Genomic DNA, 137,480 nt, shown 5'->3' on the forward strand with positions numbered 1-137,480 from the left:
GTGCTCAATGAGGCTGGTAGTCGCCAGAGGATTCTCCAAGGTCCCCAAAAGTGAGAGCTGCAAGGGCCACCTCCTGGTCCCCACCTGTGCTTTGAGAATGCGCACCGGCCTCATGGGAGGGAAGAGGCACTTAAAAGGCACACACTACGTGCTCAGTAAGTGCATCTCATGGTCGCAGTGGGATGCCGATGCCGCCAGGTCCCCAAATGCAGAGGCTGCATAGTCCTAGGCACCCTGGAGAAGAGGCCGGCCGCCCCCTCCCTGCCTCCAGAGTTTCAGGGTGCGGTGTGCGTGGGAGGGAGCGCAGGTGCCGCTGCCTCAAGGCGCTGCGCTGGGCGGCCCCGCCCCCTGCCGGCAGCCTGGACAGCGGGAGAAACCCAGGCCGGGAGAAAGCTAGGCACTTCCTTGCTTGCGCTGCACGCTGCCACCTCGGCCGTGCTCGCAACGACGATGGTCACCTTGATTTCCTCCCTCTCGTGGGGGCGCTGACATATATTGAGTGTTAGCTGTGCACCAGGAGCCCCTTTCTGTAGCATGGATTATTTATATAATCCAGGGCCTTGGAAAGCCTGGGCCGTGCTGACTGGCACTGTGCAAAAGGGAAAATCGAGGCCTGGAGAGACTGTCACTACCCAGTTTGTGCCCCGTTCCCGAGTGGGCTGCCCCAGGAGCGCGCTTCACGAATGAGGGGGGAGGCCCGAGTGGGTCTGTCTCCCACGGTCCGTCCGGGGCTCCCGAGTGACTCACACCTGCGTCCTCTCCCCCGCCAGCCTGGGGTCTGGCCTCAGCCTGCAAGCTCTGTTCTCCGGCTCCCAGCTCGCGACTCCGGCTGACGCATCCCGCCCCCTCCGCGTCGCCCACCGCGGGGGCGCGAAATGTCCCGGGCGTGCGAGGTGCGGCCGCGCCACCTGCTGGCAGTATGCCGTCACTGCGCCTGCAGCGCCGGAAGGGACTGTGTGGGGGAAGAAAACGCTTGCGATATTTTGTGTAGAGCATATTTTACATATAGAACATATATTTTATAGGTTCAGTATTTTGGGGATACTGGGGATCGAAAGCAGGGCCTCCACCATGCTGGGCAAGTGTCCTAGAACTGGGCCACACGCCCACCCCCTAGGTGCAATTTTTTTTTTTTTTTCAAGCAAGGTCTTCCTATGTTGTTTGGCTTGAACTCACTATGTAGTCCAGGCTGGCCTGGAACTCGCGGTGACCTTCCTGCCTCAGCCTCCCCAGTTCCGGTATTACAGGCATGCACCACCATCCCAAGCTTTTAATTTTTATTTTTTGTGTTGAACTGGGGATTGAACTGAGGGCCTTCACATTGAACTACACCTTCAACCTGGTTTTTTTTTTCTTTGTGTTTTTGTTTTTTGAGACAGGAGCTTGCTAAATTCCCCAAACTGGGGTTGAATTTGAAATCCTCCTGCCTCAGCCTCTTAAGTAGCTGGAATTAAAAGTGTGTACCTGGTTAAGAGCTGGGGATTTAGCTCAGTGGTTCCGGTGCCTGCCTCACAAGCACAAGGTCCCAAGTTCCATCCCTGGTACCAAAAAAAAAAGGTGTGTACCTGGTTAAGGCACCTTTTGTATAGTAGTAATAGAAGCATTAATATGGCAAAAAATATATAGGAATATGACTTCAAGCACTTGTAACTACACAGTCAGAAGCAACACATATATACCCATCAGAACTAGAATCAGTCTGCTTCTGTCCTCCCCAACATAAACTCTCTGTTTGGTGAATAATGAGGCTCTTGTCCTTCACCCTGGTCACCTCTGCACACTCCCTACAAGGCTCATCCTCACAGCATGTTCAGAATTCCCTCCTTTTTAGGGCTGAGTAATATTCCACTGCATAGATGGACACACTGTACTCAGCCACGCCCTTTGGTGGGCACTGCGCTTGCTTTGGGCTATTGTGGGTGCCTGTCTTCTGTTTTTGTTTTTCTTCTCAGTACTAGAGATGGAACCCAGGGCGCTGAGTTATACCCCCAAGTCCTTTTTTATTTTTTATTTTGAGACAAGGTTTTGCTAGGTGCTTAAATTGCCCAGGCTGGGCTCCAACTCACAATCCTCCTGCCTCAGCCTCTCAGGGTGCTGGGATGACAGGCCTGTGTCACCATGCTGGACTCTAGACTTACTTTTTTTTTCCCCAAGAAAAACCTTTATTCCCCAGGCCTCCCGTTTTACTTTCCCCAGGTAACTGCTTAGCCTGAAATTTGGATTGTGCCACAGGCAGTGGACAAAGGGTGCCCTTTGTCTTGTTCCCTCTACTCATGGCAGCTCTCTACTCCAGCCTTTCTCGGTCCCACTAGCCACCACTGGTGGGGCCGAGGGCAGGAGGTAGAAGCTGTAGCAGGATGAGGGCTTGCCTTCTCCACTGCCCTTGCACGGTATCCCCACTTAGAACCCATCCCTTCCCTGGCTCCCCAGGGTCGAGCCTGGTGTCCTGTTTTCCATGCTCTGCCCCTCCACTGCTCTTCTCTTGTCTAGTCTAATCCTGTGGGAGACAGATTCTCAGGCAACCTTGATCTCCAAAGTGCAGTCCCTGGAACTTCTATCACTGGATGTCTGGGCCTTGGGTGACTTAGTCCTCCTGAGGTCCAGGTGACCATGCTCTGGCCCTGTCAAGGTCCCATTCCAAATGCTGTGGTCCTCTGATGGTCCAGCTCCTGTGGCCTGGCTGTTTGGTAGTCAGCCTCCTTGTTTGGCTTTCTGAGAGAGAGACCCTCAATGTCTGGGTCTTCACAGCATGCAAGCAGCTATGGCCCCGCCTTCCTGGGACATGGTTCCCCGCCTTTGGCCTCAGCAGTGGTTTGGTCAGTAGTGGCCAGGTTAGATTTTGCCTTCTTTGGGAGAAACTGGGGCCTGGGAATTCAGCCTGAACTGTACTGACGTGTGACCAGATCTCCCTCAGCTTCCTGTGCAATCGGCTCAAACTCAGCTCATAAGGCTCTGGAATCAAGTGTCGGGCCAAGAAGCCCTGGGCGCAGGCCTGGTGTGTAGAAAGGCGCCCAGGGCGGGGGGGGGGAGTCATTTTAAGGGGCCTCTTGGGTCGGTCCTCCCTGGGGCTGCAAGAGAGGTCACGGCCATGGGGAAAAAACAAGTGATGGTGCGCACTGGGGCTCTGGGACTTTCAGGGAGGATTCTGAATTGGTCCTCGCCCAGGCTTTACATCGTCTCCTGCTCATCACCTGACGCCGCAGGAGCCATCGGGGAAGTCAGTGGGTCTCGCTGTTCTGCAGTGTGATGGGCATAGCCCGGCACCTCCAGAGTTTGACACACAGTTAGGGGACTGATTGTGACACTCTCATCTCACTGCAGGGTCCCACACTGAGACCCCCAGGCGCACCACCCAACCATCCCACAATGAACTTGCAGCACCTAGGCCTTCTCTTGATTTTCACTTTTGAAACTGTTGTATTACAAGGCTTGGATATGTAGCTCAAGGCGCTGGGTTCCATCCTCAGCACCACAAAAACAAACAAATAAACAATAAAATTGCATTACAGCTAGGCATGATGGTGCAGGTCTGTCATCCCAGCACCTGAGAGGCTGAGGCAGGAGGATCACCATGAGTTTGAGGCCAGCCTAGGCTACATAGTGAGACCCTGTCTCAAAACAAAATTAAAAAGGCTCTGGGGTACAGCTCAGTGGTAAGCACTGGCCTAACATGTTCAAGGCCCTGGGTTCCATCCCCGGCACCATAGGAGCAACAGGGTGAGGAAAAAAGAACAGACTGGGGCTCCGAGTGTGGCACGGTCCTCCAACTGGGGACCATCGAGTAGCGTTCCTCTGAGGACCTGCCAAGGTGACTTGGTGCTGGTGTATGGGACAGGGTGTGAGGCCGCTTCCGAAGGCCTGATCAGGGTGGGCTTCCCTGAGAGGGTGACATTGAAGCCAAGACATGAATGATATGAAATGGCCAGGCTTGAGAGACTCGGGGAAGGTGTTCCACAGAGGGCAGGGCCATGCAAGGGCCCTGGGGCAGCACAGAGCCCAGCGAGGTGCAGGAACAGGGAGGAGGCCACTGAGCAGGGAGGGCGGCAGGGAGCTGGGAGGCCTGTGATGGTTGCCTGGGTGTAGCCAGGAAGCCCCTGAGGAGTCTGAAGCCGGGAAGGGCCGTGCTCTGACATCATGTTTTGCACAGACAAACAAGAGACGATTCCTGTCCCTAAGGAGAGGTTTCCGGGTGGGAGTGACTCATCCTAGGAACTTCAGACGTTGTGAGGCAGGAGCGGTGGGTAGAACATGGGAACCGGTGCCAGGTGGCCAGGATGGCAAGAGCGAGAGCCAGGGTTCAGGGAGGCCGCCGTGCCCGGAAGTGAGGAGGACCTAGGCGACGTGCGGCTGGGCCAGTGCGGGGCTGGAAGTCGGAGAGGTCAGCGATGCTGTCTCACTGTGACAGGAGGGGCCAGGGCTGCTCAAAACCTTCTTGTTCAGCAGGGCCAGGTGGTACACGTCTGTCATCCCAGCACTCCGGGAGGCTGAGGCAGGGGGATCTCAAGTTAGACCTCAGCTTGGGCAACTTAAGAGACTTAGCAAGACCCTGTCTCTAAATAAAAATATAACAGAACCGGGGGTGGAACTCAGTGCAGAGGCCCTGGGTTCAACTTCCAGTTCTGGGAGGAAAAAAAGTTGTAGTTCAAATTGCGTGCACTTGGAGGGACTTGTAAGACACCCCTACTCCACTCCTGGCGAGCTGTGTGTGTGCTTGAGTCAGTGACTGCCCCTCTGAAACACCCTCCTTTCCATGGAAAAAGGTGCAAAGGGATTACTCAAATGATAAACTCTGTGGGCCCCCAGAAGTGCTGCATGCAGGTTCCTGCCGTAGTCACCTTGAAGCCACGGGCAGCCACCCCCGGCCCTCCGACCACCCCTGCCACTCCTACCAGCAATGCCCAGCACCTCCCAACCCTAAGTCCCACCAGGTCCCCAGTCCTCCTGTGCTCACCCTCCAAGAATAAAACACCCGTGGGAAACCCTCCTGGACATTCCTGGACTGCTGGCCTGTATCCTCCTGCCTCAGCCTCCCACAGACCTGGGATCACAGGCCCGTGCCACCATGCCTGGCCTTGTACATTTTTTTTTCATTATTGCAGGACTGGGGATGGAACCCAGGGCCATCTGAGTGCTAGACAATTGCTCCCCACTGAGCTGCACCCCCAATCCTGTTTATTTTACTGACAGTACTGGGATTGAATCCAAGACTTTTGGACTGAGCAACATCCCCGGCCCTTTTTTATTTTTTTATTTTGAGACAGGGTCTCCCTCAGTTGCCCAGGCTGGGCTCAAACTTGTGACCCTCCTGCCTCAGCTTCCCAAATAGCTGAGATAACAGGCGTGCTCCACTGCATCCGGCTTTTTAAAAAATATTTCTATTTTCCTTAGCATTAACACCTTTGAACATATGCTATATTTTACTTATTCATCCTAATTATCATCTGTGCCCCTTGCTAGAATGTCACCTATACCAGGACAGTTTTCACCTGTTTTGCTCACTGCTATATTTCTAGTGCATAGTAGCTGCTCAGTAAATGGGCAATGACTGAAAAACCAAATGACCTCAACAATACTTTCAAAGTCTGAGCATTACATTAAAGAATGCATTTTTAGGGCTGGGGATTTAGCTCAGTGGTTCTGCTGCCTACCTCGCCAGTGCAAGTACCTGAGTTCGATCCCTGGTACCAAAAAAAAAGAATGCATTTTTTGGGGGATACCAGGGATTGAACTTGGGACCTTGTACTTGCTTGCATGGCAGGCAGTGGAACCACTGAACTAAATTCCCGCCCCTAAAGAATGTATTTAAAAGGGGAAGGTCCCGAGTTTGATCCCCAGTACAAAAACAAAAAAGAATGCATTTTAAAACTGTATAAAAGGGAGGAAGTGTGTGTGACTCATGAGTTTAGAATGAACATTGTCCGGGGCTGGGGATTTAGCTCAGTGGTTCCACAGCCTGCCTCACAAGGGCAAGGTCCCGAGTTTGATCCCTGGTACCAAAATAAATAAATAAAATAAAATGAACATTGTCCAAGGTCAGATTAACTGTTGAGGGAACCTGTAAGATGTTACACCTGATTTAAGGGTCCCAAAGAACCACATATTTTACAGACCATCAGGATGCCTGAATTTGCTAGATGCATGCTAAATTACCCAAAGCAACCTTTCATTCTCCAGGAGATCATGTGTATTCCTTTTCTTTCTCCCCCGTACTGAGGCTTGAACCCAAAGCCTTTGCACTGAGCTAAATTCCTAGTACCCCCTTTTATGGGGGGTACCAGGGATCGAGCTCAGGACCCTGCCCTTGGGAGGCAGGCGGCAGAACCACTGAGCTAAATCCCTGGCACCCCCTTTTAAATTGTATATTTTGAGAGTCTCACTAAGTTCCTCAAGCTGAGTTTGCACGTGAGATCTTCCTGCCTCAGCCTCCCACAGACCTGGGATCACAGGATTGCAACCCGGTGCTCCTTTTACTGTCAGATTGGACTTTCTCAAGCCTCAGGCAAACAAAGATAAACTCACCACGTGGGACATTCCTGGCCTCAAGGGCAAAGACCTTTGTCTCCAGGAGGCTAAAGTTCTCCTTACACAATGTGTGAGGATTATTTGCCTAGCTTTCAGCTTTGAGAAATAGCTCAAAGACAATGAGACAGGCAGGGACCCCAGAATCACAAGGATTATACTGTTGTGGTCAGCAGTTTCTAGCAACCCTCTGAGCTTTGAAGACTCTTGATCTAGTTTAACCTAAATTCCCAAGAATTAAGTCTTGTTTTTCTGAGACAGGGTCTCACTATGTAGCCCAGGCTGGCCTTGAACTCACACTGATCTTCCTGCCTCAGCCTTGAAAGTACCCAGGATTACAGACCATTTCCTTGTCTGTGTTTCCACATGACATTCTCTTCTCTTTGTCCAAATTTCCCTCATTTTAGAGGGGCATGGTGGTGCATGCTTGTAATCCAGCATGCAGGAGGCTGAGGCAGGAGGATCACCAGAGTTCAAGGCAGTCTAGACTACACAGTAAGTCCTACCTCAACCTCCAAGACCCCAATCCTTCATCTTATATAGACATTAGCCATTAAATTGGAGCCCTGTGTATATTCTGCACTTTGCTCTTCATGTTTGGGAGGCCAATCATTCTGTAGGTGAGCTTTACCAGGTGTGCTCATCTTTACAGCTGTATCATATTTCACTGGGTGGATCTATATCAAGGTATTGGTATGTTCTTATCAATGGATATTTGGATTGTTTTCAATTCTTATTTTCCTATTATTATAGTGAGAACTTCAAAACCCAAATCAGATCCTCTCTTACATGGTGAGGCACTGAGATGACCCCTCTCGGTCCAGCATCCTGCCAGGAAGCCAGTCAGCCCAGCACTATGTGGGTGTGCTCAGGGGTAGACTCTGCCCCATCCAGCACCATGGTCACATCCCCAGGTCACTGGGCCCATCTCTGCTGCCTCGAGATTCCTGACCCATGGAATCAGTGACGTAAGAACAGTGAGTTTTAGCTAGGGGTGGGGGGCGCACGCCTGTAATGCCAGCACTGAGAGGCTGAAGCAGGAGGATTGCAAATTCGAGCCCAGCCTGGGCAACTTAATAAGATCTTGTCTCAATATAAAAAAATAAAAAGAATGGATGCTATTATGAAATCAAACAATAACAAATGCTGGTGGGGCTGTGGGGAAAGAGGAACCCTGCTCCACTGCTGGTGGGAGTGTAGACTGGTGCAACCACTGTGGAAATCAGTATGGAGACACCTCAAAGAACTAGGACTGGAAGTCCCATTTGACCCAGTTATTCCCCTGCTGGGGATCTTCCCCGAAGAATTAAAAGAATCATACCACAGTGATATTTGTGTACACATGTTCATAGCAGCACAATTTGTAATAGCTAAAACTTGGAAGCACCCCAAATGCCCATCAACTGGAGACTGGATAAAGAAAATGTGGGTTTTTAAAAAATAAAATGGAGTACTACTCAGCCATAAAAAATGAGAAATTAGACACATTTATAGCTAAATGGATGCACATTGAGGCCATACTCTTAAGTGAAATAAACAGGACACACATGTATAAATACAGAATAGTTTCTCTAGTGTGAGAAACTGAAAGTGTAAATAAGGACTAAAAGGTATAATAGATAATGTGAAATAGGAAGAAAAGGGGCAGAGGGGAAGGGGAAGTGGGAGGGGTAGGGGAAAGGAAAGAAGGGAATGGAATTAATATGAGAAAATGAAAAAATGGAAACAAAGTCTTTGAAAATAGGGAGGGATGGAGGGGTTGAAGGGAGGGCAGGGGAATGGGGGAAAATAAGAACCAAGAGAGACTATGCAAAGGTGCAAATTTCCAATGATAAATGTCATTATATTGTATACCTAAAATGTACCGATAAAATAATATTTAAAAAATAAAAAATAAATAAATAAAAAGGGCTGGAGTTGTAGTTGTTGTAGCTCAGTGTGAAGGCCCTGGGTTTCATCCCTGTTATAGAAAGGAAAAAAAAAAAAAAAGAAAGAAGGAAAGAAAGAAAAGGAAGGAGAAAGACTTGTTTAAATCACTATATTGAGGGCTGGGGATGTAGCTCAGTGGCAGTGCCGTGCCTGCCTGGCAAGTGCAAGGTCCTGAGTTCGATCACTGGTACCAAAGGAGGAAAAAATCACTATATCAATTCCCTCATACCGAAGGGGGTTACATTCAAGGCTGTCAGCTGATGACTAAAACCTCAAATGTCTAGAACCTTACATATGCTGTGTTTTTTCTATACACACATACCTAGCTTCAAATTCATACTACGAATGAGGCACAGTAAGAGATTAGCAGGCTGGGGATTTAGCTTAGTGGCACCGCGCCTGCCTCACAAGCACAAGGTCCTGAGTTCCATCCCTGGTACTGAAAAAAACAAAAAAAGAAAAAAGGAAAAAAAAGAGAGGCCGGGAATTTAGCTCAGTGGTTCCGCTGCCTGCCTCACAAGCAAAAGATCCTGAGTTCGATCCGTGGTACCAAAAAAAAAAAGAAAGAAAGAAAAGAGACTAGCAACAACTAAAATACTAATAATGAAACAGAATCATTTACTGTCATAGATTCATGTGAATATGGTCTCTCTCAAAATATCTCATTGTGCTGTACTGACCCTTGTTGACTATAGGTAACAAGTGAGGGGACCACTCTCTCTATATTGGGGCTATTTGTTACACAGCAATAGCAACCTTATACACTGGTGTTATTTTACTTTGGCAGTGCTGGAGATGGAACCCAGGGCCTGTTGCATGATGGGCAAGTGCCCACTGCTGAGCCACATGCCCACTCTACACTGATATTCTATTCTATTATTTACATGTTTCCTTCTTTACTATGCCCAGCAGGAGTCCTTGTTGATCACCATATTCACTGTGTCTAGGACACACTGGCTCTTCCCTGTCTCTGGAATACTTTTCCCCCTTTCCAAGGAGGTGTGGTCCCCACCTTTTTGCCCAGTACTGGATATTAAACCCAGGGTCTTTGCACTGAGCTACATTCCCAGCCTGTTTTATTTTTTATTTTGAGACAGGGTCTTCCTAAATTGCCCGAGCTGGGTTCCAAATTGAGAGCCTCCTGCCTCAGCCTCCCAGAGTGCAGGAATGATGGGTGTACACCACTAAACCTAGCTATCAGCATTTTTTTTTTAGACTGACCTTGAACTCATGACAGTCCTCCTCCTGAGTGGTGGGATTACAGGCACGCACCACCAGGCCTGTTTTATCAGCTTTCATTTGGGACTAGAGTGTTCCAGCACCAAGTTCCTGAATTCTGATACTAGATTCTAGATTTCTCTAGGCTCTAGAATCCAGGCTCCAGAAATCTGTCCCACCCCCACCCCCAGATCCAGGTTCTAGAATCCACCCCCACACAAACACATCTAGACCCCAAATTCAAGATCCAGCTTCCACAATCTGGGCCCCCAAGATCCAGAAAAGAGAGATGTAATCCCAGCACTTGGGAGGCTGAGGCAGGAGGATTCCAGTGAGTTTGAGGCCAGCCTGGACTACATAGAGAGATCCTGTCTCAAAACAAAATAAAAACAAAAACTACCTCAGTTATTCAGGATCAAGACTCAGGATCCCCATCTCTGTAAGATCTGGCCTCCCTGATTCAGGCTCCAGAATTTGACCCCATCTCCCCGAGTCCTTACCCTGGAATTCAGGATTCAAGCCTTGGAACGCTGGTGCCCCGAGATCCTGGCTCCACAATCCAGCACTCTCTCCCCAGATCCAGACCCCGGATTTCGGGCTGCAATTTCCAGACTCCCGTCTCCCCGCGATCCAGGCTCCGGAATTCAGGCCTGGCATCCGGGTCTGGAGCCGAAGGCATCCGTTGGGCTGAGATTTTTAAAACTCTGGCGCCAAATGTCCCGCCCAGAAGGGACCTGGCGCCCAGGAGAGTCTGACGGGGCTGGACAGTGCCGGGCTCCGGGATTTCCCGCTCACGCCCCGCATCCCCTAACCAGACAAGGGGAAGCGAAGAACTTCCCAGCGCCCTAGGATTGCAGTCAGTGAGCACCCGCCACGCCCCTGCTGGGGGCGTCCCCAGACGGGTGCCCCTGCTGGGGGCGTCCCCAGACGGGTCCCTGACTGCCCTGCCTGAGTTTCCCCTCCTGGAAACGGGCCTGTGAGCCCCCACATTCTCAATGCGTGTGGACCCTGGGGACCCCTCGGGGCGGACGGGCCAGCTGGGAGGGGACCTGCAGCTGTCACCGCCCACCAGCTCGCTCAGCGCCAAATTTTAAAATTCGCCCAATGCCTCCGAAAATGCACGAAGGAGGGGACAGCGACACCCTGGGAGCGCGGGGCTCTCTGGGACTTGGAGTCCAACCCTGGGGAGCAGGAGGGGAGGGGTACATGGAAGGGGGCGGAGTCCGACACCTCGAGATCCTCCCAGGAGAGAGGGCGGCGGTCACTTTCAGACTTGGTTTTATTTTATTTTATTTATTTTCAGACCTGGCTTTAGACTCGCTAAAATAGCGGCTGGGGCCAGGCACGGTGGCACACGCCTGTGATCCCAGCACACGGGAGGCTGAGGCAGGAGGATCGCTGCAAGTTTGAGAACAGCCTGGGCTACAAAGTGAGTAAGACCCTGTCTCAAAAAATCAAAAAACCCAAAATAAATAAATAAACATATATCAGCAAAATTTTCTAATAACTACTCTGAATGCAACAATAAGTAACAAAGAAGCCCAAAGAGTGCTAAAAATAATAGTAATTTCTAGGTGTCTTTATTTTGTATTTGAGAACAACCGCTATATCTTAACATCATGATGTTCCTGTGTACGCTTTCTAATCTCAAATTAGAATTCCAATGCAAAAAAAAAACCCACAAAAAGCAAAATAAAAATTAAAAAAGATCGCCATCGAGCTGAGCCCAGCCCAGCCTGCCTCAAGGGGTGGGGGTCCCACCGGGGATGCTTGGGGTACCCCTTGCTCAGGAGGGAAATGGGGGGCATCCGGCAGTAATGGGGAGGCCCACAGGTGGTGACCAGTGACAACTTCAAGGGGGAGGGGGCTGCAGGTATGTCCCGGGTGGAGTTCAGGAAAAATGAGTCCATGGCACGCCCAAACCTCACCCTTCCTGACTCCCCCACCCCTGGCTCTCCCCATGTTAGTCCATGCTTTCCTTCAATCCCCTCATATTTTACCAGCTGTCTTTTATATTATTTTTTTCTTTTTAAAATTTTTTTATTATGATTTTTTAATGTTTTTGGTGCTGAGGATGGAATCCAGGTCTTCACACATGTTTGGCAAGTCTTGGCCACTGGACCAAACCCCAACCCTGGCTTAATATTTCATTTATTTATTTATTTATTTATTTTGAGACAGGGTCTCATTATGTAGTTCAGGCTGGCCTTGAACTTGTGATGATCCTCCTGCCTCAGCCTCCTGAGTGCTGGGATGACAGGCATGGGCCACCACTCCTGGTTTAATATTTTCTATTCTTGTCATTATGAAGAAATGAAAATAGTATCAATCCTTCAGTACTTAATCCAACGTAGCTAGTGGTTTTTCTTTATTTCCTCCTCATGTAGTACTGGAGATTGAACCCAGGGGCGCTCTACCACTGAGCTACACTCCCATCGCTCTTTTAAAAACTATTTTATTTTAGGACAGGATCTTGCTGTGTTGCCTAGGATGGCCTCAAACTTGGGATCCTCTTGCTTCAGCCTTCCTGAGTTCTGGGATTATAGACCTGAACCACCAAGCCCAGCTACAAGGTGCTTTTTTTTTTCCATCCTGGGAATCGAACTCAGGACCTTTTGCTTGTCAGGCAGGCCCGGTATCACTGAGCTAAATCCCCAACTACAAGGTAACTTTTGAAAAGACAGGAGTGCATCATTAGGGGATCAAGACCTGGGCTGGTGAAGACTCCCCCATCCTCCAAAGCCTGGAACAGGAACCAGCCCCTATCCTGCCCTCATGAAGGTGGCTGTTTCTGAACACTGTGGGGGGAAGTGTTCCAGGCATTAAGGGGAGGACCCGGGGAAACTGCTGTCACCCTGTAGTGAGGACCTCACCCCCACCCCCAAGAACAATCCGGCCTCTGGTACCAACAGGTGAGTGGAGCAAGTGTGCTGTAGATTGCCCTTGTCAAATAAAACTTTTTTTTTTGGTACTGGGGATTGAACTCAGGACCTCAGGCTTAACCAGGCATGTGCTGTCCTGCTCAGCTAAATCCCTGGCCCCTTGTCAAATACAATTTACAGAGGCCGTTGTTACCAGCTAAGGTTGCATTGGGACCAGGCCAGACCAGAATGCAGGCCCTAACGTGGGCACCACAGGATCCAGCTGACCTTAGAATGGACCAGCTCCCCACCCCCCAACATAAAGGGGCCAGGCAACTGAAATAGGCAGGATAAAGAAGCCTCCTGGGTTTTTATTATTGACTTACTTGTTTATTTAGTGGTACTGGTTTCTTTGCACTGAGCTACATTCCCAGCCCTTTTTAAAAAATTTTTTGAAATAGGGTCTCACTGAGTTGCTGAGGCTGGGCTTCAACTTGTGATCCTCCTGTCTCAGCCTCCCAGAGTACAGCAATGACAGGTGTGCAGCACCTCACCCAGCTTTCCCTCTGTTTTTTTTTTTTTTTTTTTTTCAATACCAATGATTGCCCTTGGGACCTTGAGCTTGCTCAGGAGGTGGCGGAACCACTGAGCTACATCCCTGGCCCTCACCGTGGGTTTTAATTCTGTAAGGAAAGGAACTCTGAAACAACCCATCTGTTTTGTGCCTTATTGCTGCTCCCTCAACCCTTTTTCCGCCCATAAAGCCAGCCCCTCTGCTGGGCTCCGGGGTCCCCTTTCCATTCACAGGTGGGGTGCTGCCTGATTTGTCAATCACTGAGAAAAGCCAATGAGACCATTTAACTCAAGTTGTTGAGATTTTATTCTTTCACACATCTTCTGGGACATTTTATCTATATGCCAACCCGCAATGTGGCTTTTTTTGGAGGGGAGGGGGGAAATCTGACTTCTTTCAGTAAACAAGTTTTTTAAGGGTTTCTTCCTTTTTTTCTTTGGTCCTGGGGATGGAACCCAGGGTCTTCACACTGGCTCTATTCCTAGCCCCGTTTTTATTTTGAGACAGGGTCTCGCTAAGTGGCTAAGTTGCCCAGGCTGGGCTTGAACTTGCCATATTCCTACCTCAGCCTTTCCAATAGCAGGGATGACAGGCGTGCAGCACTGCACCTGACGTTTTTTCCCTTTTAGTTGATGCATAATAATTGCACACATTTACGGGCTGCACTGTGATGTAATGCATGTATTCAGTGCGTGCTGATCAAATCAGGATAGATAGCATTTCCATCTTATCATTTCTTTGGAGTCTTTCATCTCCTCTCTTCAAGTTCCTCATAAAATGTATAATAGGTTACTGTGAACTCTAGGCACCCACTGTGCTTTATTTGTTTTTTTGAGACAGGATCTCACTATGTAGCCCAGGCTGACTTCAAACTTGTGGCGATCCTCCTGCCTCAGTCTCCCGAGTGCTGGGATTACAAGTGGGTGCCACAACACCTGGCTGTGCTTTGGAACATTAGAACTGAATCTTCCTGTCCAACTGTGGTTTGTGTACCTACTATCCAACCTCCCAGGATCCTCCTAATTTTCCTAGTCTCTAGTAATCACCTACTAATCATTATTCTACTTTTTTTGGAGACAAGGTCTTGCTATCTCACTCTGTAGTCCAGGCTGAACCCCCTGGAGATTCTCCTGTCTCAGCATCCCCAGTGCTGGGATTACAGGCATGCTACCAAGCTACCACCCCTGGCTTCTTTTTCTTTTTTCTTTCTTTCTTTTCTTTTTTTTTTTTTTTAACGGTGTCAAAAGTGTATTTGAAAAGTGCAGGGTGAATGGGTATGGATGAAACCAGCTCTGCAGCTGAGCCAAACAAAGAGAAAAAGGGGCTAAAAGCTAAAATAAAAGTACACGCCACGTGTGAGAAACGTGGAGCGGGCTACCGTGGAAACTCGCCATAGCCTTCTTTTTCTTCTTTTGGCAGTGCTGGGATGAAACCCAAGGCCTTGCACACGCTAAATAAGCGCCCACCACTGAGCAACATCCCCATCCCCATGAGATAAACTTTTCTAGCTTCCACACATGACTCAGAATATGCAGCAACTATCCCATTTTACTTGTACGATGTCATTCCTCCAGTTCCACCTATACTGCGGGTCAAGAAGGGCTCAAAATCAAGGCTTTGGGATCCCCAAGCAGGAGCCAGCTGGAAACCACAACTCCCAGTGTGCTTCGCATGCACCCAGAGCCTGGAGACTACAACTCCCGGCGGGCCCCGCGCGGCGGCGGCTGGCGGACCACAAGTCCCGGCGGGCCCCGCGCGGCGGTGGGTGGTGGCGGCGCCATCTTGCGCGGTGCGGATTGAATGAGCGCGCCGAGCCGGGGCCACCGTCGCGATCCGAGCAGGCCGCGAGCAGCAGTAGCCATGGCCTCGCCGGTGCCCAGCCGTGCTGGCGGGTCCGCTACGCCGCTGTCGCCCACGCGCCTGTCGCGGCTGCAGGAGAAGGAGGAGCTGCGGGAGCTCAACGACCGTTTGGCGCACTACATCGACCGCGTCCGCGCGCTCGAGCTCGAGAACGACCGGCTGCTGCTCAAGATCTCGGAGCGCGAGGAAGTGACCACCCGCGAGGTGCGTGGGGTCCGCGGAATTCGGGGGACCGAGCGGGAAGGAGACACACACCGGGGTGCCAAGAGGGCTGGGAGATCCCGAGCGAGGGGTACGGACTGAGGGAGTCCCTGGCGACTCCTAGAGGTCTCAGGGAATCCCCGAGGGGCAGGTGCAGGCCGGGTAAGCCCCGCCCTCCGAGAGATTCCAGGAGACCCCGACCCAACTCGTCCAAACTGGGCATGCCCCGCCCACTAGGGGATCCGAGGAGATTTGGGGGACCCCGAGTGAAGGATGCAGACTGGACAGACCTCATCCTTTTGGGGGTCCCCAGGGTGTTTCAAGGACTCCTCAGCAAACGGTACAGACCAGGGAATGTCCTGAGAACCCCCTGAGGTTTCTAGGAGACTCAGGAGCGAGGGATGCAGACCTGGCAAGCCCCGCCCACTGAGGTCCAACATCTGAGGGACCTCTGACACAAGGGGGTCTGCGGAGTGTTTCTGTGGACCCCAGTAAGAGGTGCAGGCTGTGGCTGTCCTGTGGGGTCGCTGGGGTTTTGGGGGGACCTCTGAGTGAGGGAGCAGACCAGGGAGCCGGTGCCTTCCCGTGGCCCTTCCCTTGGGGCACTCTGAAAGAGGTGATGGCCCAGCTGTCCTGGGGATCACTAGTGGTTTGGAGAACCCCTAAGGACATGTGTGTCAGATTGGGCAAACTCCACCTACAGAGAAATCAGAGATCTTGGGGGACCTCTCATCAAGAGGAATAGAGGGGGAGAGGTCCCCTTTGGGAGGTCCCCAGGGAATGAATTTCAGGGTCCTACCAGGAAGGGGTGCAGATAGGGCCAGCCCACCCAGCAAAGGGTCCTCAGGTTTTGGGGTACCCCTGAGGGATGGGCTGCAGTCTTGAGCTCTCATGCTTTGTCCCTCATAGGATTTTGTGGAGATTTGGAGATTTGGGGGACCCCCCCCAACTGAACAGGTGTAGACCAGGGTAGACCTCACCCCTAACTGGGCATAGGGCATCTTGGCTGGATGAGTGTGAGTACTCTCATTCCTGGGGGTAATGGGGGAGTCTCTGGTCTCCATAGAAGAGGGGTGCTCAGGAGGGTGAAGGATCTTACTTGGCCCTGGCCAAATCACATGGTCTTGTGGAATTTTGGGGGGTCCTGAGGTGAAACCAGGGAAGGTCCATGACTGGGGTGAGGTCCCCCTACATGTGATGGATGGTGGTCTGGGGAGGGCTATGATGCCTTGGGGTTCTGTGGGAGACCTGAGTGGCCCTGAGTTGAGCCCAGTGCTCTGGTGGGTCCCATCTCTGAGGGAACCTGAGGGAGGCAGCAGGTAGGCACAAGGCAGTGATGCAGCAAGAATTGTTGGGTTTGGGGTTGGGCCCAGGGCTTCACTGCCAACTAAAGAAAGGGAACATGAAGTCCTGGTGGGGTCTGCAGAGTTAGGGGCTGAGCAATATATACCACGGGATTCCCGTTTTGGGGCTGAGGTCCCAATCTGTGGCCTGATTCTGGAGGCCAGGTGAAGGGGGGGGATGTCTGGGGAAGGCTGAGAGTGATCTTTTCTGGGAGTCTTTCAACCCTGAGAGTGGCCTTGGGGAAGTTGCCTAACCGCTTTGAGATGGGTGGCGTAATAATGCCCTGCTAGGGGCTGTGAAGCTTGTGTTTCATAAAATAAAAGTGATAAAGGATAGAGAGAGTACTCTTAGGAGTCCTTTATCACTGCTGTAGGTGCCCAGGGATGAGAGATGCTCAAAAACAGAAAACCCAGCAGTGCTCCAGGGCTGTGGAGGACCCTGTGAATATCGACCGAGGGGCCCCTGCCTTTGTCTGCATGAGCTTGCACAGGCCCCCGGGCCTCTTTGAGCCTCCATGTGGCCGTGTCCTGTGGGGACAGAGCTGTCAACTTGCTGGAGCACGCACAGCATCCTCGAGGTGAGGCCTGGGTCCTGCCTGGCAGGTTGTCAGGCACTCAGGTCCTTGTCCTCACCAGCCCTGTGTCCCGTGGACCCCTGGGGGTGCAGAGCACTTGGGAGTTGCCCGTACTGGGCCCTGCTGGATGGGCCGCCACAGGGAAGCCCGCCGGCCGCCTGTGGGCATTGGCACTCCTGTGTCTCTGCTCCATGAGGCTGGTCTGATGCAGGATAGTCAGGCTTCAGTGGAAGCAAGAGGAGCCCCACAGTGGTGACACTGGCCTGTCCCTGGCATCCAGGGTCTGCAGGGTGTGTTCCAGGACAGCTCTGGGGGCTGGCATTGCCTTTAGTGGGTGAGCCCAGGGACCCCAGACCTAGGGGCAGGGCTGCTGCAGGGTGGTCACATGGGGTCCAGGGAGTGACCCTGCATGGCCAGGAGGGCTGTGGTTGGGACTTAGGCTGCAGCAGGTGGGGAGGGGCTCGCTGAGGTCCCTGGGGTGCCATGCGGAGCAGTGTGAGCTCTGTTCCCAGGCCACCCTCTGCCATGTCTGGGGACCTGTGTTTGTCACAGCTGGAGGAGATGCCAGTGCATGGAGCAGGTGGGAGACCCCAAGTGCTTGCACCAGCTAGGGACATCCACAGCCTGAAGCCATCCCACCCACATTCTTCTGTCCCCTGGCCTCACCTCACTGACTGCACAGAGCCAGGGCAGGTGTGGGCACTGGGCCTGTCCCGGGGCTGCTCTTTGGTACCTTGTTCCGGTGGAGTGGAGTGGACTGCACGTTGGAGTGCACATCCCAGGCGGGGGGTGTTGGAGAAAGGTTGCTGTAGGGGGCCCCTGCCCAGGCCAGAGGGCAGAGCAGAACTCCAGGTGGCCCGCTGAGGGGACGTTAGTGCCCAGCAAAGCCCCAACCAAGCTGTGCCACACCGTGCACCCTTGCTACCCAGGGAAAGGCCACCTCAGGTCGTCTGCCACCCCCGCCCTCAGGCAGCACATGCTCACGCATCTGTCGGGACTCCTCAAGCTTGGCACTCACAGGGGGTCATGGGGCAACACCAGACAAGAGGCCCTGCCACAGCCCCTGCGGCTGCTGGGCCACCTGTCCCCGCTGAGAGGCCCTCTGGGAGGTTGCCCCCCTCCCACACGTGTGTGTGTACGCGTGCGGCATGCGTGTGTGCGCACGGGAGGCAGCATGGGTGTCGCACACAGGGCCAGAGCCAGCGTCTCAGCCTTGCAGGGCAGATGGCCTCATCTCTGCCACCCATGCCGCTGCCCCCCAGACAGTGCGGAAATAAACAGGCCAGGCTGTGGGCCAGGGAGGCTGTGTTTGTCATACTGAAATGTGAGTTACTGTGATTGGCTTGTGTCACTAATCAACAGCGCCGCCCGGCCCTTGCCGTTTGAAAATGTGAAAGGAATTCCTGGGCATGGGCTGGATGGGAACAGGTGGGGCTGGTTTGGTCTATGGATGAGTGTGCAGACCGGGCCATGGTCACTGTTACTAAAGCAAAAGTATCCAGGCACAGTGGTGCACACTTGTCATTGCAGCACCCGGGAGGCTGAGGCAGGAGCATCGCCGTGAGTTCAAGGCTAGCCTGGACTACATAGTGAGACCTTGTCTCAAAAGAAAAAAAGCAACAGGGTCCATCGATTGAGTTCTCCTCAGTGTTCCCTTAGTGTCCTTCTCTGTCCCCACATCTGGTATCACATTAGCCTTCCAGTCTCCTCAGGCTTCTTGGGGCTGTGTTTCTCAAACTCTTATTTCTGCTACCCTGCACAGTCTTAAATGAGACCAGTCAGAATATTTATAGGGTGCCCCTTAATCAAGAATCAAGGTGCTGTCTGAGTTTTTCTCATAGTTAGATGACAGACGAGGTGAACAATTTTTTTTTTTTGGAAACAGTCTTGCTACATAGATCGGGCTGGCCTTGAACTCACTATGTAGCCCAGCCTGGCCTCAAACTTGCAGTGATCCTCCTGCCTCAGCCTCCCAAGTGTTGGAATTATAGGTGTGCACCACCACTCCCAGATGAATAATACTTTAATGAAATCTTTTCTTTTTTCTTTTGGGAGGTTCTAAGGATGAAACCTAGGGCCTTATGCATGTGAAGCTGTACTCCTAGCCCTTTAAAGATTTTTTTTTTTTTTTTTTTTTTTTTGGTACTGGGGATCTAACTCAGGTCTTTGCTCTTGCGCAGCAGGCGGCGAAACCACTGAGCTAAATCCCTGGCCTCCTTTAAAGATTTTTAAAATTTTGAGACGGGGTTTTGCTAAATTGCCCTGGCTGGCCTCAAAGTTGTGATGCTCCTGCCTCAGCCTTCCAAGTGGCTGGGATTATGTGTGTACCGCCGCACCCAACTGGAATTTTTAACTTAGTGCAGAATTTTAAACTAAGCACAGTTCCTCAGTCCTGTCATCCCAGCACTCAGGAGGCTGAGGCAATAGGAAGACCTTGTCTCAAAAAAACAAAACAAAAACATTTTTAAATGCCCTGTACAGATTCAAAATTGCTAGTTTTCCTTTTGCTGTGCCTGAGTTCTGGTGCACCTGGTATTGATCTTGACTTCATTGAAAACTGGTTTTTTGTTCATCCCATGACCTGGTGAGTAGATGCACCGCTGACTCCTGGTCGGAAGAAGCCTGGCATGTGGGGACAGGAGGTCCCATCTGTGCTGGCTGAGAATGTGACCTTACAGAGAGGAAAGGTTCATTGTGGGCCCAGCCCTGCAGGTGGGTCTGCTCCTTAACAGATGAGGGCATCTGAGCAGATGGTCACAGTTCAAAGACTGGAGGGAGGGAGGGAGGAGAAACTGGGGAGGGGACCATGATGCCCTCTGGAGCCTCTCCCGTGAGGCCCTGCCTCTTGAAGGTCCCACACCTCCTGATATGACGCCCTCTCTTCCTGGTGCCCTGCAGACTCCCTCGGGCCTGAGTGGGGATTTAGGGGGCAGGCAGCAGGCTTGTGATCAGTACTGCCATGATGTTCGTGCCCTCGTTTCTGGATGTGTTTCTGGTCTCCCAGGTGCACACTTAGGAGCAGAGGTGCTGGTCAGACGGTGACTCTGTTTACCCTGTTTTCACGGCAGCCACGCCATCTCACATCCTACGCCCACACAGTGCCCGGCTGTCCCTGGTTAGAGTCCCAGCGGGTGTGAAGTGACAGGTCACTGTGCTTTGCGTCCACGTTTCAAACGCATTCAGCTCATAGCCCCAAGGATTAGGGGAAGACAGGAGGCCGCCAAGAAATCTCAGTTGTGCTCGCAGCTGGCATGTGTGGCTGGGGCAGAGACAAGTGCGTGTGTGGGGTAGGCAGGTGGCTCACAGGGGCCCCTGCCAGGGACAAGTGTGGAGGCCTGCTGCTAATTGTCCCCTGGGCTTCAGCAGCAGCTGGTGGCCCTGGAAGGTGGGCCCACACACAGCTCTGTGACAGTGGGGACTGCACTGAACAAGGGGCAAGAGCCTGTGCCCTGCCCGACCTCAGGGGGCTCAGCCCTGGTGTGAACACTGCAGACTGGGCTGGCCATGAGGGACACAAGCCCTGGTCACAGGCTGCCTCGGGACAGCCCTGGTACTGGGATGTGATGTGCCTTCCATTAGGAGTTGTGTTGTCAAAAAAAAAAAGAAAGAAAGAAAAACCAGCTGGAGAGGTAGCTCAGTGGCACCAAGTCTGCCTGGCAAGCACAAGGTCCTGAGTTCGATTCCCAGTACCAAAAAAAAAGAAAAAGTCTCGTCACCTGGAGAAAAGAAAATGTACTACATGAAAGCAGTGGTCCAGAAGTGGGACAGTAGGGCTCTGTGTCATATCTGGAGACGTTTATGGTTGTCATAACTGGGGAGCTCCTGGCATGGGGAGGGCAGAGGCCAGGGACATTGCTCAGCACCCTGTGGTGCCCGGGATGCCCCCACAGAGAATGACCTGGACCCCCGTGTTGAGGGGGAGACCCCTGATTAGATGTTCCACTGAGTTTCTGGGTTTGTTTGTTTGTTTGTTTGTTTGTTTTTTGGTACTGGAGATTGAACTCAGGACCTTGCGCTTGTAAGGCAGGCGCCAGAACCACTGAGCTAAATCCCTGGCTGAGTTTCTGGTTTTGGAACCTGGGGACATGGGAAATGTACCTCATATGACCATGACAGAAGCTGAGGGCTTTGTGTCCCCGTGTGTATTTAGACTGAGGCCCGTGCTCTGGGAGGGGGACAAACCCATTGAGGTGGGTGGTGTCCCAGGCCACAAGCCGCGTCACCCAGGCACTGCCCCGTGCTACGAGCTGGCACTTGGGGAGGGGACAGATCCACCCCAGAAAGGGTCACCAAGGCTGTCTGCTTCCTCCTCGGGGTGCCTGCTCCTCATGGCTCTGCCCAGCTGAGCTGGGTGACATGGGGTGCCCTGCGTCCTGGGCTGTGATCCTCTTGCTCTGGTGCTGAGTCTGAGTCTGAGCAGGGCCGGGCTCCTTCACTGGCTGTGTCCCCCAGGTGAGCGGCATCAAGGCACTGTACGAGTCGGAGCTGGCGGACGCCCGAAGGGTCCTGGACGAGACGGCCTGCGAGCGTGCCCGGCTGCAGATCGAGATGGGGAAACTGAGAGCCGAGCTGGAGGAAGTCACCAAGAGGTAGGAGACCTGGACAGCCTCCCGGGCACAGGCTACACAGGTCCCGGAGCAGCAGCCTGTTCTTTTCTTCTTACACACCTCCAGGAGGACACACCCGGGGCACAACCCTGAGACCCTGCAGTCAGGTGCCTTCACTGGTGTCCCTGTCAACAGGTGTCCTTTGTGACAGGAACGCGTCCCCCGCTGTCCAGTGCATTTAACCGGTGCAGTCAGGGTCACTTAGCTGCTCCCATGGGTTTCTGCGGGGGTCCCCTGGGGTGACGAGTGTGTCCTCGTCAGAGACCATCCTCCTCGTCCTTAGCCTTTTAGGGCCCCGCCTGACGCGGCGCGAGTGCTCACGCGGAGTGGGGGCAGGAAGGACACACTGGGCGTGGGGCCGGGCTGGAGTGGGCTGGTGGCCTGGACCGGGCGGGCAGGAGTCCCCAGGCTCGGCCCAGAGGCCCCACTGCCCCTCCATCCTCCACCCCAGCGCCGGCCTTGCAGGCCCCGTGGGCGGCTGCTGCCCCCTGCTGGCGGGAGGGCCCGCAGCTTCCGGACCGGAGCGCTGCCCAGGTGACTCGGGTCGCACGGTCCCCTTGCTGGAATGTGGCCCAGTAGCAACCAGGGGCGACGATTCCGCAGTGTCCCGGGCCCCTGGGAGTCAGCACCGACCCGTGTGTGCCCGGGAGCGGGAGCGGGAGCGGTCACAGTGGCCATTCGCTGGGGACCCCGGGCCGGGCCGAGCGAGGTCAGCCACCCAGCCTGGGTGCGTTCCCGGCCTGCGCGCCTCCAGCCTCGTGTGGTTAATGAGTGGGTTCCTCGGAGCCCCGCGGCGCCCGTGGCCGTGGTGATGGGGGTGCGGGGTCTGTAAAACATCCCAGCCGCAGGGGCGGTGATCAGATTGAAAGGAACCCAGTGCACTGCGCTGTCCGCACTGTCCTCGTGAACGGTTTGAGCTGGGGACCCGGATGTGGCTCGGTGGTGTCCCTAGCGCTGCCAAGCAGATGGCTGCACATGATGGACTCTCAACTCCATTGAGAGAAATTCTTAGGCCAGCCCAGCTACTGGGAGAGACCCTGTCTCAAAATAAAAAATAAACAGGGCGGGGTGTAGCAGTGAAGAGAGCTCCTGGGTTCCATCCCCAACACTGCAAGGATAAATAAACAACGTTTTCTAAAATACTAAGGAGGCTGGGCCTTACCAGGTGCTCAGATTCCCGGCCCTCAGGTCTTTTGAGCAGTAACAGGCACGGCCTCCTGCAGCCAGGCCGACTTTGTCTGCCTCATCTGTCCAGTCTCAGTCACCCTCCTGAGGGATCCAGGCAGCGTTTTCTTTTTTGTTTGTTTGTTTTGGTACTGGGGATGAACTTGAGTCCTTGAGCGAAAGGCAGGCTGCAAAGTCAGGCTGCGGCACCACTGAGCTAAATCCCTGGCCCGGTTGTTTGTTTTTTGAGACAGGATCTTGCTTTGTATTCCAAGCTGGCCTTGAACTCACCAGGTAGCTCAGGCTAGTCTCAAACTCTTGGTGATCCTCCTGCCTGAGTGCTAGGATTAGAGGTATGCAACACCACACTTGGCTCAGTGTTTTCCTTCTAACAAATGAATCACTGGAGCCCCATGGTGACAGACAGGCAGCCATGTGGGGACCTAAGGAGTGAGCCTGTTGCTCCCTCATGGCCCTCAGGAATTCTTGGGGATCTGTGAGGGATCCTCCTGGGAACCCCAGTTCCCTTGGAGGTGGAGTGAAAGCCCCTGGGCACCAGAGCCCCTCTCCAGATCTGCAGAACCCTAACGTGGGGTGAAGGCCCCCACCCCTCTGCCCCTGTCACCCTGGGCTCTCTGCTGACCTTAGGCCTGCTGGGCAGGTATCTCCGGCCTGAGTCTCCTCTGCTGGGCTCACCCTTCTCCTACAAGCAGTCGCCTCGGCCTGGTCGCGCCCTATCCTGTGGTCCCTCCCCAGGGCCCTATGGTGATGTCCCCTCCACCCTTCGAACTTCCTCCCGCCTCAGACTCAGATGTGCTGCTGGCTTGAAGCAGGTAGAGGACAGGGATACTGCTCAGCACCCCACAGTGCCCAGGACACCCCCACCCTGGAGGATGGCCCAGCCTCCCCCCCATCAGTGCCACGTGGGGCTTGGGTGACCGGTTATTGCCTGAGGGGACGCAGCTCCCTGAGGGAGGGGAACAAGCACCCAAGTCCGAGATTAATAAGCCTTCGAGCATTCACAGCCTAAGAGCTATGAGGGTGATATTTGTGTTTAAAAACTATTTGCTATCTTCAGTACAGTGGGCACTTGACTTACAAACTGGATCGGTTCCCAAGGGCTGGTTGTAACTCAGATTGGTTGCAAGTTAATATAGCTGAGATCTGGGTGTTTACCTGGGTACACACTATAGATAAGAGGCAGGTGATCTTCCATTAACCTAATTAACCCAAGTTGTTCGTATGTCAGCCCGGTTGTAACTTGAGGGTCCACTGTATTAATATTTGGTAGAAATACCAGGTGAGCCTGCCTGAAATAGTTTGTTTAGAAACAAGGTCACCTCCAGGCCAAAAAAAACAAAAGACATCAGCATTAATCTCTCTCAGAATCCTTCCCCTTGCTTCTGGAACACTTATCTCATTGTTGTTTTTTTCCCTTGAGACAGGGTCTGGCTATATAGTTCAAGCTGGCCTTGAACTCACTGTGTAGCACAGGCGAGGCTCACATATGCTGATCCTCCTGTCTCAGCTGGGATTACAGGCATGTGCCACCATGCCCAGCCCAGAACTGCTTTAGAAAGGGAAAGGGGACAGGAAAAGAATTCATCAGTTAGTACATGTACCAACTCCCCAGATGAATTTCATCATTTACTGCAAATGTGTACTTAAAGGAAGATGGAGGGCTGGGGATTTAGCTCAGTGGTTCCACCGCCTGCCTGGAAAGCGCAAGGCCCTGAATTCAATCCCCGGTACCAAAAAATAAAAGGAAGATGGGATGAGTGTGTTTGAAGCAGGGGGCAGTGTTTTGAGGGGGATTCGTGGCAATGTGTATTTCATTATAATAAATTTTTTTAAAGTATTCACTGTATTTTTTATCACACTTGCACATTATGCCTGTGTCTGAAGCTTGCAGGAAAGGACCTGTAATGGCTTTGCACACTGCCTGCGGGTAGTGGGGTCCTGTGGCGTGGGGTGGCTTTGAAGACCCATGTACCTTTGCCCCATCCAGCCTGGCTTCCTGTCCCGTGGGATGAGGAACTCGGCCCCTTGAAACTGATGGGGCCCTGGGCTCAGGGCCTGCCGACCTTGACCCTGTACTCAGGCTTCCTGGTGTCTCAGGCGCTGCCAGAGGGACTCCCAGGGCCCATGGCCGCTTGCCCCTCCTGGCTGAGGTCCTCTCTTGACTTTCAGTGCCAAGAAGCGGGAGGGCGAGCTCACGGTGGCCCAGGGCCGCGTGAAGGACCTGGAGTCCCTGTTCCACCGGAGCGAGGTGGAGCTGGCCACCGCCCTCAGTGACAAGCGCAGCCTAGAAGGCGACGTGGTGGAGCTCCAGGCGCAGGTGGCCAAGGTAGGCCTGGGAGCCACCTCAGGTTGTCAGCGCTGCACGTGTGCACCTGCCGCAGCCTGTTGTCCTGTGTCTCCCAGGCAAGGGATGGTCACACGGTGGCCAAGCAGCAGCTGGAGAAGGAGACGCTGATGCGCGTGGACCTGGAGAACCGCTGCCAGAGCCTGCAGGAGGAGCTGGACTTCCAGAAGAGTGTGTTTGAGGAGGTGAGTGAGGGCACCTCAGCCGTCACCTGGCTGCTTCCTTGGCTGCTTTGGCCAGCCCTGGAGACTACGGGTCCCTACGAGGTGACAGGGAGGGCCTTCTAAGCTCCCCCAGGTCTGCAGCTCCAGGCACCCTGGGGCTATAGCTCAAGTCTTCTGTGTGTTTTCACTTGGCCCCTTCCTCTGTGTCCCTCTTCTGTGGATCTCTTTGAGGACATTTGTCACTGGATTTAGGGCCACCTGAATAGAATCTCATTTCAAAATCCTCACTTCAGTTACATCTACAAGGACTCTATTTCCACATAAGTTCACTCTCATGGGTTGCAGGAATCAGGATTTTGGGGCCTGCCACCCCACCCACCATGAGATCTCCCCTCAGGGGGAAGGGTGGGATCCATTTGCTCCCCTCTACACTTAATCCCCCTTTTCTCCCCATCTCAGCCATTTTCTCCCAGCCTGCAGCCTCCTAGTCTCTGGGCCTCTGGCCACTTGGGACAGTTGGAGGTGGCTCCGAGTGACCAGGTCCCTGTGTCCTATGGGACCTGGGTGTGGATGGGGCTTGGGCCTATGGGGTCCTCTGGCTGGATCCCACCCACCAGAGCCAATGGTGATATCATAGCGCACCCCAGAATCCTGGGGTTGGGCCAGCACTTCAGCCAGGAGGACTCCTGCCCAGAAGGATGGCTGGGTAGGTGTGGAGCTGTGCCTGGCTCCCCAGAGGCTAAGTGAGAGAGCGAGGTGCCAAGTGAGCCTGGGAGGCCTCCAGGGCAGCTGCCAGGGGGCCTGTGAGGGAACCCAGGAGGAGACCTGTCAGGGATGCTGGACACCTCAGGGAGGCTAGGAACAGACCCACAAGGAAACCTGAGCCTAAGAAAGAACCCATGGAGAGAGGCATGGGTGAACCCAGACCCATGAGGGAATGAGGGCACACACCCATGCGGGAGCCTGAAATTATGAAAGAACCCGTGGAGAGACCCATGAAGGAACCTGGAGTAATGAAGGAAGCTGTATAGAGTCCTGTCAGGGAGTCCAGGTACGTCAAGAAGACTGTGAGGCGACAACCCATGAGGAAACTGAAACTCGGAAAGGAACCTGTGGAGACTCCCTTGAGGGAACCGGGAACAATCAAGAAACCAGTGAAGAGACCCCTGGGGGAACCAAAACCCACGGAAGAGCTTGTGAAGAGACTGATGAGGGACTTGAAACCCATGAAGGGATCTATAGAGACTTGTGCAGGAATGCAGAGCTGCCAAGAAACCTGAGAAGCGACACGGGAGGAAACCTAAACTCAGGAAGGAGGCTGTGGAGAGACCCGTGAAGGAACCCAAAGCCTTGAAGGAATCAACCCATGAAGGAACCTGTGAGGAGACCCACAAACATACCTAGACTGCTGAGTCTGTAGAGAGACCTGTGATGGAACCTGCCCCAATGACAGAACCTGGGAAGGGACCTGTGAGGGTATCCAGACCCATAAAGGAACCTGTGGAGAGACCCACAGCGAGATCTGAACCCATGCAGGAACCTGTGATGGACACTAGGTCTGTGAGGGCGCTCAGGAAGGGACCCATGAGGGAGTCTGTGAAGAAATTCCTGAGAGCTCATTGAGATGCTCACGAAGGGTGCTGTGAGGAGATGCCTGAGGAGACCCAGGAAGGAATCTGCGTGGTCCCTCAAGGGACCCAAAACCTGAGAGGGCCCCCATGAGGAAACCTCTGAAGGGATCTTTGAAGAATTCTGCCAGGGGCCCTGCACAGAGAGCTCTGAAGAGAGCCAAGAGGGGACCCAGGAAGAGACCCACAAAGGGAGCGGTGAAGAGACAGGGAGATGGCCCTAAGGGCACCTGGGAGGGCACCCCGGAAGGGCTCCTGGCCAAAGTCCCCAAGGAGAACCATGCAGGTGAGTGCCCGTGATTGCCAGGCACAGCTCCACTGGCTGCAAGATGCCCACTTCCTTTAGAGATGGTGAGACAGCCTACACTGTGTACCCTAGCCCCACAGTGTGGAAGGACCTGACTCCTGTGCTAGAGCGATTTCCAACCTTCAGAAGAAGCAGCTTCCTTCCTGAAGCGCAGGACCCTGTGGGACAGCTGCCCTGGTGGGACATGTGCCTGGTAGCCCCATCACTGCCCCTGCTTTGTCCCACTGTTGTCCTGAGGACTTGATCTACTGCCACTTGTATCTAGGCCCCAGTGACCTGGGATGGGCTGTGTCAGTAATTAAGTCCTCTTCTTAAATAACAACTTTGAGAAGATGCAGTGCCTGTGCTATAAAGTTCACACTCGTAACCTACAGAATTCAGTCATTTTTAGGGTATTCAAAAGGTTGTGCAAGCCGGGCATAATGGCACACACCTGTAATCCCAGCATTCAGGAGGCTGAGACAGGAGGATCGCCTGAGTTTGAGACCAGCCTGGGCTACACAGTGAGACCTCTCAAAAAAACAAAGAAAAGGTTATGCAATCATCACCACTAATTCCAGAACATTCCATCACCCCAAAGGAAGCCCTATCCCCATAAGCAGTCACCTGTCCCCTCCTCAGCCCCACACCCATGAGGGCACTTCCTGTCTAGAGAGTCACCTGTCCTAGGCATTTCCTGTCTATGGAGCTCTACCCTGTGTGTTCTTTTGTGTCTGGAGTCTGTCATTGAGCATGGCATCTTCAAGGTCCCTCTACGCTGGCAAGTGACATTCCAGCATGAGGTGGACCCCGCTGTGCGTCCATCTATCCACTAATGGACACGTGGCCAGTCGTGATCAGGCTCCTGTGAATGTTTCCACGTTGTGGATCCTTTGGGGCCAGGTCACCAGGGAGGTGCCTGGAGGTACAGTGAGGGGGGCAGGAGGGGGATCTATTCCTGGGGTCACCTGCCTGATCCCCTCCAGGAGGTGCAGGAGACACGGAGGCGGCACGAGCGGCGCCTGGTAGAGGTGGACAGCAGCCGGCAGCAGGAGTACGACTTCAAGATGGCACAGGCGCTGGAGGAGCTGCGCAGCCAGCACGATGAACAAGTGCGGCTCTACCGGCTGGAGCTGGAGCAGAGCTACCAGACCAAGGTGCCTGCGGTGTTGCAGGGTGGTGGGACAGGCCACCCATGGTCGTGTGTCACCGCTCGTGTCTCCCCCTACCCAAGCTGGAGAACGCCAGGCTGAGCTCCGACCAGAACAACAAGGCAGCCAGTGCCGCCCGGGAGGAGCTAAAGGAGGCACGCATGCGCATTGAGTCCCTCAGCTACCAGCTGTCCAGCCTCCAGAATAAGGTGACTCCCCTGGTTCCCACCGCAGCACTGTGGCCAGAGAGAGGTATGGCTTCCGTCCCCCTCCACATCTGGCCTGGCCACCATGCTCCCCAGCTCCTGTCCTGCCTGTGTCCCAGCCCAGGCCCAGAGCCACCATGGACAGCCCAGGAGAGGCCCAGGGTTGAGTCTTGGGACCTCAGAGGCATCGCTGACCCCGCTACCTGGCCCTCCCTAGGCCAGTGCTGACGAGGAGCATATCCGGGAGCTGGAGGCAGCCATGGCTGGGGAGCGGGACAAGTTCCGAAGTGTGCTGGCTGCCAAGGAGCAGGAGATGACACAGATGCGAGACATGATGCAGCAGCAGCTGGCTGAGTACCAGGAGCTGCTGGACGTGAAGCTGGCGCTGGACGTGGAAATCAGTGCCTACCGAAAGCTGCTGGAGGGCGAGGAGGAGCGGTGTGTGGCGGGAGGAGTGGGGCAACCCAGGTCCCCAGCTCTGGGGCTATCTGTGATGCGCTCCCCATGCCACCCCCAGGCTGAAGCTGACACCCAGCCCGTCCACGAGGGTCACCATCTCACGGGCTACCTCAAGCAGCAGCACCAGCAGTGTGTCCACTGCCAGCCGCCCAGGCCGCAGCAAGCGCCGGCGGCTCCAGGCAGAGGAGACTCCAGGCAGTGGCTCTAGCTCAAGCGGCATTGGCTCGGGCAGCAGCAGTGGTGGCAGCAGCAGCTTCCGCCTGGCACAGCAGGCCTCAGCCACGGGAGGCATCAGCATCGAGGAGGTGGACATGGAAGGCAGGTTCGTGCGACTGAAGAACCACTCGGATAAGGTGAGCGGCCTCTTTGGGAGGCACGTATTGCTGGGCACAGCAGGCTCCATGCCGCAGGCCACGGGTCAACCGGGTGTCCACCTCCTCCAGGATCAGTCCCTGGGCAACTGGAGGATCAAGAGGCAGGTCTTTGAAGGGGATGAGATTGCCTACAAGTTCACACCCAAATACGTCCTACGGGCCAGTCAAACGGTCACGGTAGGTGGCAGCAGGAGGGGCCGGATGGGTGAGTGGGAGACATACAGAGGGCAGCGTTGGGGGGGCATCCAGGGTTTGGGGAGACCTGAGGTGCTGGAGTTGGCTGCAGGCTGGGAGGGTCACGCACTGTCCCCCGGGGGCAACCCCACCTAAGAGCCCATGGCCCGGGGCCACTGCTGACCGGTGGGGCTGTTCTTGGGTCCCCAGGTATGGGCAGCAGGCGCAGGGGTGCCCCACAGCCCACCCTCGACGCTTGTGTGGAAGAGCCAGAGCAGCTGGGGTACCGGCGAGAGGTTCCGCACCGTCCTGGTCAATGCCGATGGGGAGGTGGGTGCTGGGGCTGGGGGGCTGGGGGCTGCATCTCCTGGGCCCACTTCTGGTGGCATCTGCCGGGGGGCCACAGTGAGGCTGAGCATGGTGGCCCTCGCCTGGCACAGGAAGTGGCTGTGAGAGCGGTGAAGCAGACCTCAGGCCTGCAGGAGAACGGGGAGGAGGAGGAGGAGGAGGCTGAGTTCGGCGAGGAAGACCTTTTCCACCAACAGGTAGAGCCCTGCGTGGGGGGGGGTATGCAGATTCGAGTCCCTCCTGAAGTTGAGCTGGCGCAGCCCCAGCTCTGCCATCAGCGAGCTGCTTACACAGTGGCTTTGGGGAAGGTGGAGTCTGGGAATCCCGCTATGTTAAATGCTCACTCAGTGACTCCTCTGACTTCAGCACCGTGAGTGTGGGAGGCGTAGTGTGGCTCAGGCCAGGCGGACGGAGGTTCCGGTGAGGGGAACAGGGACCGTAGTGAGCAGCGATGCGTGGGGCACTGGGCCTCCCGCCGGCCTGACACCACCACCCTCTTCTCCCCTCCTTCCTGCAGGGCGACCCTCGGACTGTGGCCAGGGGCTGCCGGCTGATGTGACCAGCGACACCCTCGAGCACTCCTGCGGCCCTGGGGACTGTTTTGCTACCACGACTTTCATTTGTCCTGGACACATTTCTAGCCGGTGTACCGCCAGCACATGGGAGGGAGGGAGGGAGGGAGGGAGGGTCTCTGCAGCGCTTTCCTGTTGGTGGCCGGTGGTGTCCCGGGACCATCCCTTCGTCACCCCTTCTCTGCTGTCCAGGCTTTTGGTCCCTCCTCACCCCAAGTTGGCCACTAGGTTGAATATGAGGTTTGGGGCCAGGACCTGGAGGTCAGGAAGGTGGGGCTGCCGTTGGGGATGGGGGTGAAGCGGTATGGGGATTCCATAGCTGTGGGGTTTGTTCTTTTTAAAGCTGTTGCAGAACTAAAATCAGAAACCGGTTCCGACCTGGTGTGGGGGTGTTGGGGTCACCGACCTGTCATGATTGGGTGGCACCCGGGGACCAAGAGCGGGGAGTGGCCTGGGCCCAGACACCTGTGGTGACTCCGGTTTCTGGAGCTGCTCCCACAGCTCTTGCCCTGACCCTGCAGGACCCACGGGCAGGAAAGGAGGGAGCTGGGGAATGGGGACCTTGCCGTTCCAAGCCTTGTCACCATGATGCAAGGAGGGGACAAAGCCAGGGACAAGTGGCTTGTGTCTGGGACCCCCAGAGACGAGTGACACGGGGCGGCCCTGGGTCAGAGGGCTGTAGCCCCGCCCTGTCTGCTGGGTACACAGTAGGCATAGCGAGAGCGCCACTTCCTCTGTGACCTCCTCCGAGGTTACAGTTCTCAGCCGACACCTAAACGCCAAGTGACCCCATCTGGATGGCTCCACATTGCAGCCCAGTCTGGGCCCGGATGACCCCTTCCTGCAGTCACCACTTACCCTGCCACGCAGATACACAGAAGTTATTTTTTTAACGGATATTTATTTTTTTACATAGGTCAGTACGCAGGTCACGGGGTGCTGCTCCAAGGGCTCCTGCCACCCTCCCCGCGGTGGCACAAGGACAGGGACCTGTCCAGGGAGCTCTGTGCCCCGAATGGCCAACTTCCTTCAGAAAGTGCAGCTGGAGTCTTTCCGACGCCCGCACTGAGCCATGGCTGCCTGCTGTTCGAGGAAGGCGGCTGAGCAGCTCTCCCGGCTCTCCTGTCCCCCAGGGTCTGGCATGCTCTCCTTGGGAGCTGCTCTTGGCAGGGAAGGAGCCAGTGACAGACGTCACCGCTGGCAGCCCTAGGGCCTGCTGCCACCCTTGCTGTTAGAAGTCCCTGGTCCCACACGGTGACCAAGGCCCGGGGTGTGGGCTGTTTTCCCGGGCGGAGGGAACCGTGCCTCACCCACAGCCTCTCACCAAGGTCGGGTAGGCTGCACTGCCCGAGTGGGGCTGCTGGAGCGCTTGGCCTGCCTGGCTTCAGACGCGACCTCCTCTACCCCGACCTGTCGCCCTTTTGGGGTCACTGGGTGCCCTTGCTGAGGAGAAGGTGGGGTGCCAGGTGGGCGGCTGGTGCTGGAGGTTGATGTCGCTAGACACCAAGCATTCGGCCCTTGTGGTGGTTTGCACGCTGGACTGTGGCCTGAGGAACCATGTGCACTGCCCGAGGTCGTGCTTAGCTTTACGCCTCACAGGGCCTTCCTGGGGAGGTCCGGCGGCCGCTGGGTCCACACTAAGTCCAGACCTGTGATCCGACCAGGTCGTGACCCTGGCACCTGCTTCCACAACTCATTTTTACCCTCCCCAACACTGCTGCGGCTCCGTTGACGCTAAAGAACTGAGTCAGGAACGTTCCTGTGTGGACACCACACGCCCAGCTTTCCAAGGGGCTCCGATGATGGGTCGCTTTAGGGGGTCTGTTAGGGGCTTTTAAGATGCATGACAAACGTGTGGTCTTTCCCCCCCCCCTCGATTTGTAATATACATTTTGACTGGAAACTTTTGTACAACACTCCAATAAACACTTTGATTTTAATCGCTGCTTCCTAGTTGCTCCGGGAACTCCGGGACTCATGAAGTCATGAGTACTCCTGGCACCCGCCCGTTCCCTTCACAAGTCAGGGAATGGCTGTGCAAACTCCTCGGTCCCGCGTGCGCATGCGCAGCCTCGAGCCCGGTTTGGGGGTCTAGATGCCAAAAGCCTTTCTCAAGTTGGAACTGAGGTATCTGCGCTTGCGCAAGGAGCCCCGCGCGGCCTTGTGGGTATTATACTCTGGACTCTGTTTCCCATGATTCCTGGGACACCCGGCTTCCTACGCAGCTGCGGGGCCTTAGTAACACTGATTACGCTTCCAAGGGTGCTCCAGGCGACCCATCTTCTGACTGCTGCTGATTGGATGCGCGTGGCCACGGCAGGGTCGACTGTGGAGCCAGGAAGAGTAGCTTCGGCGGCGGGAAATTGAACCCAGGGCTAATCATGAAGCAGGTGCAAGTACAGATTTACCACGGCCAGGGCGCAGGAGGTGCTGCGAGTGCGGGGTGCGTCGGAAAAAGGGTTAGGCGGCGTGGCTGAGTGTCCACAGAGGTCGAGTTCTTCCGGAAGTGCATTGGGAAGCTGGGGGCCTTCCTGAACAATTCGGAACAGGTGAGATCTCTTGGGGATCTGGGTTTGGGGGATTGAGAGGGTCTTGACCCATGTCCGCGGGCTAACGGCGGGGTGCAGGTTCTAGGCGTGCACAGGTTGTCGGAAAGGCACAGCGAGGATTTTGCCCGTGCCTGGGCCGTTATCCTGTGCAGTGTAGCAATCTGAACGGCCTGGAGCATGTTATCAGCAAGCCCAAGGATTGAGCCGGGGAATACCAGGCTGTTGCTTTAGTCCTTAGTCTGTTATCATAGTGGAAAAGCTACTGTAAGTTAAATGAATATTCATAGTGGGGTGCCCATAAAACTTTCCAAAAACAGGCACTGAAGGTGGGTGTAATGCCTTACGGCAGTTATCTCAGCACTCGGGGAGCCTGAGACCTAAAGATCGTAACTTCGAGCCCAGCCTGGCAACTTACCGACTTAGCAAGACCCTATCTCAAAAAAATATAAAGGGCTGGGGTTGTAGGTCAATCCCCAGTGCTGGAAAAATTTTTCATTATTCATTGCTAAGCTTTTCCCTCCGTCTCCCTCCTCTCCTCTCTCTTTCTTGTGCTGGGCTTGGAGGCCAGGGCCTTGCACATGTTTGGCAAGTGCTCACCACTGAGCTCACCCCCAAACCCCGTGATGATGAGACCCCTGGAAGGACCCCCTCCAGTTTCCACACCCTGCCCGCCTCCCCAGTGTTGCCCACCTGGCAAGAGTCCACCCTGCCCTCCAGGAAGCCAGCGCACAGCATGCGGTCGGTGAGTGAGAAGTTGTAGAGCACCCTGCAGGTTTTCTGGTCCACGATGCCCACGGACGCCCTCTGCAGAACATCAGGCTTGGTGGGTGCCAGGAGAGGAGGGAGCCAACTGGCTCTTAGTGAGTGACCATGGTGCCAGCTCAGTGCTGATCGTCCTGAGAGGAGGTGCCATCCCTCCCCTGCAGATGCACGCACACAGGCCCGCAGCCTCAACAAGGAGGAGGCAGATGCCAGAGTCCCAGCATAGCAACTTGAAGTCTCCTCTCTGTCCCTGTAACCTGTACCAAGCCATTCTGGGCCCTCCACAGGACCACTGACCCCTGTCTCAGCGTCTCTGAATGGTGTAGTGCAGGGTCAGCAAGCTCTTTCCATAAATATGTTCAGTTTTATGAGCCAGACAGTCACTTTCCCCACTACTCAACCAGGACAGGAAAGCAGCCATGGACAATCTGTCAATGAATGTGTGTGGGCCATGTGCCAATAAAACTTTATTTAAACAAACAGGAGCAGGCCACCTGTGGCCCCCTGGCCTAAGAGGCGAATGGTTCACAGCCTGTGGGTGGGTCAACACAGAGACCCCTAGGCAATGGGGCTGGTCTGGGGCTCAGGGAAGGCAGCCCATCCCCTCCTCCCCGGCCCAAGCCCTGCAGAATAAAGCCGTCCTTTCAGTTGTGGGGGCTGCTCACCATTCCCTTCCTGTGTGTTGCCCCAGCCCGAGGTCATGCACTTGCAGCCCACTGGGAACTTCTGGATGGCCAGCGGGAGGCAGACGGGCTGGATGTACTTGCTAAAGACCAGGGGCCTGGCCAGCTCCAGCACAGCCACGTCGAAGTCCAGGGTGCCCGGGTTGTAGCGTGGATGGAGCATCACCCGCTGCAGCTCCAGCTTCACAGGGCTCCCACCGATGCCCAGGAGGGACATGGTGCCCAGGTGGGCCTGCACCTGCTCCGCCCGTGTGCTGCCGAGACAGGGCCTCAGCCCGCCACCTGCCACTGCCCACATCCCTGCTCCTCGGAAGCCAGGGGAGGGTCCCCAGCTGGAGGCCTTGGGCCAGGGAGGGAACCGGGGCTCACGTTGCTCCTTGTAACACAGACCCCTGCACCTGCCTGCCTTCCTTACTTATTGTAGTACTAGGAATTGAACAAGGCCTTCCTGTCTCGATCTGATGATGCTAAGGACCTCATGGGAGTGGAACCCTGGAGTGTGTGTCCTTCTTTGTCTGATTCAGTTCTCTGAGCACCATGGCCTCAAGGTCTATCCAGGCTGTAGTGCTCCCAGGACGTTTTTCCTGGCTGCATTGTGCTCCAGAATGTAGACAGACCCCCTTTCTGTTCCCCTCCGAGTGGATACTGGGTCATTTCCATTTTTGGCCTGCTGTGAAGCATCCTACTGGGAGCACAGGTGTGTGAGCCAGAGGCACATACCCTAATGGGTGGCCAGACCACCCTGGGTGGCCCCAGCTGTGGCACTGGAGACCTGGGAGCTGGCTCCTTGCTGCCACCTAGTGGCTACCTGCGGTGCTAATGGATTTGGGATTTTTTGTTTATACTGGAAATTGAACCCAGGGTCTTCGTAGGGAGCTCCATCCCGAGCCCTTTTTTATTTTTGGTACTGGTGATCAAACTCAGGATCTTGTGCTTGCCAGGCAGGTGAGGTACCACTGAGCTAAATCCCTGGTCCTCCCCAGGGAGACAGGGCCTTGCTATGTTGCCCAGGCTGGGCTTGAACTTGAGTTCCTCTTGCCTTGATTGTAGTAAAACATCTAAGTTCTATCTTCTAACCTTTTTTATGTGTATAATTTAGTGGTATTACTTCACGTTGCCGTGTGACTATTACTTCTAGTCCAAGAACATTCAATACCTACCCAAAAGCAAGCCCTGTCCCCTCCTAGCCCCCAGAATCCCTGAGTTCACTTCCCGTCTCTGGAGTCGCCTGTCCTGGAGCCCACACTGTGTCCTCTGTGTCTGGTGTCTCTCACTGAGCACGGCATCCTCAAGGTCTGTCCACACTGGAGTGTCACAGCCTTGCTCTTTTCCTAGCTGAGTGGTGTCTTGGTGTGGGGATGGACCTCAAGGTGAATTTTATGATCTGAATTATCTCAAGGAAAGAAATGTGTGAAGGGATGGAATGAAACTGCAACTCAGTGGTGAAGTGCTTGCCCAGCATGCACAAGGCCCTGGGTTCAATCCCCAGCACTGGGGGCAAAAAAAACCTTGTGTTTCCTAAGCTCTCTGTATTCAGGAGGTAGAGCTTTCACAAATGAGGATACCCAGAGATGGAGGGTTTAAAAAGAATTGGTATGTATTATGCCCATATAACAATTCCCCATGAAGAATGTAAGCATGCTCTGCAAACATGTACCAATAAAAATTAAAAAGTAAAGGGTGGGGCCAGGGATGTAGCTCAGAGGCGCCACACCTGCTTGGCAAGTGCAGGTCCTGAGTTCGATCGCTAGTACCAAAACAAAAAAAAAGTAAAGGGCGACACTTGCCCTAATGGTAGAATGAGGCCAGAACCATGACCAGGACCAGCGAGGGCTCAGAACCTTGGCTTGTAAGCAGTGAGGGCCGGAGGGGCTGTCCTGGGGACTGCACGGCTGCAGGCCCCTGGTGCCTGTGTGGTTGCGGGGGATCTGCAGGTGTCTCTAGGCCAGGCCTTCCCCTTCCACCTTGCAGGGCCCACGTGTGGGGGATATAGTGTGGGGACAGTCACAGGCTGTCTTCCTGAGTGGAGTGGAGGCAGGTGGCAGACAGGAAATGATGTGCATGCAGTCTTAGAGGCCATAGGCCTGGTGTGGAGGGCTGGCCATAACCTGGGGGCCAGGACCACAGACAGCCGCTATCAGGGAAGGTGATTTTATTCCCCGTGGCTTCCAACAAGCACACTGTCACGAGGGCGTGCAGAGCCTAGCAGGTTACAGCAGTGCCCGGGGGATGTGGCAGTTCCCACACCCATGGACAGGCCTAGGCCACATAGGGGCTGAGCTTGGCTTCAGGTGAAGACTCTGGGCCCGGGGCTGGAAACTGTCCCTCCTGTCTGACCAGACCCTTAGTCCAGGGCAGCACATCCCAGAGGGTGTCAGGACCTAGCAGGCGGGTGGGTGCTTCCATTCTGGTCCTCTGGAGCAAGGCACAAACTGCCACTTCTCACAGCCCCCAGGCCACACAGGAAATAGCAGTGGCATAGTGTGGACAAGGCCACCCTAGAGGAGGGCTGGCAGCCACTGCAGGGCTGAGGATGAGGACGCCATCAGAAAACGCCACCTGGGCATGGCTAAGGTCACTGCAGGGGCTCCTCAGACACTTCTGGGGGCCTAGGAGTGGCAGTAGCTCTTCACCCCACACCCAGGCCCCTGGGCCCCCTTCCCCCAGCACCGCGCAGCTCCTTGGGACTCAGGAGACAGAGACCGGAGTTTGCCAGTGCCCCCTTCACTCCCAGACTGGAGCGTCCTCCAGGGAGGCCCTGGCTCACACAGAGGCTGTCGGCCTGCTGGCCAAGGCTCCCAGCCCAGCTGTGCCTGGTCTCTGTCCCTAGCGCAGGCCGCACTCCCCACCCTGCAGCCGCTCCTGCTCCAGCGCCCGCACCAGCTCCTGCACAAAGCGCATCTCCGACGCCACCTGCTTGGCCAGCGCCTCGTAGCGGTTCTCTAGACGGCTGAAGCGGCGCTTGAGCCCGCTGGCACCCAGCAGTGTGCCCTTGGCTTCCTCCTGCGCCTGCCGCTGCAGAGCCTCGGTCTTGTGCAGCTCCTGACGCAGCCGCCGCAGGTCCTGGCCGATGCTGTCGCGCTCCTCCGTGTACCAGGCCTCCTTCTCCTCGTAGATGGCTGCCAGCGCCTCCACATCCTCGCGGCACAGCCGCCGACTGCGCTCCAGCTCGCGCAGGCCCTCCTCAGCCGCCGCCACCTCCTCCAGCACGCGGGAGAAGCGCTCAAAGCTGGCGTAGCTGTTGTTGGGCGGCATGCTGGAGTGCGACTTGATGGTGTACTCCTTCAGCCGCGTGGTCTTCAGGCGCCGCCGCTCCGGCTTCCGCCCGCTGTCCTCGCTGCGCACGTTCCGCCGCCGGATGGCCTGTGGAGACACCGGGGACATGAGGGATATCTGGCACAGGCCACAGCCAGGCCTGCTCGGCAAATGGCATCTTCCTAGAGTGTTCACAGTGGCCCTGCGAGAGCCCACTGCACGGGCCACTCCCCTGGGCACCCTCTCCACACTGAGGGCTTGTCATGCCGCCCCCGTGCAGGGTGAGGGCACCCCACCCCCATCCTGGGCAGGCAGAGGCAGTGGGACAGTCGCCCCTGGCTGCCCGGCCCTCACCTTGATCCAGGAATGCTCCAGGCTCTGGGCGATGGTCATTCTCCTCCTGGAAGAGCCCAACCCTGTGAGTCACCTGTGGGCCCCTACGTGGTCCCTGAGGTGGTGAGCGAGGCTAGGGGATCCAGGGCATCCCCACTGCAAGCCGGCTCCTCAGCTCCCACCCTGAGCAGACCCCTGCATGTGTGACCCTAGGAGCCTGACACCCAAAGTTGCTCCCAGTCTCGGCTTGGCCACCCAGGAGTGGCCGTTTCCTTCCCAGGGCCTATGGGACTCAGGTCTCAGTGCTCTTGGGCTTTGGTTAGCAGAGCTGAGGCCTCAGGTGGGCCCCACACTCAGGTACCCCAGGCAGGGTGGGGCCAGGCAGGCCAGTAGCACAAGAAAAGGGGGTCAGGGCTCCATGTGGCCGGGTCCTAGGTACTAGGAAAAAGCAGTCATCTGGAATTCTACTCGAAATCTATCTGAAACGCTGGCAACAGATTTAAGTTTTTTGAAAACATGGTACGGATCTGGGTGTGGTGGCACACACCTGTCATCCCAACACTCAGGGAGGCTGAAGCAGGAAGATCGAAAGTTTGAGCCCAGCCTATGAGGCCCTGTCTCAAAATTCAAAATTTTTAAAAAAGGACTGGGGATATAGCTTGGTGCGAAAGCCCTGAGTTCATCCTTAGTATCAGGAAAAAAATAATATATACATATGGGGTGAACAACCACAGCTCCCAGTTTGTCATCTCTGGTCAAAAGTAGAAGCCAAGAAGGGCTGGGGATTTAGCTCAGTGGGTCCGGGCCCTGCCTCGAAAGCGCAAGGTTCCGAGTTCGATCCCCAGTACCAAAAAAAAAAATAGAAGCCAAGGCCAGGGATTTAGCTCAGCGGTTTCGCTGCCTGCCTCACAAGCACAAGGTCCTGAGTTTGATCCCCAGGACCAAAAAAACCAAAAAGTAGAAGCCAAGCCAGCCTCCAGCTCCCAGCCTGGGTGGTTGACACCCCCCACCCCGCCCCGCATCCCCCATACTTGGGGTCCTTGACCAGCAGGCGCCGGATGAAGTCCTTGGCCAGCTCGCTGGTGCTGCTGAAGTACTCCTCATCGAAGTCGTAGTTCACAGCCGAGATGTTAGTCAGCGTCTCCTGCTTGGTCTCGCCCAGGAACGGGGACGCCCCGCTGAGACTGCAGGACAGACGCAACGTGGTCAGGGCGGTCCCCACTGCCCCTCCTCACACCCTGGCCACCCCCAGCCCCACTGCGTCTATGATGCGCCATGCAGAGGACGGGCTGGTGGGGCCCCAGGGTCACCCCTGCACCTCCCCAGGGGCCCCAGCTACCGACAGGGAGGCATCAGAGACCAGTGCCGTCCCCAAGGGGCTCCCTGCGGAACTCGGATCGAGGGCCAGGCAGTCCCAAGCATCTCCCCAGGGCACTCAGTAACCACAGTCAGAAAGACGGCCACTTTCCAGAGCAGCCGGGGACAGGCTCAGCATTTCCCATCACGACCCTGCCCACCTACTGTGCCGGGAGGATGCAGTGCCAAACCATGGGACCCTGGGTGACGCCGAGGGGACATCAAGAGAGTCCCAGCTGGGGACGTGCTACAAAAAGCCCGAGAGCACCCTTGAGCCAAGGTCACTGGGGACAAGGACTGAGGCACCAAACGTCAGAGGTGCCAGGTGGGGTTGGGGCTGGGAGGAGGACGCCGGCAGGGAGCAGGGGCCACCTGGCCGTGTGTGCTGGGCTCCAAGGGCAGCACTGGGGAGGACATCTTGGTGTCGCCCCAGACTGCACTGGCAGGAGACAGTAACAGGTGGGGACAGGTGAAAGAGAAAATGAGGTCGGGACTGCTCCCAGCTCTTCCCTAAGCCCCAGATTACATTAGAATTGGGAAAAACCCACAAACTGCCTGAACCCATCTGCCCAGGCCATGCAGTCTGACCGCTGTGCCCACCACTGGAGGGAGGGGACAAACCACAGGCCCAGCCTGGGAGAGCCAAGGAACAATGGCCCTGGGGAAGATGAGGACTCGGCCCCTCCCTCACCCATGGCTACACCGGCCACGTCACAGGGCAGGGTCACTTTCCAGAAGCCCTTGTGGCAGCAACCAGTCACCCGCTGCTTCCCTCGCTCGTCCCTCCGGTGTCCACTGCGTCTGAGCTGGGGACCCTGAATCCCGGAACATCCGGACACCCTGGGCCCTCCAGGTACTCACAGGATGTAGGTGATGACACCGATGCTCCTAGGGAAACACAAGGGGGGTCAGCACCAGCCACGGCAAAGACACCCTGCTGGGGAAGCAGAGACCCTGGCCACCAGCAGCAGCTCAGTGCTGTGCTGGGGACTCGGGGACTCACCACATGTCCGCCTCCAGGCCCAGTGGCTCATAGTTGACGATCTCAGGAGCTGTGGGGACAGGGAGACACGGGCTGAGATCCAGCTCCCGATGGGCAGGGGGGCCAGGCAGTGACAGCCCCAACCACGTCCCCTCGATGCCAGAGGGCAGGACGGAGCGGCCCGAGCCCCGAGCTCAGCAGTCCCCACCCACAACCACGGCCTCACCCACAAACTCGGGGGTGCCGAAGATGTTCTTGAACTCATTGCCCGCCTCAATCTTGTGGGCGATGCCAAAGTCGATGAGCTTGATGCGTGGGCTGGGCACATTCTTGTCCAGAAGCATGATGTTCTCTGGCTGTGGGGGGATGGAGGGGACCTCTGCAGCTCGTGCCCATGGGACAGCGACACGGTGGCAGCTCGGGGGCCAGGCACCCCCCTGGCTCACCTTGAGGTCGAAGTGGGCGATGCGCTTGGAGTGCAGGTAGTGGACTCCGTCCAGAATCTGCTTGAGGAACTGCGTGGCCTCATCCTCGGTCAGCGACTCCTTCTCAGCCAGAAAGTCAAAGAGCTCGCCGCCCGAGACCAGCTCAAGGATGAGCACCACGTCTGTCTTGTTCTCAAAGACATCGTGCAGTGTGATGATGTTGGGGTGCCGGATCTCCCGCAGGATGCTCACCTCGCGCTCGATCTCCTCCCGGCTCACCCCACGCCGGCTGGATGACAGCCGCCGCTTCTTGATGAACTTGGCAGCGTACCCCTTGCCTGTGCCTTTCTGCCGGCACTTCCTCACGATGGCGAACTGGCCACTGAGGGGACAAAGCGGAGGGGAGGGGAGTGAGAGAGCCTGTCTCAGGAACAAACTAGATTAGCGCCGGGGATTTAGCTCAGTGGTGCTGCCGCCTGCCTCGCAAGCGCAAGGTCCTGAGTTCAATCCCCGGTACAAAAAACAAATAAATAAAATAAAGAACAAACTGGTTTAGATCTTGATGTCCCCCCAAAAGTCCTCATGCACTCACAAGCAGGGCTTTGGGAGGTGGCTGGACTGGAGTGCGGTCTGGTATAGAGGCAGTCACTGGGGCGTGGCTGGAAGGGTCTGTCTCCTGCCCTGCTCCTCCCTTCACTCTGTTCCTGGCTGCCAGCACTCAGCAGCTTTCCTCCACCCCGGCCCTTCCAGCTTGCCCCACTGCCTTGCAGCCAGGAGACTATGGACCACAAATGTGAGCCAAAAGGAACTGGGCTTCTTTAGTTGTGAGTGTCAGGTATGGTGTCCCCAGGACTAGGAAAGTGACTATTTCAGAAACAAACAAAAAATGTTACATGCAGGGTCACCATAGAACCCAGCAATTACACTCCTAGGTGTATGTATACCCAAGAGAGGGCAACACACATCTGCACAAACATTTACACATGAATGTTTACAGTGGCATAATTTACAACAGCCAAAGGGGAGCCATCACACAGCGACGTTAACCCGACTCCGGGACGTCACTCAGCCAGGAAAAGGATCAAGGCTGTGACACTCACCACAGCATGGAGGGACCCTGAAGACGCCATGCTCAGTGAGAGATGCCAGACACAGGAGACACAGTGTGGGCTCCACGGACAAGAAATGCCCAGGACAAAAGAACCCAGAAACAGGAAGTGGGCTCAGGGGTGCCGGGGCTGGGAGGGGATGGGTGACTGCTATGGGTCAGGCCTCCTGTTTGTATGACAGAATGTTCTGGGATTAGATGGTGATGCTTACACAACCTTGTGAATGTGTTAAAGATCATTAAATAGAGCCAGGCATGATGGCATACACCTATAATCTCAGCACTCTGGGAGGCTGAGGCAGGACCATCACAAAAGATCATTAAATTATGTTAAATGGGTGAAATACAAAGTATATAAAAATTTTGTGTGTGTGTATACAGTCCTGAGATTGAACCCTGGGATGCTTTACCACTGAGCTATATCCCCAGTCCTTTTCTTTTTTCATTTGCAGATAGGATCTTGCTATATTGCCCAGGCTGGTCTTGATGTCAGGATCCTCCTGCCTCAGCCTAACTAGTAGCTGGTATCACAGGCTAGTATGTGAATTCTATCTCAATAACCCTGCTTTGGAAAAGACAGTGAACTGGTCTCAGGTGTTGCTCAGTGGCAGTGTTTGCCTAGCATATCCAAGGGACTGGGGCTCAAAGCCACAGCATGAGAGAGAGGAGGGAAGGAAAGAGCGCGCGAATTCTATCTGCTGCACCCCAGGGAGCCTGAGCCCTCACACTGTCTGGGACTGTGGTTACATTAGGTATCACTTTAACCCGGGGATTGATGAGAAAGGCTGAAAAGTCAATATCCTAGGCTCTCCAGGCCGTGTGGTCCCTGTCCCAACCCTGACGACTCCATAAAGAAGGCCATACCTGGAGCCTCCAGGCTCAGGACCACCCAAGGCATGGGGGAAGCGCACTCAGAAACGGCGTGGGAACTGTGCACACCCCTAGACCTTCCTGCCTGCCTCTTCACCCCAGCTTTTCAGGAGTAACCTGGTTTTTGGGCTGTTTTGTTTCTGCAGTATTGAGAATGGACCCCAGTGCCTTCACGCTGAGCTATATCTCCAGCCCTTTTTTCTTTTTTCCAGTACCAGGGATCAAACTCATGGCCTTGCGCTTGCAAGGCAGGCACAGCACCACTGAACTAAATCCCCAGCCCTCCGGCCCTTTAGTTTTTAATTTTGAGGCCGAGTCTAAGTTGCTAAGTTGCCCAGGCTGGACTCAAACTTACGATCCCCTTGCCTCAGCCTCCCAAAAGTGCTACACGTACCTTCTATGTTATGGCTTGTATCTAGATATCACCCCAAAACCTCATGAGGGCATAGATGGGGCTTTTCAGAAGTGGCTGTATCTACAGTATATGATGCTGGGATGAAGAGTACATGATTAAGGCTGGGGATTTAGCCTGCCTCGAAACCCCAAGGTCCTGAGTTCACTTCCTCATACCAAAAAAAAAAAAAAAGCACAGGATTAGCCCACTGATTAGTTTGGCACAGTCCTAGGTATGGATAATGGGAAGGTCCGTCCTGGGTGTGGGTGGCACCACCCAAAAGGTGGGTGGCCTAGAAGAGATAAAAGGGAGAGGCTGTTGCTGCTTGCTGTTTCGCTGTCTCCTGCCTGTCTGCCATGGATTCTTTCGCCTCTGCGATGCCCCTCTGCCATGCCACCCTGCCTTGGAGCCAGCCAACTGTAGACTGACACCTCTACAAACTGAGCTAAACCTTTCCTCCCCTAACTTGTGGGTGTCAGGAATTTTGTCTTAATCATGAGAAAAGTAACTAAAATATAGCCTTTTTGATACACTGGCAAAGTGGAGAGAGGACCCTTATCTGCAGGCGACCTGTGCTGGAAGAAGGTAAGGAGACACCGGATGGAGCGCAAGTTCCAAGAGGCAAATTCTAGGCAGGTGGTGGCACCAGGTGGTCAGGAGAAAGGCTGTGAAACCCAGAAGGCACTGGAGAGGAAGGTGGAGGACAGGCCTTGGGGACAAGCGGGATTTTTTTTTTGATACCAGGGATCGAACTCAGGACCTTGTGCTTTCGAGCCAGGCAGCAGATACAAGCGGGATTTTTAAAAGTGGCCAGAGGCCAGGCCAGGCCAGGCTTGAAAACCTGAGAGGGGACAGCAGGGAGAGGGGCTGTGCAGGGAGCAACCAGAGGGCCCAGAGCACTCGGTCTGCAGCACCACCTGTCACTGACACATTCTGCACCTCACAGCCACAATGGGAACAAGAGGGCATGAGAGGCTGAGAGGGGCTGAAGACACCACACCGCCACTCTGCAGACGGGTGCCTACAGGAACCGGGAGGGGGACCTGGTTCTCCCCCGAGCCTCAAGAGGAACAGCTTTGCTCAGGCTCCCACTCTGGGAAATACACCTTTATCCCTCCCCTCTACTTCCTGTCACCTCCCTCAGGACCCAGTGATGACATCAAATGTTGAGCCATGTGAATTCGATTACTCCAGCCTTACTTCAAGCAGAACTAGAGAACAAAGAGGGAGCCAGCTGCAGTGGCTCCCTCATGGGACCCCAGCACTCCAGGAGGCAGGAGCATCGCAAGTGTGAGTCCAGCCTGGACAATTTAGTAACTTAGTGAGACCCTGTCTCCAAAAAAAAAAAAGCTGGCGATGTACTGTAGCATGAAGGCCCTGGGTTCAACCCTGAACCCTGGGTCCAATACTAAAAAATAAAATTAGAAAAAGAACAACAAAGAGGGGGAAGACAGAGCTCACAGCAACATAAAATAAGGCTCTCGGCATGGGCCCCATCTAATCTGACAGCCTTTTAAAAGGAAATGACACAGGGAGAAGCAGCCATTTACAGCCCAGCAGAGGCCTCGGAGGCCCTGCCCACACCTTGACCTTGGATTCTGCTCCCAGGACCGAGTGTGTGTCCAATGCTACTGCGTGCCCTCCCCCATCTGCGAGGGGGCCTCAGCTAATAATGACACACGTGGGGCAGCAGCACGGGTGGAAGCCCAGCAACTCACGACCCACAGACTGATTGCCTCCCCGAGGCCGCGGTGCAAATCCCAGCTGTGAAGAAAGAAGCCTGTGCGCCTGCGCAGGATAAGTGCGCCCACGCGCCCGGCCAGCGCCCGGCCACACGTCAGATCCTGCGGATCCGCAGAGCTCTGCACCGCTCATGGTACCTGTCACCACGGTGATTCGGGGCAGTGGAATAATCAGGCTCAGGGGATGCAAAGCTCTGCTGAGATGGAGCCCAGGCTCCTTCCCACCTCTGAGACCTGCGGCCCATCCCAGCAGCTGGAGGTGTGAAAGAGGACAGCTGAGCCTGCGCCCTCTCCACACTGCCACCATCTTCTCTCCAAGCTCCTTCCTGTCATCTGACATGAGCCTCCAAGGCAGGCGTCACGGTATCCCCACTGCAGACTTTAAAGAGAAGTGGCCACCCAAGGCCACACAGACATCTGGGACAAGCAAGAATCAACCCTGGGAGCAAGCTGTCCCACCCCTGCCTGGAATCCCTGCACTCAGGAGGCTGCGGCAGGATTGCAAGTTCGAACCCGACCATGTCTCAAAATAAAAATGGAAGCATGGATCACCATCATCCCAGCATTCAGGAGGAACAACATAAATTCGAGGCCAGCCTAGGCTCCATACTGAGTTCAACGGCAGTGTGAATGACATAGTGAGACCCTGTCTCAAAAAAAAAAAAAGGTAGGGGCAGGGATATGGTTCAAATGCCAATGCCCTGGGTTCGAACCCCACAAACGGGGAAAAAATTTTGCACCCAAGCACCACTGTCTCCAAAGCCTGGGAAGCACCTGTCCCTGCCAGCCAGGTGCTCGGCTCCTGCTCAGAGGCCCCCTTGTCCCTGGTTGGCTCCCTTGTTCATGCTCAGCCCTAGCCCCTGGAAGGAATGGGAGGGACGTGACCAGACTGGAGAACCAAACCTCCCAGCCGAGAGTGACCAGACCTGTCCTCATAGCTCTGGACTCCTGCTGGGAAGAGTCTGTCTGTGTTGGGGTTCAGGACGATGGCTGGGGGGCCACCATGTGCCAGGCCAATGCCTGGGTGGAGTCAAAGACGGCAAGGTAGTAGTTAGGGGGACTCAACCTCACCTCCCATCCTCCTCTATGCTGCAGTGGGGCTCAGCCCAGGACCCAGGCACCCATAGGCGCCCAGCATCCAGCCCCGGACCCATAAACCAATCCTGTCCCGTTCTTACTGCCAACGAGATTTCCATTTGTCACTAAGGGATCCTAACAATGACTGTGACATTTAAAAATAACCCATTGGGCCAGGGATTTAGCTCAGTGGCACCGCGCCTGCCTCGAAAGCACAAGGTCCTGAGTTTCATCCCCCGTACCAAAAGAAAAAAAAAAAAACCACCCCATGGCATGTGTCCTCCCTTGACTCCCGATGCTGCGCAGGCTGGGTGCAGACAACCCCCTGTGAGAGGTGCTGCTGGGCCCCTCAGGCTCACCTCGACCCTCTCTCCCCCTGTGGTGGCTGGAAAGATGCCTGACACGCCCCCAGTCCTCCCCAAGAGCCACCCCCTTCCCATGATCCCCACAGTCACGACTTCAGGCCTCGGTCCAGACACCACAAACCAGATGGGACACCAGACCTGGCCCAGAGAGAAAGGATGGGGGTGACTCATACACTGGAATAATATGCAACCAGCAGCGGAAAATGGAGTGAGCCAACAGGAAAAAGTCACAGTAAAACAGCAGGTAGTGTGAACCTGTGCTGGGGAAATGATCCCATTAGGACACTCGTCAGTGATACCCTCAGGATGCTCTGGAGGCTGAGGCAGGAGGGTCACATGTTCCACACAGCCTGGGCAACTTACTAAGCAACACCCTGTCTCAAAAACTAAAAGAGACGCCCTCCCCATACACTGAAGCAATTCCTGTGCCACCACCCCAGCCCCCACCCTGTTCCCATCTCATGTGTACCGCCTGCTTCCACCAGCTTATCTGTGCCCTGCCCCAGCCTCTTTCATCTTGGAGGACCAGAGACTGAGATCCTGAAATCGATGGGGAGAAGGAGCTGTAAAATCCAGAATGCTGGGGCACAGGAAACAGGTTGGTGGGCCCACCACAAGCCAGAACTTACAACACTCTATGGGACAAGACAAGGCTCAGATATCCCCCAAGCCTGGAAGCCTGCAGTGTTCCAAACGAATGGGGCAGTGATGGGATCCAAATTCCCATTTAAGAGGTTTAAGAGGTTCCCCCCAACTCCCATGGCCCAGGGCAACCTAGCAACTCAGCGAGACCCCCGCCTCAAAATAATGATGATAATACTAGTATTTTTTTTTTTTGATACCAGAGATCAAACTCGGGACCTTGCACTTGTGTGGCAGGCGCCAGAACCACTGAGCTAAATTCCTGGCCCATCATCAGAAATTTTTAACAGGGGCTGGTTATGTAGCTCAGTGTGAAGGCCCTGGTTCAAATCTCCCATACCCAAGGCAGGAGGATGGCTGCAAGTTCCAGGCCAGTCTGGGCTACAGAGTGAGTTCAAGGCCAGCCTGGATAAGAGTGAGACTCTGTCTCAAAACACACACACATGGCCGGGGATTTAGCTCAGTGGTTTCACCGCCAGCTGCACCAGCACAAGGACCCGAGTTTGATCCCCGGTACCAAAAACACGCACACGCACATGCACATGCACACACAAAATCCAACATCAAAAAGTAAAAGGGCCTGGGGATGGAGCTCAATGTGAAGGCCCTGGGTTCCATCCTCAGCACCAGGGAAAGGAAAAAAAAAAGCTCCCAACCAGCAGCAATACTGCCCCACTCCAACATGGGACCATGTCTGGGGACATCTGTGGCTTGTCACCCTGAGCATGCACCGCAACTGGTATGAGGCAGGCAGAGGCCAGGGACTGCTCAGCACCTGCAGTGCTCAGGACAGCCTGGCCCAGTGCCCCAGGGCCATGTTCTGTTTTCCAGGGTAACAGTACAAGCAGGGTAGCCCCAAGGTATGAGGAGAGGGACTCTGAGCAGATGAGATGAGTCTGACCCCATCAGCCCTGCCAGCCAGTAGAGAAGAACAGGGAGGCCGATGGGGCTAAAGCAGCCGGCCCCACAGGCATCGGAGCAAGGGAGCCTCCAGAAACCACTAGGTTTGCCAAACCTTTGCTTTAAAGGACCAGCCTGTGAACATTGACAGCTTTCTGGCCCAAATGGTCTCCATAGCAACTGCTCCTTAGCTACAGGAGGGGGCTGTGTCCTCCACTCCCTTGATCTTTCACTTCCACTGTGCACGATGAAGAGGAGTTTCTCATCCATATAACATGTCACAAAATAGAACTGCTTTTTCCATTTTTTCCCCCAACTGTTTAAAAATACACAAAGCAGGCCGGGCGTGGTGGTGCATGCCTGTCATCCCAGCACTTGGGAGGCTAAAGGAGGATCATCTTGGCTGGGGATTTAGCTCAGTGGTTTGGGTGCCTGTCTTGCAAGCGCAAGGTCCTGAGTTCAATCCCTGGTACCAAAAAAAAAAAAAAAAAGATTATATAGGAGGATCATCTTGAGTTCCAGGCCGGCCTGGGCTACACAGTGAGTGCAAAGCCAGGCTGAACTGCATAGTAAGACCCTGTCTCAACAGAACAACAACAAAAATCACATGAAGCAGCTCAGGGCAGAGCACTTGTCTAGCATCCGCAAGGCCCTGGGTTCCATCGTCAGCACCCACAAAAAGGAAAAAAAAGAAAAAAATACACAAACCATTCTGATCTTGCAGAATACAAAAGAAATTGTCAGGGGAAGAAAAGTAAATGAACCTGTTGAGTTGGCCCTGGCCACACGTGCCCACTTGAAGCGATGGATCACGCAGCTGAAGCTGAGGACCCATGGTTAAGAGGTGTGCGCAGTTAGTTACACAAGCCACACATCACCAAAAATATCCAGGTGGGAGCTGAGGCTGCAGCTCATGGGACAGCACATGCTTATCATGCATGAGGCCTGGGCTGTATCCCCTCCCTAAAATTATTAACTATTATCAGCATTAAAACCAGCTGGATGCAGTGGTACATGCCTGTAATCCCAGCTATTTGGGAGGCTGAGGCAGGACAATCAGAAGTTTGAGGCCAGTCTGGGAAACTTAAGTGAGACCCTATCTTAAAAATGTAGTGGGAGCGCAAGGACCCAAGTTCAATCCCCAGTACCAAAAAAAAAAAAAAAAAAGTAATGGGGGGCTGGGGATTTAGCTCAGTGGTGCCACCCCCTGCCTCAAAAGCAGAAGGTCCTGAGTTCGATCCCCAGTACCACACACACACAAAAAAAATGTAATGGGCTGGGGATGCAGCTCAGTTCAAGGCCCCGAGTTCCATCCCCAGCACTGCCAAAATAATAATGAAAATAAGACAGTAAAAAATGACAAAAGTTTATGAGATTTATACAAGTTATTACATCGTTTGATAAAAGATCGAAACACTCAAAGATTTTGGGAATCTCTGGGGCCTTAGAACCAATCGCCCATGAGCACTAAAGGGTGATTCATTTTGGGTTAAATTTCACTGACTTCTGCCAAGCCAATCCGGACTGGAGACCCTAACACATTTTAAACAAAGCACAGGATTTCTCAGGCATGGTGGCAGGGCCTGCTTTCCCCAGCACCCAAAGGAGGAAATTCCTAAAGACAGGACTCAGGATCCCGAAGGAGAATGCAGCCACACTCAGCGGCTACAGCTCAGCTATTTACATTCCCTTCGGGTGACATCATGGGGCGGCCCAAAGCTCCAGAAGGCCTCACAGCAGCAACTCGCCAAATAAGGTTTGAGGCTCCACAGAAAAAGGATGGGTGGAGAGGGGCCTGGCCATTCTGGGGCCCACAGTGGGGCTGAAGGTGCCCTCCAAGGCCCAGGCAGGAAGTCGATACCCTGCTGGCATGGAGGGAAGCCACACTTTTGCCATAGTGATTAAAAACTAGCTCAGGGGAGTATTTTGCTTTGGAATGCTCCCTACTCCTCGAGTAGCTATCTATAATCTCTCTCTTCCCCCTTTTCTCTACCTTCAAATAAATCATCTTCTCTTACTTTAAAAAAACAAAAACCAAAAAAACTAGCTCAGGCAAGAGGTAAGAAGTGGAGAATCTCAGGCCCCCCACAAAAGATTAAAGAGGAAGAACACACAGCTGGCACCGACTGCTCTGTGCTTGTTGCCGGGCTCCATACTAGCCGCCGTATGTATGGAAGCAATGTAGTTTTTAAACTGCACCTCAAACACAGACATCAGAGAGGAAACTGAAGACCAGGTTTTTCTGGCTCCAAAGTCCAAACTCGTTTTTCCAGCACACAGCCTGACTCATTCCTGCAAGGGATATGGACAGGGACCGCTGCTATTCACAACCCCAAGCTCACCTGCCCAGCTCCTCCTCCATCTCATAGTGGTCCTCCACGTCCTCCTGCCGGAAGGTGGACATGGCGGCCACCTGCCTACCGGCCAGCAGCTTCTACTCCAGCAAAAGTTGCGCAGTCACTGCGGCCCTGGAGGGAAAGAAAGCAGGTGTGGGCCGGGGATTTAGCTCAGTGGTTCTGTCGCCTGCCTCGCAAGCACAAGGACCGGAGATCTGTCCCTGGTACCAAAAAAAAAAAGAAAAGAAAGCAGGTGAGACCTCACCATTTCTCCCTACTAAACAGACACCTGCTTACCAAACACACTACTCCCTGAAGTTCGCACTTCCTCCAAGAAGCTAGACATGCTGGCACCCACCTGTAATCCCAACACTCAGAAGGCTGAGGCCGGAGGGTCACTGCAAGTGCAAGGCCAGGCCAGCCTAACCTACAAAATGAGACCCGGTCTCAAAACAAAACAAATTCCTCCGGGAGGCCCTCCATTTAGTGGGTTACCAAGTTGCCCAGGTTGGGCTTGAACCTGCACGTTTCCTGCCTCAGGCTCCCAGAGCGCTGACGGGCCTGCGCCAACATGACAGGTATTTCCCAACACACCGGGCTGCAAGCTCACTATTTTTGTTTTTGAGACAGGGTTTTGCTATGTAGTTCAGGCTGGCCTCCAACTCTCAGGGATCCTCCTGACTCAGCCTCCCTAGTGGTAGGATCACAGTCCTGTCCCTCCAGGCCCTGCTCTGCAAGTCCACTTTGGGCGCCGCTGACCTCCACCGTCCTAGCAAAATTAACCTCTCCCTCTATCTAACAAAGCCCCCCCCCACCCGCAAACGCCCCGCAGTCTCTGCTACCGACCTTCACGCCCAACCTGCAGACAGATCCCCTCCCCCAAGGTGTCCCCACCCCTAAGGTCCCTGCTCAAGCATCCCTGAGGCCGCCACGCCCCTCGCAGGCCCAGTCAGCTATTCGGTTCTCCAAAAATTCCCTCCTTCAACTTCTCTAGGCCTCCTAGTACTCCAAGGGGCCCCAGGGCGCCGTCCCGGCTCCACCTAGCCCGCCGGCCTGGGCCGGAGCCCGTCCGCACCTTAGCGGCCACGAGTCCCGAGCAAGTCCAGCCACCGCGCAGGCTACAGCCTCCTCCTCCTCCTGTCTGGGACGGGACGCCTCCTAGCGCCTGCGCCAACGCCACAGGTCACCAGCTCCCGCCCCCAGAAGGCGGACCCCACCACCCATTGGCTGACCCGCCCGCCGCTCAGGCCTCATTTTAACACCCCATCCTCGGCCTCCTTTCCGGGCACCGCACCCGGATACGGCCTCACCATTGGCTGTCTGATCTTGCCTAACCTGATTGGCTGGTACGGACGAGGGTCACGCAGGGAAGAAGGCTGACTGCGGCCTCTGGAGAGCCCCCATCCTCCTCTAAATGGACGCAACCAGCTTGGCTTGCCTGCCAGATGCAAGGCTCAGCCAGGGCTGGGCGTGCCTGGCAACGCCTGGGGTGGACCTTAGGGCTGCTCATGTGGAAGTTTCGTCACACGAGGGTGCTAGTGGTTTACTACTGAAAATGAAGGGTGATGAACACGTACTGAGACAATCGTAGTAACTATACAGATGAACACTCAGGTTAAACCACCTGCCAGGAAAAGGCAGAGCTGACACCAAAAGGTCTGAACCCCGGGCACAAGAGCCCTCTGCTGAGCTCTCCCCACCTCACCCCAGCGTTTCCCCTTCACTCCTTGACCACTTATTCATAGCCCAGGACCCTGATGGCTGGAGGACCTGTGCGCAGGCGACCAGGGCATCAGCACCCTGCCATCACAGTGGGACAGCAGCTGCAGGGCTACGCCTGCCCTGCGGGTTCTGCATCCATCAACTTTTCCCCAAGTTCTTACCACCTTTGCTCAACTGGCCCTCTAACAATCCAATCAGTGAAATGCACTTAAAAGAAAGCTCCCATGCTGTGAAAATCCTGGGAAAGGTTTTTTCCTTCACTGCTACAGAGCTGAGAATTTTACAAAAAATGTGTGGGAACTCCATCTAGCTCACGGTGCTGAGGGCGCAGTTCTTTTCCCACTTTAATAACAGAACTTCAAGCTGGGCATGGTGGTGCTCACCCGTGATCCCAGCGCTCAGGAGGCTGAGGCAGGAGGACTGCCCTTGAGTTCAAAGCTTGCCTGGGCTACATGAGCTCAAGACCAGCTTCAACTATACAGCCAGGCCCCAAGGGAAAAGAACAAAAAAAGCACTTTAATTCAAACAGGAATTGGTGCATTACATAAGTAAATGGAAATTGGAAGCTGGCTATTAAAGATTTTGCTCCTGCCTCGCAAGTGCAAGGTCCCGAGTTTGATTCCTGGTACCAAAAAAAAATAATTGCTCCTTTTCCTAATCACACCCGTTTCTCAAAGGTTACACATGGCCAAGTACCCAGTGCTTGGTATTGACACCCAAGCGCTCTGAATGAAAACCACTACACCAGCCTCCCACCACACCAGACCCCAACAGGGTGACTCTGGGACAGGACTACAGACTGTTTCCCATGGAAAGAAACCTGGGACTTGGTTCCTGGCTGCCATGGAAACCACTGGAGGGACAGCTGCAAATGCCCTGTCAATGATGTGCAACAAGGCCACGTGGTCACCACCGTACTGAATTTATTATTCCAATGGCACTGACACAGCTGGTGGTGCTCATGGTGACACCACACAGGACCCCTGCCTTCCAGGCAGGACTCACCTACCCACCTGTTCTTCCCCTCTAGGGTAAGAGCCACTTCAGGCCATTTACCCAAATAAATCTCTTAATGTGTTTATTTTAAATTTTTGGACATCTGAGTTGTGTTTCCCTCTGAACAAATGAAAAACGAAGGACTGGGTGTCCTGCCCCACCTCCCCACCCACCGGCCCAGGAAGTCCCCGCGGAGAGGGCATTTCCGCTGCCTCTGGAACCAGAAATAAATAGAGAGAAACGGCATCAAGTGCGAATGGCGTGATGGCACGGAGCAGGCCCGGAAACCTGTCAGGTGGAGGTCACTGTGTGAGGACAGTCTCAAGGTGTCATTTGAGAATGTGAGGAGGTGCTGTCGTGGTGGAGCCAGGACAGTGGTGCTGCCTACAACTTGTCCAGGAAGTTGTCCAGGGCCGGGATGCCCTCCTTCAGGCCCTTGCGCTTGCGGGTCTCTGCCACCACCTGGCTGGGGCGACTGGTGTTGTCGAAGGGGTCGCCAGGCAGGATCTGCCAGTGGTCAAACACGCACTGGGGGAAGGCCTGGCCACCGGTGTTGGACCGCAGGTCGGCAGTGAAGCCTGTCGGGACAGGGCGGGTGGGGTGAGTGGGTCTGTGTGTGGTAAGACTGCTGAGACGCGGGGACTGTGCCACAGCCAAGTCGGTTCAAAAGCCACTATGCTACGGCAATGACATCAGCACCGCCCCTGCAGCAAGTCGCCTCTCCTCAGAGAGGACCAGACTGCACCTGCCCCCACCACCCCTGTGGCAGGTACCTCGGCCCACACTCACCGAAGGACTCATTGACAGGCAGGTAGGCCTTGACCACAAACATGGGGGTTCCAGCCACCTGGGACTCCTCGAACACATGGCCTCGCTTCCTGTTCAGGACACCGTAGATGCCCCCAACCACCTGCTCCGGACACTGAGGGCAGGGAGAGTGGTTAGTGGCTGGGTGCCAGGGCACGGGCTAGGGGCGCAGCTGCGGGAGCACACAGGTCCTGGCTGCCTTACCTGGATCTCCACGAGATAGATCGGCTCCATGAGGCGCGGCTGCGCTGTCAGCACACTGGCATAGAGGCAACGCCGCGCCGTGGGGATGATCTGGCCACCGCCTCGGTGGATGGCGTCGGCATGCAGGGTCACGTCATGGACGTCGAAGCGCACCCCACGCATGTTCTCCTCGCACAGCGCTCCCTGTGGGAGGGGCAGAGACCACCCTCGGTGAACACATCCCACCCACACCCACACACCCTGCAGCCCTGGGGCGGGGACCCCTGCCCACTCACCTCTTTGGTGGCCCACTGGAAGCCGGCCACCACGCTGTCCTTGATCTCGTTGAGATACTGCACCCCCTTGGTGATGTCAGTGAGGATGTTGGGCCCGGTGCCGTCAGGCCCGAAGCACCAGATCTTGCGGGCCTCGGCCACATCCCACTCGTACTTCTCAGCCAGGTAGCGGGCGCGCTGCTTGAGCTCCTGGCGGGCAGACACCTCACCCTTGTCGATGTCCTCAGCCAGGCCATCAGGGAAGGGCCGAGCTTTCATGTACAGCCGGTTGTGCTTGTTGGGGGACTTGGAGAGGCACATCACATTCGACTCCTCGCTCACCGTCTCCCGATAAGAGACCACCGGGTCTGATTTCTGCAGGAAGGAGAGCTTGGGAGTCACACGGCTGCTGGGACAGGGACAGCAAGGACAGGACCCAGAAGCACTGCCCAGAGTGCCCAAGCAGCGCTGCCAGTGGGCACCACCAGTCAGTCAGCACATCCCACCTACACAGTGGCATCGCTGAGCCTCATGTGGTAGGGGCACCCACCCCAGCAGGGACAGTGCCAGTCCTGGGACCCATGAAGCAGTCAGTAGCTGTATCACAGGTGCAGAATTCTGGGGCCACCCAAGCATATTCAAACTTTGCTAAAACCAAAAACAGGTTAGAGAACAGCACAGCTACAGTGTCTCCAAGCAAAGCTAAGACTTAAAAAGCTCTACAAGGAGCAAAGCGAGATGTCACACTGAGCGACAAAGCCAGCCAGAACCCCCAATTCTGTGCCAAGACCAGTCCCAGCCTGCAGCCTCCTCAGGACACAGGCGTCACGGGGCTCACCTTGATGGGGATGCAGGCATGGTCCTCCTCCAGGTCCTTGAGGCAGATCTCCAGGTGCAGCTCGCCGGCACCCGCAATGATGTGCTCTCCCGACTCCTCAATAATGCACTGCGAGGAACATGTGTAAGCCAGAGCCACAGCCCCAGGGACTTGCCACGCGCCTTCCGGTGCCCAAGGGGGCACCTGCCGGCTGGGACCCACCCACACCAAAGGAACACGTGGGCCAGACAGAAACCTCCACCTCTAGACCAAGACCTTTCAACAGTGGTGACCTCTTCACACCCATGGCCCCAAGGGGACCCAGTGCCCGCGCCCACACCCACCTGCACCATGGGGTCTGACTTGGCCAGCCGCTTCAGACCCTCCACCAGCTTGGGCAGGTCGGCCGGGTTCTTGGCCTCCACAGCCACCCTCACGACAGGGCTGACGCTGAACTTCATCACGCGCATGTTGTGGGCGTGCTCGAAGGTGGTGATAGTGCCAGTCTTCACGAGGAACTGGTCCACGCCCACCAGACCCACGATGTTTCCGCAAGGCACGTCCTCGATGGGCTCCACGTAGCGGCCCATCATCAGGATGGTCCTGGGGGGAGTGGGGGTTCCGTTGAGGGCCAGGCCTCCCCAGAACTGGAGCAGGGACTTCAGGCCCCACAGCTCAGCTCTGCCCATACTCCAGGCACCCGTGTTGATGAGGGTCTTGGAGACAACAGAGGACACTGTCCCCTGAAAGGCTCTGCCCAAGAGCAGCATATAGAGAACCAGCAGCAGTGGCAGGGCTTTAGCAAAGAGGCGGGGCACACCTGTCATCTCAGCCCTCTGGAGTCTGAGGCACCTCAAGTTCAAGCCCAGCCTGGGCAATACTGTCTTAGGAAGACCCTCAAAGCCAAAAAGGACTACGGGTGGAGCTCAGTGCAAAGGGGCTCGACCCTCAGTGGCCCCAAAACAGCACACCCAGGAGCTTTGAGCAGGAGGGGCCGCCCCAGCCACTGACCTCTGGATGGGCTTCAGGTAGAGGTCCTCCTTCTTCCCAGGGGTGTAGTTGGGGCCCATGATCCGGACCTTTAGGCCAGTGGAGACCAGCCCTGAGAAGACACGTCCGAAGGCGTAGAACCGACCTTTGTCAGAGGTTGGCACCATTTTGGAAATGTACATCATGAGAGGGCCTTTGGGATCACAGCTTTTGATGCCTGAGCGGGAAATAAAAAAGAGAAAAAGTCACTCCTGGGGCTGGGGATTTAGCTCGTTAGCGCCCTGCCTACCTCCCAAGCGCAAGGCCCCGAATTCAATCCCTGGTATGGGGGTCGGGGGAGAAGTCACTCCTCTAGTTCCCTCTAGACCTGAGCCTGCACGGAGCTGGCCACACCTACCCATGGCAGCCTCATCGTCCGGGGGCCCCTCGTACAGCAGCTCGCAGCGGTACTTCTGTGCAGTGACAGGCGACGGCAGGTGGATGGTGATCATCTGCAGCAGTGCGTCCCCAGCCGGCAGCCAGCGACGCATCACAGCCTACGGACAGCAGAACAGGGCAGGGGCTCTGGAGGTACTGGGGACCTCCCTGCTCAGACCCGAGAGAGCCATCCCAGAGAGGACTCAAGTCCCTGTGAACCACACGCCCTGCTAGAAAGCAATCCCAGCAGAGACCCCAGCCTGCAGGGAAGCACCAGGCCCGGTATCTCCAGCCCCAAGACCCCTTCTCCTCACCTTCAGCAGCGGCTTGCCCTCCTTGTCCTTGTCCTCGCTGTCCAACTTAATGTCCAGCTTCTCGATCAGTTTCGCTGTCTCCTCTTTCTTGAAATTCATGATGGCATCAAACACCTGCATCACCAGGAGATGAGGGAGCCAGTCAGGACGAGCAGAGGAAACCAGCAGTGCCTTCAGCTAAGGCAGCTCCAGGGCTGCCAGAGGATGGGGGTGCCACATCTGACCTGAGCCCTGAGTGGTTGTGGGGTACCTCAGGGCAGTGAGGACAAGAACAAAAGACCCCTTCTGCCTCACGGGCCAGAGCCACACCTGTTACCCACACCTTGGGCTTCCCTTCAGCAGTCTCCGTGTCACACCAGGGTGACCTGGGCCTGAACCTCAGGCAGGTGGCCCAGCAGATCAGGCGATGGATGGGCCTTCCAGGCGGCACAGGGCACAGCGGGATGCTCCCAACCCAGGGTCCCACACCATCCCTGGGAAGTCTCACCTTGAAGATGGGGTCTAGGATGAGCTGGCAGAAGGTTCGGGGCAGCTTCTTCCCATCAGGGCTGGTGGACGACTTGGTGAACTTGCCGTTGGCTGAGTCAAAGTACCTAGTAGACAGTGCGGAACCATCAGGCCAGGGGTTGGCGATGTAAACCAGGTGGACAAGGCCACAACCTGGCAGGCATTCAGTCCCAGCCAGCCCAGCACCCGCCATCTGCCACCCCAGGCCCTGGCAGCCACACACTCACCGGTCACCCCACAGCTTCTTCATCATGTCCTCAACCTTCTTGGCCCTCTCCGCAGGCCCCAGCTGGCCCTCCCCCTTGGCAGTGAATCTGGCCACATACATCTCAGCGAACTGCTTCAGGGTGAAGGCCCAGCCATGCAGGCCAGAGCCGAAGCCCACAGTACCAAGGACAGGGTCAATCTGGGTGAGGAGCAAAATGAGAGCTGTGAGTGGGGGCTCTGGGCAGAGCCCCCAGTGAAATCCCTGGCACGGAGAGTATCAGACACTGGGTTTCTTCAAGAGACATCAGGTCAAAGTGAAGAAATTTCAGTCATCACAAGGGTTTGAAGCCTGCCCCCAAAGGCAAGCCACGAAGGCTCACTGAAGACCCAGGGCTGGGTTGAGCCGTTAAAAGCAACCCAGCCCCTTCTCCCGCTGCCATGGGCAGGAGACGCACCATGATGTTGCCCATGGGGCCGCTCTCGCCCTCGCCATAGGTGGAGATGATGACGTTGACGTTCTCCACGATGCGCTGGAAGGTCTGGTACAGTTCCTCGGGCTCCAGCTGCAGCTCGAGCAGGGCACGGTCCATCTTATTCATCATAAGCACAGGCTTGATGCGCTCGGCGATGGCCTGCCGCAGCACTGTCTCTGTCTGCACACACACGCCTGGGAGCCACGGGAACCATAGGGACAGGGACGTCAGCTGGACAGACAAAGCCCAGTCCCAGGACCCTCAAGCGGGACCCCTACTTACCCGACACACAGTCCACCACCACCAGGGCGCCATCAGTGACTCGCAGGGCAGCCGTCACCTCTGATGAGAAGTCCACATGCCCGGGGGAGTCGATGAGGTTGATGAGGAAGCCAGAGCCATCCTTGCTCTGCTTGATAAAGTTCAAGTCATTCTCAGAGAGCTCGTAGAAGAGGGAGATAGCGCTGTGGAGGAGATGTTAGTTAGCAGTGTGATACCAACCTGGCTCCCAGCTGCCCTCAGCACCACAGCAAACCCTGGCTCTGTGCAAACTCTGCTCGAGGGACTTCAACCCCAGGGTGAGCAGGGACAGTGAAGAGCCAGTGCTGCCTCCCAAGCACCCCGCCCAGCCCCTCCCTCCCAGCATTACTCATCCTCACAAGGGCTGCAGATGCCCCACCACTTGGGCCCATCCCACCCCACTGTGGGGTGCCCTTGATAGCTGGAGATGGACACCTCCTGGAACCTGCACTTGAGCCCCACAGTGCTGGCCCTGCAGGGGTCCTCACACCTGCAGACCCAGGCAGGACCAGCACCCAGGAATGGATCGAAAGGAGTACTACCCCATGCTTGTGATCCCAGCACCAGGGGAGGCTGAGGCAGGAGGATTACAGTACAGCTAAACTTAATGGCTTAATAAGCTGTCTCAAAAGTTTAAAAAAAGGGCCAGGGATTTAGCTCAGTGGTTCCACCGCCTGCCCCGCAAGTGCAAGGACCTGAGTTCGATCCCCTGTACCAAAAAAAAAAAAGTTTAAAAAAAGGGATGGGGTCATAGTTCAGTGCAAAAACCTAGTTCAATCCCCACTACCACAAAAAAACAAGCAATTAGGGCTGGGGATTTAGCTCTGCTTCTGCCACCTGCCTCGAAAGCGGAAGGTCCTGAGTTCGATCCCCGGTACCAAAAAGAAAAAGAGCAACTACACACAATATAACAAGCTACCAACTGAAGACAGCAACCACACCACTTTCCTTTGTCATCACCCTATTAAGAAACAGATTGGCAGCAATATCTTATACAAGACCAAAGTTAGAGTACTCCTAGGTGCCATTGATAATCCTCCCTTCTCAAGCAAGACAACCAAAACATCTTCAGGCACTGTCATTGTCCCTTAGGGGAGAGGGAACATTGGGTAAAGCCCCCTCCTCAGGACCCCCAGCCCTGCGCCTCACTAGCCTGAGGCTCAATCTCCCTATATTCCAATACTCCTGCCCCTCAAGGTTCAGTTCCTACAAGTCTCAGGGCCCAGTGACAGTCTCCAGGCCTGGTCCTCCCCACCAGGGTCCAGAGGTCGCCAGGAACTCACGTTGACTTAATAGTGATACAGCGCTCCTGCTCATCCTTCCGGGTATCCGTGAACCGGGTCTCGCCAGCACGGGCAGATGCAATGATGCCAGCTTTGCACACCAGAGAGTCCGTGAGCGTGGACTTGCCATGGTCCACATGGGCAATGACGGACATGTTTCGGATGTTGGCCTTCTTGTCCATGATGGCCCGGATCTGGTCTACGGTGAAGTTCACCTAGGCAAAGGGGGTGGGGCTCAGACCGGTAGGGATTCCAGGAACCCGGTTTGGCAGAGACACCAATCGATAGGACTGCCAGGCCCTGGGCCAGGAGGGAGGGAAGCTTGTGGGGGATCCAGTTCAGCACTGCCAGATTCTCTACATACACCCCTTAAAATCCACTCAATCTTCTAGAAACCGATCTCAGCTGTCATTCATAACTGACAATCCAAAAAAGGGGCTGTGGAGTACCACTCCATAGTGCCAGGATTTCCTAGAGACCGGGTACAATGTTGTCACGTATGGCAAGAACAAAAAGGTACCAAGGTTCCCCTAAAACGTCACTGCGCCTCCAACCTCCAACCAAAAGGGTGCTTTAAAACCCAAGGTCACATCTGCGACTTCAGGGAGTAAACTAGGCGACCCACCACTAGGATGTCTAAATATGCCATTCCCCGACTTGCGGGGAGCCTGGGCACCCGTAACACCCACAAGGCACCTCGTGGCTCACAAACGGTCAGAAAAGGTAAGGACTCACCCCAAGGTTGCACAGCACCTTGGAGAAATTTTGGGAGAAGTATTTTTAGAGTCTGCTTTCTTCCCTTTGCGATGTTCCCGCCGCCCCCCGATGGAAAACCGAGCTCTGCTCGAGGGTTAGTTACATAAGGGGGACCCCTCTCCCCCTCGCTCTCTCCGTGGTACCCGCCATTACAGCGCCTGCCAAATCACCATACCCCACCGTGACCCCCGCCTCCACCCCAGCTTCCCTCAGGCCCCGGCTCCGGTGAGGCAGTCCTAGAAGCCAAAAAGAGGCCCCGCGATCAGCGGCGGGGCGCAGACATGGCGGCGGCCGCTTCCCCAGCCCCGAACCCGCCGAGCCCGCCGGCCCCGCCGACCCCGCCGCCATGTCTCCTCCCCATCCGGGGAATCCCAACGCCCCAAACTGGGCAGCGTCGATCCCACAGAGGCCGCGCCGCCCTCCCGAGGCCTCAGCCGCACAAAATTGCTCACCATGGTGGCGGATGTCGCTGGATTCTCCCGGACAGATCCAAATCAGGTGAGCCGCGCCGACGATGGCGGCGACGACGGCGGAAGAGAACGCTGACGTCAACACTCAGTCTTTTATAGGAAGACGCCGGTTGGGCGGGTCACCGGGCCGCCCTGCGGAGGCGGAGCTAAAGGACGAAGCGCGCAACCGCACTGCCGGGTCTCTCGTGTTAACCCACTGGGAGCCGGAACCACTGCCCCACCGCACAGGTTCAGGGTCCCACGGGTGGTGGTCTTCCTCCAGGGCGCGATATTCAGATTCACAAATCGAAGAGCCTCATGTTAGCTGAGATTACTAATGAGATTCTTGCAACTGCATTAGCTCGTAAAATCCGAAACATCTCTTAAAAGCAGATTACAAAGTGAATAGAGTCCGTGGATTTTACCGCTGTCAATTTCCTGCTTTTGGTATTGTTACGTAGGACGATACCAATGAGTGAAACTGGGAGAGAGGATACCCGGTACCTCTGTGTACTGTTTGTGACTCTGTCTATAATTATTTCAAATTAAGAGCTTTTTTTAAAAAAAGATATTAATAATTTATCAAGTACATAAACACATTGAGTATCTATTATGATCCTGGCTTTCCCATCACCACCCCTCCCCCGTACTGGAGACTGAACTCAGGACTGGCACCCGGCTACATCGTTAGACCAGCCCTTTAAAAAAATTTTTTTTTCAATTTTGTGACAGAGGGTCGCTAAATCGTTGACCGACCAAGGCTAGGCTGGAACTTGCCATCCTTCTGCCTCAGCCTCCCAGAGTGATGGGCTGACAGGTGTGCGTCACCACGCCCAGCTTGTACCATGCACTGAGAAAGGTTTCCTTGATACCTTGCCGGCTTTTCCATATTGCATGCTCTTATTTTAGTTTCTGACGCTTCTTTGTGTCTCTACCTTATGGCTAAACTGGGAGATAGTCAGTACTACCTCATTGGCTTAGGAAGAGTAAAATGAATTAACTTTATATATAAGAGGTTGTCGCTGTGTCTTACACCCAGTGTTCAATAGATGATATCTATTTTAATTAACTACCGCTGCTATTAATAAAATAGCTCTTGGGCCAGGGATTTAGCTCAGTGGTTCCGGCGCCTGCCTCGCAAGCGCAAGGTCCCGAGTTCGATCCCAGGTACCAAATAAATAATAAATAAATAAATAAAATAGCTCTTGGGCTGGGGGATTTAGCTCAGTGGTTTCGCCGCCTGCTGCGCAAGCGCAAGGACCCGAGTTCAATCCCCGGTACCAAAAAATAATAATAATAATAGCTGTTATTCTAGGGCTTAGCTTGTGTCTGAGGCTGGGTCTGAGGGCTTTCTATTGCCACTCCCAATTTCTATTTCACTTCCTGTCCGGGGGAGGCGCCGGAAGACTGTTAAGGATTAGTGTCCTAAACTGACCCTGAGAAACGGTTGTATTTCTGATCTCCAGTTTGAGGAAATGAACTGACATTCAAAGGTGTGTCTGTGATTTAAAAAAAAAAAAAAAATCACTCGCTTCAGTGCACATAGTAGGGCCTCATTGTTTCTTCCCTTAATGAATGATGTTCTGATTTGTGCGAATAATCTCCCCGCTGTAACCCTTCCCCCTGTAACCCTTCCCCCTAAACTTACTAGGTAAAAAAGCAGGGGCGGGGGGCAGGGATTTAGCTCAGTGGTTCCGCCGCCTGCCTCTCAAGCGTAAGTTCCAGAGTTCGATCCCCAGTACCAAAAAAAAAAAAAAAAAAAAAGCAAGGGGACTGCAGTGCTTTTTCGGGACTGGGAGAGGGGGAGGGGGAGGGGGAGGGGGGGGGGAGGGGGAGGGGCAGGGGGAGGGGGGAGGGGGTATTGTTTCTGCAAAAAGAAAAGCACTTTTTCGCCTGATCTCTAAAAGAAACTCGCACACCCCTCCTGCGCAAGTGTTCTAGCCTCTCTGCTGTATAAAGCGCTGGTCCAGGCCACCTTTCCTGCACTCACTGATTACTGGTGCAGCGCCATTTATCCCAGGGGGAAACTGAGGCAGACAGAGGACGCTCAAAAACATCTATTGAATGCCAGGCTCTGAGAAGCGGAAGGAGACACGGCCAGAAGATGTCAGCTCCCGGTCTTCAAACACCCACACCTGTGTTCGAGACACGAAGTATGTTAATTTATTAAAGCAAATGCAAACGCACTTTGTGGGACATGTTTCCAGCAGATGACTATTAGATTTGCATTCTCAATAATTTTGGGGACCGGGGATTTAGCTCAGTGGCGCCTGCCTCGCAAGCGTAAGGTCCTGAGTTCGATCCCCAGTACCGCAAAAAATAAATAAAAATTTTATTAATCTTTAAGTACACTCAGCTCCCACTGTGTGTCCTATATTAGGCATCACGCAGCCCCTTTCTCTTTAAAAGTGGGGTCTTGCAGAGCAATAATTCAAAGGTTGAAGCTGGGCATGAAAGTGATGCCTGTCATCCCAGTGCTCTGGGAGGCTAAGGCAGGAGGATCCCAAGTTCGAGCCCAGCCTGGGAAACAGTGACTTTCTGAGACCCTGTCTCAAAATAAAAAATAAAAATGGGGCTAGGGTGTGGCTCAGTGTGAAGGTCCTGGGTCCCGTCCCCTGTGCCACAAACAAAAGGGGGAGGGTGTAAAAAGGTTGAATATTGAGAAATTCTAATGTAAACTAAAAAATTGGGAGCCGGGCGTCATGGCACATGCCTGTAATCCCAGCACTGGGGAGGCTGAAGCAGGACGATCACCGCAAAGTTCGAGGCCAGCCTGGGCTCCATAGTGAGTTCAAAGCCATCCTGGACTATACAGCGAGACCCTGTCTCTTCCTAATTAAAATAATTAATTAATTAAAAAATAAAGAATTGGAAGAGTTGGTGGGGAAAGGGAAAATCGAACCCCTTTCTACCAGCATTGCTTCTTCGTAGACAGGTGTTCAACCCCGTAGCCAGAAGAATGTGGCCAGATGACCTCTCCTAATCGTCATCCTGCTACATGAGATTAACAGAACCCTGGAGCAAAACGAAACGCAACCAGGTTCAGAGTCTGCAGTAATAAATTCAGGCTTAGAGGTAAAAGGGTTGAGAGGGAGAAAGAAGAAGAAAAAAAAAAAAAAAAAAAAGTCACCTCCGCAGGGAGGCGCCATTGCGCATGCGCCCGCTGCGGCGAAGCAGGGCAAAGAGATCGCAGCAGCGGCCCCTACTGACCAACTGTCGCCACTGCATGCATCTCGGATCCACTTTTTTTTAATTCATTGATTTTATTGGCACATTTTAGGTATACAGTATGATGACAGTTCATCATTGGGAATTTGTACCTTTACATGATATATCTTGGTTCTTGTTTATTCCCCATTCCCCTGCCCTCCCAATCAAAATGATAATAGATAATGTGAAATAGGAAGAAAAGGTCCAAAGGGGAAGGAGAAGTGGGAGGGGTAGGGGAAAGGAATAAATACAAGAAAATAGGATCCACTTTTTAACACATACTTAACTGATCGCTTACCAGGTGCGGGTCGCAGACCTTTTAAAATTAAGTCACTTGCCCCCTCAACCCCCGTGCTGGGCTCTGGAAGGACCCTTTTTTTTTTTTTTTTTAGTACCAGGGATCGAACTCAGGACCTTGTGTTTGCAAGGCAGGCGTGGTGCCACTGAGCTAAATACCCGGCCCCACGTCCAGCTGTTTTAAAAAGTTTTTTAATTTTCAGATAAGACTTGCTAAATTACTCAGGTTTATGAAGCCCCTCCCAGAGTGCTACCGTTACAAGCCTGTCCCACCACCCCTGGCTTTGTTTACCCCTGGGGCAGTTGAAGCTCAGAGAAGTTAAATCTTATATCCAAGGTTTCACTGGTGTTAAGGGTGGAGTCGAATCCAACTCACAAGGAAATGGTTTTGCTGTAGTCCCAGCTATTTGGGAGGCTGAGGCAGGAGGGTCTCCAGTTAGAAGCCAGCCTCGGCTACATAGTGAGTCCCTGTCTCCAAAATAAAATTAAAAATATACTTAGACTTTGCTCTTGTTATGAAACTGAATTCAGTCTCCCTAAAATTCATATGGTGAAATTCTTACCCTCTGTAATTTCAGGGTTCTGGTTTTTTTTGGGGGGGGGGGGATTATTTATTTATTTTTGATTGGTTGGATTCATTTGGTTTATGAGACAGGGTCTTGCTGTGTAGTCCATGTTGGCCTTGAACTTGCTATGATGCCCAGGCTGGGCCTCAAACTCTTATCTTCCTGCCTCCACCTCCAGAGCACGGGGATTACTGTTGTGTTCAAGCACAAACCATTACAGCTTTAAAAACTAAATGGTAGAATTGTCTCTCTCTCTCTCTCTCTCTCTCTCTCTCTCTCACACACACACACACACACACACACACACACACCTCCCACCCCAGGTCAAACCCAAACCCAAGGCCCTAAGCACTTGTCCTACCACTAGGGTATATACCCCTATATACCCCCAGGACAAAGGATTTTTTTTTTTGGTACCAGGGATCGAACTTGGGTCCTTGAGCTTGCAAGGCAGCCCGTGGAACCACTGAGCTAAATCCCCAGCCCAAAGGATTTTTTTTAAAAACAAGATTTTTGTTTTTGTTTTGTTTTTCAAGACAAGGACTCGCTAAGTAGCCCAGGCTGGCCTCAAACTCCCAGCAATCCTTCAGCCTCAACCTCCCACTTCGGGATCACAGGTGTGCACCACCACACCCAGCTAGGATTTTGTAAGATGTAATTAAATTAAAATTGTTGCTGGGAGTGCTCAGCATTTGGGAGGCTGAGGCAGAAGATCACCATGAGTTTGAGGCCAGCCTGAACTACATAGCCAGACCCTGCCTCAAAAAAAAAAAAAATTTGTTAACAGAACATACTTCAGACAGAGGAGGTGGAGCAAATTTATGGAAAAGATATTTATAAAGGCAAGGATGTAGAGCTCCCACTAGTGGGAGGGGGTCCTGAGCAGGATACTCCTGAAAACTTTGTTTAGGGTTTCTTTGTTTTTATAGCAAAACATTTATTGGTACTTTTTTTTTTTGTTACCAGGGATTGAACTCAGGAGCTTGAGTTTTCGAGGCAGACTCCATGCCACTGACCTAAATCCCAGCCCTTTGTTCTGTTTTGAGACAGGGTTTTGAGATGTAGCTCAGGCTGGCCTTAAACTCACTATGGAGCCCAGGCTGCCTCTGAACTTGCAGCAATCCTGCCTCAGCCTCCCAAGTGCTGGAATTACAGGCATGTGCCACCACTTCCAGCACTGTCTAGGGGTTTTTAAGGGATTTAAAAGGGACCTTGGCTGGGCATGGTGGAGCCTGCCTGTCATCCCAGATTCAGGAGGCTGAGGCAGGAGGATTGTTCCAAGTTCGAGAGCAGCCTGAGCTACATAGTGAGTTTCAGGCCAACATGGACTATATAGGGAGACCCTGTATGCCCCTCCAAAAAAAATTTTTTTAGGCCAGCCCTCACAATTAGATGAGACCCTATCTCAAAATTTCAAAAGGGTAAGGGTGAGTGAGAAGAGACTGAGTTCAATTTCAAGTGTTGAAAAGTAATAAAAGGCGGTGCCTATGATCAAGTCAAGCTTGGCAGGCTTCATGGAGAACAAAGACTTGGTCCCTGAGCTCCACAGCCTCTCACGCTGGCCTACCTGCAGCTCAAGTTTCCAGACCAGGAACTGAAGGCCACAGCGAAGACTCCGCCTCGGGCAAGGACCTGACCTTAGGAACTTGGATTACACCAGCATTTCTTTGTGTTTTGGCTGTCCTGGGGCCTCCAGGCCCAGCAACCTCCTGGGGCGTCCCTCCCCACCTACAAACAAACATCTGGGACCAAAGTTCCAACCTTGCTCCTGCTTTACAAGGTGTCCCCAAATCCAAGTCCTGAACCCCTGATCCTGGCCCACATATATTTCTTGGAGGACACAGCCGTGAAGGAAGAAACTGAAATCCCTGCCCCCTGGGAGCTGGCTGACTGGTACAAATAAAAGTCAGTTAAATATTTGCACAGGGGCCAGGGATTTAGCTCAGTGGTGCCGCCACCTGCCTCCCAAGCACAAGGTTCTGAGTTCAATCTCTGGTATAAAAAATATATATATATATTTGCACAAAAGAGCCAGGTGTGGTGCTACACGCCTGTCATCCCACCACTTGGGAAGCTGAGGCAGGAGGATGGCAAGTTCAAACCCAGCCTTGGCAATTTAGTAATTTAGCAAGACTCTATTTCAAATAGAAAATAAAACAGACTGGGGATGAAGCTCAATGCGAAGGTGCTAGGGTCAGCCTCCAGCACTGCAAAACAAAACAAAACAAAAAATGAGGGGGGCCAGGGATTTAGCTCAGTGGTTCTGCTGCCTGCCTCGAAAGCAGAAGGACCTGAGTTTGATCCCCGGTACCAAACAAAACAAAACAAAAAAACAAACAAAAAAAAATGAGGGCCAGGAATTTAGCTCAGTGGTTTTGCCGCCTGCTGCGCAAGAGCAAGGACTCGAGTTCGATCCCCGGTAACAAAAAAAAAAAAAAAAGAATTTCAGGGCTAGGGACTTAGCTCAGCAGCACAGCACCTACCTGGCAAGCATGAGGTCCTGAGTTTAATCCCTGGTACCAAAAAACACAAACCAAGAATTTCAATGTGACATAAAGTAGTATTCTTTCAATTTTTTCTAACCATGTAAAAAATATAAAACCCCTTCTTATATGTATATATATATGTATGTTTTTTTCTCATTCAGGGCAGGGATCCAAGGCCTCAAGCATGCTACCAAGTGCTCACCCCTGAGTCACCCCCAGCTTGTTAATATTTTTACCACTAAATAGGAACTCTTCTTGCTTCCAGGAGGTAACTAGAATGTATTTTAGGCCTGTGTAGGGCTGCACATCTGTAACACCAGCACCCTGGCTTTAATCCCCAGTACCACAAAAAAGAAAAATAAAATAAAGCATAAATCAAATGTAGAAATTTGAGGACTTTCACAAACTGAAAACGTCCCAAAGTAGCATCAAGATCAGAGCACAGGGCTGGGGATTTAGCTGAGTGGCACCGAGCCTGCCTCACAAACGCAAGGTCCTGAGTTCGATCCTCAGTACAAAAAAAATGATCAGAGCTGCCTGGTCCAGGTGGTCCAGGGCTACTGCCATCCTGGCTTCTAGTATCCATTTTTTTCTTCTTTTAATGCTGATTTCTGAACTCCTTATATACTGAGCCATACAGTATGACCTCTTTCTTTTTCTTTTTTTTTTTTTGGTACCGGGGATCGAACTCGGTCCTTGTGCTTGCGCAGCAGGCGTGGAAATCACTGAGCTAAATCCCCAACCCACCTCTTTCTTTTCTTTATTTTCTCTCCCCCCGCCCCACCCAGGGTCTTCACACTGAGCTGCATCCTCAGCCCTTTTTTATTTTGAGACAGAGTCTCACTAAGTCACTAAATTGCCCCAGGTTGGACTCGAACTGGAGGTCCTCCTGCCTCAGCCTCCCAAGTGCTGGGTTTACAGGCATGCACCGCCAAGCCCAGCAAGGGTAGGGATTTTTGCTAAAGAGATTAAGCAGGATTCTTGCTCAAATTAGACTCTGCAAGGAGAGGAAAGCATAAGGCTGACCTAGTCAGCCAGAGACTCAGCAGAGCCCCTCTAATGTTTTGGTCAAAAGACTCTTTCTCAGGGGCTCAGGGGATGGGAATATCTGGGGCAGAAGGTAGTAAATATTTTATACACCTCGGAGATATCTGAGCAGAGAGCTAAAGGAAGCCAGGGAAGCTGCCATACAAGTATTGGGAGGAATAGCATTCTAGGCAGAGGGCACAGCCATGCAAAAGCCATGGGGCATGCCTGCCTTGCAACCACAAGGTCTCAAGTTCAATCCCTGGTACCAGAAAAAAAAAAGCCACAGGGCAGGACAGAGCCCAGAGTGGTACAGGAGCATCGAGGAGCCCAAGTGGCAGCAGAGGGAGCGAGGGGCAGACAGGAAGGAGGGGAGGCAGGAAGGGGACCTGTGAGCTTCAGGGAGGACTTGGGCTTTGGCCTGAGGGAGGTGGGAGCAGTGGAAGGTTGAGGGCAAAGGAGGGAGGGACCTGATTCAGTGCTCATACCGTCCTCTACTGGCTGCTGTGGGAAGGACAAGCTGTGGGGAAGGAGTGAGGAAAGTAGGAACCAATTTTAAAAGGTGGCCGATCTCCCAGCTCAGGATTCTTAGGGACAGTGGGAACCCAGTGTGTGAGCAACACCTTCGGGGGTCTTTTGCATGGGCACAGGGGACTCCGCGGACGTGGCCAACCAATGAACCACTGTTCATTCCACTGCCTGTGGCCAGAGCACAAGAATGCTTGGTTTTGGGCTGGGAATTTAGCTTAGTGGTTCTGCCGCTTGCCCGGAAAGCACAAGGACCCGAGTTCCATCGCCGGTACCAAAAAAAAAAAAAAAAGAATGCTTGGTTTCTTGATCCTGGCATGGTGGCAAAGGCCTGTGATCCCAGCACTCAGGAGGCTGAGGCAGGATCATTGCAAGTTCAAGGCCAGCCTGGGCTACATAGTGAGTTCAAGGCCACTTTGAATTACAGAGACCCTGCCTCAAAAAAAAAAAAAAAAAAAAGCTCTGTTTTTGACCCACAAGCCTTTATTTAATTTATCATTACTTTGGGGGGGTGGTATTGGAGATGGAACACAGGGCCTTCTCACTGAGCTCCATCCCCAGCCCTTTTTATTTTTTATTTTGAGACAAAATTGTGCTAAGTAGTGCTGGCTGGGTTGGAATTTGCCATCCTCCTGCCTCAGCCTCCCAAAGTACTGGGATGACAGGGCAGGCAGGCACCACAGTGCCCACAAGGAATCTTGTCTTCTGCCACCCTATGCAACAGCAAGGGAGGAACTCGTTAACTCAGGAGTGAGAGATCTCAGACTATGATGCCACCGGTGACCCACTCTTAAAATGAGGATGAGAGATGAAAGGCAGCCAGGTCAGGGGCCACGAGTGTGGTCAGCGGTGAGCGCTTGCCTGCACCAGTGAGGCCCTGGGTTCCGTGCCTGGTGGGGGCAAGATGACCAGCACACCACTGTCCTGGAGGTCAGATGCTCAAGCCCAGCGTGGGGATCACATGGCTCCCTCCTGTAGGCTCCAGGGAGAACCCCGTCCTGGCCTTTTTGGCTTCCAGAAGTACTGCAGCCATGGCTTGTGGCCCTGCTTCTGGGAACTGCACCCCTAGCCTCTGCTGGGCTGGTCTTCTGCCTCCCTCTTCCAGCTTTAAGGACCCCTGTGTGGATGCTGAGCCCAGCAGGGTAACTGAGGATGAATGATTGTCCATCTCAAAATCCTTAACCCCTGCTACCAAAAGAAAAAAAAAAACCCTTAACCAGCCAGGTGTGGTAGCACACGCCTATAATCCCAGCACTCAGGAGGCTGAGGCAGGACGATCTCCAGTTCAAATTCAGCCAAGGCAATTTAGTGCCTTAGCAAGACCTTCTCTCAAAATTAAAAAATAAAAACTCCTGGAGATATAACTGAGTGCAAAGACCCTAGGTTCAATCCCCAGTACTACCAAAAAAAATTTTAGATAGGGTCTCACTATGTTGCCTAGGTCGATCTCAAACTCCTGTGCTCAAACAATCCTCCTGCCTCAGCCTCCCAAGTCGCTTGGACTATAACTGTGAGACATTATGCCCAGCCAAAGTAATTTTTTTGGTCCTGGAGATTGAAACTAGGCCCTCAAGCCTGCTTGGCACACTGTCTACCTCCCCCAGCTCCCTGGAAATTATTTTTTAAATCCTTCACATTACTTTTTTCTTTTCTTTTCTTTTCTTTTTTGGTACTGGGGATCGAACTGGGGTCCCTGTGCTTGTGAGGGAGGCGGCGGAACCACTGAGCTAAATCCCCGGCCCCCTTCACATTACTTTTTGTCATGCCAAGCATCCAGGCCCCTGGTGTACTCTATGCTTATGCTATGGCATTTCTCAGAATGGACCAGTCACAGCCATTGAAATACCTGACTGCCACATAAGTACTTGGCTTTCACATTGGACAGCTCCGGTCTTACAGATGGCAACCTGTCTCGGTGCACTTGCTGACAGATTCGGAAACTGCCATTGAGGCGGGGCTCTCAGGCTTTTCCTCCTGCTTGCAAATTGGCTGCTGCAGCTCCAAGCATCTTGCCCACATTCAAAGTAGGAAGTGGAGAGAGGGAGACAATGTCAGCGATGTTGGTTCCTATTATCAGAGCAGTGACTGTAGTGTACATCAGATCACCCAGATCTGCAGCCATGGGAAGTTCAGCCCTAGGGGAGACAGGAAAGTGTTTGGCTTATAGACTTTTCTGTGGCTAGAGCGGGGCAAGGGAGAATAAAATTTGGTCTTTGTCCCTTCCCCAACTCTGTCCACACACGCATCAGGCTCAGCCTTCCCAGTGTTGCTTCCTACCTCTTGCTTGCTCCCTTTCTCTCTTTTCTTCTTTCTTCCTTTCTTTCTCTTTATCTCTTTCTGTTTGTTTTTTAAGACAGCATCTCACAGTGGAGTCCAGGCTGCCCTTGAACTTGCAGTAACCCTTCTGCCTCAGCCTCCCTAGTGCTGAGATTACAGGCATGTGCCACCATCCCTGGTTATCTTTTTTTTCTTCCTTCCTGCCTGAGCTGGGGATGGAGCCCAGGTCCCTCCACATGCTAGGCAGGTGCTCACCACTGAGCTGTACCTCCAGTGCACCTCTCCTATCTTCTCTTAGCTCTTCTCAACTTCCTGAGCCTCGCTGCAGGTTGATACCAGGGTGTCATTTCCTACTTTCCCCAATGATAATACCTCCTCATACCTGGGCTTTTCCTCTCTGCCATTAAAACAAATGGATATAAAATTCCCACAAATAAAGGGAGCATGGTAGCACACGCCTATAGTCACAGTACTCTCGGGAGCTGAGGCAGGAGGATTGCAAGTTCAACATGACCCTAGGCAATTTATTGACATACTCTGTCTAAAATTTAAAAAGAATGAAAAATAAACAAGAGCTGGGGATGTAGTGCAGTGCAAAGACCTTGGTTCAACCCCTAATACTGCCAAAAAGAAAGAAAGAAGAGAAAGAGAGAGAGAGAGGAACCATGGTCACTTTAAAGTGTATAAGTGGTGGGCCGGGGATTTAGCTCCGTGGTTCTGCCACCTGCCTTGCAAGCCCAAGGTCAAGTTCAATCCCCGGTTCCAAAAAATAAAATAAAGTGTATAAGTGGTGCCTCAGTTCAAGAACTTGATTCTTTCCACCATTCTAGTTACAAACTGAGTTGTACAAGAAGCAGATCAAATTTAATGGTTGGGTTCAATGTTGATCTTATGGGGAAATTTGATTCAGTACCCGTCCAGTTTGGTTTGCAACCAGAATTGTGGAGAGAATCTAGTTCATGAACCAAGGTACCACTGTAATTCCAAGCCAGGCATGGTGGTGCAGGCCTGTAACCCCAGCACTCCAGAGGCTGAGGAGGATCACTGAGAGTTCAAAGCCACCCTGGGATACATAGTGAGTTTGAGGGCAGGCTGAACTACAAAGTACGACCCTGTCTCAAAAAAAAGACTAAGTCTTGCTAAGTTGCCCAAGTTGGGCTTGAATTTGTGATCCTCCTGCCTCAGCCTCTCAGAATGCTGGGATGACAGGTGTGCACCACCGCACCTGGCTGAGCTGCACTTCTTTCTTCATGGCTGAGTGCAGTTCCAGTGTGTGGATGGGCCATGCAGTGTGTATCCATTCGTCTTCTGATGGGCACAAGGGTTGTTTCCACTCTTTTGGCTGTCATGGCTGATGTTGCAATGAATACAAGTGCACAAGTATTTGGTCCATGTTCTCAGTTCTCTTGGATACATATATCCAGAAGTGGAACTGCTGGGTTGCCAATGTTTCCTAGGTTGTAGATGTTTCTTTAGAAGCAATACATACCTGGAATAATAATTCTCTCAGATAAAAGTCCCAAGTGTGGTGGCATGAGTCTGTAAGTCCCAGGGACTTTAGGGGCTGAGGCAGAATTCTTTAAGGCCAGGAGTTTGTGGCCAATCTGGCCAATATAGTAAGATTGTCTTTTCTTGTTTGTTTATTTATTTTTTGTTTTTGTTTTTTGAGACAGGGTCTCATTACATAGCCCAGGCTGGGCTTCAACTTGCGGATCCTCTTCCAGAGTGCTGGGATCACAGGCATGGGGCCACCACGCCCAGCATTTTGTTTACCTTTTGGAAATACGGTCTCACTAACTTGCTAAGTTCCTCAAATTTGGGATCCTCTTGCCTCAAGCTCCCAGACAACAGGGGTTAAGTGTGTGCCATCAAACCCGACTTGAGACCCTGTCTCTTAAAACAAAATGAAACAATCCCCAGCTGATATAGCATCTGCCCCCCAAAGCTGCAAAGATCGAAGCTTCTTCCATCTTTTTGCTCCTCCCTCCTTCCCGTTTCAACCTCATCTTCAAGGGCCAAGACAGAGGCTTATCAGGTTCAACTCCCAGCTAGGAGTTACAAGGAAAGAGGAAACGAGGAAGGGCGGGTATGTACTCACAACCTCTCCCATTGGCCAGAATTCAGTCATGTAACCACACATGGCTGCAAAGGATGCTGGGAAATGTAGTCTTTATTGAAAGAGGCCATGTGCTCCATTTAAAATGGGAAGTTTGATAACTAAAGAATGCAGAATACAACTGTTGGGGGGCAATTAGACATCCTTGACACCTCATGAAACTGTTGGGACTCTGAGAGACTTGCCTCCATTCAAGACTTTGTAATTCAGGTTTTCAACTCACTAAAACATCCTGGGAAATACATGGAAATACTATCCCTCCCAAAGGGGAATGAACCTAGGACCTCATACATTTAAATTTAATAATTTTTGTGGGAGGGAGACGGGGTCTTGCTATATAGTTCAGGCTGACCTTGAACTCACTATGTAGCCCAGGCTGACCTCCAATTTACAGCAATCCTCCTGGCTCAGTCTCCCAGGTGCTGGGATTACAGGCACTGCCACCATGTTCCATTTAAATTTTAGTTCCATTTTTTTTGTAGTACTGGAGATTAAATCTAGGGCCTTCACATCGGGCTACATCCACAGCCTTTATTTATTTTTAATATTTATTTATTTATTTAGGTTTTCTGAGGCAGGGTCTCATTTTGTAGTTCAGGCTGGCCCTAAACTCACTATGTACCCATGGTGGCCTCAGTCTTACAGTGATCCTCCTCCCTCAGCCTCCCAAGTGCTGGAATTACAGGCTTCTGCCACCACGTCCAAGTTCTTTATTTATTTTCAAACAAGGTCTCACTATGTTGATAAATTGCCCAGGCTGGCCTTAAACTTGAGATCCTCGTGCCTCAGCCTCCTGAGTAACTGGGATTATTGGCATGCATTGGCTCTGTCACTGAGCTACACTCTGGACCCAAATGCAGGTTTTCTAAATCCCATACTTTTGTTCAAATGAGAAAGGGAACAAGGGAGGGGGGAATGGGAAGAGAAAGAAGGAACAAGGGAAAAATGAGAATAGAAGGAAAAATAGAAACAAAGCTTTTGTAAATAAGGAAAGAAAGAGGGGTTGAAGGGAGGGAAGGAGAATGGGAAAAAAAAGAAGCGAGATATATCACGTGCAGGTACAAATTCTCTATGATGAATGTAATCATTATGTATATCTAAAATGTAGTAATAAAAGAAAATAAAAATAAATCTCACATTTTTTTAGCTGGGTGTAGTGGCACATACCTGTAATCCCAGCACTGAGAAGGCTGAAGCAGGAGGATCACCATGAGTTCGAGGCCAGCCTGGACTACATAGTGAGACTCTATCTCAAAACAAAACAAATCCCACGTTTTTTAGCTGGAATTTTTCTGTACAGGAACTTTCACTTATCACTTAGGGCTATTTGATCCTGCAGACAGTCTGAGTGTAGGAGAAGCTGAACAAATGCTTAATTCTTTCCCTTGAAAAGCCTGCTTTGAGAGATAAGAGGTGGATGCCCTAGTTACCTCCAATTGGTCTGAAGCACTTTCCTTCTGCTGTCAGGCATCATTCTGAACTTGTGGGTTTTCATGCATGGAATGTTTGACTGCTTTCAGTCTTTTCACCATTCTTTGAAATCTGAGCTCCTCTATTTTTCCTTTATTACAGTGAGTCTAACAGCCCGGCCTGATGGTTCACACTTGTAATCCTAGCACTTGGGAGACTGAGGCAGGAGGATCCCATGAGTTCAAGACCAGCCTGGGCTACATAGTGAGTTCAAGGCCAGCCTGAACTACATAGTAAGACCTTGTCTCAAAAAAAAAAAAGTTGGGCTGGGGATTTAGCTCAGTGGTTCTGTCACCAGTCTCGAAAGCACAAGGTCCCGAGTTGATTCCCGGTACCAAAAAAATAAAGTTATTACCATGATTTTATGTACAGTATTAGTAAGAAAGAAGGCCCAGCACAGTGGCCAGTGAATGTAATCTAGATACTTGAGAGGCTGAGGCAGGAAGATGGCAAGTACAAGGCCAACCTAGGCAGCTTAGTAAGACCCTGTCTCAAAATAAAATAAAAAGGGCTGAGGTTTAGCTTAGTAGTAGCTCATTCATGAGCTCTTGGGTTCAATACCCAGTACCATAAAAGAAAAAAGAAAGAAAATATATACAGTTAGCTGTCCATATCTGTAGGGACCATCAAACAAAAGTATTTTTTTAAAACTCCAGGACTGGGGAGTGTGGCTCAGTGGTAAAGTGCTTGCCTACCATGCTCAAGGCCCTGGGTTCAAACTCTAGCACGACTTAAAAAAAAAAACTCCATCTGGGGCTGGGGGTGTAGGTCAGTGGCAGACCCAGTGCTGTGTGAGGGAGGATCTGGATTCAATCCTGGACATCAAAATAATAAAAATTTCCTCTGGATAGACTTTTTTCTTGCCATATTCTCTATGGCCTAACAATTATTATTATTATTATTATTTTTGGTACCGGGGATCGAACTTGGATCCTTCCGCTTGCAAGGCAGGCGGCAGAACTACTGAGCTAAATCCCCGGCCCCCAATTATTTTTTAAATTTTTATTTTTTTTGCCTAACAATTATTTACATAACATTTACACTGTATTAGGAAACATGTCATCTAGAGGTTTTTTGTGTTTTTTTGAGACAGGATCTCCTTGTGTAGTTCAGGCTGGTCTTGAACTCACTATGGAGCCCAGGCTGGCCTCGAACTCAAAGCAATCCCCTCCTGCCTCAGCTTCCCCACTTCTGGGAGGACAGGCGTGCACCACCACTGTTTTTTCATGGCTGGTCATGGTGGTCCACACCTGTCCTCCCAGCACAGGGGAGGCTGAGGCAGGAGGATCCTCCAGAGTTGGAGAGCAGCCTGGGCCACATAGTGAGTTCAAGGTCGGCCTGAACTGTATAGTGAGACCCTATCTCAAAAAAGAAAACCAAAACCAAAGCAAACCAATCCCTGTATTGCTTTCACGGGGCCTTACCCTCAGGATGTCATCTACCCCTCAGCAGCTTTCACTCATCCCGCCTCCAAACACCATCACCATGTAACTTTGGGGATTAACTTTCTTTCCAGCACATGAACTTCTATAGCATTATCTTTTTTTTTTTGTACTGGAGATTGAACTCGGGACCTTGCGGTTGCAAGGCAGGCGCTGGAACCACTGAGGTAAATCTCTGGCCCAAAGGTATCCATCTGTTTTATTTTTGTACCGGGGATCGAACTTGGGACCTTGCGCTTCTGAGGCCGGCGACAGAACCACTGAGCTAAATCCCTGGCCCCTATAACATTGTCTTTACATGCAACTTCAAAATTTTGTTATTTCATTCATCGTGACTTTTTTTTTTGGAGACAGAGTCTCACTACATAGCCCAAGTTGGCCTTGAACTCACAGCAATCCTCTTGGTTTAACCTCTTGAGCGCTGGGATTACAGGTTTGTACCACCATGCCCACCTTTACCGTGGATTATTTGCATTTTTATTTTAAAATATTCCCCAGGCACACTGAACATCTGTTTTCCCGGCCACTCCAGGAGACTGATGCAGGAAGATTGAGCCCAGGATTTCCAAACTAGCCTGGGGAACATAGTGACATGTCATCTCAAAAACAAAATCAAGATGTAAATAAAAATATTTCACTAACTTCTTGATTACTCAAATATTTTTGGCACTGCACTTTTTGGTTTTGTCACAAGAAAGTTTGCGCTCCGCTTCTGGTGGGTACTGGGGACCAGTGCACAGTTTTAGAGCGGGTGAGATCCCTATTAGCATAGATTTCCAGAGTTCACCGTAGGTGAGGAAGCAGGAATAGAGAGGCAGGATCGCCTGCGATAAGGAGAGCTGCCAGAGCTCCGGAGAGTCAGGGAGGCGGGGTCCCGCTTTTCCCCACCCGGGGCTGCCAGGGGCTGCCAGGGGCTGCGGATCCCGCGCCCCATGTGCGCGCCAGGACCCGGATGTGCAGCGCGCGGGTTGTCAGAACGGCCGAGGGTGCAAACGCCGCACTGTACGCGCTGGCGTTCCCTGCAGTTGAACAACCGTTTTTTCCTCCGCTGCCGCCGCTCCAGGCAGTCCGAGCAAGCACCTGGCGGCCGACGCGCGCAGGGAACCGCGACACCTGGCTGCATTGTTGCCGCCGTGGTTCCCGCCGCCCCCTCCCTTTAGCTCCCCAGACGCGACCCTAGCACCCGCCCCCACCTGTGCGGGGCTCGTGCCCCTTTAAGAGGACAGACACCGCCAGGGGTGGGCACGGTCGTAGCGTACTGAATTAGTGTAGTTGTGGTGGTGGGGGTCGGAATTTAGGGACTCTGATTGGCTAAAATCACGGACGGCGGGCGCTGGCGCGTGCGCAGTACAACACCGCGCGCGCCCGGGAAGGAGGAACGCGCGCCGGTGCTAATTGGCCCTGGCGGCGGCCCCGCCCACGAGTGGAGAGTGGTCACGTGACGCGACGGCTGGGGGCTCCCGGCGCGGGGGACGCTGGTGGCCAAGATGGCGGCGGAGCTGGTGGAGGCCAAAGTGAGTGAGCGGCGGCGGCGCCGGCCGGACCAGGCCGGGGCGGCTGGAGGACGGGGCGGGGCTCGGGCCGCGGGCCGAAGTCGGTGGCTTCCGCCCGGGGCCGCGCGAGGCGGCCCGCCCAAGGCTAGTCCTCCGGGTGCCCGGCCACGGCCCCGGGGCGCGGGGGGCGGGGAGGCCGGGGGCGGGGCCCCCCAAACCTCACCCGGGTCTCCGCGCCAGGGTCTGTGTCTGGCTGGAGCTAGAGATCCCCCCTCCCAGCGACTCTATAGGTTAGGGCCCGGGGACAGGGCCGCGCCTCCCGGCTGCAGGCACGATCCCTCCGGACAGCAGAACGGGCTGGTTTCGTCACGAGCGGGGTCCAAGCTCTGTCTGCGCCTTGCCGCCCTCGTGCAGCCGAGGACCGGTGTCTCGCTCTTGTCTCCTCTCCTTGCAGGCTGTCCTGGGGTCTGTGAGTCTCTGCTTGGACAGGTCCGCTGACCCCGGGATGACGTTCCCTGTTCCCTGCTACCACCCAGGTGCGTGCTCCAGGGTCTGAACCAGCCCAAACGGGGCGTTCTCTTGGGTCCCTGCTCCAGACTTACTTTGGAGTCTCCTCTTCAGCTCCTGCGTGGGTCCCAGGGACCCGCCCCCTCCTGACACTTGGGGCCACACGAGGTGCACCCCTTGCCTTCCCTGTGGACTGGAGCCTGACTCCCGTTCTAGATCAGAGGTCTTCTTAAGTTCCCCATCTCAGTCTCGCGACCAGGTCTCTGCCTTCTCTTGTCTTTCCTTTGGAAATAGCATCTCTGTTTTAGGAGGGCTCTCTGCCCCACACTCCAAGGAGCAGGTCCTGGCCTATATTGTACCTCCAGCCTTACTCCCCAGTGCTTCTACTAGTTGGGTTAGACTCTCATCTTTTCTCGTGCACCCAGCTCTGACTTCTGAGCTTCCCTTTTTCTGTCTCTTCTCACATACTGGTCCCCAACTACGACGTTTTATGGTGAGTCTCTTAAGTTCCCACTGCTGCTTTCTGATTCTTCAAGTCCAGGTTTCCTGTCCTGTGGACACTGCCCCTGTCATAGTTTGGGGCTCCAGTTCACTCTCTTGGGACTGAGCTCAGAGGGTCTCAAGGATGTGATCTCTCCTAAGTGCATCGCCCAAGTGGGGGTCCGGTGTCCTTGTCTTTGATCCGTTTTGCTTCAAAAGTCCATTCAGGTGCTGATCCTAAGAGCTTGGGGACCCCAGCCCCTTCTGGTCTTCGCTCTGTAAAGTCCTCACGATGTTTTCTCTGTATTGGCTCTTCCATCTTACACCACCCCCTTCTCCTTTGCCTGAATCAAAAGGCAGCCTGCCAGGCTCTGTGATTATAGGGTTTGCCCCCTCTCTGCTCTAGCTCCCACCCTCCCCAACTTGTCTGCTTCTCGCCAGGGTTCTGGGATATGATTCTACCCTGGAAGTGGAGGTCTGAGTTCTGCCAGCAGCTTTCAGGCTTCGAGTCCCTTGGAGGCTCCGGAACCCTGAAATGGAACCTATTATGGGGAATGGGTTGTGCCTCTGGACCACCCCTACTCTGGTGGAGGGAAGGGGCTTTGGCTATTCCCTTTTATGCCATGCAGGGCCTTGAAATATGATCTCATAGACTTCTCTTGACCCTCTGGTGGCTGAGGGCCCCCCTCCCATTAAATCAAGTTGACCCTTTTATCAGAGTCTCTAAACTGTGAGACCTCATTCTGGGAGGCAGGGTCTGCAGTGCAAATTCCCAGACCCAAGACCTTCTGTCTCCTCGAGCAGTCTTGTTACCACCTCAAATTGCCTTCAGTGTCATTGAAATGCCAACCTTTTGGGCCAGAGATTTAGCTCAGTGGTTCCACCGCCTGCCTCGAAAGCGCAAGGTCCCGAGTTTGATCCCTGGTACCAAAAAAGAAAAAAAAAAAAGAAATGTCCACCGTTTTTAAGGAGTTTTCTCTAGACTGTCATGAACAGGGAGATTTTGTCTTTTAGGGTATACCAGGGGCTAATCCAAGGGGAGAACATGGGGTGCTTCTTGGTAGATTGTGACTTCTGAGATCTTTCACTGGCAGCCCCTGCAGCAGGTTTGAGGATATGGTTTGCAGCCCCTGCACATGTATGTGTGTCCCTGACTTGGTTTCCCTTTGGTGCCCAGAGCCCGAGCCTAGAGGGAGCAAGGTGCAGCTGCTCTGCCCAGGCAGCTCTTTCCCCATGCAGGGTCTAAATAAGCCCAAGGTGCAGCTCAGCCCTAGAAGCTATAGGGGCCTGGCACAGTTTAGAAACACAAGTCTGACAGGTGGGCGTGCTCACAGCCAGGGCAGGAAGTGATCTGTGGGGCTCTGGAGCTTTCTCCTGCGTGTCTGTTTCCCCCCAGCACCTCCAGGCTCCAAGGGCAGGCTCCTGGGTGGCAGCAGCTGTGGAGAAATCCGAGTCTCGAGCATATGGCAGCAGGAGTGGTGCACTGTGGGCTGCTTGTGCACTCTGGATGTCCAACCTGAGTGGGTGATATCATGAGGGCCACTGAGCCCACCTGCCTTGGTGTGGTCAGCTCCTATCTCATAACACCTCCTTTCCTTGTGGGCTTGGGCCCTTTCCAGGAGAAGCATCTTGTCCCCAAGGCTGTTTATTCCTGCTCCAAGTAGGAAATCCAGGTGATGCATGGAAGCATCTTTCTTTCCAAGCATCCCCAGGCTGCCTAGGTCCCTGGGAGCCACTGTGCCGGTGGCTGGCAAAGGCCCTCCAGCCGCCTGCAGCTGGGTGAGTGGAAGGAAATGCCCTCAGCCCCACGACCACACAGCCAAACGCTGGCTCTGCTGTTTGTATCCAGGAGACTCTTGAGTCAGCTGCTGTCCCTCCTGGCCTCAGTTTCCTCAGCTTGTGTGTGAGGTTTGCGATACTAAAAGGTCTGCCAGTGTCTGGCACGTTGGAGACACTGCAGGGCCACTCTGTCTCAGACGCTTTGCAGACAGGGCTGGGCAGTTGGATTGTTTGTCTTGAGTATTTTGGGCTTGGGCAGCCCTGACGATTGGCCAGGGCCACCAAGGAGCTCTAACTCCAGCTCTTAGGGTTGTTTCTCCCTGAGGCCTCACTTGTAAGCAGCCAGGGGTGGAAACCCAGAGTCTCTTGGCACACAGACCACTGTAGATGCATGGTGGGGTCCCCAGCAGCTCCCACCCGGATGGTCTAATTGGGGTTTGGTGGTGTGTATGTTTCTGGGGCTGCTCTGGGCCCACACCACTGTCCACATGCACTGCGCCCTGTCCCATTCCCCCAAAGGCTTTTTCCCCACCAGGTTTTGTTCTTCCCAGGCCAGCTTCCGGTCAGCAGAGTTGACCCAGGACCAGGCTGGCCCATCGCTGGAGAACACTCGCTCTCTTGAGATCTTTCCCCAGCCCCAGACAGCCCCAGCTCACATGCTGTGCTCTGGTTTGCTTTGATTACCGGAGGGACCTGGTCAGGTAATCAGTGCCAGATCCTGGCGATCCACAGTTGTGGCTTTGCCACCAGCTCACTCCCCAGCCCGTGTGGGTGCTCAAGGCCTCAGATAAGCAGTTCTCAACCAGGGACACCCAGGGACTCTGGGTGATACCTGAGTACATTGGTGGTTGTCATACTGGGGACGCTTTTGGCGTAGTGCGGGTGGAGGTGGGGGACACCACTCAGTGCCCTACAGTGCCCGGGACACCTGCCACAGGGAATGACCCAGCATGGGACCCAGGGGCCGAGACCTTGCCTGAGATGCTTAGCAGATCCCAAGCCCAGCTTGGTGTTGGTGCTTGGTGGAGGCAGGAGTTAGAGAAGAAACAGACCCCTCCCCAATTTAGTCAGGCTGGGAGTTCTGAGCTTCCTGTCTTGTAGTTTACTCCACCTTGGTAGAGGTGTCTTAGGTATCCAAGTTAGAGTGGATCACACGTCCACCTCGCTTCCTGCCAGCTGGTTAGTATTAAGTAAACTGTGACTGATCACCTCTGTGGAAAGGAAGCGTGTTTGTGGCTCCGGATGGTTGAGAACTCCTTCCATCAGGTGCTCTACGTGGGTCACCTCACCTGGCACCTCCTCCATGCTGAGGAGGTGGAGAGTGTGATCCACTCCAGTGAAGAGATCCACAGTCAGGGAGGCTGCCATCGTGTGTCAGCTAGGAACTAGCAGAGGCACCTTACAAGTAGAGTGAGGTTTCTAGTGTCTTTGACTTGGTTTTGGCTTTTTGAGACAGGGTCTCATTATGTAGTCCCAGACTGGCCCTGTACTCACTGTGTAGCCCAGGGTGGCCTTCAACACTTGATGATCATCCTGCCTCAGCCTCCCAATTGTTGGGATGACAAGTGTGTACACCATGCCTGAGTTCCTGTTCCTGTCCTGGGGATCTTCAGGCTTGAAGATGGAAAGAGAGAACTTGAAATAGAAGAGGAGGTCAGGGGCACTTGTGCTGCATTGCAGATGCCCAGAAGAGTCGGGGGACCCCAGTCATGGGCAGGCCTCGAGCTGGATGCCCCGCCTCCCAGCCCTGATCACCTACCCGCCTGCCCTCTGAGTGGTGTGTATTTGCTTGCTCTTCCTCAGAACATGGTGATGAGCTTCCGGGTCTCCGACCTGCAGATGCTGCTGGGATTCGTGGGCCGCAGCAAGAGCGGGCTGAAGCATGAGCTGGTCACCAGGGCACTGCAGCTGGTGCAGTTCGACTGCAGCCCCGAGCTCTTTAAGAAGATCAAGGAGCTCTATGAGACTCGCTATGCGAAGAAGGGTGCCGAGCCCGGCCCGCAGCCACACCGGCCCCTGGACCCCCTCACCGTGCACTCGGCTTATGAGCGGGCCAGCGCTGTGCCCAGGACTCCCCTGTCAGGCCCCAATATTGACTACCCCGTGCTCTACGGGAAGTACCTGAACGGACTGGGACGTTTGCCTGCCAAGACACTCAAACCCGAGGTCCGCCTAGTGAAGCTGCCCTTCTTCAACATGCTGGACGAGCTGCTGAAGCCCACGGAGTTAGGTGAGTGTTGCCAACACTGCCACCGCCTGTACCACATCCCTGCCATGCAACCGGGGGCTGAGGACGATGGCCCAGGGACCACCTCTGATGTGGGTGATGCCCACTATGTGACCCAGCAGCTCTCAATGACAGGTTGTCAGTTGGCTTTCAGGTCCCAGAAGTCTGGAAGTCACCAGGGCTCTGTTTGTTTGTTTGTTTTGAGACAGGGTCTCACTGTGTAGTTTAGGCTAGCCTTGAACTCACTGTGTAGCTCAGACTGGCCTTGAACTCACTGTGTAGCTCAGACTGGCTTTGAACTCAGGGCTCAGCCTCAAGAGTGCTGGAATTACAGGTGTGCACCACCATGCCCAGCTTAGGGTGTTTTTGTTTTGAGATGGGGTCTGTGTTGCCTAAGTTGGACTCAAACAATCCTCCTGCCACAGCGTCTTTTTTTTTGGTACTGGGGATTGAATTTAGGACCTTGAACTTGTGAGGCAGGCGGGACCACTGAGCTAAATCCCTGGCCCTACAGCCGTTTTTTTTGTTTGTTTGTTTGTTTGTTTGTTTTGGTACCGGGGATCGAACTTGACACCTTGCGCTTGCGAGGCAGGCGCCAGAACCACTGAGCTAAATCCCCAGCCCCTACAGCCCTTTTTATAAGTAATCTTGGAGGTGCTACACTTTCACCTGGGCTGTGTCCCATGACACACACAGAGGCCTCCAGGGTAGCATGGGAGGGCAGCCTAGGGGCTGTCCTGGAGGCTGGCAGCCTCATGCTTAGTCCCTGTGGGACAGGGGTGAGAGATAGGGTCTGACCCTGCTTCCTTTTCTCAGATGTGTGTTGACAGGATGAGAAAGGTCTGGGCTCTATAGTGCCACTATTCACATGTTTTTATATCCTGAATGTTAATGGTGCTGTGTGCCAGCACCTTGTGTTGCCAGGCTCCTTGGTAGAGAGGGCATCTGGCCTCCAGGGTCCCCAGGGTGCCAATGCAGGGCCTGTGGAGAGGCCTGGTCCAGGCCCAGGTTCCCAGATGTTCTTGGAGACCTCCAGCCCGTGTCTCTCCTACTTCCTCCAGCACCCTCCCCAACCCACTCATGATAGGCACGGCCCCTGGCCTCCACAGTGTGCTCTCTAGCACCCCAGGGGAGGAGCCAGGTCTCCCACACCTGCCTGTGGCACCTGCTCTCCAGCCCTAGCTCTTCCTGAGTTGGCCCCTGCCTGCCGCAGCCCTTCCCCTGCTCACCCTCCTCGGGCTTGGTAGCTCAAACCCCTGCACCCCCTCTGCTGACCCAGCATTCTGTCTGGCCGCCCACAAGGCCCCGGGCCCCGCTCTGGCACACATGCAGTTCAGCACAGGCCAACTGGCCACCAGGCCCCATCCCCTGCCCTGGAGCAGGGAGGCCCTGCAGGCTGCATCCCTTCCTGCCCACCACCCTTGGACTTGGTGCAGCTGGGTGGGGCAACTGTGGTTGAAGGTGGGGCTGTAGGAGGTGGAGGAGGAAAAAGGGCACCAGTGGCTCTGCAGACCACAGAGGTCCTGCCCTCTGGTCTGAGCTCCACCCCAGTTTAAGTGGAGCCATTTGGGAGGCAGCTGGTACAACAGCACCTGTGGGGACTGAGACTCATCAGCCAGTTTTGGGCTGGCTTCCTGGGCCTCTCCTCCAGCCCCTGTGGGTGCTAGAAACCAACCCCCTGTAGTTCTCTGGGAGCCTTGGGGAGGAGCTGGATGGCTCAGGTCAAAGTGATGATTTGAGCGGTGACGTGATGTGATGTGACGGGGTGACTTTGAACTCTGGAGGTGGCCTGGCCTCCCTGCCTGTGTGGAGGGCTTCCTTCCTGCGGGGTGAGCAAGCTGCCTGTTCCACCCCGCCCCACAGTGCATCACTGTGTGAGCCCCCCCCCGGGGGGGGCCCCTTGTCACCTGATCTTTGGGAGAGCCTGCTCCCCTGTCTGCACCAGGAACACTGCTGTGGCAGAACAAAGAGGCCGAGCTGCCCTGCCTTCTCCCACCCCACTGACTGGGCACACGCCTGCCCTGCACCCCGGCGGCTTCTGCCCAGGTCCTTGGGGAATGTCTCCCTCAGCACGGGCTGGGTTCACTGAAGTTCTGGCACTGCGGTGCCACCTTCCCCCTGCCCTTCCTTCCCTGTGGTGAAATTGGTGGCACTGGTGCTACCTAGCTTTGCCAAATTCTCTTCCCCCTCAACTGGGCCTCAGCCCACCCACCAAAACAAGGGCCTCACGCTCAGGTCTGGTTCCCCAGAAGAGCTGAGGCCAACTCTAGGGCACAGACCCGGCCAGGCGGACAGGGGCCATAAATCACCCAGGGAATGCTGGGTTGGGGGAGGGGAGGGATCCTGCAGCTGGGGACCAGAGCCCAGACACAGCAAGAGTCCCAGGAGACTGGCAGCCCCTCCACCGGGGGCCAGGGCTGGTGCCCAGCGAGGTCAGGAGACTCACCCAAGGTCACACAGCACCCTGAACACGTGTCCTCTCAGCTTGAGCCCTTTCCCAGCAGACTGAAGCCTGCACCAATTGCTGGGGGTGGTCCAGGTTGGGGACCCCATTCCTTCTCCGTGTGAGGAGCTGGGGCTGGCTGGCCCAGGGCAGAAGGCCACTCTGACCTCAGTAGGACACGGTCACAGCAGCACTGGCCCATGTGTCTGGCAGCCTGAGGGTCCCAGGCTGAGAGGTGCGAGAGGAATTGCAGCTGGGAGCAGGACAGAAGCACTCTGCTGCAGGCCCCCAGCATCCTGTGGCACCACTCCTTATCCCCCACTACATGCAGAGTGAGTGGCTCCATTGCCAGGACATCCTCAAATGCCACCCAGTGGTGTACAGCACTGATGTCAGCCAAGAGGTCTGGAATCCTTTGTCCCTCATCAGCGGGTAGCCAGGCTGAGGGGTTCGGGAGGTTCGGGAGCAGATTGTTGTGTGTCTGCAAGGAGGTGAACTAGGAGGGCTCCTTGGAAGTGGTTGCATTTCATGAGACCTGAGGGGGCACAGCCATAAGCCAGGCAAAGAGGAGGGGGTGGGAGGTGTCCTGGGCAGAGGACTGGCAATGCAGGAGGGCTTGTTCCCAGGCTGAATGGAGGCTATTGTGACCCTCATGGATGTTGTGGGAGGAAGGGCAGCAGTGTGGAGACCAAAGGATGGTGGGCACAGGGACGAGGAGGGACCAGGCACCTCTGGGGCTGCAGAGTCAGTTCCTGTGAGCCCTTCCTGGGTTTTTTTTTGGCGGGGGGTGGCTACCAGGGATTGAACTTGGGTCGCAGGCGGCGAAACCACTGAGCTAAATCCCCAGGCCCCTTCCTATTTTTATTTTCTGTACTCCCCACCTCATATGGGGCTGAACCCAGAGCCTTCCCACTGAGCTACATCCCCTGCTGTTTTTTAAAATTTTGAGACAGTTTCACTAACTTGCTTAGTTGCCTAGGCTGAGCTTGAACTTGGAGTCATCCTGCCTCGGCCTCCCATAGCACTGGGGTGACAGGTGTGTGCCACCACATCCAACCTGGCATGTCTTTTGAGGGTGGAATTTTCCCTTCCCATCAGTGAAGAGCCTATGGGGGCCAGGGATTTAGCTCAGCAGCACTGCGCCTGCCTTGCAAGCGCAAGGTCCTGAGTTCAGTCCCCAGTACCAGAAAAAAAAAGTATGTAGGTGCAGAGGGGTCAGCTTCATGGCCAGGTATGGCTGGGTTCACATCCCCTCTGGTGTCAGGGTCCATCGTGTGGCTGGAGCATGGGCAGCTGCCTGGTGTCCTGTGTCACTGTCCCCAGCTCCTAAGTTACACTCTTTCCCAGGTCCCCACAGGGCTCTGCCCTAACCATTTCCCAGGCTGGCATGGGACTCCGGGTCCCCTCCTCAGAGTGGCCTCCCCAGTGGGCCCTGCCTCAGGACCCCATTTTCCCCTGTAGCCTTCTCCCAGTGCTGTGTCTCTCTCTCTGTTTTCTACACTGTTCAATGATTTGTATTCCCCAGTACCTGGGCCTAGTGGCTCATGGGGTACCGGGTAGGCTGTGTGCCAGAGCAGAGCACAGGCTGGAGCTGAGAAGCAGCCAGGGCCAGGAGGCGGGTGGGCCAAGGTCCCCTCTCCACCCATGATCCCCTCTCCACACATGATCCTGTTCCCTCCAGCAGCTCCCCACCCAGAAACAGCAAGTGCATAGGGGCCAGGGCAAGGCTGGATGGGCAACTCCCACCCTGCTGAGGGGAAGCCTGGGCTTTTCCTGCAGTCCCCACCTGGGGCTGGGGCCCATCATGGCCCTGGCTCTGCCTACCCTATCCCCCATCCCTTGGACCTCGACCCCATGCTGTCCAGGTTCAGGCCTGTGTACCGGAATGGAGGGGGACATGATCCTTGAGAAGGAGGGACCTCGGTCCTCCATGTCCTTTGACCACTGGAGCAGCAAGGCTCCCTTGGGCCTGAGGGTCAGGGAGCTATCACAGACAGGTTCCAGGCCCATGAGTTGGTGAACAGCCCTCTCTGATCAACTCTTAAAATTTCCTTGTGCTGGGGGTGGTGGTGCACGCCTGTAATCCCAGGACTTGGGAGGCTAAGGGAGGAGAATCACTGCAAGTTCGAGGCCAGCCTGGGCTACATAGTAAGTTCAAGGCCAGCTGGAACTACACAGGGAGACCCTGTCTACAAACAAACAAACATAATTTCCTTGTGAGCTGGGTGCGGTAGCACATACTAGAAATCCCAGAACTCTGGGAGGCTGAGGCAGGAGGATTGCAAGTTTGAGCCCAACCCGGGCGACTTAGTGACTTAGCCAGATCCTGTCTCAAAGTAGAAAATAAAAGGTTGAGGATGTAGCTCAGTGTAAAGGTCCTGGGTTCCATTCCAGTACTCCAAAAATATAAACAGACAAGCTCCTTGTATCTAGTTTTTACTTCAACTTTTATAAAATCACACATCCATCACAGAAAGTGCAAGTCACCGGCACAGAAGCCAGCCACAGCCAGCAGCCCAGCACAGGCCACAGGGTGGGGAGCTGTCCATGCCCTCTGCGGCGGGCATCTGCTAGACATTAAATATTCATTGGCAGCAGCATCTCCCAAGGCTGCCTGCCTCTGGGGTGGAGGCGATCTCTGCCTTCTCTTCCTGTCTGCTCGGGTTCAGGGTCTGGCTCAGGGCTGCCCACGTCCTCACTGCAGTCCTGGGGACTGCATTGTGTGCAGTCATAGCCTTGGCCTTCGCCTATGTTCTCTGCAGCCAGCTGAGCACTTCGCCCTGGTCCCAGCTATGTCCCAAGGGGCAACCCTGGTCCCCCCGAGGCCCCCTGGCCTCACAGGAACTCCAGGTGATGGCAGAAGTGGCTTTAGGTCCCTTGGTGTCCCAGCCTGGACCTGGCCTGCATCCCTGATCCTCGGTGCCTCTGGACACATCAGAAGGTGTGGGGAAGTGCGTTGCTCTTGAGGGATCTCAAAGTTTTAGACAAAAGACAGGCACTGGAGCAGGGTTTTGTTTTGTTCTGTTTCTTTCAGTACTGGGGATGGAACCCAGGGCCTTTACACTAATCTCCACCCCAGCCCTTTTTTATTTTTTATTTTGAGACAGGGGCTCCCTAAGTTGCCTAGGCTGGGCTCAAATTTGTGATCCTCCTGCCTTGGGCTGCTGGAGTGCCAGGATGACAGGCGTGCGCCACCACGCCCATCTGGGTTTGCGGTGTTTGAGTGAAGTGCTTAGGCAAGCCCCTCAGTGGCAGCATCTGCTCAAGGACACAGGGCCGTAAACGTCATTGGGCGCCGTTCTGCAGGGGATGGTGTGCAAAGGCCCTGAGACAGGATGCGCTTGGTGGCTGGGAAGCAGGGAGGAGGCTGCACACCCAGTGTGGACTGGGCCCCCAGATGAGTGTGGCCCTGAGGGGGTTGCTGGAGGCAGCTGATGGGCGTAAGGAGAGTGGGTGGACTGGGGGCGTTGGCCAGTGTCAGCTCCTAGAGTTCTGGGGAAGCCAGACTAGTAAGGGGGCCTGTGGTACTGGTAGAGAGGGGTCGTCCTAGTGGGGAGGCCCCAAATGCTGGAAAACAGAGCTGCAGGGATTTCCAGGGGACTGGGTGTTTGTGGGGACCAAGGCACGAGGGAGTTCTGTCCCCAAACAATTGGCAGGGTCCACCTGCCACCATGTTGGAGGCAGAGTTGGGGAGACCCCACAGCCCCTCCCGATGGCGCAGAGTGTCCACGTTGCAGCTGGGCCCCAGTGGCTCCTGGGGGAGCCATCAGAATGGGGCGACAGGCCCAGCACATGTCCCAGTATCCTCGCACCTTCCCTTCAGGAAGGAGCCTGTCGGGAAAGGACCGGTCCTTGGTACTCCATGACTGGGCTCTGGGGCTTCCTCACTGCATTTAAGCTCTGGGGCCTGCTGGGTGACTTCCTGCCACTTACTCGGTACCTCCCTTCCACCTTTGTCTGCCAGGAGACCCTGCTGGTGAGGTAGGGTGAGTTTTTTTGAGGGTGCTGGAGCTGGAACCCAAGCTCTGGAGCATGCTAAGCCAGTGCTCACCACCGAGTGGCACTTCTGGTTTGAGATTTGAAGGTAGGGTTTCAGTAAGTTGCCCAGGCTAGCCTTGAACTCACCATTCTTCTGTCTCAGCCTCCCTAGGACCTGGCATGATGGGTGCCCCACTGCACCCATGTAGAGTGGCACTTTGACCTCCTTCCCAGTCTCCACACCCAGCTCAGATGTCAGCTCCTGGGCAGCCACCCCTCCTCCCTGCCCCAGAATAATTGCTCCCTAGGTGCTGTGGGCAGATCTGGGCGTGCCTGCAGGTGGCCTGTGTGGGCCCTGCTGCCCAATTAGCCGGCCCTCCTGGGTGCCCCTGGGACCCTGCAGCCTGTTGGCACCAGGGACCAGCCAGGCTCCTGACAAACAAGTGGGAAGTAGATACTGTGGGGTGGCTGTCACTGAAGTCACCTCTTTCTGGGCCAAGCGGTAGACCTGGTAGTGGACCTTCTAGAACCAAGCCTTTGGGCATCCGAGGGGCAGGCCCAGCCTAGAGGCCCTTGGGCTAGGATCTAAATCCAGGCAACCCTAGCTGCTTTTATTCTTTTTAAATTATTTTTCAGTACTGGGGCTTAAACCCAGAGCCTTTGCCCTGACCTTTACCTTTAGCTCTTTATTATATTTTGAGACAAGATCTTGCTATATTGCTGTTATCCAGGCAGGGCTTAACAGTGTGATCCTCCTGCCTCAGCCTCCTAGAGTGCTGAGATTACAGGTATATATACCACCAGGCCCACCTCAGCCTTCACCACCCATTCTTTTTTTTTTTTTTTTTTGTATGGGGATATTGAACTCAGGACCTTGTGCTTTCAAGGCAGGCGTGGTGCCACTGAGCTATATCCCCGGCCCCAGCCCATTTTTGTAAACCAAGCATCATCAGTGCTGCTCGCCTTCTTGGGTGCTCTACCTGTGTGGTGGCTCCACAGGGCAGTCACCAGTCACCGCAGATGCGATGCCTGAAGAGGTGGTGTTTACCCAGGCCGTTTATGGGAGCCTTTCCATTCCAGTTTGGAAGGGTTTGTGGTGCACGTCGAGCCTCCATCTCTGCTGACCCCACAGAAGCAGTTACTGTGTGCCCCTGTGCCCTTCTGCCCACTGTGTTGCCTTCGGTGTCCAGGGTTCTGCAGCCAAGGAGTCAACCAGCTGGGGTTGAAGTATTTCTCCCCAGAATCGAGTCTGACTCCTTCCTGTCGCTGTGCGTGGACACGGCACAGGTAGCAGACTTTACCTGGGAATAGGTGGCTTAAGAGCTGGGGAGGAACTGTGTGCGCAGTCCCCTTTGATGGCGAGAACATGGGCACCTGCAAGTTTTGGTACCTGAGGGGTCCTGGGATCAGTCTCCACTGGTGCCCAGGATGCAGGACACTGGTACAAGCAGGTGTGGATTGACTTGTGCATGTGCACACACACCCCTTCCTTGTTCACGCCGTGTAGCACGCCACTTGTGTTTTCCACCTAACTGGAATCCCTGTAGACCCACTGCTTTTAGCTCCCTAACAGGGTTGGGTTTTTGCTTTTCTTTTCAGTGCTGACAATGGAGCCCAGAGCCTTTGCTCAGCAAGTCCTCGCCACTGAGGCACACCCCACTCCTTTTTTTTTTTTTCTGGTACTGGGGATCACACTCGGGACCTTGCGCTTGAGAGGCAGGTGGCAGAACCACTGAGCTAAATTCCTGGCCCCCCACTACTTTTTAAACTTTGAGACTTAGTCTCCCTAAGTTTCACAGGGTGGCCTTGAAACTGGGATTCTCTTGCCTCAGCCTCCTGAGTAGCTGGGGAGACAGGTGTGTGCCACCTCGTGCAGCTCGGCATGATGTTTTTAGGTTCTATCTGTATTGTGACTCTAGCACACTTGTTCTCCCATTTGAAGGCTGGGGATTACAGGCGTGTGCCACATGCTTAGCTGTACAGGCTTTGTGTACTGATATTCCCATTTATTTAAGGAATTTACACCTAGCGATGGAATTGGCAGCCTAAGGGGAGGTATCCATTGGGCTTTACAAGGCCATTTTCCAGAGTGGTTACACCATTCATAAGCCTCACCAGCAGGAGCTGCCAGTTGCTCTGTAACCTCACCAACACTTGAAGTTGTTACTTTTTTAGTTTTAGCCATTCTAGTGGCCACTTAGAGGTTTCTATATCAACCTTGAGCCAGCACAGTAGTGGAGTCCTGTCACCTCAAGTACCTGGGAGGCTGAGGCAGAGGACCTTAAGTTCTAGGCCAGTCTTGGCAATTTAAAAAAAAATTTTTTTTTGGAACCAGGGATCGAACTTGGACCTTGTGCTTGCGAGGCAGATGGCAGAACCACTGGGCTAAATCCCTGGCCCAGTTTTGGCAATTTAATAAAACTGTTTCAAAATTTAAAAAAATAAAGAGGGTGAGCTGGGCCTGGCGGCACACTCCTGTAATCCCAGCACTCGGGAGGCTGAGGCAAGAGGATCGCAGTGAGTTTGAGGCTAGCCTGGGCTGCATAGGGAGTTCAGGGCCAGCAAAGGGTTGGGCATGTTCCCCAGCATAATCTGGGTTCAATACCCAATATCAAAACAAAGTCGAAATAAAAACAAACTTGTATTCCTGGGACAAGTCTCAGGGATCTGGGATATTTGTTCTCTTTTTTTGTTTGTTTGTTTTTATTTTGTTTGAGACAGGATCTTGCTGTATAGATCAGGCTGGCCTTGAACTCACTATGTAGCCCAGGCTGAAGTCAAACTCTAGATGATCCTCCTGCTTTAGTCTTGAGAGTGCTGGGATTATAGACATGTGCCACCATGCCAGGCATTTGCTTCCATTTTTAAATTTTTTTTTGCACTGAGCTCCATCCCCAGGCCCCCCCTTTCATTCCTGGGGATCGAACTTAGGACTTTGTACTTGCAAGGAAGGCATGGCATCACTGAGCTAAATCCCCAGCCCTAGCCCTTTTTCATTTTGATGCAGGGTCTCACTAAGTTGCCCAGGTTGGCCTAGAACTTGTGATCCTCCTGCCACAGCCTCCCAGAGTGCTGGCATGACAGGCGTGTGCCACCTCGCCTGGTCACATTTTTTTTCCTGATGCATCTCTTCAGGTTTCAGCATCAGTCATGCTTGCTTCATAAAATGGATTGGCAGGAGTTCTCTCCTTGTGTTTTCTGAAAGAGTTTAGGTAAAACTTGTATGATGTGTTCCCTGTTTGCTAGAATTCACCGATCTGGACCTGTGGGTTTCTTTGTGGAGAGGTTCTAATTCTGAGTTGACTTTCCTTAATGGGTTAAGAGCTTCTCCAGCTTTTGGTGTCTTTCGGTGCCTGTCTGGGCGGTTGCATGTTTGGAAAAATTGGTCCTTTTCACTATGCTGTCAGATTGTTAATACTGAGGTCTCCCTCACATTCTACATTGAACTGAATCACTGTAGCGTCTGTGCGGTGGTCCCCATTCTGTTCCTTTTAGAAACAGTTTGTGTTGGGCCCGGGATTTAGCTCAGTGGTTCCAATGCCTGCCTCGCAAGCGCAAGGTCCTGAGTTCATTCCCCAGTACCAAAAAAAAAAAAAAATTCCAGAAACAGTTTGTGTCCATGCCATTGTTTCTGTTGTTCAGTCCAGCTACATGTTTTTCAAAGAGCTTTGGTTTTGTTTATTTTTGTCATTGTTTGGTTTACATTTTTAACTCTATTATTTCCTTCCTTCTGTGACTTTGCCTTTAATTTGCATTTCTTTTTCCAGCTTCTAAGGGAGGAACCCTAAACCATTCATCTGAAAATTTTTTATTTACTTACTATTTTATATAAGATCTTATTATGTATTATTGGGGGTTTTTTTGGTACCGAGAATCGAACTCTGGTCCTTGCGCTTGCAAGGCAGGCAGCGGAACCACTGAGCTAAATCCCTGGCCCCTCGCTATGTATTTATCGTGAGTTGGCCTTGAACTCACTACGTAGCCCAGGCTGGCCTTGAACTCGATGGGATCCTGCTTCAGCCTCCCAAGTGCTGAGATTACAGGCATGCACCCCATGCTTAGCTTTTCCTTTTTTACTCTAAGCATTGGAAGTGCAATATAATTTGCCCTCTGGCCCAATCACACAAGCATTGGGAAATTGTGTTTCCTGTTGTCTTCAGAGCATCTCCATCTTGCCCTTGGTTACAGCATCAGTTGTAATGGGGTGGGAAGGACCCAGGCAGGTAATGATTGTGTTCCCTTCCCTCCAAAAAGTCTCTGCAAACCTCAGCTTCCAGTAGGCTCCTTGTGATCTCTGCACCCAGTAGGGCTTTGTGATATGAGCGAGACCCTGTGTGGAATTTGGGGCAGCCTCTCCCTTTTGCTTCTGAGGCCCTGGACACACAGTCCTCCTCCCCTCCACTGGCCTGAGTGCCCAAGGCAGCTGAAGTGGCTGGTAGAGGGAGAGCCAGGCCCAGGACCTTTGCCACCCGAGGGAGAGGGAGTGCAAACGTCTCTTCCCCCTTTCTGTGCACCTGTGCTCCATGAGGGCCCTCGGTGGTAGCAGGCAGAATGTGTTCCTCAGAATCACAGGTCATGGAGAGTGGCCCCAGAGGAGAGGTCACCCTGGGGGGCCCTGTCTCCCTCCACTTCCTGTCAGTCCAAGGAAGGGCTGGCCAGGAAGCAGTGCAGCCCTGACCCTGTCCACCTTCAGTCCCACAGAATAATGAGAAGCTGCAGGAGAGTCCCTGTATCTTCGCGCTGACGCCCAGGCAGGTGGAGCTGATCCGGAACTCCAGGTGTGAGCAATCCCCCCCACCCCACCCACACACACACAGCTGCTCCCCTTCCGCACGTGGGGCAGACAGTGCCCCTCCTGTGTGTGGGCCCGAATGCCTGGCACCTTCCTAGAAGCCTGGGGCTGGGGTGAGGGGTCGGTGGGGCTCCCTGACTGCCCCAGCTGATGGTCGCTGTGCAGAGTGCCTGCCTCCCTGACCTCTGTTCTTCCCCCACAGAGAGCTGCAGCCGGGAGTCAAGGCCGTGCAGGTTGTGCTAAGGTAGGCCCAGGTGTGCCTGCGCCCCAGGGCACACCCTTGCCACTCTGTGCTGGTGACACAGTCCTTCCCTGTCCCCTGCCCTACACACTGCAGCTGCCTCTCCTGCTCTCTGCTGTGTGGGACACAAACCCTGGGCCCCATGTACTGCCCAGCCCCTTGTCCTGACCCCACCCCTGCTCCAGCCCTATGGTCCCCGTTGTCATTGCAGAATCTGTTACTCAGACACCAGCTGTCCTCAGGAGGACCAGTACCCGCCCAACATCGCCGTCAAGGTCAACCACAGCTACTGCTCAGTCCCGGTGAGGAGGCCAGGAGCCCTCGGGGGCATCGGCGGGGGTGGGGCGCTGTGAGGGGCGGGGCTGGAACCCTCGCTGGGGCAGCAGCTTGATCCGCTGGTCGCCTGCAGGGCTACTACCCTTCCAACAAGCCCGGAGTGGAGCCCAAGAGGCCCTGCCGCCCCATCAACCTCACCCACCTCATGTACCTGTCCTCGGCCACTAACCGAATCACCGTCACCTGGGGGAACTATGGCAAGGTGAGTGCGCCTGCTCGGCCCACCTCGGATGTCCCGCCCCCAACCCTGCACCCCGCCCCTCCTGACGCCCCACTCCCCCACAGAGCTACTCAGCAGCGCTGTACCTGGTGAGACAGCTGACCTCCGCTGAGCTGTTGCAGAGGCTGGAAACCATCGGTGTGAAGCACCCGGAGCTGTGCAAAGCGCTAGGTGAGCATGAGGCTGGGGTAGATGCCGCCAAGGGCACCGGCCTGTACCTTTGCTAGGTGTGACCGGGAGCTTCTGCCGGTGGGATCTGGTGGAGTGAGGGAGGGTGGATAGGGTGGTGGTGGGAGGTAGAAGAGTAAAGGATCTGGCTGGTTTTGTTCTTGTGTGTAGAGTATTTGAAAAAGCCAGAAGCTGCTGGGCCTGGGGGCACTCCCCTGTAATCTCAGAGCTCTGGGAAGCTGAGGCAGGAGGATCACTACAAATTCAAGGCCAACCTGAATTACATATCAAGACCCTGTACCAAAAAGCAAAAAACTAAGGGCTGGGGATTTAGCTCAGTGGTGCTGCCGCCTGCCTCGCAAGTGCAAGGTCCTGAGTTCGATCCCCAGTACCAAATAAAAAACCCCAGAGGGACCCATCCTGGCCCACAGCAGGTGGGGTGGCCTTCCAGTGTGCCACCATCCAGGCTGCCCTCAAATGCTCAGGCCGAGGTCTCTTCCTGTGGGGGGCCGTCTTGCGCAGAGCCTTCAGATGCCTTCATGAGCAGCCCCAAACCCAGGTGGCGTGTAGCAAACGCCACATCCCCCTGTCAGGGTGCAGATCTGTGTCTGAGGAGGCTGTAGAGCCCGGCTTTGGCAGTAGAGAGGCCATGGGGCCTGTTTCAGACAGGACAGCCAAGCTTTAGCCCCACTGGGTCTTTGAGAAAGTGCTTCGGTGGCAGAAGCAGCAGGGTCACACAGGGTTCTGTGGGTGACTTCGTGGTGCCTGATCTCTCTGGAAGAATCCTGTGGGCAGCAGAAGCCTGGCAGGGTGAAGAAGCCCATGTGGGCTGCCTGCTTCCGGGGCACCTCTGGCCCTGAGTTGTGCAGCTTGATTCCAGGCCTTTGTGTCAGGGAAGCTCCTGTTCTGGAGGGTGTGGGGTGCCCTGTGGACTACATGGCTGACTCCAAGGCTTGACCACCCAGTCCCTTTCCCTCTGACGCCACCCTGTCCCCTTGCCACAGTCAAGGAGAAGCTGCGTCTGGATCCTGACAGCGAGATTGCCACCACTGGTGTGCGGGTCTCTCTCATCTGCCCGGTGAGTGGGTGTGTGACATGTCCCCCTCCTGTCCCTCCACCAAGTCATGAAGGGTGGCTCTTCCTACCATCACGGGAGCACCACAGGGCAGGGCTGACCTTGGGTTTGTCCCCTTGATGTCCCATGGCAGTAAATGAAGACAGTAATGCAACAGGATGGAGTGGGAACAGGGCTGGATGCGGTGCCCTGGGCTCATTCCACTCCTTGTGCCCACAGCTGGTGAAGATGCGGCTCTCGGTGCCCTGCCGTGCGGAGACCTGCGCACACCTGCAGTGCTTCGATGCTGTGTTCTACCTGCAGATGAACGAGAAGAAGCCTACCTGGATGTGCCCGGTGTGTGACAAACCGGCCCCCTACGACCAGCTCATCATTGACGGGTGAGTCTCAGGCTGCACCACCTGGGCTGAGCCCCTGTTCTCCAGGCCCTTGTCCATGTGTGGACCCATGGCCATACGGCGTTAACAGTACTCGGCACAAAGGCCTGTTCCTCCCTGGGGGACTCATCAGAGCCTTTGCCATGCTGGCCATATCAGCCATGCAGCTAGGACCTCAGACCATCCCGGTGCCTCTGTGACGTACAGCTTGCAGACTCAGGTCATTCTCGAATAGGATGGGACCCAAGAACTCCCCTTCCATGCCACTCTGCTCTTCTGCAGAGAAAGGTGGAGAGACAGGTGCCTGGCCCACTTGTGGGTTCCATTCTGAGTGGCTCCGGCCTGTGGCCAACTTGTGAGGCCTCCCCTGCTGCAGAGGTTGCGGTGGGTCCTTGTTCCCCAAAAAGGTAACTGCCGTGGTGTTAGGTTTCAGGAAACTGAGCCCCGTAGTCTGCATCAACTGAGGAGGCTCCTGCCAGGCGCTGGTCACACCCCGTCCTGTCCCCAGAGCTACTGCTAGGCCTAGTGCAGGGCTGCCTTCTCAGCTTTCTTGTGGCGCCACACACCTGTGACGGGGCAGGCAGAAGGCCTTCGAACCCAGACCCCAGGGCCAAGCTCACTGTGGGATGTGCTTTGTTCCCCCAGTGGACTCCTCCTTCTGCTTGTCCATGTCACAGGATCGGGCCCTGAGTCCTCCTGCCTTCTTTTCACCTGCAGTGCTAGGCAAGTGCTCACTACTGAGTTGCACCCTCAGCTTCCCCACCTTACTGATGAAGAAACTGAGGCTTAGCACAGCCTGATGACTTGAACCCAGGGCTGGGCGGTGCTGAGCCCAGGTCCTCCCTGAAGGGCCCCAGCCACTGCTCCCACGGTTGGGCATGGGCAGGAGTGAGGCCCCCCCAGGACTGGGCACGTGGGCTGGGCCTGAATGGGTGCTCTGTTCCCAGCCTGGCAGCTGCGCCCCAAGCTGCCTTCCCCCCAGCCAGGAGCAGCTCGGACAGCTCCAGGCTGCCTGATCCAGGCCAGGTGGCTGCAGCCTTCTCTGGCCCTGGCTACCCAGGGCCCAGGTATGGCCCCGGAGGCTCCCTGGAGGAAGGTCCCTGGCTCAGACATTGCTGCACGGGCTCCACCACCTTGCCACACTGCCCGAGCTGGGTGATTGCCCAAATCCCCCCGGGATATCCCCCAACCCCACCCTCAGGAAACCCTTCTCTGTGGGATGGGATGTAGGATGTGGTCCTGGAGCTGGGTGGGCCAGCCTTGTGACCTCGGGACTGTGCCTCCCAGTCCAGGGCCTCTTTCCCCATCTGCAAACAGGATGTGCCAAGTAGGGGGTCTTGGGGCAGGAGGGGTGCCCTGAGGAGCAGAATGGTGAGCAGTGATGTGTGGGGTTCAGGATCGGGGTGAGGGCGCAGCCCTGTCAGCCACCTGCCTGCCTCGCCCCAGGCTCCTGTCCAAGATCCTGAGTGAGTGCGAGGACGCCGATGAGATCGAGTTCCTGGCTGATGGGTCGTGGTGCCCCATCCGTGCTGAGAAAGAGCGGAGCTGCAGCCCCCAGGGCCCCATCCTGGTGCTTGGTGAGTCCTGTGGCACCCAGGGACCCATCAGCCCAGGTCCTGCTGTTGGGCAGTTTCTTGCTTTTTTCAGTGCTGCAGATTGAACCCAGGGCCTTTGCATTGAGCTATACCCTGCCCTTTTTAAGTCTCTTTAAGTTGCCCAGGCTGGGCTTGAACTTGGGATCCTCTTGCTTCGCCCTCCTAGAATGCTGGGATGTCAGGCGCATGCTGCCACACACCTTTGTTGGGTGTTTCTATGCAAAGCCACTGTTGGGTAGTGCTAATCTCCACGTGCCACAAAGCCAGACTTGTTTGCTCTGAGTCGGCAGCGTCTTGAACACCTGTGTCCCTTTCCCTGTTGCCCACAGGCACCTCAGACACCAATGGGCTGGTGCCCACCCCCAACGTCAACGGCAGTGGTGGCATGGCGCTGGGCAGCACAGGTGTTGGGGTGGGCCTGGTGGGCAGCATGGAGAATGGGAAGCTGGGTGCCGACGTGGTGGACCTCACGCTGGACAGCTCATCATCGTCAGAGGAGGAGGAAGAGGAGGATGAGGAAGAGGAGGAGGAGGACGAAGAAGGCCCCCGGCCCAAGCGCCGCTGCCCCTTGCCCAAGGGCCTGGTGCCGGCCTGCTGACCTGGCTGCGGCCACCGCCCCCAGACACGACTTTCCTGGTGCTCCGTGCGGAGGGCGGTTGGCCTGGTGCCGGGGGGAGGGACTTGGCTTTTCTTCTCATTGTTCCGTTTGTTTCCACACCCCTGTCCCTGGCTCCTGCCTCTGGACCTCTGGACTCTCCTCTCCGGGGGATTAAAAAACAGTAAAATGACAAAAAAAAAAAAAAAAAGGAAAAAGAAAAATGAAACAGACAAAAAAACAAGATTTAAACTTTTAAAACAAGGCAAGCCACCCACACCGCAGCCGCACCCCAGCCAGAGCCCAGGTCCCCCGAGACAGCTGAACCCAGGGAGGGGCGGCAGGCAGGACCTGGGAAGCCACCACCATCCCCTCCCCACGACCATTCCAGCTGATGTCGAGGGACCCAGGTGGGGCTGGGGCCAGCTCCCCAGAGACCACCCTGCCTCTGTGGGCATCTGTTTCCCTTGCTCCTCTGCATTTTAGCTAAGAAGCCATGGAGTGGGTTGGGGGGGTGGCGGGGGGTGGGGAGGGGCCGGGGAGGGGTTCGCCACAGACATGTATTTTTTGAAAGTGCAATAACTTGGTATTTTGAAGACCCGGCGGCGGCCAGGACCTCCCCGGGGGAGGCAGGGGCCCCAGGTGCGGCACTGTGTGGCGTGTGGGGGTCTCCGTTTCCTAAGCCAGCTACCTCGGTAACTCCAATTCAGGTTAACTCCCTAGGAACAGCACCGATGTCCACGCCGGCCCCCGCCATCGGGGTCCCCAGGGCCCGCAGGATTTGGGGTGATTCCCCTCCCTTCTTCTCGCTCTTGGGTTTTTTTCCACGGGTACGAGGCTTCTCCTGGCGCCTCCCCCTCCCCACCCCGAGCCTCGAACTTCCAGCAGGACTGGCGGGGGCCACCCTCCAGCCTACCCGCCCTGTTCCTGGCACAGACCCAGCCAGGCCGGGGGCTCTGGGGCCCTGCCAGCTCTCCCAGGTCCTGGGCCTCAGGGGTGCCCCAGGAGACGGTGAGGGCAGGCAGAGGTCCTCAGACCCCTCAGCTCAGCCCAGCCCTTCTGTTGTACTTCTCCCGCCCCGCCCGCCCCCTGGTTCCCTGTCTGAGCAGAACTGTCCTAATCAGGAAGCAATATCATTTCAGGTCTAGAGGAGGGGACTGCGGTCTGGACGAGGGCACATTCAGTCTTAACTGTATGAACTCCGCTGCAGCCGGCCACCCGCCTGCATGAGCAGCGAGGGCCGTTCTTTTCTAATATTTGTATTCTAATTTAATTGTTTTTTAAAAATGCAAATAAAAAAGGTCAACATAAAGCCACCAAGGCATCTGTTCTGGGTTTTTTTGAGACAGTCTTGCTTTGTAGTTCAGGCTGGTCTGGAACTTGGCAGCGATCCTCCTGCCTCATCCTCCTGAATGCAGGGATTACAGATGTCTTCTGTGACCTTCTTACCTTAACATGTTTTGCGTGGCTTCCACAGCACGGAAGGGTTCAGGGAAAAGGGTGAGAGACCCCTATCCAGGGTTCCACTCAGCTGGTGCTTTGTGAGGGTCCTGTCACCCTCTGGGTCTAGTGTCTCTGCTAGGGGGTGGGTGGGGTGGGGTGAGGGCTGGGTGAGGTGGCTTGGGCCTGACAAGGGATTCAGAACCCCCCCCCCCCCAATTCCAAGGTTGTCCCTGTTTGCCTGGGTGAACAAATAGCCAACCAGCACACACATTGGTGATCACCATTGGCAGAAAGGAAGTGCAGGTGACAGCTATAGGAGATGCCACTGGATACCCACAGGGTGCTGGTCACAGCCAGGGTGCAAGGTGGGACCAACCATGGATGCAGATCAGAGTTCAACACGGGCTGGGGGCTCAGTGGCAAGCGCTCACCTCACGTGAAGGCTAGGGCTCCGGACCTAGCACTGCAGGAAAAAACCCTGAGCCTGCAGTGACTCAGCAGTTCTACTGCTAGGCACAGGGCCAAAGGAGGCAAAACACGAGTGTGCACACTGAGGCTCATACACAGATGGCCACAGCAGCCCGGGCATGGAAGCAAATCCATCCCCATGTGGAGGACACACACAGCAGTCGTCCCCATGCCAGAATGTCACTGAGCAAGGCTGTGACACTCACCATAGCATGGACGGACCTTGACACCATGCTCAGTGAGTGACAAGATACAGGACACACAGCGTGGGCTCCATGGACAGGAAACGCCCAGGACAGGCGACTCCAGAGACAGGAAGTGGCGTGGGGCTGGGGTGACTGATCATGGGGACGGATGGGGCTTCCTTTAGGGTGATGAATGTTCTGGAATTCCAGAGATGAGGGTTGCATACCTTTATTGAGTATGCTGAGCCCCACTGTATAAGGGATTTTAGATCTTGATGAAAATTGCAGGAGTGAGAGTAAGGAGGCCCTAGGGGCCTGAGCCACTCCCCCTTGACACTGCTTTCTTCCGGTCTCCTGGTCCAGAGGCCCTTGATCCCCCTAGGCTTCCACTGCATGGCCTTGACCCTGGCCTGTGTTCCAGGATGGCCAACCCCAGGTGACTGTGGCTATGCAAGTGACTGCCTTTCTGAGCCACGACAGCAACAGCTCCCACAGGGTCCACATGCCTGGAGGTACTGGGGCTGGGTGGTGCCTCCTAGGAAAAGCTTGACATACAGAGGGCCCCACCCCACCAGCCTTGCTGGCCTGCACAGGCAGTGTCAGGTGGAGAAGAGGGAGCAGGGTCCTGTAATAGCTGTTAGGTGTCCCTCACCCACAGGTGGGGCTGCAGTCTGAGCCCCTTCCCAGCGAGGGCCCCAGGCCCACTTCCTCCTGAGGGACAGGAAGTGATCCCCAGCCAGCTAAGGCTTCCGGCTCTGTATCTGGTAGCCTGCAAGGCCAAGCTGGAGGTGCCCAAGGACCCCACCCAGCAGGATGTCCCTGCTAGCCTGCGCCCTCCTGCTGAGTCTCCCACACCTTCCAGGTCCCACTGCCCATGTCCGCCCAAGGCTATGGGTCACCTTCCCAGGTGAGGCCTCCCATCTTGCAGGCTACCCGGTATCCCAGCCACATCCGTCACTGGCCACTCTGTCCATGGCCCAGGTGGGAAAGGCCAGTCAGGGGGTCTGGAAATCCAAGCTCAGACCAGCCAGGTCCCCACACACAGGGCTGGGAGAGCCTCAGACAAGGATCTAGAATCAGCCGCACAGACCCTCCCTCCCTGCTACCCCCAGACCCCCAAGAAAACACAAAAACATCAAAATCAAGCAACGAGGCAGCAGCGGTCTTAACAGGCTGCGTTTAGTGGTTTTTTTCTTTTTTTTTTTTATGTACAAGAAAAATGTTTTTTCTTTGTCTGTTTTTTATTACTTTTAAAGCATCTCCCCCCACCCCCAAAAAGTGCATTTTTATCAATTGAATTTTTTAAATCTCCCACACTTTATTATAAAGACTCTCAAATACAGTCTATGGAATGTCTGCTCTGTGCTGTGCTGTGTACCCCTGGGTACCGCCCCGCGCCCCACTCACCAGGCCCGGCCCGGCCCCCACAGTCCAAGGCACCTCATGTCTGGGCCTGGTCGGGACAGGGGCACCTGGGCATTGGGATTCCCACACAAAGCTCTGGGCAGCCCCAGCCCCTTGCCTCCTGGCCCTGCTGCCCCCCAGGCCCCCAATGTAAATCTCTGCATTTAGTGCAAGCCATCTGTACTCTGAGATTGTGGCCTGTGGCTGAGCCCCCAGGCCCCTGACCCGTCCTGCACCAGCCCCCCACCCCACCTCTGGGAAGGCCGTTTCCTCAGCTTAAATAACTTTTTAAAATAAAACTGCAAATATAAATATCTTTCTTTCTCAAAAAATAGGACTTTTGCTTTTTTTGTTTTGTTTTTTTCATTCTTTTTTTTTTTTTTTTAACTTTTTTTTGTTTTTCCTTTCAGTCTTTCTCACCTCCAGTAATTTCGGCTGCCTGGACTGGGTCCATCCTGGAGGTAGGGGTGACCCCTGCCTCAACCCCATGTGGCTACTATGCCTGCCATAGCCCCTGGGGCCTAAGAGTCTCCCTGCCCATCCACCTGCCTCCAGGAAAGAGCAGAGGACCCCCCTTTACCACAGGAGGAGCCCCCAGAAGGAAGCAAAGGGACGACCAGGTACTGTGGTGACAAAACTCGATGGCCACGTGGCTGAGCCGACTTTGGTATCACCCACCGCAGCCTGGCAGGGCGCAGGACCCCACCTGTGCCCGGCTGGGCCTGGTCTGGCATTTTACATTCACTGGTTTAAATTTTTTTTTCATTTTTATGTTTTTCCTTTTTTCCCCCCTTAATCTCAGAAGGCAGGGTGGGGGAGGCAAGGAGCGGCATCTGGAGGAGGATGTTCCTTTCTCTCAGGGGTCCCCGCAGGCTGGGGGGCACCAGGCCAGGGTCTCTGGCCACGCTCCCTCCACCAACTCCGGGGACCCCTGCCTGGAGCGCCCCAGCCTGGACTTCTTGCGCTGTCACACACACTCGCACACAAAGTCATCCAAGCAACATCACCATGAGGATGGAAATAACAATTTCACTTTTTCTTTTTTTCTTTTTTTTGTTTTGTACCAGGCAGTTAAAAAAAAAAAAAACAACACAAAACAAAAAAACCCAAACAACCAAACGAAACAAAACAAAAAACCCAAAAACCCTTTCTGCAGCATCCTCCCAGACAAATAAACCCGACCCCTCCTCAATCTTTTCCTGAAACTCGAAAAATTCAGCAGTATCTTTGGCAACACTTTATCACGACCTTAATTTAAAGAATAAAAATAAAATCGATCCACGTCTATATACAGTATGTGATTGCAAGGAGTTGGGGCTGGGGCTGGGCTGGAGGGTTGGGGGGTCCCGGCTCTGGGCCCATGCAGACACTGCGGCCCCCAGGACTGGCTGGCGGTTAAGGCAGAGTGGACAGGCAGGGGAGCTGGAAGCTAGTGTGGAGCTGGGGCTGGGGGTTTAGTGCAATTCCCGAGGTTTGTGTTAAAGTGTTGCTGACAGGCCACGGCCCCCTTTCCTACCAGAGTCCCCATGGACTGTCCCACAAATCTGGTGGCCTCCACTGGCCAAAATGACATCTATGATTTGCGAGTTGGTTTTATTGCGAAGAGGGTGTGTAGGGGAAAGAGAACTCACCCCTTGGAGGACCTCTCTGAGAGACGGGGCCGAGCTCCCTGGCTGGGTTACTGGGGTTCTCTGCTCACCCTCCACAGTTACTTCTGCGAAACAGCTCGCCTGGTGACATGGGTACAGTCACGGCTGGCACCACCCAGCCATGGCCCTGGCCGTTCTGTGGGCCCTAGAAGGGAATCCTGAGACATCTGGGGGAGCTGATGGGTTGGGAAGAAGGGGAAGGAAAGAAACAGAAACTCTCCAGTAGAAACAATATCAAAAATGGCCTTCTGAAAAAACTTCCCTTCAAAAACAAAAGCAAGACGTTTGTCACAGGGTGCTGGGGGAGGGGACAGGAGTGGGGACACGCAGGGACACCCCTCCATGCCCACTGGGCCTCGACAGGAAGAGGGGGTCTCAGTTCAGCAGAGCATCTATTTATAAGGTCCCACACTGGGCTCTGCGTTGGCAGGATAGGGTTGGGGTGGGGTGTCCTGGCATCTGGCAGCGACATCTCCCCAACCCCAGGCCATGTCCGTGGCCTGTGACCCGGTGTGCTTCGGGCCTTTTGGGGGCCAGAGGTTGGGGGGAAGCAGGTGCCAGTCCCCGGGTTACAGTCAGTGCCTTTGAGTAAAAAGAGGGTGCCTGGTGAGGGAAGTATAAGGCCCTGGAGGAGGGGACCCCTGTCCTGTCAGCCCTTGGGGAGGAACTTGGAGGGGATGCAGCACATCCAATATGGCGGCCCCTTGGTGGCCACACAGGAGGACAGCCATGTTGGAGGGCAGGGACGGTGGACACGGGGCAGGCGGGTTGGTCCGGCTGGTTGGGAAGCCAGTCCTGTCTTGGGCCCATCCCTGAGCTGGGCAAAGAGGAAGAAGGTGCCATGAAAAGAGGTGGCTGCCAGGCAGGTGCAGAGACCAAAAAGAGGGACAGGAGGGGAGGGTGGGGCTGACATGGCACCAACTTGGGGGACCCCGAGAGCCCCTCTGGTCCCTTCCGATGGCCTCCTGTCCACCCCTCCCTTGGCCTTGGGGAACAGACGTGGATTCTACGTTTTGTGGTGGGTTTTTTTATTATTATTTTGTACAAAAATAAATTGACGTTTAGGAATTTTCTTTTGCTTTCTCGCTCTCTCTCTTTTTTTTTGTCTTTTCAACTTTTCATAGAAGTTGGTTACAACTTGTAAACATAGTTTTAAATTAAGAATTAAGATAAAGTACCCGTTCTGTTACAAAGTGCCAAGACTTCTGATGTGGTTGGTTGCGGTCATTTTTTGTTTTGTTTTCTTCCTTTCCATTTTGTAAAAATCTTTGATTTTTTTTTTTATTGCTTTTGTGACATTGGACATCTGGACTCTCCTGCTCAATCTCCTGTCCCTGCTTTCCTGAGACCCTGGGTCCCCTCCGATCTTGGCCAGAGTCACCCCGCACGGTTGCCTGCTCCTCTAGGAAATATTATATATATATATATCTATATATATCTATATATAAATTTTTTTGGAGGAAAAGAAAAAAATCTAAAAAGTGCTTTAAAAAGTCAGGGAGGGGCTCGGGTCAGGGGGCAAGACAGAAGAAGCTTTGACTCTCTAAACGTGGAGGCCTGGGGGCCCGGGTTAGGAGGCGGCCGGGAGGGCGGGGGCGCCCTGAGGGTGGCCCTGGGGTCCCACCAGTTGTAAGTGCCGTGACGGAAGGGGGTGGAAGGCCCTAGAGCCACCCTGGGGCCCCCTGGGCCCCCCGGTCCTGGCCCCTTCCTCCAGGCCTAGAAATAAATAATTTGTGTCTCAGCAGCCAGGAGGTGCAGAGGAGCCAGGTCACAGGCGGGGTGGAGGCGGGAGGCCGTCGGGGGAATCGGCGGGGAGACCCCCCTTGCTAAGTGCCCTGAGGAAGAAGGGTGGGGTTGGGGACAGGGGCCATTTTAATGTCCGCTCAGAGCAGACAGAAATCATTTTTAAGGTCTTGTCTGAAAGACTCATAGAAACCAGCAGGGGAAGGGAAAAGAACTCACCCCAATCCCCGGCACTCCCCCCAAGTCCACCATCACCCCAGCCCAGACCTGGGATGGGGCTCCAGACCCCACTCTGGACACCCAGGTTTAGGGGTTGGGGGAGGCTCGGAATCCTTGTGCCCCACAGAGCCCCCCCCGCCAAGCCCCGAAGCCCGGTCAGCGACATCCAGATGAGGTCAGGGAAGGGGGACACAGGAGCCAGGGAGGGAGGGGCCCTGCAGAGGGAGAAAAGCGTCAGGAAGGAGGAGGATTGGAGAAAAGCACTATCCCAGATCCGTGACGCTCATATATAGAGATCTGTATATATATAGATAGATATAGAGATCTGCATATAGATAGAGTTTCTTTTTTTGTGTTTTTTTGGGGGGTGGTGGGTGGTTAGCTCTCTCTTGCTCTCCCGTTCTCTCTCTCTCTCTCTCTCTCTCTCTCTGTCTCGGGTTTCTGTTTTTGGTTTTTAGGCGAGTCCGGCTGTGAAGTTACCGTCGGCAGTGGCCCCGGGGCCACCTCCGCTGTCATCTCCACCGCTGGCGCCCGCTACATTCAACCGGCCCGAGGAGCCGTCGGGGCTGGTGGCCTCCTCGTCCTCCTCTTGGTCCTTAAAGTGCTTCTCCTGGCCATTGCGCCGGGTGGTGGTGGCGGCAGCGGTGGCGGTGTCAGGGGAGCCAGGGGGCGCGGAGCTGGGGGCTCCTGGGGGTGGCACGCCGGTCCCCAGCGTGGGGTCGGGAGCCCCTCCCCGGACACGGGGCTTGCGGCCTCGGCGCGAAGGGACCCCGTTGCAACCGTCCTTCTTCAGGTGCCTGTGCAGGTGGTCGGAGCGCACGAAGGTCTTGCAGCAGCTGTCGCACTGGTAGGGCCTCAGGCCCGTGTGCACGCGCATGTGGTTCTTCAGGTCGTAGTTGTGCGCGAAGGCGGCACCGCACTGCTGGCACAGGTAGGGCTTCTCACCTGTGTGCTTCCGCATGTGCACCTTCAGCTTGTCCTGCCTGTGGGGATGGGGATGGCAGGACCGGCGGTCAGCACCCAGCCTGGGACACCGGGGAAGCCCCTGTTCTGAGGGCTGCAGGGGGCTCTGTGGGGGCACTGAGCAGACACAACCTCTCTGAACCATTCTCTTCTTGATGCTCAGGAGAGGACAAAGAGCCTCGGCCATGGGGGCGGGGTTTGCTGTAATAAACTAGCACTGAGCTACATCCCAGCCCTTTCTCTTCTACTATTTATTATTTTTGCAGAGCCAGGCGTGGAGGTACACATCTATAATCCCAGCACAGAGGAGGCTGAGGCAGGAGGACAGAAATTTCATGGCCAGCCTGAGCAACTGAATGACTTAGTGAGTCCTTGTCTCAAAAACAAACAAACAGGGCTGGGGATTTAGCTCAGTGGTTCTGGCAAGCGCAAAGTCCCGAGTTCGATCCCTGGTACCAAAAGACAAAAACAAACAAACAAGAACAAAAAACAAAAAAGTTGGGAGGATAGAACCCAGGGCCTCCGCAAGCCCTCACCACTGACCTACATTCCCAGGCCTTCTCACTGTTTAATTCAGGACTGGATCTTGGTAAATCCTTCAACAGGCCAGGCAGGGTTCAAATGTGCAATCCTCCTGCCTCAGCCTCCTGAGCTGCTGTGGTGACAGGAATGTGTTCCTGAGCCCTGACTCGAGTGCTGGAAATACTACAGGAAACAAGGCAGGCAAAAGTCCCTGCCCTCTGGAACAGCCTGTTGCTGAGGTTACTCGGCCACAGACAGGGTGACCAAATATTCTGGTTTTAGCACTCAAGAGTTCTGTAACCCAAGACACCACTTAGTGCTGGGACAGTTGGTCACTGCAGCCACTGAGTCCCCACCTCAGGGCAACAGGGCCCTGCCAACCCTCCTCTGCCCTCTGACAGGTTCAACCTGACTGTACTGGCTCCCTGGCTGTGGCCCCAACAGAATGAACACAGCCTGCCCCAGGGCCTTTGGACGTGCTGTCCCCAAGACACAGGTCCTCCCGATCCTCACTGTCAAATCTGAAGCCCGATGTCACCGCCATGGCCCCATGCCCCACGGCCATCTGACACTCCCTGCCATCCTGCCCCACAGGGAACAGCACGGATCCAGCTCAACCAGAGGCCTTTACCCCACAAACCTGGTCACCATATCAGCCCTGGGGGGACTAGGGCCCAGGTTACTATCTGTCCTCTGTGGTGGCCGCTGGCCACACATGGCTCCCAAGCCCTTGATGTTTGGCTGCTCCAAACTGAGAGGTGCTGGATTTTTTTTGGGGGGGGGGGTACCGGGGATCGAACTCAGGTCCTTGTGCTTGCGCAGCAGGCAGCAAAACCACTGAGCTAAATCCCCGGCCCGGATTATTAAAGGCACCCTAGACTTTAAAAGAGTTTTACCCAGGTGTGGTGGCGCACACCTGTGATCCCAGCACTTGGGAGGCTAAGGCAGGAGGATCACTGAGTTAAGGCCAGCCTGGGCTACACAGGGAGTTCAAGGCCGGCCTGAACTATACAGTGAGACCCTGTCTCAACGGCCCCCCCAAATTTTTGCATACTGATCAATGAAACGGACCTATCAAGCTTTGTAAAATATGACTAAAGCTACTTTCACCTGTTCTCTCTTTTTTCCCTTTCATGTGGCTGCCAGACAATTTTAAATGAAGGAGCCAGCTCCTGTGAAACTTCTATTGCACAGTGCTGGTCTGGACTGATGGGCTGACCTAGACCCCACAGCACAGGAGCAATGACCCGGGTCTCAGGACCCCTGCCTAGAACCTAGCCTGCTCCATGCTGCTGACCTTGGTCCCTTGCATCAGAACTGCTCCATGATTCTTCCTGCTCACATCTAGCAGACACAGCTTCTTTACTGCAAATGCTGACAAACTCCTATTCATCCCTCAAGGTCTCACTGGCCCTCTGGTTTTTCCAGCCCTCAGACGCTGCTCTTGCTCTGGGCTCCTCCAGCCCCAGGTCCCTCCTTCTGGCACTGATGTCCCTACGGCCTCTAAGCCTTCTACAGCTCTTTGCAGCTCTCTGCAACCTGACTTCTGCCCTCTCCACAGTTTTGTGGCCCTGCCTGTGCCAAAAGAACTTGGATTGGAACAAACTCCTGGCTGAACAGCTCCAGGGCACCTGGCTGCTTCCCTGAACTTCTACAAAGCCCTCTGGAAGGATCCCTGAGATGCTCTGCCCAGGCCAGGGCCAGATGGCCCAGCACAGACTACACTTCCCCTCACTGCACAGCAGTATCCCAGCAGAGGCCAGGTGGCTCAGACAGGGGAAATGACCTGACCAGGGCTGCACAGCAGGCCAGGGGCCACACAGGGGCAGGGTGGGGGTGGAGGTTGTGCGTTTCATCACCCCGAGCCCTGGCCGGGTAATTATAGCCCCGGCCGCCACAGGCCCTGCTTACTCAACGCTCTGCCTGGTGTGACTCAGAGGGGCCCCTGGGCTCCTGGGCCTCCAGGGGGCAGGGCAGGGGCTCCAAGGAAGCAAGAGGGGGCCTGAGGAGAAACAGCCCACTGAGTGTCCCATGCCTCAGTTCCCCCAACTGACAGGCAGGATAGGCCCCAGGTTGGGACTGGGTAGGTGTGGCCAAATTCAGGCCAAGTCACACTGAAACCAGGCTGGGTTGTAGTCCCAGAGGCCACAGTCCTAGCAGCAGGTGGAGGGCAGGCTGGGCAAGGTCACTGCACAGGACCCCATACCAAAATGTCCCCTCCTGGGGACTCCTGCCTGGAGGAGGAGGCCAAGACCTCCAGCACCGTAATCTCACAAGGCAGACCGCCCACTGCTCAGCTCTGCCCTTTGCCCCCACCTGGCACCCCTGGGTGCCAGATCCTGGCCACGCCTTCCTCACCCAGCTGCTGAGGAGGGGGTCAGGCCCTGGTTCCTGTCCCTGTGGGGTGGGGCCAGGAAGCTGGGACAATGGCCTCTTTCTTCAGCCCTGAGAGGCGTGGCTGGGGGAACCCCAGGGCAGCCAGGCTGGGGGCAGGGGGTGACGCTGAGTCACCCAGCCTGGCCAGGTCCCTGCCGCCAGCCCCCCGCCCCCATGGAGCTGGCCCGCCCTCAGTCCACATGGCCCAGCCAGCCACCTCTGGACTCCTAAGACCCGATTGCAAACTGCTAGCCTGACCTTGAACTCTTCCAGCTCAGGGACCAAGCCCCACGGATCCTGCCCAGGCCTTCCACCTCCACTGGCTCCAGCACCCCAAGCTGAACCTGCCTCAGGGCCTTTGCATAGGCTGCTTCCACCCCAGAACACTTTTCCCACAGCTCCTTTGGAGCTCAACTCAAATGTCTCCACCAGTGCTCCCTTCCTTGGTGGCTCCCCAGGGACTTGGGCCTGTCTATCCACTGTTGTGTCCCTAGTGCTTGGAACACAGCAGGTACTTAAGAAATGCTGGTTAAAAAGAAATGCTGGTGATGGGCTGGGGATTTAGCTCAGTGGCACCTGTGCCTGCCTTGCAAGTACAAGGTCCTGAGTTTGATCCCGGATACCAAAAAAAAAAAAAAGAAAAGAAAAGAAAAAGAAAGAAATGCTGCTCAAACTGGACAGGGTGATGTCACACACCTGTCGCCTCAGCACTTTGGGAGGCTGAGGCAGGAGGATCACAGTTCAAGCCTAGCCTGGGCAACTCTTATTGAGTTAGTGAGACCCTGCCTCAAAATAAAAAAATAAAGGGCTAAGGGGCCGGGAATTCAGCTCAGTGGCGTCGCACCTGCCTCACAAGTGCAAGGTCCTGAGTTCAATCCCCAGTACCGAAACTAAATAGCTAAGAACCAAATAAATAAGTAATAAATAAATTCTGGCCAAATGAAGCCAATGACCCCTCACCAACCAGAGTTCTCCGTAACAGGGTTTCTCCCTCTCCCATAGCAAAGAAAACTGAAAATTTCTCCTTCAACATAGAGAACTATGGGCCGGGGACGTAGCTCAGTGGCACTGCAGCTGCCTGGGAAGCACAAGGTCCTGCATTCAATCCACAGTACCAAAAAAACAAAACAAAAACAAACCACAGAGACAACTACCTGAACACAGAGGGGTGACTCTGCACTCCACCTCTGGCAGGGTCTCCACACCTGATACTGTGGGAATTTTTCCTGTACTGGAGATTGAACCCAGGACCTTGCACTGAGGAACACCCTACCCTTGTGCCTAGACCTCCCACAGTGGCAGGATGACAGGCATGCACCACCATCCTGGCCACGCTGGTTTTTTTTTTTTCAGTACCAGGGTCAAACTCAGGACCTTGCGCTTGAGGCAGGCATGCACCACTGAGCTAAATCCCTGGGCCCCAGCCACGCTGTTTCTGATGTGGTCATTCCCTCCGCGTCTGAGCTGTCACTGGGCTGTCCCTGCCGGGGCTGCCTACTCTTGAGGACAGGAATGGTCTGGGGCCCGAAGCAGGATTTCAAGGCTTACCTGGTGAAGCGGACCTTGCAGATGTTGCACTCGTACGGCTTCTCTCCTGTGTGCGTGCGGATGTGGCGCGGCAGCTTGCCGGCACCCTGGATGACCTTCTCACAGATGGGGCACTTCTGGAAGGCCTTGGCTCGGATCTTCTTCTCCCCCTTCTGCGACCACGCCGGGTACACGTCCCCCTCGTGAGCGCCGCTGAAGTACTTCAGGTAGTAGTCCATGACGCCCTTGTCGTCGGCCCGAGACTCCTCGTCGCTGTCCCCGCCCGCCAGTGCCCCCGCCCGGCCCACAGACGACATCATCTGCTGCAGCAGCGTGCTGGCCGCCAGTCCGTCCACGTCGCCCGCATCCCCATCCTCACCCTCCGCCGCGCCCGACAGGAAGCCTGGTGAGTCCCCGGGCTCGGGTGCTGCCTCTGACAGCGAGGCCGCTTCCTCTTCGCCCGCACGGCCATAGTGGCCATTCTGCGTGGCGGCCGGCGGGGCCACGGGTGGCTGGAAGAGACCGCCAGCAGTGGTCGGGGCATCCTCATCCTGCTCCGGCCACAGACCTGGGTTGCTGTCTCCTTCGTCTCCATCGCCCACAGGGGCTCGCTCCGCTGGGGGGCCTGGCCCGTAGAAGTCCAAGCCGTTGCAGTCGCCCGCAGCCACAGCGGCCACAGCAGCCGCCACGGCCTCTTTGGTGGCATCTAGGTCGTCATCGGATGCCCCAAAGGCGGACCAGGGGAAGTTGGCGGCGGCGGTGGGGGGCAGGCTATTCATGGGGTTGCTCTGGAAGAACTCCAGGTACTCCTTGGCGCGCAGCAGGTTGCGCTGGTCCGCCTGGTCCACAAGGTCGAGCTGGCCCGAGTCGCCACCTGCATCGGCCGCCAGGATCTGCCGGTCCAGGAGGTCGGCGCACACGTGACTCACGGCCGGGATCTCAAGCAGCCGAGCGGCACTGAGGATGTCGCCCACATTAGCCGTGCTCACCGTAAGCGTGGCGGTATAGGCGAAGTCCATGAGTGCGGTGAGTGCTTCGGCGCTCACGAAGTCGATCTCGTACACGTTCTGCTGGTCCACCACGGCGCCCGACGTGAACAGTTTCTTGAAGTACTGGCTGCAGGCGGCCAGCACCGAGCGGTGTGTGGGGAACTCGCGGCCCTCCACCAGGATCACCACGTCGCAGAGCAGCCCCTGCGTCCGCTGCTCGTTCAGCCCACTCAGAATATCACTGCTGTGGTCGGGGAACGGGATCCCGATGGGGCCGTCCACGCCGCCGGCCATCTTCCGCACCGAGACCTGTGGGAGAGAGGGGAGGTCTGAGAGCATGATGGTCCCATGCCCAGGACCCTGGGGAGGGAGCACCTGATCTCATGCCTGGCCTTGGTTTCCCCAGCTGTCCACAAGGTTGCTCACACATCCTGTTCCCCCAGCCTCAGTTTATCTAGCTGTGCACAAGGGTGCTCCAGTGCCCTCTTCCTACTCATTTTTGGTTTTGGTCTTGCTATGTAGCCCAGGCCGGCTTTAAACTCAAGGTGATCCTCCTGCCTCAGCCTCCCGAGTGCCGGGATTACAGGCATGCGCCACCACACCCAGCTTTAATCCTAATCCATTTTATCTAGTAGATTGTGCTGGTAAAACCCACGTTGGCTGCTGAGGGAGATGTGGGGACCCTGGCACCCCCCCACACCATGGGAGGCCCCTGGGAACCCAGGTCAAAGGGATAGCTGGAGGTGTCTGAGGTGCTCAGGAGGTACCTGAGAAATGTGCCAAGCAGGGAGTCACAAGGTCCCTCCACTGAGCCAGGCCTGTCTGTGCACACCCCCCAGCTTGGTACCTTGGCGGATCCCTGCTTATAGCCACCTGGCAAGGACAGAGCTGCACCTGACCCACACTTGGCCCCTATGACCCCAATTTCCTCTGGGGACTCTGAGCCAGCAAAAGGGGCAAGGTGGAACTCTGGGTACCCAGGCCCAAGACCTGGGCCTGGGCCAAGGGTGCAGAGGGTGTGTCCTGCTGGGACAGGCCCAGTGGCAGCTGACAAACCTCTTCCTGTCCCTGAGCCCCCAGGCTCAGCCTGGCAGTGAGTAATAGGGAAAACCAGGTCACGCCCAGGCGAGGCCCCCAGGAGGGGCCAGGGCTGAGGGCCTTCCAACCGCCTCTCTGCCACCCCAGCTGTGCCATCCGGCCTGCAACAAGGCCCTGGTGCTCTCTTGGCCTCAGTCTCCCCATCTGTCAAATGGGCCCTGGTTCCTGGAGGTATGGGGCCCTGGGGGACCATCCAGCCCACTCCTCTCCTCCACCTTCCTCCTTTCCTGAGCTATGACTCATCCGCCCACCCCGGCCCTTGTGCAACCCTCTGGCTCCTGTCCCCAACAGTCCGCCCTCTCCAGGGAGCCCCGCGCCACCCAACGCCGACCATGCTCCTCTGGTTCTTCTGGGCCAGGCTGGCTCTCGGGCCAAGCGCCCAGGCCTCTCCCCAGGGATGGCGCCCAAACCGGGCCTCCAGAGGTCTCACCCGGTGGTCCAGCGTCTGCCCACCCTGGCAGCCCTTGGTGCAGGGTCTGCTTCACCCACACAGAGGCCTTTGTGCAGCCTGCTCGCTGCCGGGGCTCTGGCCCTCCACCCACCCGCCTTCCCGCCGCACCAGCTGCTGGGGGCCCCCCCTTCCTCTGCCCGGCCTCCCGAGGTGGGGAGGGATGGCTCAGATGTGGCTGCCGGGAGCAGGGGGGCTGGGGTAGGGAGGACCCTGCACGCACCATGGCCCCAGGAAGCTGCTGAGGAGCCTCCTTCGGTGGCTCCCACCCTGTCACCATCTGCCGTCTGGCCTGGCGCCCTGGGCCACGTGTGGGCAGATGGGGCTCGGCTCAGACAGGCCCACCTCACACACCAGAGGGAACCTCTGACCAGGGCCACCAGAGCCAAGATGGCCACCCAGGCCCACTGGGCTGTCCTCCCTCAGGTGACCCAGGGTTCCCTGGTGAACAGCTTGAAGGTGTCTTCAGGGGCCTCAGGGTTGGAACCCAAAATGGCCCAAGTGACTCACCCCTGGATGAGGATGAAGCCACCCTGGCTTCCCACCAGTGCCGCACCCAGGGCTAGGGGCTGCACCAGCCTTCTTTCAAGGGCCAAGACGGCCTGCTGCAGGTGGGGCCACAGGTCCTCTCTGGGACCCCTGTTCCCCTAAACATCACCCTCCTGGCCCAACGGGCAGGCCTGGGAAGAGGCCAGCCATGCCAGAAAAGTTCCCATGAGTGTCCTGGTCCCCATATGACAGGTGAGAAAACCAAGGTCCAGAGAGGGCTAGAATCCTGGCCAAAGACATCCAGCAAGGTGATCCTCATGGGCTGGGGTCCAGGTGCTGGTCCCCCACCCACCCCAGAGGTGGCTCCTACCAGGCCCTGCCAATACCTGGCCCACCCTCTTTGCAGGAACAGGAGCCACCTGCTGGCCACACCCTGTCACCACCCCATCCGGGGCCTCCTAGGGGGGCCACTCCCTGTGACAAGGGCCAAGACACAGCCTCCAGGTGGGGGAAGGAAGACGGGGGTGGGGGTGCAGAGTGCCCTCAGGTCCCCACAGGCTGCAGACCCACTATGCATGGCTGCTTTGCTCAGAAGAGCCTCATGGCTCCTTCCACTGAGGCACTGGCTGACACCTGATGGCCAGTGGTTGCTGTGTCTTCCTCCCTCGGAAGCCCCAGCCTTACCCTGGCAGGACCTCTGAGCAGAGACCCTCACCCAGCTGGGGCCACAGCTCCACCCCCAAGCCACCTCTGCGGGACTTCCAGGGTGAGCGTGCTGACTCAGCGGCCCCACAAGGGACAGGCCCCAGCAGGCCCCTCTTGGGCTGCCGGCCGTGCACAGTAGGGGTACGGAGAGCAACCACCCGCTAGGTCCCACTCCTGTCTGAGAGTTACTTGCTGTAACTGCTTTTGAAAACAGCAGGCACAAGCTCTGCTTCAGCCCGTTCCCTGCCCTGGAACTTTTAGGAACCAAATTGGTGCCTTGGCCTCATCCTCCCCACAGCCCAGAGAGGCTGAGAGGTGCTGAGACACAGCTGAGATCATACAGTACACAGGTGGCCAGGTCAGGGCTTGGGCCTTCAACCAGAGATGCTGCCCCCTTCCAGCTCCTGGGGGACGCCAGGAGCTGGAAGTGAAGTCGGGGAGCAGCAGGTCTCCTCGGGAAGGATCCCAGGACTGTGCGAAGTCGAGGGGAGCAGGAAAGGGGGGAATCTCCCCAAGATCCCACGTAGGATGAGGGCTGGGACCCAGGAAGGACGAGGGACTCCAGCGAGGGGGCTGGGCAGGTAATTGCCACCTGCAGACTTCCTGCAGGGCACTTCTGGGGGCAGGGGATTACTTAATAAGGGGTTGGGCCCCCACCCTCCTGAGTACCTGCCCTCTCCCTGCCAGGGAGAGGAGGGCAGTGAGAGGAGCAGGGAAAAGGGAACTAACACAGCTCCTGGATGCCACAGGGCTACCCGGGTTCAAGCCCAGCTCCTCCTCGTGCTGTGACCAAGCTACAGGGAAAACCTCTCTGAGCCTTCGTTTACTTGGGAGCCTACCAGTGGAAAGAAAAGTGACCTTTATAGGGCCAGCGAGCAGAGTCCTCCCTGAGGACCTACTATGTGTGAGAGCCGGACCCTAGTAGGCTCACCCAGCCTGGCCACCGGCCACTCACTGTGGATGAGGAGGGACAATCTTATGTGGCCTGGTTGCTAAATGTTATTCCAGGAATCCAGCCCACTTCCGCCTACTATGTGCCAGGCAAATGGGCAGCACGGACCAAGGAGGAAAGCAGAGTAAAGCCAGGCCCCGAGAGGGTGGGTGGCCAGCCCAAGGTCACACATGTAGTAAGGCTAGTCCCCAAAGTCACTCCGCCCTGACCCAGTGCCGGGGATCACCAAGGGCCCAGGTGGCTGTCAGCTGCCAGCCAGTCCACCCCCTGCCCTCCTGCCCTGCCAGTCAGCCAGCTTCCCTCAGGCCAGACCCGAAGCAAACAAGGCCCACAGGGCCCTCGGCCATTTTACATGTCCATTTATTGCCCTAAGTGGGGAGGGGCTTCCTGCCCAGGCCTTAAAGGGCCAGAAGCAGGAAGGCGGCCAGCCCAGTGGGAAGTGTGTGTGTTCTCGGGAGCAGAGACGAAGAGGTCCTGGGGATCCCACTGACCCCTGACTCCAGGGTGGGGCTGAGGCCCACCCTGTTCCCACGCTCCTAGTGCCATCATGGGTCAGGAAGCCCAGAGCTAACCGGAGGCCTGGTTCCAAGGGGAAGCTTCGGCCATCCCTGAACAGGGTGGAGGGAATGAGCTTCCTGTCACCAAGGGTAAGCAAGGCCCAGCGCTGCAGAATCTCATCACTGCCATCCCACCTGCTATCCAAAGTACCCACAAGAGACCACAACCTCAACAGGCCTGTTTGTCACCTGGAGCCACCTGCAGTGGCCCCACGCCCTGCATGGCTGGTGGAAGGCTCAGCCTGGAAGCCCAGGATAAAAGGGCTCTCAGGGGGCTCTCGTGATGTGTAGAATCCGGCTAGATCTGTATTACACACACCCTAGTGGGGACCCGGCCTTGTTTTCCAGTTAGACCAGAAAGGCGTGGGTGGGGACACTTCCACCAACTGACCGACCACAGCCTGCTGAGGGGACAGATGGAGGGGCTGGCCCTCTGGGCTACCTCCTTGCCAGGGCCAGATTTTCCACAGGGTGCTGGGCCTGGTCCTGGTTATGTGGACAGCGAACCACAGTCCATGCCCACCCTGCCAGCTCTGGGAGGCAGGCTCAGAGAAGGGCGGCAACTCCCCCAGGTCACACAGCAGAGCTGGAATCTGAACACAGGCCACCTAACTGACTAGGCCAGCCTGACTAGTCCTCCCAGATCTCCTGTCCCCTCCCCCAGCACACAGCCCCCAGGTAGCAGCAGGCCATGAAATTCCCCCACCCTGAGGTCAGGGGACCCAAGATGGCCCAAGAGGGAAGGCCACTCAGGGGCAAGATGGGTCCAGGGGACGCTCAGGCACTCAAGAGTGCTCAGCACAGGGATGGGGGGGCTCCCTTGAGGCTCAACAGCCGTTCCCAGGGTCTCATACAGCAAAGCCCCAAAGTGGGCTGGAGACAATATCTTCACAACATCCCCAGTGGTGGTCCCATTGCACTGAAGGAAAAGCCGAGGCCGGCAGATGGAACGTGGCGGCCCTGGATGGGTCCCAGGTGGAGCAGGGCCCAGCCCAGCCTGTTCCACTGGTCTCTGCCACCCAAGGTTGCCATAGGGCAGTTCAGGATGTATCAGGGACAAGGTGACTTGGTGGGGGCTCTGAGGGTGTCTCAAGTGGTAGTGACCCATGCCCCACACCCATGCAGATCCCAGGTGACTAGCACTGGCCCAGGTGCTCCCTCCAGCAGGGAAGGGAGGGGTGACAGCTGGGGTCTTCAGACTCCATGGCAGGAGCATCATGCAGAGGGTGCTGGGCTCAGGGAGCTCATCCGAGGTCACAGCATGGAAGCCCCAGTGGTCCCCACATGGGACCAGGGCTGCTTCAGAAGGGCCGTCCCTGGGCTTCGGATTCAGCTCAGTGGTTCCGCCGCCTGCCTCACAAGCACAAGGACCCAAGTTCGATCCCCAGTGGCCCCCCTTAAAAAAGAAGAAGGGCTGTCCCTGAGTCTTGAGAACTAACCCGGGTCCCTTGGGTATAACAAGCTATAAAACCCCCAGCCCTGTCAGCCTCAGAGGCCCAGTTGGCCGGGTACCAGTTGGCGGGATTATGGCTAGGCAGGAGTGGGAAAGGGTCTCGCTGCCACTGGCACAGCCCACACCCCGGAGCGCCTGCCTTGAGGCTGAGCGGCAGGAGCAGTGGGTCTCATGCTGGGTGACCTTGGGAGTCTTGCTGGCCCTCTCTGAGCACAATATCATCTTCAGGTAGAACCCGAGCAATTCTTGGTCCACACATCTTCCTGACAGGTGCTGGAGGACACAGGTGGGCAGGTGCCCCGGGCCATACCACCAGGGACTTTAGAAAGGTTCCTTGAGAAGAGTCAGACCTAGCTGCAGATGTGACCTTGGGCTGCTCTCTGCTCCCCCATGCCGCGGTCTCCCCTGCCCGCAACAGCCAACACCCAGAGGTTGCTCTAAAGCTCCAACCTTCCCAGGTCACAGGGGGGAAGGAGGGGCACTCCCCTCCAGCCTCAGTTTCCTCATAGGGCAACAAGAACCACCACCAGGTGGACCTAGCTCCAGATCAGATGGCCTCAAAGAAACAACAGAACAAACCCAAACACGCCGAGGTCTTGCTACTGTCCCAGAGACCTTCCCCACCGCCCAGGCTGGGCTCTGCCTCAGTCTACCCCACAGAGCCCTGCAGTCCCTGCTCTTCCTCCCCAGGCTGAGAGTTGGTGGCTCCCAGCCCAGGCCAGGTTGCTGACTGGTCGCCACGCAGCCAATCAGAACTGAATTAACAAATACCCCCCCAAAGTGAACCACGAATTAAAATTTCAGTGTCCTCGTTGGGTCCTCTTTCGGGTGTGAGGCTTAGCTTCTCCAGCCTCCGGTGGCTTCGGCCCCCGCCTCCCCCAGGCTCTGTCTCCACAGAGATGGTAGGCCGTAAACAGAGCCCCGAGCCCAGCTGAGAGGTGCCAGGCCCAGCCAGGGCCCCATGGGGGTTGGCCCGGAGGGAACACAGCCTTGGCCTAAAGCCCTCCACCCAGGCAGGGCCTAGGGAACCTCTCCTAGGCCAGTTCTACCAATAGGAAGTGATCAGGCCGGTGAAAGGGAGGCCCCCCCAGTGTGGGAGCGGCACATTCAGGGTTACGCCCTGGCCCTGGCCCTGGCCCTGGCCCGGGGTGGGGGGGCTGATATGGAATCCCGGACGCCCTCTCCGGCAGCTCCGGGAGGCAGCTGGCAGGGAGGGGAGGGGGGGGTGGCGGGCCAGCCACCCATGGGTGAGCCAGGTGGGCCCGCTGGGGGAAGGGGCACGCACACCTCTCTCACTTCCGCCACCTAGCTGGGGGGAAAGAAGGCTCGGCCCGCTTCCCTGTGCCACCCCGTCAACTCCTCGTTGCATTCTGCCAAGCACTTAGTAAGCACCAACTGGGTGCCTTGGGCTTGGCTGGACAGCACCGTTCTGCGGCTGGGCTCCTCAGTGGGCCACAAGGCCAAGCACGGGGGAGTTAGTGTCTCCCGGGAGCCACAGAGGCCTGGCCCTGGGGGTGCACGGGCTTCAGGGCCTCGCTGAGCCCCTGGCCAGGTCCGCAGCCCCGGGCTGGGGGAGGGAGGAAGAGAGAGCGAGAGGGGGAGGGGACCAGATCGTGCAGCTCGCCCCTCCTGCCCGGGCGCAGGGCTCGCACGTGGTGCTTGGCGTCAAGGGGAAGGGGGGGGGGTCCAGCCAGAGGAGACAGGGTCACGCGCTCCGGGGGCGCGGGCGGGGATCAGGGCGGCTCTGGGGCCGCGCGCGCAGGCGGAGGCGCCGGGCCGAGTCGGTGGGGAGCAGGAAGCACCCCGTCCCACCGCGTCGCGGCCGCCCCCCCCGCCCCCCCCGCCCCAGCACCGGCCGCGCGGAACAGGCGCGGGCTCCTACCTCCTTCCCGGGGCAGCGCGAGGGGCCCGGCCCCAGCGGCGGCGGCGGCGGCGGCGGCTGGGCTGGCTTCTCCGAGGCCCGGGAGGCGGCAATGCGCCTGGCCCCGCGCCACCCCCCGCCGCCGGCGGCCAATCCCCACCCGTGCTGGGGGGAGGGCAATGCAAATTACCCCGGATCTGGGCCCGCCCGCCCGCCGCCTCCCCCGCGCCCCGGCCGGCCCGCGCCAGGCCGCGCATCCCCAGGCTCTCCTGCCCCGGGCGGCCGCTTCGCCGACACCCTACCGGGGGAGCGCCCACAGAGAGGGGTCCCAGTTTTTGGGTGGGGGGAACCCCAGGGGAGGGGGCTGGGGACGATTACACAACAGGCGGGAGGGGCCCGGGGCGGAGAGGGGGCGGCCCGCGGCCGATCAGCCGGAAGCCGGGACCGCCACCGGCCCCCGACAAGGAGAGCCGGCGCAGGCCTCGCCCCCGAGTAAGCTCCGCCCCCCAGCGCCGCGCCGAGCCGTCGCCCGCACCCATTGGTCGGCTGACCCGCCGCTCACCGCCCCTCCTCCGCACCTCACCGGTCCTCCTCCGCACCGCACCGCCCCACGAGCCGCGGCAGGCCGCCGACGCGGAGCATTCTGGGACTTGTAGTTCACACCGCCTGCCACCTGCCAGCAGCAAGCAGACAAGAGACTACAACGCCCAAAGGGCCCCGCGGGCCCCCCCGCCCACCCTCCCGAATACCCCACCCCTTCCCCCTCCTTTGCAAAGCCCCCCTCCCTGTTTTTTCAGCCCCCTCCCCCCCTCCCCCATGGAGCTTCATCCTGGCCAACTCCAACGTATGCACGCAACACCGAATAGGCCCCCCGCCGAGGAGGGGGGAGGCGAAAGCGCCCCCCTGCCGGACCCGGCAGCAAAGTTAGCACGCGACGCGCCCCCCTATCTCCCCACGCCGGTTTCCCCCCACACCCTCAATGCAGCCCCGCTTCCCCTCCCCCGCTCCCTGTGCGCCTGGGAGCCCCGAAAGCCAGGCACCGGGTGGGATTGGGGGGGCAGCTGGCGCACAAACCATGCACTTCGCCCCCAATCTCCTTCCCGGTCCCCGCGCTCCCTAATCTAGGGCGCTTCCGAGCAGATGCTTGGCGGACCCCCGGGTTGGAAACTTGAGGGCAGGAAGGTTCCCCAGTCTAGGTCCAGGCGAGGGTGGGCGCCCGCGCGCCCCCTCCCCGCAGTCCCCGCCCTGCACCCACGCCATCGGGCGCCGTGGACTCACCTCGCGGGGCCGGGGCTCGAGCCGGGCCGGGCCGGGGCGCGGGGCCGGGCCCGGAGTCGGGGACGGGGCGCCCTCGGCCGGCGGGGTCCTTGGCGCTCACGCTCCTAGGGCTCGCGCTCGGCCCGCGGCGCTCCTCGCTCCGGCGGCGGCGGCGTCACTGCCCCTACAGTCACCGTACAGTACAGCAAAGCCCCGTATGATGCTCGCGACTCCCTTCCTGGTTTCTCCGAGGGCAAGAGGGGTCCTCCCTTGTCTTAAAGGTGCCGCAGCCGCCGCCGCCCCCCCCCACGCCCAGCCCGTTCCCCCCCCCACCCCGCGCCCGGGCCTCAGAGGCCAGAACAGGCTCTGCAGGTCCGCTCTTGCCACGTCCCTGCCCTCCCGTGGGGTTTCGCCCCGCTGCGCCGGGGAGCCCGGGCTGTTATTAGGTTTTGTGTCAAGTTGTGGGGTGTTGGGGGGGGGTCCAGCCAGCCCTGGCGCGCGCCCCCCTCCCTGACCTCTCCGCCCCGCGCGCGGCCCAGTGCCAGGCGGCCGGCTTATCTGGCCCCAGAGCTCCCCGGGGCGCGGGGGGAGAGGCCCCCCGGGTGCAGGGGGTGGGGGCTCCAGATAAACAGGCCCCCAGCTTCGGCGCGGCAGGGCGGGGTGCAGGGGGACTCGGGCTTTGCCCCCGAAGCCCGGGGCGTGGCGCGATGGCAGCGGGGGCGGGGAGCGCCTTGCGCACTGGCGATGCAGGCGTGGGGTGCTCTGACCTGGCGGTCGGGTGGGCGGCTGGGTGGCTGGGTGGCCGGGTGGGAGGCTGGGTAGGGGGATGAGCGCGTAAGTACCCTCTGCCCCCACATGCACACACCCTGGGCCAAGCCCCTGCGCCTCTCTGGCCTCAGTTTGCCCAGCCTTTGCAAGGGACCCCGGGCTTTGCCAGAACCTGGAAGGTGACAAAGCGCCAGGGTCCCTGAAGGCGACAGGCGACCTGCCCTCCTGCGATTATATAAAGCGGTCGCCTCCACCCGCGGCTGCCAGGGGCGTAGCGCGGGGAAGGGGTTGGCGAGGGGCGGGGAGGAGGAGGAGGGAGGTTGTTTTCCCGGCTTTCCCAAGTTCCCCCACCCAGCTGTGGGTCACTGGGCGGGACAGGGGGCCCCCAGACTCCTGAGTCCTGCGTCCGGCTGCCGCACGGATCTGCGTGGCTTGGAAGGGGCGGAGGTGGGCAGTGGGGAGGCGTTGGCTCAGTTTAACTTTATTATTATTTTTTTCCCCTGTCTTTTCTCCTACTTCCTCCCCGGTCGTGGGAGAGGTCCGGCAGGGGGAGGGGGAAGGAGAGGAGGGGACAAATGGTGAGAACAGCGTGACCCGGGCCCGCTGGCTGCTCGTTGGGCACAGTGGGCACCACCCCACACACACTCGGGGAGGGGCCGGCTGGGTGCGATGCGGTGGGGAGAGGGGGACTCTGGGCCTCAGTTTCCCCTTCATCCCCTCTCTGATGGAGAAGGCTGCCGTCCGTTGTCTCAGGGCCTTCCTTGGGCGCTTGCTTGCCCGGTGGCTGTCACACTTCGAGGAGATCCGCTTGCCTCCAGGCTAGCATCTAATCCTCTTGTCATTCGTATTACTTGTCATTATTATTATGACCACCACTATCTTAAATAGAGGCCCCAAACTACCACATCCTTCGAGAAAGGGACCTGCTCTGTTCGGTGACTTCAAAGCATCCCCCCCCCCCCACGGGACTTTATTGCTTTTTCGCTCAACAGATTAAAAGCGCCTTTCAACACCCAGACGGGTTGAATTGGCTTTTGTAATAATCATTTGGCTTCCAGGGGAACCCCGGGGAGGCCCCCAGAGGGGAAGTGACGGCCCCAGAACTTGCAGGGAAACCAGCCGAGTAGGTGGGAAGAGACCGCTGGGTCCCTCGGAGGGTGGAACCGGACTTTGCCCGGAGCACTGCGCCAGGAGCTCCTGTTCCCCAAACCCGCGGCCGCCCAGCAGCCTGGGAGCTGGAGGCCAAGGGAAGCCCAGTACACAGATCCCCCATCTGCAGGTAGCTGAAGCACAGGCCTCAGTCCAGCTCCGCCCTCGTCACCAGGGCTGCCGGTGACTCAGTTTCCCCCACTGTCCCGCCAGTCCCAGCTGTCCTATCAGTATATAGAGGAGCCGTTCCTCCAGGGAATGACTTCACCGGGTCTGGAATTCCCAGCGGATTTGGCGGCTCCTCCAACCTCATTGCAGCCTGGAAAAAGAGCAGCATTTCTGCCTCACACTCCAGGACACTGAGGCCCAGAGAGGGACTGGGAGCAAGGATATCAACTCCAGCATCCACAGTAGCTCTGGACTCTGCCAGTGGCGTTGGAGGGGCCTTGGGGACACGGTAGGATGGCACATTCCTCCCATCATGCCGGCCCCTATCCCAGGAGCAAGCAGAGAGAGAGCAAGGCAGGGCTTTGTCCTCAGCTCTACTGTTACAGCTGTACTCATTCCTTCCCTCCAAAAAAAAAGACAGAAAAGAAAGAAAAAAAAAGAAACTGTTGGGCCGGGGATTTAACTCAGTGGTTTCGCCGCCTGCTGTGCAAGCTCAAGGACCCAAGTTCGATCCCCGATACCAAAAACAAACAAAAAGAAACCATCTGGGTTGATACTATTTTAAAACCTCAAATATAAAAGACAGAATTACTGTGTGACCTTGAGCAGGTTACTTAACTTCTCTGATCCTTAGAGTCTTTTGGAGAGAATAAAGTGAAGACTTCCTACGATTATGACAAGGGCAAAAAGAGTTGGTGTGGGTGGCAAACTGAAACCGCACAGCACATGCACAAGGAAATGGCTCAATAAATGATAGATATGATCAGGGCCGGGATTTAGCTCAGGGGCACCGTGCCCACCTCACAAGTGCAAGGTCCTGAGTTCAATCCCTGGTGCCAAGAAAAAAAATGATAGATATGATTATAATAGTATTATTATTTGTGTCCTGATCTAATGGTCATCTGAATTATTTTATTGCATCTGTACAGGGTTTGTTTGTTTTTTTCAATACTGGGGATTGAGTTGGGCATGGTAGCACCCTCCTGTAATCCCAGTACTAGGGAGGCTGAAGCAGGAGGATTGCCACTAGTTTGAGGCTGGCCTGGATTACATAGTGAGTTCAAGCCCAGCCTGTAGCACATAGCGAGACCCTGTCTCAAAAATCCAAAAACAAGAGTCACTGTGTTCTCTCTTCTTTGGTGGCCAGCCCTCACACCATAGGGTGTACTTCTTTTCTTTTTTTTTTAATTTGGTTTTTTTTTTGTACTTCTTTTCTTTTCCTTGGCCCAATCTTGCTCTCCAGTACCTATTTCTTTTCCTACCTTTAATAAAACTTTACTAAAAAACAAAACCGGGACCAGGGATTTAGCTCAGTGGTTTTGCCGCCTGCTACGCAAGCACAAAGACCAGAGTTTGATCCCTGGTACCAAAAACAAAAAACAAAACAAAACAAAAAGAACCTGAGTTCAATCCCTGGTACCAAAAAAAATAAATAAATAAATAAACAAATAAATAACAAAACCAAAAAATCCTTCGCTACCATTTTTAAAAATTACTACAGCTTGGACCCAAGACCTTTGCACTGAGCTACGTCCCCTTTTTAAATTTTTCATTTTGACGTTTTGAGACACTGTATCATTAAATTCCCCATGCTGAGCTCAAACTTGTAATCCTCCTGCCTCAGCCTCCCAGAGTGCTGTGATTATAGGGTTGCTATTCCTATATCTGATTAGGATCTAGCATATGCAAAGAACTTTTAAGCTCAACAATAAAAACATAATAACTGGGGCTGGGGATTTAGCTCAGTAACACTGCGCCTGCCTTCCCAACGCAAGGTCCTGAGTTTGATCCCCGGTACCAAAAATATATATATATTAATAATTGAAAGTGGGTGAGGGATTTGTTTTGTTTTTATGGTTTTTTGAGACAGAGTCTTGCTATGTAGTTCAGGTTGGCCTTGAACTCACTGTGTAGCCTAGGCTGGCCTCCAACTCTCAGCAGTCTTCCTGCCTCAGCCTCCTGAGTGCTGGGATGACAGGAGTCCACCACCATGCCCAGCTGAGTGGAGGATTTGAATAGACATTTCTAAAAAAAAAAAAAAAAAAAAAGAAAAGAAAAAAAGATACACAATGGCCAGAAAAGCATGTGAAAAGATATTCAGTAGCATTAGTCATTAGGGAAATGCAAATCAAAACCACAGTAAAGCTGGCATTGTGGTGCAGCTTGTCATCCCAGCACTCTGGAGGCTGAGGCGAGACCACTGGATGGAGCTCAATGCAAAGGCTCTAAGCTCAGTCCCCAGTACTGGAAATGAATGAAGGAATGAATGAGGGACAGAGGGACGAGGGAAGGGTGGCTGTAATAAAATGGCGGATCATAATCAGTGTTGGTGAGGGTGAGGAGAACTTGGGACCCCGCTTCCTGACAGTTGGGGTTGAAATATGGTGCACCTGTTTTGGCAGTTGCCTGGTGCCTTAGATGGTGAGGTACAGAGTCACCGTGCAGCCTAGGATTCCACACCTCAGATCTGCCCGAAAGAAATGAAATTGACCATCTCCACGGAAGCCAGGGTGTGAGCATTCACAAAGGCATGACTGACAATAGTCCAAAAGAGGAAGCAGCACAAGTGCCTATCAGCTCAGGAAGGGACAGCGGTGGGGTCCATCCCCACACAGGCTGTCACTCGGCTAGGAAGGAGCAAGGCTGTAACACTCACCACAGTGTGGAGGGACCTTGGCACTGTGCTCAGTGAGAGACCCCACACACAAAAAGATACGCAGCATGGGCTCCATGGACAGGAAACGCCCAGGACAGGCAACTCCAGAGACAGGAAGTGGCCTTGGGGGTACTAGGGCTGGGAGGGGACAGGTGACAGCTTGTAGGGATAGCTTTTCTTTTTGAGGGTGATATTCTAGAATTAGATAGTGGTGTGCTTGCACAAATCCAGAAATGTATTAGAAACTACTAAATTCTGCACTTAGAAGAGTTAAATTGTAGGACCAATGAGATGGCACATGCCTGTAATCTTACCCACTCAGGAGGCTGAGGCAGGAGAATCACTGTAAGTTTGAGGCCAGTCTGGACAACTTAATGAAGTCAAGGCTAGCCTGATCTACATAGTGAGATCCTGTCTCAAAAATAAATAAAAATAAAAACAAAAACAAATCAAAATAAAACCCCTCACATCTTCATTCTCATTTATTGTGTTTATTTGTTTGGTTTGTGGGGTTTTTTATTTTTTGGAACAGAGCTAACTATAGTTCAGGCTGGCTTTGACCTCACTATGTAGTCCAGGCTGGCTTCAAACTCATGACAATCCTCCTGCCTCTGCTTCTCAAGTACTGGGATTACAGGGGTGCACCACCACACTCAGCCCTCGTTTATTTTGACTAAATTTTATTTTTCTATTTTTAAATTTTAATTTTTATTAGTCCATGCAGTACATAATGATTACATTCATCATGGGGAGTTGGTACATGTACATAACACATCTTAATTCTTTTTACTCCCCCACACCCTCCCTCTCAATTTATTTGTTTGTTTGTATTTATTTATTTATTTATTGGCACAGGGTCTCACTATGTAGTCCAGGCTGGCCTTGAACTCACTTGTAGCCCAGTGATCCTCCTGCCTCAGCCTTCTAAGTTCTGGGCTTATACCACCACACCCAGCAATTTTATTCATTTATTGGAACTAAGGATGGAACCCAGGGCTTGCCCTATGCCAGGCAATTGCTCTCCACTGAGCAGTACCCCAACACTATGTCTCTCAGTTATAAGTAGGCCTCAAAGGTGCTGATTTTCAGTGCTAGGCCTTGAGTCCAAGGGTTCTCAGTCTGAGATCATTGTCTTTTCTGCTGACCACATGTACACATGCCATTAATGTGTACGCTGACACCCTCAACGTCACACAAGTGTGCATATCCACCTGCACACATGTCCAGGTTACTTTCCTTTTCTGGCTTTAATTTACCAAAATGACTGCCACATCCCCCATGTGCTCAGGAGGTAGCCACTGCACAAGTAGCCTAGTGTCCTGGGTGCGGGGGGCCCAGTGTCTTGAAGGTTTTCTTCTGAGATTGATTGTCCTCTCTACTGTGGCACAAGGAGGTGAGATCAAGGCCTCGCCTGGCTTCCCAGAGCTGGAGGCTCATGCCGCTAAGTCTAGAAGAATTTCCACTTGACTTTGGGAATCATGGCTGATATTCCCAGAGGGATTTCTTTCTATTTTTTATTTTTTGGTACCGGGGATTGAACTCGGGACCTTGCGCTTGCAAGGCAGGTGGTAGAAGCACTGAGGTAAATCCCTGCCCTCCCAGAGGAATTTCTGAGGTGGGGAGGTAAGTTCTAGTGTTGAGACAGGGAAAGACCCAAGAGGATTCCAGAACCCAGGGGCTCCCAATGGAAGTTCTAGAACATTCTTTCAAGCAGTTGTTCTGATCAAAAGACCACACAGCCAGAGCCAACTCTGTCTTGTTATCTTACCTCTCTTCAAAGGCCAAGTCTGGAGCAAGACTCCTCCACCAGAATTTCCTATTTCATTTCTTCAAAGGACAAAACTGGATTGTCTAGAAAGGGCTTAAAATGATAGGGACATGGGGCTGGGGGTGTAGCTCAGTGGTGAACACTTGCCCAGCATGCACTGGGCCCTGGGTCCTGGGTCCCATCCTCAACACTACCCCCCCACACACACACAGAAACACACACTCTCCCTCTCTCTCTCTCTCCAGATATATATCTATATCTATATCTATATATGGACAGTAATACCTCAGTTTACGAACACATCTGTTTGCAAACAATTTGGTTCCCAAACAAAAGTATTCAGAAAGATTTTGCTTCTGTTCACAAACTGCATTATTGGGTGACAAATACCACCACAGCCTCCTTCCCCACAGAAACATAAATGAAGCCATCTTCCACAAAATCATAAAACAAATTAAATTCATATATATATATATATATATATATATATATAGGAGACAAATAAAAACAAAAATTCCAGACAGTCATAACTGCAGTGAAGACACTAAATCATAGGAGTAGGATGACAATGACAACTAGGAAGGGCCTGGGGGATATTTATTTGTTTATTTTTTTTTTGCAGTGCTGGGGATAGAACCCAGGGCCTCAAGCATGCCAGGCAAACATTCTACCAGTGTGCTACATCCCGAGGCCTGAAACATAACTTTTTAAATAACTGAATGTGTGTCAAATATTTTATTTAAATCATTACTTGTAAATGATGAGGGAACCAGTAAGATGTTAAACTGGATGAAAGTAAAATTTGAAGAATCATCCCTAGACAATGCTGGAAGGAAGTTACAAATGGAAGCACAATTTGACTTGGAACAGTGAATCTGGTTTCTCATGGACAAGAATCATTGTTATCGTTATCAGTTTTCTGCAACTTATGCAGTCCAGGAATAGTTCAAAGACAGCAAAAGTGGGCCGGGGATGTAGCTCAGTGGTGCTATGCCTGCCTGGCAAGCTCAAAGTCCTGAGTTCCATCCCTGGTACCAAAAAAGAAAAGACAGCAAAAGTTATGGAAATCCACATGGGACATGGTGGCACACTCCTATAATCTTAGCACCTGGGAGGCTGAGGCAGCAGGATCACTGCCAGTGAATTCAAGACCGGCCCAGACTGCATATCAAGACCTTGTCTCAAAATAAAAAGAGAAGCCTGCAGCAGGATGTAAGGGACAGTAAATGCTTTGGATTTATTTATTTATTTAACCAGTGCTGGGATGGAACCCAGGGCTTCACACATGCTAGGCAAGGGCTCTGTCACAAAGCTACACCCTAGCCCTGGACTTTATTTAAAAATGTCGTGGTGGAGTCAGTCATGGAAAGGAATGAGACTCTGACACACAATACGATGTGGACAGACCTTGAGGACACTGTGCTCAGTGAGAGACACCAGACACAGAGGACACACAGGGTGGGCTCCATGGACAGGAAACGCCCAGGACAGGCGACTCCAGAGACAGGAAGTGGACTCATGGGTGCTGGGGCAGGGAGAGAGCGTGGAGATGACCGCTCTGGATGGGGCTTCTTTTGGGGTGAGGGAATTGTCTGTTTGTTTGTGACAGGGTCTCACTATGCAGTTCAGGCTGGCTGGTGTTGAACTCACTTTGTAACTCAGGCTGGCCTGGAGCTCATAGAGATCTTCCTGCCTCAGCCTCCAGGCATGTGCCACCATGCCTGGCTGAATAGTGCACTTTAAAGATGAAGATTAAATATTTTAAGCCAGGCATGGTGGTACACGCCTGTAATCCCAAGCACTCAGGTTGATGCAAGATTGCAGGTTTGAGCCCAGTTTGGGCCCTTGAGTGACTTAGTGAAATCTTGTCTCAAAAAAAAAAAAAAAAAAATAGCTGAGCGTGGTGGTGCATGCCTGAGATCTAACCACTCCAGAGGCTGAGGCAGGAGGATTGCTGCAAGTTGGAGGCCAGCCTGGGCTACTGAGTGAGTTCAAGGCCAGCCAGAACTATATAGAGAAGTATTGTCTCAAAATCAAAAATTAAAAGGATTGGGGATATAGCTCAGTGTGAAGACCCTCAGTTCAATCCCCACAAAAGTTGTGCATTGGGGTAAGTGAATTCTCATTCAGTCCCCCCGCCTCTTTCCTTGTCTATCTGTCTTCAGTAGTGAGGATGAAATCCAGGGCCCAGTGTTCACAGCAGCACGATTCACAAATGTGGAAAATGTAGAAACAGCCCAAATGTGGAAACAATCACAAATGGATACACACAGTGCCACCTCCAATGGAATATGATTCAGCCATGAAAAAAAAGGAAATCCTCAAAAAAAAAATTTTTAAATAAAACAACAGCCAGGCGTGGTGGCACAAGCCTGTAGTCCCAACACTTGGGAGGCTGAGACAGCAGGATTGCCACAAGTTGAAGGCCACTCTGGGCTACATAACAAGACCCTGTCTCAAGAAAGAGAGAAAGAGGCCGGGGATTTAGTCCAGTGGCTTCGTCGCCTGCTGCGCAAGTGCAAGGACCCAAGAGTTCGATCCCCGGTACCAAAAAAAAAAAAGAAAAGAAAGAGAGAAAGGAAGGAGAAAGGAAGTCCTGACACTGCCACAGCCTGGATGGAGCTTGTGGATGGAGCTTGAGGCCGAGCTGCTCAGGGAGCTAAGGCAGACACAGGAGGACACGCACCACAGGGCCCCACTCCCAGGAGGCCCAGCGTGGTCAGATCCACAGGGACAGGAAGAAGACGGTGGTGCTGGGCTGGGGAGGGGGCGGGGGTCAGCGTTTCCTGGGACAGAGCTCAGCTGGGGAGATGGAAAGTCCTGGAGGTGGATGGCGGGGACAGCGCACAGCCACATGAATGTGCTTAATGCCGCTGAGCTGGGCACTTACATGTTAACACAATAATTTTTTTTCCCCAGGCCAACTTCTAACTTGTGACCCTTCTGCCTCTGCCTCCTGAGTTCTGGGATTCCAGGTGTGCACCACCACGCCTAGCTTAGTATAGCTAACTTTAAAACAATTCACTAGGGGCTACACCTGGTGTGTAGGTATTGGAATACTTCAGCCCTGGTTGGCAAAGTGCACTATCTGGACACCCTGAGCGTTCCTTGATGCCCGAGCCTCTCCCAGGACAGACCCTGAGCGACATAGGAGAAACATCTGCTTTGCAACCCCAGTAGCCTCTCAGTTTGTGGCCAATGGGTAGACACCTGCGTCCATCACAGGTGTGATGTCACACATCACAGCCCCCTGGGGGGCTGACAGGCCACTGGGGATGGTCCAGAGGGCAGAAGGGAGCGGGAGCTGGAGTCCGGACCAGCCCACAGCCTAGGGTCCCTGCCTCAACCATGCTGCTCCCAGCCCCAGCTGCCCTGTTGCACCTCCTGCAGGCCTCCACTGGGCACTGGCCTCCTGCTGCTGGGCACTGGGCAGCTTCCCAGGCACAGGTCACAACCTTGGCGTGTCCTTACTGCTGTGTGTGGCCTGGGAACTGTTATTATAGACAGCTAAGTTAGGTAGAAATATTCTAGGCCATCAGACAGGGCTGGGCCCTCGAGGGAGTTGGGGCAGAAGATAAAAACACATCACAACTGTGGCTGGAGGCTGATCTGTCCAAGGCCAGGCCTCAGAGATGGAATGACCAGGCCTGCTTTCCTCCCCAAGGGGTAAGCAATAAATTGACGATTATACTATAATTGGTATCACCTGGTCCAATAAAGTTTAGAAAGTCATCAGTCACCCAGGTGGTTGACCAGGACCTTCTGACTCATCCCTTCTTAAACAGGTCCTTGCTCTTTCCCTGTACCCTTGCTACTTGACCTGCTTCCCCATTGGTCAATGTTACCTAAGTGACTGTCCTTGTAATCATTTTTTTTTGGTACTGGCGATGGAATTCCGGTCCTTGCGCTTGTGCAGCACATGGCGAAACCACTGAGCTAAATCCCCAGTCCTATCCTTGTAATCTTATTGGTTGATCATAGTTTTGACCCACGGTGTACCCACCTCATGATTTTCGACCCACCTCATGATTTTGTTCTGTAAAACTTCCTTTAAGAAGTGGGCTTTTTGGCCGGGGATTTAGCTCAGTGGTTCCAGCCCCTGCCTCGCAAGCGCAAGGTCCCGAGTTTGATCCCCAGTACAAAAAAAAAAAAAAAAAAAGAAGTAGGCTTTTTGGCAACTCACTTTTGAGTCCCCTCCTGTCTCGGGAGCTATCTCTCTCAATAAGTTTTTCCTACTCTTAACCTCCATTGTTCCTCAGAATTCATTCTTTGATTTTGGGGCACAGGAGTTGGCATGTCTGACGTCTAGCAGGTTGACAGCTGTATTATTTATATTATTATGTTCCCCCATATCATTTGGAGGTCCGCATTAAAATAATTGGGAGGAGGCAAGAGTTTGCTTTTGTTTCATGGATTCTGGATTGTGACTCATTTAGGTAATCACAAATTGTCATCCTTGTTTGTCAGTTGCTTAAGCCTTGTCTTTTTTTTTTTTTTTTTGCTTAGGCCTTGTCTTATGTTTTGTTTTGTTGTTGAGACAGGGTCTCACTATGTAGCCCAGGCTGACCTTGAACTCATGGCGATCCTCCTGCTGCAGCCTCCCAAGTGCTGGAACTACAGGCATACGCCACCACACCTGGCCTAGGCCTTATTTTTTTAGTCATTGTTTATAATTGTCGGGGCAGGGGCCTTACCTGGGGCTGATTCTGCCCTCTGCAGGGGACACTGGGTGACATCAGGGGAAATGAGTTGGGGGAGCTCCTGGCACCCAGCAGGTGGAGGCCAGGGACCCTGCTCAGCAGCCTGCAGTGTCCAGGATGCCCCTAAGAGAGCGACCTGGCCTGGGTGTCCCTAGCACAAGACCTTGTGTCAGCTATTTGGAACAAATTCCTTCTGGGGCAGACCTGGGACCAGGGGACCCAGCTTCTGGGACTGACTGCTCTGTCCCTCACCCCTCCGCGTGTGGATGTCGGATGTCCCTGCAGGTTAGATCTGTCCGCCTATGCACAGAAGTCCCCAGCATCCCCTGGCCCCAGCAGGATCAGAGCCACACACAGCCCCAGGGCCGGCCAGGGTGTGGATGGGGAACGTGGCAGCACTTCTGCTGTGGCCACACAGCGTCCTGGGTCCCTTCGTTCTTTTTTTAAAATCACCACAATTTGAAGAGCAACTCCGCCCTCTCTGGTGCAGTGGCCGCCACGTGGGCCGGGCCGAGGCAGCCCAGCTCCCCTCTCCCACTGCTTGCTGCTCAGAGCCCGCCCTGGGGGCCTGGGCTTCAGTTTCACTCCATATCATAGGTTTCACTTTCAGGGCTGAGGAGACACAGGAGAGGAACAGGAACAGCAGGGTAGGGGTGGGGGGCAGCGATGGCAGGTGCGGGCAAGGGGTCGCCCACTGTCCCTGCCCCATCCGGCGGGCTTCTGCCTCCCTCCCACTCCTATCTTGACCTCTGTGGAGGGAAGGGCAAGGTCAAACTCCCCATGGGTGACCTTGGGCAGGAGATGTGACCTTCTCTACTTTTCCTGGCTCCCCCTGAAGACGGGGTGGGGTTAACAGTGACACTCCACAGGGTGCTGGGGGGATCAGAGGACAATTAAGAGGGTGGACAGTCCCACAGGAGGGACAGGGCGGGGTCTGATAAAGAACAGGATGTAGGTGCCTACATGGCCAGCAGGGACCCTTGGCCCAGAAACTAGCAGGAAGGAGGCCCTAGGGCCTGGGGGGAGCCCTGCTGTCCTGGACACTGTCGGTAGGCCAGCACCTGCCCACCTGTCTCCTAGACTCCAGCTTCTGTTGGTAAAATGGGTGTCGCCTTCTCACACACACACCCCCCTTCCTCTGTGGTCCTTCCTGAAGGTGGGGCCTGGCCACTCTGATCCCTCTGCCTCGGGGACAGACGCACACCTTGCCATGCCTGGCCAACAGCCACCCTGAGGGCAGGGATGACAAGGACCACTCACCTGTATCCCCAAGGTTGGCCAGCTGCTTGGGGACTCATCAGACCGGACAGGGGAGTCACCATCACAGTTGGCCGCTGGATGTCAACATACTTGATAAAGGCAGGTCGGTTGTTGTTGGTGTGTCTGAAACTGAGAGGGAGCCGGGCAAGATGGTGCTCACCTGTCATCCCAGCACTCTGGGAGGCTGAGGCAGGAGGATGTCAAGTTTAAACTTAAGGGCAATTTATTGATGTAGAGAAATTCTGTCTCAAAATAAAAAAATAAAAAAGGGCAGGGGACATAGCTCAGTGCAAAGGCCCCAGGTTCAACCCCAATACTGCAAAAAAAAAAAAAAAAAGAAGGTGGGGCTTTGGAAGAAGCTCTGGTGAGATGAGATGATTCACACACTGCATTCCATCATCCTAGAGCAAGCCCCTTCCCCATGAGCAGTCCCCTGTCCCCTCCCCAGCCCCAGCCCCCAGGACTCCACTTCCTGTCCTGGAGTTGCCTGTCCTGGGCTTTTCCTGTCCGTGGAGCCCACGGTGTGTCCTCTGCGTCTGGTGTCTCTCACTGAGCATGGCGTCCTCGGGATCCGTCCACGCTGTGGTGTCATAGCCTTGCTCCCTTCCTAACTGAGTGACGCTCTGGAGAGGGGGTGGCTCACTGTGTGCGTCCCTCTGAGCATTGGTGGACACTGGGCTGCTTCCACTCTCCAGTACAGCTGTCCCTGATCCGGGCGCTGCGGGCAAGGCAGGTTCTAAACCAACCAAAAACCAGTATTGAGCTGGGTGTGGTGGTGCACTCTTGTCATCCTAGTACTTGGGGGAGGCTGAGGCAGGAATATTGCCATGAGTTCAAGACCAGCCTGAGACCCTGTCTGTCTCAAAAATCAAAGCGAAACTACAAACAACAACAATAACAACAACAACAAAACACTGTTGATGACAGTACCTTCATCCACAGTAAGTTATGCTCAGGCCCCCAGGATTTTCTGGAGGCCAGAAGTACTCCCTAAATATAAATTTAGCCAGGCATGGTGGCACATGCCTAAAATCCAGCTTTGGGAGGCTGAGTCAGGAGGATCGAAAGTTCAAGTTCCAGCTGGGCAACTTAGTGGGACCCAATTTCAAAATAGGGTGTACAGGTGAGGCCTGTAAGGCGACAAGTAGAAGGAGAGTCGGGGAGAAGCCAGGAGGCAGGTAGGAAGGAGGGGAGCGTCTTCGGTAGGGCTCCCTGGGTGCTTCCTGCCCTTTCATGTGGGGTGAAGAAGGGAGACACATTCACTGGGGTTCACTGTCCCCCCCAACTGTGGGAGGTGAAGCTGCCTTCAAGGCCTCCCCTGTATTCCCAGGTGCCCTGACCTAGTCAAGAACATTCTCCCCTCCCTGGGCCCTGAGGTGGGATGTGAGCTTGCTCTTCTGGGGGAACCCGGGGCGGGGCACACAGGACACCTGCTAGCTAGGGATCTACCCTTATCTCCATAGGGGACCCACACTCCTACTTCCTGTCTCTGTAGATCTGACAACTTGAGGGACCTCCTGGGAGCAGGACATGTAGTGCGTGTCCTTCTGTGTCTGGCTTAGTTCCCTGAGCAGCCTGGCCCCAAGGTCCAGCCACGCTGAAGCAGTGTCAGGATTTCCTTCCTTTTATGTATCTGAGTAATATTCCACTGCAGATGGTCCACGCTGTGTACCCGTTCATCTGTCTATGGATATGTGGGTTGTTTCCACCTTTTAACAGTGAGTTGTGTCACTGTGGACACAGCTGTGGATGTTTTTACACATCCATGTGTTTTCTTCTCTCTGGGGGACATACCTAGGTGTGGGATTGGTTAGGTCACAGTGAGAGTCCATATTTAATATCCAGCTTGCTTTTTCCCCGTACTGGGAACTGAACCTAAGGCCTTCACACTGAGCTACACCCCCAGCCGTTTAGTTTTTGAGACAGGGTATCCCTAAGTCAAGTCACCAAATTACCCAGCTTGGGCTTGAACTTGCCAGCTTCCTGCCTCAGCCTGCCAGAACGCTGAGATGACAGGCGTGTGGCAACTGCTTTAGTCTTTGCAGACAGGGAGACTGGCTCGCAGTGGCCGGGACCGCCCTCAGGGACAGAGACGAGCAGTCCACCAGCAGCCCCGCAGCGGGGCGTGGCTGGGTCCTCGCCCTCGCCCACCTGCACCTGCGTGGACTCCGGCCTGGAGCAGCTGGGTGGGGCTTGCGGGCCGAGCTCCTCCCTTTCTCCTCCCCAGGAAGCAGCGGACCCCAGACCGCGCCCAGACCGGCCCCTAGCACTGGAGGACCCAACTCTCCCACCTTCCGGCGGCGTGGCACAGGGACTGCGGAGCAGGTCACCCCTGCGCGGACGCTCACCTGGCTGGGGCGGCAGTTGCGTCCCCAGCACACACGGGGGCGGTGGGGGGAGGACAGGAGGAGGAAGAAGGGGGAGGAAAGGAGGAAGAAGAGGAAGTGGGAAGGAGGAAGAGGAGGAAGGAAGATCTGGGAGGGGGGAGGGGGACAGGAGAAAAAGGGGAAGAGGAGGAGAAGGAAGAAGAGAAGGCAGGAGGCCCGGCTGGTTTCCTTTTGAGCCAGGCTTCGCTCCCACCCTGGACCCCTTTCTGGGAGGCCTCAAGGCTGCTCTTGGAACTCCGCAGGCCCCTCCCAGGGCACTACCTGGCTTGTGGCCCTCACACAGGTGCCCAGTGGCCTCAGGACCTGTTACTGTGGACAGTGTCTGGACGTGGTCTCTGGGGGAGTCCTGGGCACTGCAGGGGACTGAGCAGCGTCTGGCCTCCACCCCATGCCATGCCAGGGATTCCCTTTCATGACAACCACACGTGACCCCAGAATTGTTCAGTGTGGGGCGGGGCGGGTCAGAACTGTCCCACCCGAGCCCATCCAGTGGGTTGTGACAGCGGGAGGGGAGGCGGCAGAGGAGTGACTCTGAGCTGTGCGGTCCCACTTGGCAGCCAGTGGTATTCAAGGTAAAACACAGGCAAGCTCCAAGCATGGCGTCCCAGTGAAAATGCAGGACACCACACTGGTCACTTCACATGGAGGGCAAGGCAACATGTGACACTCCAGTGACAGTGTCCGGTGAATGTCACCTGCTTTCTCTGGCTCTCCATGTGGCTACAACTGCTTCTTGTCTTCTAGGTGCTTGGGAAGATCTTTTGTTTTCGCAGGGCTGGCACAACGCTTGCTTGGCAAGCACTCACCACTGAGGTCCACCCCAACCATTCTTACTTTGAGATAGGGGCTAAGTTGTTCAGACCGACCTCCAACTTCTGATCCTCCTGCCTCAGCCTCACAGGTGGCGGAGATGACAAGCGTGCCTCACGGAGCCTGTCCAGGCTTCATGTTTTGCACTTTTTTGTTTGAGACAAAGTCTCCCTATGAAGCTCAGGCTGGCCTTGAACGCACTATGTGTAGCCCAGGCTGGCCTACAAACCCAAGGAGATCCTCCTGCCTTAGCCTCTTACGTGCTGGGATGACAGGCATGAACCACCACATCCAGTTGGAGACTTTTTGACCCGCCACACCCAGGAGCCTTCACAGGGTCAGAGAAGGAAATGGAGCTGTCCCAAGGCCGAGGCTGCTCCCATTTGGGAGGATTCCACAGGGTGAGTTGGGAGGGCAGTCAGTCACCCATGACCCCAAGTTAATATATCAAACATTGAGCTCAGGTGGGGCTTGCTGGGGAGTGTTTGCCTAGCATGCTTAGCATGTGAGAAGCCTTGGCTTCCACCTCCAGCAGCGCATAAAAAATGAAACTAGAGCCAGGGATGGTGGCACACTCATGTCATCCCAACACTCTGGATGACTTGAGGCAGGATCACAAGTTCTAGCCAATTTAGTGAATCCATCTCAAAGTAGGAAAAACAAGGGCTGGGGATGTAGCTCAGTGCGAAGGTGCTGCATTCCATCCACAGTAGTCGGGGGGAAAGGGGGGAGCTGCATAGGGAGGACAATAGGGAGACAGACATGATCAAAATGTGAGCTCCATGTATAAAGTGCCATAATGTGCCAGGTGTGGTGGTGCACACCTGTCAACCCAGCGCTTGGGAGGCTGAGGCAGGAGGACAGCCATGAATTCAAGGGCAGCCTGGGCTACACAGTGAGACCCTGGCTCAAAAAAGCCAAATATAAAT

At 54.9% G+C, this 137,480-nt stretch overlaps 5 protein-coding genes, 1 long non-coding RNA gene and 1 other non-coding gene across 14 annotated transcripts; 3 read left to right on the top strand and 4 right to left on the bottom strand.

Annotated features, from left to right (window-relative positions):
* Positions 1 to 14,853: 14,853 nt before the first annotated feature.
* LOC101716711 (lamin-B2) lies at positions 14,854 to 32,518 on the top strand. The gene is made up of 12 exons (XM_087201584.1): positions 14,854 to 15,165; positions 21,533 to 21,669; positions 25,042 to 25,198; positions 25,276 to 25,401; positions 28,281 to 28,451; positions 28,529 to 28,654; positions 28,869 to 29,089; positions 29,169 to 29,463; positions 29,554 to 29,661; positions 29,869 to 29,988; positions 30,099 to 30,203; positions 30,524 to 32,518. The coding sequence occupies exons 1-12, from the start codon at positions 14,902 to 14,904 to the stop codon at positions 30,563 to 30,565; spliced, it is 1,872 nt and encodes a 623-aa protein (XP_087057710.1). The 5' UTR covers positions 14,854 to 14,901; the 3' UTR covers positions 30,566 to 32,518.
* A 303-nt stretch (positions 32,519 to 32,821) lies between these two features.
* Positions 32,822 to 35,648, top strand: LOC147821191 (uncharacterized). The gene is made up of 3 exons (XR_015447540.1): positions 32,822 to 33,127; positions 33,691 to 33,869; positions 34,581 to 35,648. It is a non-coding gene; the product is annotated as an uncharacterized LOC147821191 (long non-coding RNA).
* A 1,059-nt stretch (positions 35,649 to 36,707) lies between these two features.
* On the bottom strand, positions 36,708 to 51,552 carry Dapk3 (death associated protein kinase 3). 2 transcript variants are annotated; one of them, XM_087201586.1, is made up of 9 exons: positions 51,433 to 51,552; positions 50,364 to 50,578; positions 40,945 to 41,305; positions 40,725 to 40,854; positions 40,520 to 40,568; positions 40,378 to 40,404; positions 39,192 to 39,344; positions 38,182 to 38,227; positions 36,708 to 37,935 (listed from the first exon to the last, which is right to left on the bottom strand). In XM_087201586.1, the coding sequence occupies exons 2-9, from the start codon at positions 50,423 to 50,425 to the stop codon at positions 37,399 to 37,401; spliced, it is 1,365 nt and encodes a 454-aa protein (XP_087057712.1). In that variant the 5' UTR covers positions 50,426 to 50,578; positions 51,433 to 51,552; the 3' UTR covers positions 36,708 to 37,398. The 2 variants fall into 2 exon arrangements, with proteins under 2 accessions (XP_087057712.1, XP_087057711.1); XM_087201585.1 differs by having other exon boundaries at positions 50,364 to 50,489; positions 51,433 to 51,537.
* Positions 51,553 to 52,985: 1,433 nt separating this feature from the next.
* On the bottom strand, positions 52,986 to 60,942 carry Eef2 (eukaryotic translation elongation factor 2). The gene is made up of 15 exons (XM_004865780.4): positions 60,857 to 60,942; positions 59,649 to 59,863; positions 58,348 to 58,529; positions 58,048 to 58,259; positions 57,613 to 57,791; positions 57,366 to 57,471; positions 56,879 to 56,992; positions 56,545 to 56,683; positions 56,169 to 56,364; positions 55,502 to 55,760; positions 55,179 to 55,286; positions 54,362 to 54,715; positions 54,087 to 54,269; positions 53,865 to 53,997; positions 52,986 to 53,653 (listed from the first exon to the last, which is right to left on the bottom strand). The coding sequence occupies exons 1-15, from the start codon at positions 60,857 to 60,859 to the stop codon at positions 53,460 to 53,462; spliced, it is 2,577 nt and encodes an 858-aa protein (XP_004865837.1). The 5' UTR covers positions 60,860 to 60,942; the 3' UTR covers positions 52,986 to 53,459.
* On the bottom strand, positions 57,868 to 57,932 carry LOC147821192 (small nucleolar RNA SNORD37). Its single transcript, XR_015447568.1, has one exon. It is a non-coding gene; the product is annotated as a small nucleolar RNA SNORD37 (small nucleolar RNA).
* A 16,734-nt stretch (positions 60,943 to 77,676) lies between the features above and the next one.
* Positions 77,677 to 98,806, top strand: Pias4 (protein inhibitor of activated STAT 4). 4 transcript variants are annotated; one of them, XM_021245016.2, is made up of 13 exons: positions 77,721 to 77,785; positions 81,082 to 81,231; positions 82,334 to 82,760; positions 93,872 to 93,956; positions 94,173 to 94,214; positions 94,423 to 94,513; positions 94,621 to 94,749; positions 94,833 to 94,938; positions 95,940 to 96,013; positions 96,230 to 96,390; positions 97,335 to 97,454; positions 97,834 to 97,964; positions 98,312 to 98,806. In XM_021245016.2, exons 3-13 carry the CDS (start codon positions 82,337 to 82,339, stop codon positions 98,578 to 98,580), a joined length of 1,632 nt encoding a protein of 543 aa, XP_021100675.1. In that variant the 5' UTR covers positions 77,721 to 77,785; positions 81,082 to 81,231; positions 82,334 to 82,336; the 3' UTR covers positions 98,581 to 98,806. The 4 variants fall into 4 exon arrangements, with proteins under 4 accessions (XP_004865832.1, XP_004865836.1, XP_021100675.1 ...); XM_004865775.3 differs by lacking the exon at positions 81,082 to 81,231 and having other exon boundaries at positions 77,677 to 77,785; XM_087201668.1 differs by lacking the exon at positions 97,335 to 97,454 and having other exon boundaries at positions 77,726 to 77,785.
* A 7,214-nt stretch (positions 98,807 to 106,020) lies between these two features.
* On the bottom strand, positions 106,021 to 121,445 carry Zbtb7a (zinc finger and BTB domain containing 7A). 4 transcript variants are annotated; one of them, XM_004865773.3, is made up of 3 exons: positions 120,907 to 121,445; positions 111,098 to 112,374; positions 106,021 to 106,671 (listed from the first exon to the last, which is right to left on the bottom strand). In XM_004865773.3, the coding sequence occupies exons 2-3, from the start codon at positions 112,357 to 112,359 to the stop codon at positions 106,143 to 106,145; spliced, it is 1,791 nt and encodes a 596-aa protein (XP_004865830.1). In that variant the 5' UTR covers positions 112,360 to 112,374; positions 120,907 to 121,445; the 3' UTR covers positions 106,021 to 106,142. The 4 variants fall into 4 exon arrangements, with proteins under 4 accessions (XP_004865830.1, XP_087057793.1, XP_004865829.1 ...); XM_087201667.1 differs by lacking the exon at positions 120,907 to 121,445 and adding an exon at positions 120,207 to 120,296; XM_004865772.3 differs by lacking the exon at positions 120,907 to 121,445 and adding an exon at positions 119,650 to 119,782.
* Positions 121,446 to 137,480: the final 16,035 nt, after the last annotated feature.

This window comes from Heterocephalus glaber, unplaced genomic scaffold (genome assembly GCF_053883595.1).
Source record: "Heterocephalus glaber isolate CG9 unplaced genomic scaffold, H.glaber_assembly_v1.0 deba00001760, whole genome shotgun sequence".
Taxonomy (NCBI): domain Eukaryota; kingdom Metazoa; phylum Chordata; class Mammalia; order Rodentia; family Bathyergidae; genus Heterocephalus; species Heterocephalus glaber.

Excerpts from the sequence above, each read along its gene's own strand:
- LOC101716711 (XM_087201584.1), top strand. The coding sequence starts at position 14,902 with ATGAGCGCGCCGAGCCGGGGCCACCGTCGCGATCCGAGCAGGCCGCGA. Across the intron at positions 28,655-28,868 it reads TGTCCAGCCTCCAGAATAAG|GCCAGTGCTGACGAGGAGCA; the intron begins GTGACTCCCCTG and ends GGCCCTCCCTAG. Across the intron at positions 30,204-30,523 it reads AAGACCTTTTCCACCAACAG|GGCGACCCTCGGACTGTGGC; the intron begins GTAGAGCCCTGC and ends TCCTTCCTGCAG.
- Dapk3 (XM_087201586.1), bottom strand. The coding sequence starts at position 50,425 with ATGTCCACCTTCCGGCAGGAGGACGTGGAGGACCACTATGAGATGGAG. Across the intron at positions 40,405-40,519 it reads GGCCTGGAGGCGGACATGTG|GAGCATCGGTGTCATCACCT; the intron begins GTGAGTCCCCGA and ends GTGTTTCCCTAG. Across the intron at positions 39,345-40,377 it reads GGTGTCATCACCTACATCCT|TCTCAGCGGGGCGTCCCCGT; the intron begins GTGAGTACCTGG and ends TCTGTCCTGCAG.
- Eef2 (XM_004865780.4), bottom strand. Across the intron at positions 56,365-56,544 it reads GGACGATGAGGCTGCCATGG|GCATCAAAAGCTGTGATCCC; the intron begins GTAGGTGTGGCC and ends TTTCCCGCTCAG. Across the intron at positions 55,761-56,168 it reads TACCTGAAGCCCATCCAGAG|GACCATCCTGATGATGGGCC; the intron begins GTCAGTGGCTGG and ends CACTCCCCCCAG.
- Pias4 (XM_004865775.3), top strand. The coding sequence starts at position 77,759 with ATGGCGGCGGAGCTGGTGGAGGCCAAA. Across the intron at positions 94,750-94,832 it reads CCTGGGGGAACTATGGCAAG|AGCTACTCAGCAGCGCTGTA; the intron begins GTGAGTGCGCCT and ends ACTCCCCCACAG. Across the intron at positions 97,455-97,833 it reads CCTGGCTACCCAGGGCCCAG|GCTCCTGTCCAAGATCCTGA; the intron begins GTATGGCCCCGG and ends GCCTCGCCCCAG.
- Zbtb7a (XM_087201666.1), bottom strand. The coding sequence starts at position 112,404 with ATGCTCTCAGACCTCCCCTCTCTCCCACAGGTCTCGGTGCGGAAGATG. Across the intron at positions 106,672-111,097 it reads TGCAAGGTCCGCTTCACCAG|GCAGGACAAGCTGAAGGTGC; the intron begins GTAAGCCTTGAA and ends CCATCCCCACAG.